This window comes from Tiliqua scincoides, chromosome 5 (genome assembly GCF_035046505.1).
Source record: "Tiliqua scincoides isolate rTilSci1 chromosome 5, rTilSci1.hap2, whole genome shotgun sequence".
Classification (NCBI taxonomy): Eukaryota; Metazoa; Chordata; class Lepidosauria; order Squamata; family Scincidae; genus Tiliqua; species Tiliqua scincoides.
In genome coordinates, this window is record NC_089825.1 from 118,568,115 (window position 1) to 118,684,990 (window position 116,876).

Consider the following 116,876-nt stretch of genomic DNA (forward strand, 5'->3'; position numbering starts at 1 on the left):
TGAACAAAGTGATTTTAGTTTTTTTTGTTACAGTAGGTGGTAGAGTCAACAAACTCCAGCCAGTTTTCCTAACTCCCACCAATAACACTACCCCCTCACATCATGCCCTCAATATAGGGAGGAAGGAAATATCTTACATTGTCTTGCTGCTTGTTTGACTTTAAAACATTTTCTTCTTCCGAGTGGGTTATGTGTGCCTGTTTCTAATGAGATCAGTACACGCTGTTTAGAGTTTAAAATAAACTATGAAAACCAAATCAGATTGTATTTTGTTGTATTTTAAAAAATACGAAGAGTCGGTTTTATTGGAATATCATCTTAATATTTTCATGTTGTGGAACTATACCTCTTCCATAATACCTCTTCCAAGGTTTCTTGCTTGTTCGTATGGGTTCAATTTTTCCAGCCCATGCTAAATGGTTTCCAGCTTTCTAGGGGATCCTTATCAACTTTCAGTCCATGCCATAAATTAAAAGAATGTGTTCGTTTACACATTGGTAATTACTGCCACAATACCAAATTTTAATAAGGGTTAAAAAAAATTCTGAGAGCATTTATGTAGCAGAGCTTGATCTCTGGCAAATATTTTCAAGATGTTGGGGCTTTTAATGCCTTTTCTTATACAGTTGTCCCGACATTCTTACTCTACTGTAGGACTCCAAAATGAGCAGAAGAGGAATCAGCTGGAGGAACTGCGCAAATTTGGAGCTCAGTTCAAGGTGAGGGTATTTCTCTCTTCACATACTGACTTGGACACCTCGTGTGGGAAGGCAATGTCGATTTCTGACCATAGTTGCTTACCCCATGTCTGTTTCCTCCAAGTTGCAGCCCAGCTCCTCCCCAGAAGCAACACTGGACCCTTTCCGGCCCAAAGAGGTTCTTGAAGGAAAAGTGAAGGACAAGCCCCCAGAGACATTGGTAGGAACAGGAGGTACATGTGAAGTGCCTGATGAATCCCTCAAGCCCAACCCAGAAGTGTCAGAGGGCAGCAGCAAGGAGGAGAAGGGGCCCTGTGAAGGCATGGAACGTCAGACCCAGACAGCCAGCCCTCTGGACAAAGGCGATGCAGATGACAAGGAGGACGGTCCTGTTTCGGAGTAAGTCTGTGGCAGACATATCATCAGATGCAGTGTTGCTGCATTGTTTTCCTGTAGATTCCTTATCTCATTTCTACTGTACCTCTTTCTCTAGACAGGTGAAGAAGTCGACACTCAACCCTAATGCAAAGGAATTCAATCCCTCAAAGACTCTTCTATCTGTGGTGAGTAATTGGAGGGGAAGACACTAGTTCTGGAACAGGCTTGTGTGGCTGTGTGTTCACCAGCTATATTGAGCCACAATTCCCTTAAATAGCTCAGTATCTGATCAGTACAACACTCCCTGTTAATCTTAATTCTTGTTTTTTGCATAGTTGTTCTTTTAATTGCCAATGTTTTAATTTTTTTATGTCAATGCAGAATAAGTCAACAAGTACACCCACGTCTCCAGGACCACGCACCCACTCTACACCCTCCATCCCAGTGATCACACCAGGGCAAAGTGGCATGTACAGTCCACAGTACATCTCCTACATCCCTCAAATCCATATGAGTCCAGCTGTGCAGGTGTGTGGTTGGTTTTGCATTTGGACAGAAGGTTGGCCTAGATAATCTTTGGTTCTGTCTAAGTTATGATCACTAAGGAGCAACTATGGAGCTAATAGGCTTTCCTCTATCTCCTGCAGGCACCTCAGATGTACCCGTACCCTGTTTCCAACTCAGTGCCTGGACAACCAGGCAAATATCGAGCCAAAGGTAAGTGGATGTTTGTGAGAGGGTTGCTATGAAAGTTATGGGAAAACACTGGCTCTGCCTGGTGGGCATGGGAGTGAACTGGGTTTCCTACCTGGACTTTCTCTGTATACAGGCTCCCTGCCCCCACAGCGTTCAGATCAGCACCAGCCAACATCAGCACCTCCTATTATGCAGGCGGCGGCAGCTGCAGGGCCCCCTCTGGTGGCTGCCACTCCATACTCCTCATATATTTCCTACAATCCCCAGCAGTTTACAGGGCAGCCAACCATGATGCAGCCCATGGCGCACTACCCCTCACAGGTGAGTATGGTATGTATGTGCTTTGTTGAAAACGGGTTCTGGTTTTCGGTCTCTTCTTGTGTGCTGGCCTATGTGTGTGTGTCCATGCTATAACGCATGTTCTTTCTTCCAGCCCGTCTTTGCTCCCATGCTGCAAAGCAACCCACGTATGATGACGTCTGGCAGCCACCCCCAGGCCATCGTCTCATCATCCACTCCCCAGTATCCCCCAGCAGAGCAGCCGACACCCCAGACTCTCTATGGTGAGTTTGCACTTCACCTGAAGGCACACTTGCTCTGCGCTTTCCTTCTCTCTCCCCCTTTTGCATAATTGACTGCTGCTTGCTACTTCTCTCCTCAGCCACAGTGCATCAGTCGTATCCCCACCATGCCACACAGCTGCATCCGCATCAGCCTCAACCAGCTACCACACCCACGGGCAACCAACAGCAAGCGCAACATGCCGCCCCCAGCCCTGTGCAGGTACCAGGAAAGGGGGGGGCACACAGGATGTCAGTTACTAGTATGGGAGGCACTTCTAATTGCTTGTCTTGCTCTTGCGCCATGCACAGTTTGATTTTGTGTTTGGGATTGGCCCTGGTGTTTGGTGTGTCCCTTCAAGTTCTGGTCTGAATATCCAACATTGCTTTGGAGGTGGTGAGCCCTCCAGCATTAGGTGTGGTAGTGTTGCCTTCTGTCTCTACCAGCAATTAGAGCTGCTGTCTGGAATGATAAGGCTTTTATATCATCTCCTTGGGTTTCAGGTTTCCCTCTTTTTCAGTATGGCAAGAGGGGACTTTTTAGCAACTTCAAAGTAGGGTTTTGGTGCAGGAGCTGGATTCAGCAAAGGTACTTGCATGTTATGGGGGAGGGATTCAAACACTGAAGAATGGACATAACTACTCTGTGACTTTACCAAACAGTCAAGGCCATTGGTTTTCTTATTGTGGCCTTCCAGCTACAGCAGTTAATCAACATTGAGGTTTTTTTTTTCCTGTTCCTAGTGTTTGGATTTGCAATCTGGTCTAGCATTACAGTGGTGGATCAGCTATGGGAAGGATGAACAAACACAAAATCTTTTCTCCAGACTTACTAGGTTTTTGATGATGGGGAAAAGGAAAGAGAACAGCAAGTTGCTTTAGGGAGAAGAGGGAGAGTGCCCAGTTTTTCCTTGTTTTACACTTGCAAGCATGGGAAGTCCTGTGGAGGGCTCACCAGACCTCCCAGGTCTGCAGCGCTGGCTGGAAGTAAATAGAAAACTCCTGGAGATCATGTTGCTGCCTTCCCCCCTCCGTCCCTTAAAGGGGCATTGGCCACTCATGACCACCAGTTTGGGAACCACTGGCCTAGCCTTTTGTGCCATGATAGTAGCAGAGAAGAGAGAGGAAAAGTGAGTATGATACCAGGCTTCGGTGGCTAAACTATTTGATCCTTATGCCATCTACCACAGCACCAGGCTGGACAACCACCTCATTTGGCCAGTGCCCAGCAGCAGCAGAACCTATACCACACAGCCACACTGACAGCTACGCCGCCTTCCATAACGCCAGGGCCCAGTGCTCAGTCTCCGCAGAGCAGCTTTCCCCAGCCGGCTGTCTACGCCATCCATGCCCATCAGCAGCTACAGCACGGCTACACCAACATGGCCCATGTTACCCAGGTGAGTTTGTTTGTGTCTGGAAAGAGGAAGCTATAGTCTTGGTCAGATCTAGTCTCCAAAGGAATGAACCACTGCAATTGTGGACCTGGCTCTGGTGCTGTCTGGTAGCACAGGACCACAAAATGTCAACCCTCCTTCCTGAAAAAGGCACTTCTGATTTTTGTGGAAAACTGGAAGTGCTGTTTTTCTGCATTCAGAAGGCCTTCTAGGGGCAGGCAGCCTCCCCTTCTGACGCCTCAAAAATGAACCTGAAAAAGAGAAAATGGCAGCGGGGGAAGGGTTGGGGTGGTGCCTGCCTGCAGGGTGCCACTCAAGGCATTTGCCCCCTCTGACCCCTCCAGGTATGCCAATGGCATCTCAGTTTGACAAATTGAGGAGTGGGTATACCCAACGAGATCCTTGTTTGAAAGACTCTTTTCGGTTGGCATGATCTTGTAAAGTTCAAGAAGTGTTTGACATTTAGAAAATGCAGCCTACAATGTATAGATGGAAATGTAATGCATGAGAAAACTCTTTAATCTACCTTTTTGCATACCTGAGCTAAGAAGTCATTTTGTTGTAATTGAACTGGCCAGCGTTGTAAGGACCCCCAGTGTTGTGTAGACCATAAAGCAGAATTTCTGCCCAGTACTCTGGAGGTTTAGAATTTGGGAAACCAAAAGTTCAACTTCTATAGCTGGAATAAATAGTTTACATGTGCATTTTTATAATTCATATGGTTTGTTTAAAGGGTGTAAATTAGCTTTTTTTGTGTGTGCAAGCACATGTGCTCACAAAATATTTAATGGCATGGAAAAGCCAGGACTCCTCCAACAAATTTAGAGGTAGCAGAAACGAAGCCTGTCCTGATTGCAGCAGTAGTGCACTTTGTTCTTTCCCCAAGTGCCACAGTTACTACAGTCCTGGTGTCTGGAAACATACTAGTCCAAAGCTGGACTGACACTTGAAGTAGAATCCAAATTCTTCATTGCCCCTCCCCTTTCTAAAGCATGTGCCTCTTTTCCCCCTCCACTGCTCACTGCTGTTTCAAACAGGTAAGTGCAGGAAGATTGCTGTGGGATTTTCTCTTCTGCTCCTAGCACCCTCTTGCTCAGCTGGGCAGTGGAGGGAGGAAGTAGTGACTGTAAGGTGGTGGGTGTGATCCTGTTAGGAATGCTTTAGGAGAGTGATCAGAGCAGGACTGTAGTCTCCACCAGCTATGCCACTGCCACAACAGCAGCAGAGTAGGATCAATTGCTAGTGGTCCTTATTGCCCTGATCCACTCAAAGTAGCCACTTCAGCCAGCCTTATGGCAGTGAAGGTCATATATGACTTTTTTGCGTTTCCTCCAGAAATCTTCGAACATGTACCCGTGTGATGCTCTACTTTATTAAAAGCTTAAGAATGTAGCCTTAAAAAAATGCCCAAACCTTGAAAGCTCAGACTGCCCTGGAACTGCGGCAGCTGGTACTGAACCCTGAATTGAATTGTGCTCAGTGGAGCAATATGGTTACTTGTAGAGGCTTGGAAACAATGATTGTCAACACATAACATTGATACTTGGTTTCCAGTTCTAGTCTATCATCCTATGTGCTTTAACTTCCCACTTGTCCTGCTCTTAGTAATCTCAATTTTGAAATTGGCACATTTTACATTGTTTGGCAAATATTATGTAGTCATTAGTGAGGACTAGTATACTATGTTTATCAGGTGTTTTTTGAAGAAGATAGTCTCAAAGTTCTAATGAAGTTCAGATAAGATTTCTGCTCCTTCAGTTGAATAAGTTGCCGAATTCTATTTTGCCACGCTGTGAAGATTTGGGACCCTTTCTTTGCCTACCGTTTCAGCTCACAAGGTACCACGTTAACCCTCTGTATGTAAAAATGTTGCTTTGCTCTTGAGCTGAAATCCCTTTTATCATCTCCATAGGCCCACGTGCAGACTGGAATTGCAGCTGCCCCACCACCTCACCCCGGAGCTCCACAGGTCATGCTGCTGCACCCCCCACAGACCCATGGTGGACCTCCCCAAGGAGGTGTGCCCCAGAGTGGTGTACCCACCCTTTCAGCCTCCACGCCTTCCCCCTACACTTATATAGGGCACCACCAAGGTGAGTCAAAGCAGGGAGTTGAAGAATAGAAAGTGGGGGGCCTGATGGGCTAGGCTCATTGCCTGGAGGGAATGTTAAGGAACATGGGTATTGTAGTTGGGCATAGGTGGGGAGATGCATGGCTCACTGGGCTGCGTCCCCTGTGAGATGTGGGTAGGTTTGGTAAGTTCTGGAATGTGTCTGTGCCTTCATATTCCTCACTACCTCTTTCTTTCTTTTCAGTTCAGTCTCATCCCTCCCAACAACTTCCATTCCACCCCCCTGGGAACTGATATCCACGCTTCTCCCTGTGACCTGAGACCCCAGCCAGCCTTGGCTCTGTTGCTGACCCCACGCCTGGGCCTGCCCTCATGCCCATGGCAGAGGCCCCTGGAGGGGTGCAATCTGGCCCGGTCCGGACCCCCCTCGCCAAGCACCTTCCTTTCCGTTGGTTTAGTGAAGCCCGCATGGGGCAGTCAGCCAGCGGGACGGAGCAGGGCCCCTTCCCCTTGCCTGGAGAAGGGCAGGGTTTCTTTTCTGTTATTTATGACTCCATTCGGGCTCTTAGAGCAAATGCCACTTCCCAGATTAACTTGACAAGGACATGACCAGATGGACAAACCTTGACTTTTTATTAAGTAAAAATATTTAAAAAGTTAAAAAAAACCAATAAAATTTTAAACTAACTAATGTTGGACTTGGGGTGACTGTGTATGGGGAGGACAGATTTCTAACCAGGAATTTGTTTTGTGGTTCTTCAAAGTTGGAGGGCAGGGATGGATGGGTTGAGTGCCCCCAGAACATCACCCATTAAGACTTGAGGAACTGTTTCAGAGGACAGACTGACAAACTGAGACTACTTTGATGCATCTAGTTCAGAGACTTCATCCCCCCTGCCCTGGAAATGGCTAAACCTATCAAAGGGTGACAATGGAAAACCCTAAAGCTATAGTTCTTGGTTTTAGAATCACTGACAGGAAAGTACTGCACATTATAGCCCAGTAATGTTACTTTTTATCCAAATAAACGTTCATTAGTGATTTTATTATAATCTGAAGTATTAAGCTTGAGATACATTTTGAGAATAGCAGGTATTGGCGCCTCTGAAATCTGTCTCATATCATTTATGAAATTAGTATTCCCCCCCCCCAATCCTGTCTCAGCAGCAACCTTTAGTGGTGGTTTCATTTTCCCACAAATTCTTGCAGAGGGGGGAAATAGGTCAAGAATCAAATCAAAATTTCTCCTCCCCACCAATTATGAAGCATTTAAGATTAGCTTTTACCAGCTACAAAATCTTAAATATGAAGTTCAGCCTTAAGATCATGACTTGAGGGGAAGTTACATAAGTTTTCATAAATGAATATATTAAAGATGAACTTATATGAATGAATGAAGGTCTTGCAATAGCTCAACGCCTATAACAGGCCTTGCACAAAGCAAGGTTGGCCTTTCCTTTGCTGCCACTACTGCATCACAGACATGAAACAGCAAGCAGTGGAGGAAGCTCTCATCCCACAGCTCACGCAAAAAGGACAAACAGTTGCCTTCATGCTGAGAGCAGTTGTGTCGGGCCAGTGTGGGCTCCAACAAATCTCTGGAGGGCCAGAGGCTCATTGGAGACTGGGGGCTCCCTGAGGGCCGCATTGAGAGGCCTCGTGGGCCGCATGTGGCCCCAGGGCCGGGGTTTGGGCACCCCTGACCTAAACTAAAATTGATGCATTACCTGCAGCTATTTTTATCAATGAGTGTCCAGTCAGCAGTCAGAGTGGTTTTATACACTTGACTATAAACAATGTACAGTTCATCTTGTTGATCTAGGCTTTTTTAATGACTGCATTTGTCTGAATGTGTGGTTGTACTATGCTGAAATCTTAAAGCTGCTGAGGAAAGGTAGGCTTTCTAGAGGGGTTAACTGTTAATCTTGTAGTGTCTTTGACCAGTTTTATTTCACAAAAGTTCTGTAGACTGTTCTTTACCAGATGTATAAAGTGAAACTGTCAGTAGGCATAAATTCCACCCAGCGGGGAGATTTGTTGCTACTATGGATAGTAGCAAACCCTACTCAAATCCCTGTCATGTCTATTACTCATCTCTTGTCATTTGCAGAAAGATGACCAGTACAGGCAGTGACATTTATGCTTAGCAGAGGACTTCTTGTTAGCATTCTGTTGCTTCTTGTAGTGTTCCTCTAGTAGCTAGACTAGGTTCTTGCTGTCTGCTACCTGTTCTGAAGGAAAATCTTCCTTTTGGGTAAGTGATGAGTCATGAGTGTGGCTGGGGAGGGAGAAATTTGGAACCTGAGAATAGAGGGGGACACCTATAAAGAGAAGCAGGAAGATTCCAGGTAGCTGAGATATAGCATCTGGTACAGCTCCTTCCCTCTGTCAAGCAGAGGTACACAATTTTATATTAAAACAAGTTACCATAATGTGGAACTTGCTTTAAAACATATGAGATACTACTGTTATACCATGGTATGGCAAACCACAATACTTTACCATGGCAACTGAAAAGCATAAATATTAGCAAACTAATTATTCCTTTAAAGCCATTTCTGTCCAACATTGTGTATACACAACAGAGATAAAATGCGTACACCTATGGACTGGGGGCAGAAATGGGTTAACATTGCATTAAAATATCAAGTTTTCAAGCTGTTTTTAGAGTTCTACTACTTCTGGCCTTAGTGACTTGCCCAGAATGTGGGCATAAATGGTGGCTTTCTGTGTTTACAAGTTTCATGAGTTGCTAGTTATGGATTGACTAGGTATTTCCATTCTACAATCTGCAAGTTGAAATTCTCCAATCTCTTCTCAGGAGTGCTAACGCTTGCCTTTGCAAGGGAGGGTGATTAAGCCCTCCCTTGTGGAGCAGTGTGTGTGTGAATATCAGACTGTTTCTAACTTTCTTCACAATGGAGAAAGTTAGCCTTTTCAGGGATGGAACCACCCCACGGAAGTTACTAGCCTAGTTTAACTTGGCAAAAGGCATTCCACATCCTTGGGAAGGAAGAGCAAGTACACATTTTGGGTGTGTTGCTGCTGCTTTGGTTACCTGTCCTTTGTTTGGAAAGAAGCCTACATTATTAAGATGAAGGCTGCTGATGAGTTAGCATACCAGTATAGGAACTAACCTACATACCCAGAAAATTGCAAGCAAGTCACTCAGAGGCTGGGAATACCAAGACTGTCATAGAAAAGAAAGGTTGCAGAAGTCAGCTGCCTCCACACAAGCAGAAGGTGGTGCTAATGAGATGCCTATACCATATATGGCTGATGGGTTGCAGTAACTGTGTCCAGTCAGTTATACTGTTTTTTTAGAAAGTTATCACGAGAGAGCAATTTTCAGCATTGAACAGGCATTGGTATTGGCCTGTGGAGAATTGTCACTTCCAGACTTGCCGCACCATCGCAGGGGCTCTAGCTGAACCTTTCACAAGCCTGGAGCTGATGAGAGGTTTCTGGAAAGCTACCTGAGGGCTGCTGTGGTGCGGACCCAGCAAAGAAGTCAAGAGGCAGGTGGAGGATGAGGACAGGTGAAGCTACCCCCTTCCTACTGCTGAACTCTGTGGCCTCATTCAACAAGTCTATAAGCAGCACAGTGGAGGAAGCATCGGGTGCTGATGAGCCCAGCCACACAGACTTCAAGAGCCAGTTTCATAAAGTGTATGGTGAAGAGGGTCTCCAGGAACCTAACCCCACGGGGGCCTTGTGATAGATGCTACAAGGCGTCACATTACATACGCGTTCCTAGCCCAATGGAGTAGTTGAAACAGTGCAAAAGCAGAAAAATAAGAATATAGCTATGTATCATGAAAACATTGCCTAACAGTAAGACTCAAAATCAGCTTTACATTCTTTTATTTAACCAACCAATCCTCCCCCCCCCCCAAAGAGCAGAACATGATCACAGATCAGGTAACCACTGGTTTACATTTTGAGTACAGTTTGAGAAAGTGGTGGTTTTCTGGGAAGCTGCCCATAACATTGATGCCTGCAATTGATATCTCCCCCCCCCCCCCCCGTTGTCCAAAAGTTTTAATTCCAGGTTTTACCAAGCTACCTGTGGGGTTGAAGACAACAGCTTTATGGAACATTCTTCAGAGACATGCAATTTTTAACTTGCCCACTTCTCCTCATCTCCTGGAGCCAATGCCAGTGTCTTTGTAACCACTCCAGTGCCAATGGTTTTGTGTCCATCTCTTAGGGTGAAGCGCTGTCCCTCTTCCAACACCATAGGCTGTCGCAAGACCAGAGTTATGGAGGTATCCTCACCTGGCATCACTAACTCCTAGTGAAGGGACACAGGCAACAGTCACTCTTAGAGGTGCCCCTGTACACAGGGCATATATCAAGAAGATTTTAGAAAAGATGCAAATTTAGAAGGGAAAAGAAGCCTCATAAGAGGCAACATTTGGAAAAGGGGAATCAACTGCTACACACCTTTCCCTCAGGCAATTCCACTCGGCAGGCCATGTCCCAAGTCAGAGAAAACATAACCGGTGTGAAGTTAGAAACAAAAGGCTTGTGACGACCACCTTCCTCTTTGCTCAGGACGTAAACCTAGAAAAGGGGAGATGTGTGTTTGCTTCAGCTGGAGCTACTGTATTGTAGCAAAGGCTCACAAATGCTTTTTGGCATTTTTTGATACAGGATAACTACCACCCAAAATGGCAGCAGATCCTCTGTGCTCCAAATGCAGTCTTAAAGATGGTCAGCATCCTCCCTCACCTCTTGCTACCCAGGCAGGAAAGGAGTTAGTGCAAAGAAACTCCCACATTAACATCTGAACCAATAAGCCCCTACTGTTTATTCATTTTTTACCCTGCCTTTTTACAAGAGTAAAAGATACATTCTAAAAAGCACTGAAAGCAAATGGCAGAATACTCAATAAAATTGTTTTGAAGAAGGTGCATACTAATAGTCTTTCATTTCCCTTTCATTTGCTTACTCAGGGCCCTATCCTATCCAACTTACCAGCACCGGCACAGCCCTGCGGCAAGGAAACAAATGCTCTCTTACCTTGAGGAGGCCTCTGTGACTGCCCAACCACAGCAGAATGCACCACACACCCCACTGGCATAGCTACTTCAGTGCTGGAAAGTTGAATAGGATTGGGCCCTCAGTCACCTGCTCCTGCATACCTGAGCCTCAACTTTCTGGTGTGGCTGGATGGAGCCTGGCTTGCACATGACCATCCCGCGCCGTACATCCTCCCGCTTCAGTCCTCGGACCAGAGCACCCAAGTTGTCACCTGCCTCTGCCCGATCCAGTTGTTTGTGGAACATTTCAACACCTGAAGCCAACAAAGTACGTACCATGATCCTGTATAGAAATTCTACAGAAGTGTATCTCAAACTGTGGGTCAGGACCACTAGGGTGGGTCACAAGCCAATTTCAGGTGGGTCCCCATTCATTTCAATATTTTCTTTTTAATATAGTAGACTTCATGGTATGTGATTACATTTGGGAAAATGTTACAGATCTATTCTTTAACAAGCTATTGTGTATATGCTTTTAATGATGACAGTGAATGGGACTTATTCCTGGGTAAGTGTGGGTAGGATTGCAGCCTAGGATTGTTAAAAATTTTCCTGCTTGATGTCACTTCCGGTGGGTCCTGACAGACTGTCATTCTGAAAAGTGGGTCCCAGTGCTAAAAGTTTGAGAACCACTGTTCTACAGTTTCCCTCTTCTCCAAATCACTGTTTCAGCCCTAGCCACCATTCCCCGTAGCAGCACAGGGATATTTGGCCCAGTCAAACCATGACAAAGAGCAGACTGGAGACAAAGCAATGGACAACTCGTACCTGTCACCACAGAGCGCAAACTCCGGCTGTGTCCCACAAATTCACATTCCTCCCCTTTCTTGACAATGCCACGTTCAAGGGTGCCTGTCACCACAGTGCCACGTCCTAGAACAAACAGGTTAAGATGTATAGGGTCCATACGGGGTGGGAGACAGTCGCCTATCACCGCAGGAGTCTAAATAGGGTTTCACAGCTTCTCCACAACAAGGATAGCCAACTTATAGGAATGATGAAGCCAGTACCTGGTATGGAGTAAATATGCTCTATGGGAAGCAGGAAAGGCTTGTCAAGCTGCCGCTCTGGCAGAGGAATGTATGTATCTACTGCATCCAACAGCTTCATGACTGAGTTCAAGCCCAACTCTGGGTTTCGGTGCTGCAAAAAAGCAAGGCGACAGCTTAACAAAGGGATGGATGTGTGGGAAATGCAAGGCAGAGCTAGCAACAGGTGATTGTGGCATTGGACACCTGTTGAAGGCTCACACCACAGCAGGAACTGCTGTTCCTCCTTATCAGAACCACCACCTGCTTGATCAGCATCTACTAGCCCAGAGGTCAATGACAACAGTAGTGAGAAGGAGCATCACTTGCTCACTGGCGGGCAAGCAGGTGATAATAATGGTGAGAAGCACCAATTAGTGAAAACAGTGGTGAAGGGAGGGTCCCATTGAAAACATCTTCCCTTATCCCATACCTGGAGCCAACACAAATATCACTTACCTCCAAGGCACAGAGAGCAGAGCCTGTGATCACAGGTGTCCTCTCCCCATCATAGCCAAACTCTGTGAGGAGTTCACGGATCTCCAGCTCCACCAACTCCAACATCTCCTTATCAACTGCATCAGCCTTGTTGATGTACACTACAATGTGCTTCACGCCAATCTGGGATAGGTAGGAGAGAAAGCAGAATGATGAGATGCAAATAGACATTACAGCCTTTTCTTAAGCAGGGCTAAGAGTCCAGATGTGTGCCACCACCTGCCACCAAATCTCACTGCCTTACCTGTTTAGCAAGCAGAAGATGTTCTCTTGTCTGTGGCATCTGTCCATCTGTTGCAGCCACCACCAGGATACAGCCATCCAGTGGGGCTGTCCCTGTAATCATATTCTAAAGAGAACAAGGGAGTTGGTTAGGCTTTGGTTTCTTGCGAACATGTAAGCCCCTGTCTATATCACTTGCATGCAATTATCTACTACAGAGAAAGTAAGTATTCCAGGTCTACTCTGTATATATAAATCCATATTGGAAATATCAAAAATTCTGGATGAGGAACAGGGAAGTATTCAGGTATTCCTTGGAATCCTGCTCCCTTGACACATACCTTGACATAATCGGCATGCCCAGGACAATCTGTGTGGGCATAATGGCGGTTGGCTGTTGAATATTCAACATGGGAAGCATTGATTGTGATTCCACGTGCCTTCTCCTCTGGGGCATTATCAATTTCTTCATATTTCTTGAACTGAGCACCCCCTGCCTCTGCAAGAACTGGGAGGAATAAAAATCAGAATTCCTGAGTTTTCTAGAAAAGAAAGCTGGATCGTCCAAATCAGACACACAAATATTTCACTCAAAAGGGCTGGAGGGCCAGCAACACCACCTATGACTTGGCTAGAGTGGGAGTGCATCAGTGGGCAAAGCCAAAGACCTCTTTAACTTACAGCATAAAAAACCCCTCTTTATTAATTTAGGTAATGCTTAGCTGCTTTGGAATCCTGTAGTATTCCTGCAAAAGGGCACAATTAAAAGATCAACAAACAAAAAATTACAAGCAGAGACAGTAGGTGAAATGAAGAGGCACCATTAAAACAAGAACCAGGTGAATTGCTGAAGTTGCAAGCAGACGATAGCAAGACAGCCACAGAGAGAGATGGCACAAACTGGGAGAACATCTGGAATCAACTCGCACTTCAACCCTTTCAGCTGCTCTCTGTAGCTTCTGTGTTTTAGGCACCTCAACTGCTTGTTCCCCATCCAGGCTTCTGCAGGGGAATGAGCAGATGAGGTGCAAAATAAGGGGAGAGCTCTGTTCATGCTACAAGATAAGAATCTTTTTGGTTTCATCGAAAATGGGTGAGGTACATAATGGCATATGTGGAACTAAGGATCAGGCAGAAAGCCTTTTGAGCCTGCATTTGGTCCCTGGCCTCAAGTTGCCAACCCAAGCCTAGAAGTTTATATTTAATATTTATTTATTTCAAACATTCATATTCCAGGTTTCAAATTGGTGGTTGGTTTAGGATTAAATACAATTACAAAGATAACTACAATCATAAAATAACCACATCGATTAAAACCAACAGCTACAAACAAAAACCCTTAAAAGTCCCGGGAGAACAAAAAAGTATACCCCCAGTACCCAAAAATTAATGGAGTAGATACCAGGAAAGAGGGAGATCCATAAATGGATGAATGGGTAGGCAGATCAAGACTGCTGGCCCTGTATATGACATTCAGATACAGAAACACAGTCAAGAGAATTAAAGGGGGACTAGGCAGCCACTTCTCAACCTACAAAATGGGATTTACCCATGTAACCATACCCCAGCCCCTTCTCTGAACTCTCACTTTTTGTGATGGCTGCCGTCAACGTGGTCTTGCCATGGTCCACATGTCCAATGGTCCCAACATTGACATGTGGCTTGTCCCTTACGTATGTTTTCTTTGCTTCAACTGCAAAACTTCGCACCAAGAAAGTTTGTTCGCAGGAGGCTGTGCAGGGCAGGAATGGCTGCAAGAAAACAGTCAAATTAAGAGGTTGCCAGCATCTTCTCTCTCTCTCTGGACTTGTGGTACACCCGCCCTGTACTGAAGCCCCCACTGTCCAAAGTCGTTTTCTCTTACCGTGGCAAGAATGCCCTGCAGGTGACGAGACAGGCAACCACGCAGGCCTACAATACACAAACAAAATGAGCGGTCACTCACCAACAAAAAATCTTGCCACCAATTTGCAGCAATGCTTACCTACTTTTATAAAACCTGGCAGTCTGTTATCTTGACATACACTGATCTTTTTTTGCCATCCCCATCGTCTCCTTTTGTGTCAATATTAAAAGAAATATGCTTTATGTCTTCCATGCACACTTAATGGTTTTTAAATAAACCATACACCAAACAGCAGCATTTGGCTTCTTGGTTAGCAGAGCATGTAGAAGAAAAGCTCCACATTAGGGCCTTACTGACACTACAGGTATGTGATATATTTTGGATGCTTCTGTCACACAGGTACATAATCAGCTTCCCCACTGTCTGGAAATGCAGAACATCCCATCCCATAAACTGCTGTCAAGCAGACCTCAGAATCAAAATGGAGTCTGCATGCATTCCAAGGCTGAAAGGTACAGGCTGAGAGAACAACACTCTCATCTAGTACATCAAGTTTCTCAGTGTCTGTCCCCTGCTGTACCACTCTGCATGGTCCACCTACTGGAAGTAACTAGTGATAATGTCATTGCCAGTTACGCCCAGATTGGGAAGCCAGACGAAATGTAACAAATACTGGTAAGAGGGTAGGGCTTTTTCAAGCATGCAAAAAGCACATGCTGGAGCTCTGCCTGCTGAGCCAAGTCCCATAGTGCTGCTTGTTGTATTGTCTTGCTGAACTTGGTGCCAACTGGCAGGGATCCCATGAGTACCACTGGATACCACCTCAAGTACCACTGGTGGTACGAGCACCACTGGTTGAGAAACACTGTAGTACATCACTGATAGCAGAGCCCAACACAGAGGAAAGACTCCCTTTTACAAACATCGCTGCACTACAAAGCATGCAAACCCAGAAGAGAAAGCAGAAGGCGCAAGGAGAGGGAGAGGAAACAATAGATAATACAGTGACTTGACTGCCTCACTGGACTAATTTTAATGGTCAGGATTTTCTTTTTTGTATTTATGTCTATGCCTAATAAAGGTTAATGAAATTGTTAGTTTTTGCTCTGTGATGGTGACGTTCCACTACATATTTTTTTTAGTGCCTTTTTGACCTTTCTACCTGTTGCTATACTTTGTACTTGATTACAAAGCTTTATTAGCCGCCATGGGCGCTTGCTTTGGCAAGGAAAAAGCAGGATATAAATTTCTTGAATACATCAATCTCTCTAACACAGGGAGTTCTGAACCAGGGTCCACAGGCAGGCTTCAGGAGTACACCGGGTGCAGGTGTATATGAGGGAGCTTCGGTGGGTGGGGAGGCAGGAGAGGCAGAGCCTCCCCACTGGAGTCCTTCGGTAAGCACTGCTGCCGTGTGAGACGCCCACAACCCACGCGCAGAGCATGAGGGTTGTGAGTGCTTGGGCACCTCACACGGCAATGGCACTTTCCGAAGGACTCCGGTGGGGAGGCTCTGGCTCCCCTCCCGCTGCATGCCCCTGATTTTATGTGATTATACATACAAGTGCATATGCATGTACATACACATACAAGTGCATGTGCAAGTGCATACAAGTGCATGTACACACAAGTGCATGTGCATGTACATACATGTGTGTACACACGCACTTTCAGAGCCTCCCCTCTTAGTGCTCCATCCCACTCTAAGCCACAATCTGCAGGCTGCCCGGCCCCAGCCCGTGCCTGGGTACCGTAATCCCCCGAATACTCAGCAGCCCCGCGAGGGCCCAGCCAGATGCGCCGCAGAGCCCCGCCAGCCAGAGGGGCTGTAATGCATCTAATAGCGGGGCACGCCAAGCGCGGAAGGTCACAGGCTCCTGTCGCTGCAGGGCCAGCGAGGCCAGGCCAGGCCAGGCCAGGCCAGGCCGGCGGCGGGAGGGATAACCGGCTGCCTCCCTCCACGGCTCCCCCCAACCACCCGCTCCCTTCAACGGACCGAAAACTCCATAAAGCCCTCCTCGCGCCACCAGCAGCGCGCGGCTCGCCATCTTGGCTCTCCCCGGAAGTGGCGTCACTCCCGGCGCGCGGAAGATCGAGCGCGAGACTAGAGAGGCACGTCCACCACCTCGACTTCCGGTAGACTCCAATGGACGCAAGTGACGCCGGTCTAGCCCGTCGGCGACCCTGTGAGGAAGCCTCTTTATGCGCTTTGCATGGAAAGCGGGACAGGGAAAGCAGCTCAAGCATTACAAGCTCATCGGCATGCGGGTGTGACTCTAGTCTTTTCCTCACTCTATAATCACCCGCCTAACTCCAGCACTTGTTAAGCCGTTTCCGGCCGTGGAGCAGATCCCGCACTGCGATTGCTTGTTTGGGGCGCCGTGACCGGACGCAGTGCTAAAAAGGGCGGGACCCCGATTGGCCGATAGACTAGCAACATCTAGACTCACACAAGCACACCAGCTTCTGTGCGGGTCACCATCGAGAGCTACATCAGAGCAACTGAGCGCTGTTTAGGCCTGAAGGAGTACCGCTAACTACACTTATGCTGCATTCCTGTCCACACCTACCTGGGAGCAAGCCCCATTGACTCTCATGGGACTTACTTCTGAGCAGGCAGGCATAGGACTGGGCTCTGAAGCGGCAACCCTCTCTACACTTTCCTGGGAGTAAGTCCCATTGACTACAATGGGACTTACTTCTGAGTAGACATGCCTAGGATTGAGCTCGGAGGTTTCAATCCTATCCACACTTTCCTGGAAGTAAGCCCCACTGACTATCATGGGACTTACTTCTGAGTAGACATGCATAGGCTTGTGCTCCTAGGGCCCCAATCTTGCCAACTTTCCATCACTGATTCAGCTGCAATGCAGCCCCGAGGTAAAGGAACAAACATTCCCTAACTTGAGGAAGCCTCTTCGACTTTCCCTCTGCCGCAGGATGCAGGGCATGCCCCGCTGCTGTGGCTGCATTGGCGCTGGAAAGTTGGGTAGGATTGGGCCCTGATTGGCTGCAACTTAAGCTGTATGGGCGGGACGGAACACAACACCTATATTTGGGTGGAAATCCACAACAGGCAGCAACAAATACTTCAGGGTTTTTGTTTTATAAAGTGAAACTGCTGCATTAGGATTCATCAGGAAGTTTCATTCTAGCCCTTCCAGCTGGAATCATGACTTTTGTTTCCTGTTCAACGCTTCATTCACGTAGCAAAGCTAGCCGGACAAACATCGGCACCAGCCCCCTGCTGCTGTTGTGCAGTGTCCCCAGTGCATTTCTTGTATACATTATAAAGCCATTTCTGCCCAACACTGCATATACGCAACAGGGATCAAATGTGTACACACACCTATGGGCTGGGCAGAAATGGGTTAAGCAAGCTTTACACAGAATTATCACAAACTGCACCTTTGGCATTTACAAGCACCTGACTCCACTGCTTATAATTTTTTCCCTTTATATTCATATCTGGCTGCCAACTGAAGATCATATTAATGCATCATTCAAAGGAGAATCTAGTTCACAAATGCCGGCAGCACAGTATGACACACACGTGATGAAATAGTTAACATTTGTGGTTTCTGGGAGACTTTTCCCTCCAATTCGAGATATGCAGGTTAGATGGGGAGGTGGCCAGTTGGAGACCTGGGGAAGGGGGGAAACAGAGGAGGGTCTCCAAGCCTGAGATTTTTCTCTCTGTCTCTTCTGGTGCTTCAGCCTGGCAAGTTCAGGGAGAGCCCACTCTCTGCAGAGCAGAGTGAAAGGCTGCCACCAACTAAACCCCACAAAAAAGTGGGTCTTACTTCCATAAACATGCACAGGATTGTGCGGTAAAAGTGTTAGGTCTTTAAGGTGCCACAAGACACTCACTGCACCTTCCCCTGCAAAATATATAGGGTTCTCACCATAGAGATGCCATGGGATACAGCAAAACTACATCCATAGAGAATAATGAACAATGGCAGCTTTCCATTTTTACTACAAGTTCCAGACGCTGAGACATTCTAACCTTTTTCAAACTGTACAGAAAAATGCCCTTTTTTAAGGGCTATGAGTTTCTTCTCAACAAAATGAAGCTCTACACATAGCTGCCTCCCACCCATGACCCACCTCCACAATTCACCCATCAGAAGAAGACTGCAGACCAGGCAGATATTAAAAAAAATCTCCTTTATTGTGCTCTGGAGGCTCCAGTGTCAGTCAGGATGAAAAAAGGAAATGAGATTTCAGCCACCCTACCTCCAGAGTTCCTGCACTCCTACCCCATTACAGAGGGATCCAGAAAGGCTCTGGAGGACAGAGATGACCCCTTTGGTACTTGGAAGGTCATTGTTTCCCTGAGGTTCCTGTAGTGCCAGGGAGCAGAAGAAGGGCAGGGCCCCAGCTCCCCAACCTCAGTCTAAGGCTTTGTCCCATCCTGGATGCTACAGGCTTCTCCCAGAGGGGGAACATCAGACTGCATCTGTAGTACAGGAAGGGGAGAGATAAGAAAGGCCAATGTGTTTCTCTCAAAACACCCTGGTGCATGACATCACCAAAACAGACTTACCCACATCTGGAAAGAGGACAGCAAATGTTAGACATGACTGTGCAAGGATGCCTTAGTGAAACCCATCCCAAAGCTCCCCATCCTTCTGATTCCTACCACACTGAGTTACAAGCACCACACTTCAGTAGCAAGCCTGCTCACTGTGATCAACATGAGCACCTGCCCATTCCTGCCCTAATCAAATGTGATTTTCTAACTCCTATTTACTATTGGAACTAGTTGGAGGTGTGTGCTCCAATTTAGCAAAGGATACCTCACTTTGGGACTGAGCCCCTTTTGGGAAGGGCAGAAAGTTATGCAGGAGACTGCTCAGTCCTTCTCACCAGCCCATATACTTTCAAGCTTATCTTTGCAGTCTTGAGGACTAGGAGGGTGATTTAAAAACCAAATCAAACTGAAAGGCAAGATGTCTACTTCTGTGTGGTCAGGACCAATTGCAAGAGATTCTAAGTGCAGCACTGAACATTTTATGAGTTATGTGGTTGAGAAAAAAGCATGAGAATCTTCCCAGTGCTCTGGTGACCAAAGTAAAATGTGCCACATTGGCAGAGGAGAGGAGGAATGAAAGGAGTAAATGCTGCAGTCACCTGGGGGCAAGTGCTGCTCATTACAGCCAAGTGACAAACAGTATCACTCCTGTGCAAAGGTGGGCAATGGACCAAATTGCCCAAGAACACTTCTGGAACAGGTGTTGGGGATTCTGACGTGGAAAGATGAGCTTTACACCTTTTCACCTCCTCCTTGACCCAGATATGCCAATGCCTGTCCCATTCAGTCATGATCCTCCCTTCCTCAAATTTTGAGTCCTTTCATCTCTAGGAAAAGACAGAATCTGAACTCATTCAAGTTCTGGGAGTGGGTGGCACTGAGCCATGGTTCTCAGATGGCAAGGCAGATTTTGGTAAGCAGGTAAAGGCACTTGCAAGTTTGAAAAAGTCACTGAATTTTCACCGAAGTTTTCAAAATCCAAAATTTCTAGTTTTCAGATTAAAAAACAAAGTTCAATTTTGAAAGACTATTTTAGAAATTAAATATGTATAATGGGTCATTTAAGTCAAGTGTTAATGACCACTTGTCAAATTCAATTAAATTCACACTCTGGTTTTCCAAGGTTTTGAAATTGAATATGCCTAAATTACAGAGGTGTTGGTAAATAATACAAACTAAAATTTCAATTTGAATTTCCTTTTGCAAATTCAAGTTAGGATACGGTTTTAGCTGCAGTTGCTGAACTACAGTAGTCCAGAAGTTTCAAAGACTTATCTGGCATCTTTGATTGGAACAAGAGTTGGAATATTGACCTACCAATCCCCAGTCAGTGCAACAGGAGTAGCTGCGGGTTCGCCCTTGTGGTGGGGAGGGAGACCCAATGGCTCTGAGGAAGAGTAGAGCAACTTAGAGGCTCTTAGCTTCTCTGAGGTCCCTCCCTTGGTGACCTTGCAACACATCATAAACACGTTTAATCCTGATCCCTCATTCTGCTTTTAATTTGAACTGGGAGATGAAGAAAATATCTTGCCACCCAAACTGCCCAGGGAGGCTGAAATGATTTCATCTTGGTCACGTTTACCTGAGTTGTGCCCCTCCAAGTCAAAGCACAGCCCAAGTATTGTGGCCTGCCAGGTATGTTCAGTCACTCTGGTTTTACAGGCCCTGGTAGCCATCAAAACCAAATGTTATACTAAATGTATGAAGTTGCCCTATATTGAGTCAGACCATTGGTCCATCTAGCTCAGTACTGTCAACCCTAACTAGCAATGGCTCTCTAGGGTCTCAGACAAGGATCTTTTTCCCAACCCTACGTAAAGATGTCAAGAATTGAGTCTGGGATGTTCTCCAGGCAAAGCAGGTGCTCTTTCACTCAGCTGGAATCCATAAAAAAGGTTGGCAACCTTCAGTCTTGAAAGACTATGGTATAAGCCTACAGCACCTGGTATTCCCAAGTGGTCTCCCATCCAAGTACTAACCAGGCCTGACCCTGCTTAGCTTCCAAGATCAGACAAGATCAGGCATGTGCAGGGTAACAGTTGCTGCTGGAATCCATAATGAGCCCTTAAAGGGAAGCCATTCATGGTTAGTTAGCTGCATTCAGTTTAGTGGATCATACAAGGAATAGCCCTGGCCTTGACTTAGGGAAGCTCATGGGGAAGAAGTCTGGTTTTGGTTTGGGGAAGCAAAATGATTCTCAAAAATAAAATTCGGGGGAGGAGAAGAAAAAGACAGTTGTGCACCTCTGAGTTCTAGTTACCTTCTCTTGCCCTTGCTGTAACCTCTCCATCTCACTTTGGATGCTATTCAGGGAGGCTGGGGATTGAGAGAGAGAGAAGAGGTTCAGTCCATGATGACAGCACAAAGCATAGAAATACACACAAACTCTGCATCTAAGAACTACTTACCTTGCAAGAGCTCTTCCAGCCAGAAGCAGCAGAGGTACGGTGAAGGAAGTGGAAGAGAAGGAGGAGAAAGAGTGGAAATTAATTACACACAAAGCACTGAAAAGATATTTCAAATTCCTGGGTCTGGGCATTACATTTCTAGCTGCCTAACCTTTGTGCCCAGAAACTCATTGATTCCAAGAGTGGAATCTCTCCAAGAGGTCCTTCATACATAACACCTGCATCTGGGGGCAGCCTTTCCCCCTGCCCACCTCTTTCCTCTTGCTCTCTTTCCAGGGCACCCTGCAGTCCTGACCGAGATGCCATCTCTTCATCCAGCCTTTCTCGCAGGGACACAATCTCGATGCGCAGGCGCTCGGCCTGATGTTCAGAAGCTCGGAACTGTGAAGCCGCCTCCTGCCTTAGACGGTGCACCAAGGCCTGCAGTTCCTAGGGAAGCAGGAAGTCAGAAAAGAGCCCCATCTTTCTGACCTTGTCATCCCCCGTCTGTCCAAGCACAAGGAACAGGCAGGTTGAAGTTACCGGGACAGTGCCAGGCAAGCTCTTGTTCTTCTCATCTGTTGGGTCAGGATCCTGGGCAGAAGCCCCACGCAGTCCCTCGTTCTCAGCATTGAGGCGCTGCACTTCATAGCTCAGGCGTTTGTGGGATACAGCCAGGTCAGACTAGAAGGCAAGCAAATGAGTAGGTGAGAAGCTAGGTGCTTCAGCTTTTGCTCTTGAACTGGGAATTTGAGGGACAATCAAAAAATTATGACCCTCATGAAGGCTCCTGAAGAGCACTTTGCCACAATGGTGGACATAGTGTTTAGAAGGCAGAGAACAGCCTCAAACCTGAACTGTTTCACCCACTATCAGAGGCTAGAAAAGATGCAAGAGCCCACAACCAGACAAAGCAGACTGTCCCAGTGCCAGGTAGCTCTTAGGAAATTTTTCCTCATGTCTAGCATGGATCTATGTTCCTGTAGTTTCAACTCATTGGTTCTTGTCCTGCCCTCAGAAGAGAGAAAGTCTTCCTTTTCTTCTGCATGGCAATCCTTCAGATACTTGAAGACAGCTATCATATCTCTCCTTACAGCGCAATCCTATCTTGCGCTGGAAAAGGCAGGCCAGGAGGCCTGTGCTGTATCCAGCACAAGACTGGGGCTAGAAGTGGCTCAGCCAGAGGCAAGGGGAAACTCTTCCTAAGTTTCCTAACTCTTCCACCGCCCCAATGGGTCTCTTTGGATTTGCGCCACTGCTCGGGGAACAGGGTTGGGATCCGGCATAACAACCAGATCCCAGTCCCATCTCCTGCTCCCCACCCACTCTTCCCCCGCCTCAGAACACCTCCCTCCCGCCTCCTCCCCACCCACCCCAGACCCTTGTGTCGGCCAAGCTCAGCAAACGCAACCCTCCCTTCCTAAGTTGCTGCAGAGGCTGGATGCAGCATCCACAAGCCAGAACGCGTCCCTGCGCCAGCTCAGCTGACTCTCAAGGAGGCGCAAACGTGCTTTACGGCATGTTTGCGGCCAGCCTAGTGTTCTAGTCTAAACCCACTGGGCTCTTGTCATCATTCCTCAAGGAGTGGTTCCCAGACCCTTCACCATCTTCGCTGCCCACCTCTGAACCATCTCCAGCTTACCAATGTCCTTCTTAAAACGTGGTGCCTGAAACTGGACTCAGTGTTCCAAGTGAGGACTGACCAGTGCAGAATAGAGCCCCCTCAGCACAACTCCAGCCTTGCCTGAGCCTCCCTCCCATTTCCCCCTGCTGGGTAGTGGCAAACCGTCACCCACAAACCACACTCACCAACTGCTCCTGAGTCTGACGTTGGGTTTCGCTCACTATGGTCTGGAGGCCCTGGAGAAGGCGCTCTGAGGTCTGAACCTGAGCCAAAACAACTTGGACCTGCTCAGAGGGAGAAAGAGAGAAGTGGATATTGTGGGGGCGCAGACGTGGATCAGGTTTCGTGCCCAGAACAATTTCTGACACACACACACCTGCTTGCCACATTCGTCATTGCTGCGTCTCAGTGCCTCCTCCAGGCTGGTCTTTTCCTGAGCTGCCTCTTCCAGAGCCTCACGCTGCTGCTGCAACTAGGAAAAGACCCATTGGGGGTGAGAAAGACTATCACAACCTCTCTATTCTAGAACACTGTTTCTCAAGGTTTGTCCTCTGCCGTACCCCTGACACGGTCCACCTATTTAAAGTACTACAAAAAATAATTGGCAATGACATCATCACCAGTTACTTCTGGGTTGGGAGGCCAGATGCAACACCAGTAAGAGGCTCAGGGTTGACAGAAGGGCTTTTCCTAGCCAGAAAAGCAAGCTTTGGAGCTCTGCCCACTGAGTTGAGCCTCCTACCACTGTTTCTTGCATTGCGTACCTGGTCTCACTGCTGGGCAGCAGGTGTCCAGGGATCCTGTGAGTACCACCAGACACCACCTCAAGTCCCACTGGTAGTACCCATACCACTGGTTGACAAACACTGTTCTAGAACATCCTCCCCATTATCCCCTCAATCCCAATGTCACAGATGATCCCTCTGGCATGAATGGCAATGGATGCAACACAGACGGACCAAATCTGGTGAAACAGAGTAGGATGATAGACTCCTTAAGAATTGCCCCATTGGATCTCAGCCAGCATTCTGCTTCTAAAGCAGCCAGACAGATGCCCCAAGGAAGGTGTGAAGTTGACAACTGTCCTGTTATTTGTCTCCAGTCACACACCTGTGAAATGGCTTTCCCCCATCTTAACAGACAGACGGACGGACGGACATGGACAGAAGGAGGGAGGGAGCGATGGTATCCACTTGCACCTGGACACGGGCTGTGCCCCTTCCTGTCTACTCACCATTCACTGACCTTTGCCCAGCACACACATACCTGGCTGTGCAGCTGTGCCCACTCTGCGTCAGGCACCAGTTGGTGCCCAACTGGTGGCAGGTAGATGGTCTCAGGCACCAGGGTCCCAGTGGAGGAGGCAACTGATGCCGTCTCAGGGCTTGGGGGACGTCTGCGCCGGACGGGAGGCCCAGGACTTGGTCCCAAGGAGGAAAAAGAGGCAATGGAGACACTGTCAAGGCCATGGGCAAATTTCTCAGCAACGCCTCCTTCTTCCAAAGTCACATGGTCATCTCCAGATGGGTCAGTAGGTGCAGCCTCAGGGTCAGCGAGTAGTGATTCAGATGAACTACATAAGGAGCGCTGAAGGAAAAGAAAAGGGAGTGAATAGGAGGCCCCTGGGGAGACAGAGTGCCCAAAATGAGCACAGCAAAGGCCATGGCTGACATCAGGGGCCCACTGGTCCCTAGGGGCCCAACTGGCCAACATCTGAAGCTCCCAATGTAGCCAGCAGTAGCCGCATGAATCACTTGCTTGAGCAACTCCTGTTGCTGCTGCCTTCTCCCGCCCTCTCCACCCAACACTGGGCTTCCTCAGAGGCATCTGCATCATTACCCTGCAAAGAAGCCCAGTGGCAGATGGGGATGGCGAGACAGTGGGCTGCTTGGCATCACTCTGCTCCCTTTTCCCAACTCATCCAGGTCAAAGAACCAGAGCAATCCTGGAGGGCATCTTCCTTCAGAGCTGCCAAAGCGCTGAGGGAGAAGCACCCTCCAACCACTCTGGGGGAGAAAGGTCTGTGTGTATATGCATACAATTGCTCTGAGGTTGAGGCCCAGAGCAGGGCCTGGTCCAAGGGCTTCCAAGACCCTGGTAAAGACCTGGCAAAGACCGAATCCTATAGCCAGATACCGGCCTGGTGTGTGGTTTGGGTTGGTGTTCCTGAGGGCCTGAAGATGGACCCACCAACGCCAGCCCTGCAATTTGGGGGCTAAAGCGGAACAGAGCTGCCAACTCACAACTGGGTTTCCATTCAAGACTCCTTTCATCTGATTTTACCAGACTTGCAGCTGTCCAGCAAGTTCTAGTTTGTCCTGCCATCACTCAGATGTCACTCAGTTTTGCCTTGCTTGCTACTGTGCTAGTGATTGAGAGAGAGAAGTGCATCACCCAGGTGCAAATCTGGGATCCTAAATTTCTAGCATCACCCACACCAAAGGTCCTGGGGCAATTTATTTTGGAGTCATCCCTACCCTGAGGCATCACCCTTTTCCTTCTTTCTTCAGCTACTTCCCAAATGCATTCTCAATTCTTTCCTGCTGGTTCCTGCTCCTCGGTGACCTATTCCTTCTTGCCGTCCAACCCCATCTCACCTGCTCACCCCGCAGCTCCTGAACAAGCCCCTCAGCATGTGCCAACTTCTCCTTCAGTTCAGCAATTTCCTGCTCCATTGGCAGCACAATGGCCCGGAGCCGCAGAGTGTCCTCCTGTGCCTAGAGGGAGACAGGAAAATACAAGAGTCTTGGCCCCATCTGAGCCCAGTGCCCATCACCAAAGCATCCTGGTTGCCTATCACAGTCCCACCTTTTCCATCTGTTTCTCCAGTGAGTCCAAGGGGCTGGTCCTTGGCAGTAGGCGACTCCAAGCATTCTCCCTGCTGTCACGGCCCAGAGCTGAGAGACGTGACTCATAGCTAGAGATGGTGTCTGCAGGAAGAGAACATACACGCATATGAGGCTAAGAAGTGAGGTTTCAAGGGTACAGGTAAGCCCAGCCCCACTCCCTCCCCACCCACCCCTGGCACTTGGGTTCCCCCACCTTTTAAGATTGTCTGCAGGGAAGCCACCTCCTCCTGGCACCGACGCCGGACAGCTTCTACAGCCTCATGTTTGGTGCTTTCACTCACAGCAGCCACGGCCCGGACAGTTTCTACTTCGGCCAATGCAGCTGCCAACTGGGCCTGCAGACTGCGGATTGTCTCTTCCGGGTCAGGATCTCTGGGGAGATCTGGGTTGGTGGGGATGCCCACCTCCTGCACCCTCTGAGGTTCTTGGAAAGGGAGAAAAATAAGGGTGGAGAATCAAAACTTGTTACATTTGAACCCCCAAGTCCTGCCAGTCCCTCAGCCCAACTTGACCTCAGATTCCCAGTTCGAACACTTTGACCGTTAAGAACATAAGAAGAAACGGGCTGGATCAGGCCCAAGGCCCATCTAGTCCAGCTTCCTGGATCTCACAGCGGCCCACCAGGTGCCTCAGGGAGCACACAAGACCACAGGAGACCTGCATCCTGGTGCCCTCCCTTGCACCTGGCATTCTAAAGCCAGGAGGCTGCACACACCCATCATGGCTTGTCACCTGTGATGGACTTTTCCTCCACCAATCTGCCCAATTCCCCCTTTGAAAGGCATCTAGTCCAGGTGCCACCCCCACATCCCGTGGCAAGGAGTTCCACATCCCCACCCCCAGCTGGCACCAGGCACCCTCATCCCCTCCGTGACGTCAACCACTTCCCCACTCTAGGAGCCACTCGAGGGGGCGTGGCTCTCCTTCGCCCCGCCCTCTTCCTTTCCCAGGCCCGCCGCAGAGAGGGGAGGGGGCGTCGCGCGGACCTTCCATCCCGCGGCGCGCGCTCTCAGCCGCCTGTCGCTTTCCCGGGAGCCGAGCGGAGGCGGAATCGCACGAGCGGAACCGGAAATAGCCGAAGAAGCACGGGAATGGCCGAGGGGTTGGCGAAGGGAGCCGGAAAGAGCCGAAAGGGAATGGAACGCCTGGCTCGGGGCAGGACTCTGCGGCTGCAGCAGGGACTGGAGCGGAGCGGTTGTGCAATGCGGGGGCTTTGCAGCAGCAGCAGCAGCAGCAGCAGCAGGGGAGGGAAGGGAAGCCCAGGCACCTTTTCCAGCGCAGGGTGTGCAATTTCCAGGCAGTCCTGAGCCTGCCACACTACGCTGCTCCTTCATCACAGTGTTTCTTAAATGGTGGGTCGGGACCCACTAGGTGGGTCGTGAACTCATTTCTGGCGGGTCCCCAGTAATTTCAGTGCGCATTTTATTTTTTCATATTCATCACAGTGTTTCTTAAACTGTGGGTTGGGACCCACTAGGTGGGTTGTGAGCCCATTTCCAGTGGGTCCCCTCTCATTTCAGTGTGCATTTTAGTTTTTCATATTCATCACAGTGTTTCTTGAACTGTGGGTTGGGACCCACTAGGTGGGTTGTGAGCCCATTTCCGGTGGGTCCCCATTCATTTCAGTGCTTTCTTTTTCATATATTAGACTTGATGCTGCCATGGTATGTGCAGGGCCAGGCCCCTAGGCTTTCAGGTATTTCGGGCCCCCTCCAGCTCAATCTTTCACACCACTTCAGCTGACGGCATCAACCTGCATAGCTGTAATGTACCCATTACAAATTCCATATAGTGCATCAGTGCTCAGCTCCGCACCATCTCCATGATATCACTGAGCCATTCTCCTGAACTCAGTCCTTAAAAGGAGATCATACCTGCCCCGAAAGCCATGTTGCTGCCTGGAGCTATTACCTGCCTCTAGTCAGTGTCCTTCAGGTGCTGACCCAGTGCTGGCACTCGTTCCTCCAAGGGTGCGGTAAACATGCTTTTTCAAGTGGTGTTCCTCTTATATTTAGCAGGGGCAGAGTAACTATCCCCTGTGACCCCAGCAGGGCATCTTTCCAGTGTCTGCTGCTAGTGTCTCTTCTGCATCTGTTTTTAGACAGTAAGTCCTTTGAGGACAGGGAATCATTTATTGATTGGTTGGAAAGCAGTATATAAATATTCTTGATGATAAAGCTCTAGCACTTCATTGGGCATTGATGTGGGACACCCTTTTGCTGCTGTAAGAAAAGCAAGAGACAAGACTGATGAAGAGGGGACTTTATTAGGACCCTAAAGTTGACCTCAGTATTCTATCCAAAAGCAATATACAGGGGGACCTCCAGATACCTGGATCTAATGTGCTTCGGTTTTTCATCCTACTGCTGCAGACAATATTGCCCCGTTCCATTCCCCAGCTCAGACCTGGCGATGGGAGCTCTGGCCACATTTTCCCTCCCTGGCAGCCATCAAGTCCAGTTTACTTCTGATTTGATCCAGGCTGCTAAGCACTCGCTCCAGTTTCACCATTACTTGGGAATCAGAGTGCGAGGGGCAGCTGTCAGGTGACTGTGGTGGTGTTGTGGTGGGCTTCGGAGCAATTATTCCTAGAGGACACAAAGCAGAGTTTCCCATCAGTGCAGTTCTTAGAAATCTCCTCCCCTCCCCAAGTGCCTAATGTGCAAAATCAGAAAGTGGCAGGGCTGAGCCCTTTCTGGAAGCTCTGCACCATAATCCTCCCATCAGCATTAGACTGATGCTGGTGTGAGGCAGCTCTCTCTCTCTCTCTCTCTCTCTCTCTCTCTCTCTCTCTCTCTCTGGCTGTGCACAAGTTATGGAACTTCTTCCCAAGAGAGACCTGCCTTGCCTCCTCCCTGGTGGTGTTTTGCTGCCAGATGAAGACTTTCCAGTTTAGACTGGCTAACATACCTGCTATGTGTTTGTATTTTTCACCCCAATACTGGTGTTTTAGGTCCCAATCCTATCCTACTTTCCAGCGCCGGTGCAATGCAGCCCTGAGGCAAGGGAGCAAATGTTGAAGCGGCCTCACCCTCCCACCACAGGATGCAGCCCACAACCCAATGGCATGGCTACACCAGGGCTGGAAAGTTGGATAGGATTGGGCCCTTATACTGCCATTCTAATTTGTTATTATTTTGCACTATTGTGAGGGGACTATCTCTTTGCTGCTATTTATTGTCCTCATTTTTTAAGCTTTCTTTTATGATGCCTTGGTTTTTAGTCTTTCTTCATGTCGTGAGTGGCCTTCAGTGTTTTAATACAATATAGAAAGACAGAATATAAATACTGTATGTAAAAATAGTCCCAGTTGTAGCTGTGGCTACTGATGTAGAATTGCCCTTTTTTCTGTAGAGGCTTCTGTATGACAGCCACTTGTTTTCGATTTGGTTTACAGCACCAACTAGCTCAATCCTTCTGGAGGTGGGGGGGTGTTGCACATGTTGATGAGTATTACAGTATTTTTCATTCAAGTGCTTATAAAAGTGAAGATGGCAGCCACCATCTCAAAAGAGGCATTCCCCATTCTTTCATATAAAGGAGAAGATGCCTCTTCTAAGGCAGTTCCTTCTATGATGCCCTCTTGCATCTCCTGTCATTAGTGATGATTTGGTTGGCAGGAACAAAAGAGTCTTTTCTGTTACAGCAACCATTGTGTGGAACTGCCTGCCTCAATAAATTTGCTTGGCCCTCTCCCTATTGTCTTTTTGCTACCTGGTTAAAATATTACTTTTTAGCCAAATGGTTAAACTTAAGTTCTTTTAGAGCCCAATCCTATACATGTCTACTGAAAAGTCAATGGGGCTTACTCCCAGGAAAGTGTGGACAGAATTGTAGCCTTAGTTGAGCAGGTGTCATGGTGTGTCCTCTTGTTTGGGTGTTATGGAAATCTATTACTGCTATGTTCGTTGCTTGTTGTTTGGGTTTTTTTTATTGTGGTTTTATCATTGAAATTTTGTGAATGACTTTGGACAACCCACTTCTGAAAGGGGAAGAGTGGGATGAAAATGTTTTGAATAAGTAAAAGAACATCAGTGTAAAAGAAACCATGCTTCTTGCTTCTTACTGTTTGACAAGTCTGCACCTAAAGCTGATTCTGATTGGCTAGTACACAGTCCCCAGTTATATCAATTACTGCTCTTTGCCCTGGCCCAGTCTCCAAATTCTCCTACCGTGGCTGGCACAAATCTTCTCTGCCAGCTGCGTCTCGATGCCCCGGAGGTCTGTAAAATGTCGCACTTTGATGATATGGTCTGTGGCAGGCTGGGAAGCAATGGCATGGAGCTCTCGCTGGGCAGTTCTGGTTAAGAATGCCAAACCAACCTATTCAGGAGATACAAAATAATTAAAGGATGCAGTACTGTCACTGTACCCAGGGGAGCTAAGTGGATGGGATAAAACTAAGGAGCAAGAGGCTTAAGGGTGCGTTGGATGTACATAATTTGAAAGGTGAGCTTGTGAAGGTGTACTCACTGCATTTTGTTCAGTATGATCTCCTTTTAAGGACTGGGTTCGGAAGACGCCTGTGATGTCATGGAGCTGGTGCTAAGCTGACCACTGATGCTGGCTGTACACTGTACTAAGAGGCTAGCTTCACGATTTCATGAAGAAACTTTCCCCTCTCTCACCAGTGCAATTTTTCAACTTTAACAAAAGAGATGGCATTGGTGGATTAAATAAAAAAGAGAAGAAGGAATGCTAACCAGTGCGGTTCACCAGAGCTCAGTCAGTCCTCCTTAGCATAACTAAGGGCACAATCCTAACCAACTTTCCAGCATTGATGCAGCTGTGTCCAGGGCATGCGCTGTATCCTGCAGTGCGGGAGAAGTCAGGATACCTCCACAAGGTAAGGGAATGTTTGTTCCCTAACCTTGGGGGTGCATTGTAGAAGCATCTGCTCTGGAAAGTTGGATAGGATTGGGCCCTAAGAGTGTAAAACATAGACCAGGGGTGTCAACATGAAACTATTTTGTTGACACGCGGCATGCCCCTTGATTCTTTAAGCCCTGCCCATCATCCATCCATCCAAACATAGTAGAAGTTGGCAACCTTCAGTCTCGAAAGACTATGGTATCGCGCTCTGAATGGTGGTTCTGGCACAGCGTCTAGTGTGGCAGAAAAGGCCGATTCGGGAGTGACAATCCCTTCCACACTGGTAGCAAGTGCAGTCTGTCCCTGGTCTGTCTCCCTGGCTATGGGCCTTCCTTCTTTGCCTCAGTCTGTTGGTCAAGTGTCTCTTCAAGCTGGGAAAGGCCATGCTGCACAGCCTGCCTCCAAGCGGGCCACTCAGAGGCCAGGGTTTCCCACTTGTTGAGGTCCACTCCTAAGGCCTTCAGATCCCTCTTGCAGATGTATTGCAGCTGTGGTCTACCTGTAGGGCGCTTTCCTTGAACAAGTTCTCCATAGAGGAGATCCTTTGGGATCCAAACATACATACTGATTATCATTACTGCCAAGTGAAGCAGTAAATTGGTTGCCTAAACAGACTTTAAGAATTCTTTCAAGCATTTTGATATTCCTCTATTAAAAATGTGCAAAATACAAATTTAATACAGTAATAATAAATGACCTGATGCTCAAAATTTCCATGGACACAAAAGATAATTTTTTTGAAGATTATCGCCAATTTGGACACGTGCTTTCAAAAATGCCACCCTGACATAGACTCTTATCCAAATTGTGTACCCTCCAAGCTTTCACCAATGAAAAGAAGGGACATTCTTGTAACAAGTCTTTGTTCTTCTAAAATCACGACCTGAGTTCTGTACTCCATCCCTATTACACATTGCTGAAGATTCTGCTCTGTTACCTGGTCATTAACTCCGCAGTAGTCTGTCAGTCCTTCTATGATTTAAAAGCCAAGGTGGGGTTTGTTCTTTTGGTTATTTATATCCACCACCAACACTATGAGACAGGAGATTCATGATGGCACAGAGAGCTAGCCAATCAGTGCAGTGCGTAGGTTCTTGGCCTGTGGGACACAGTGGAGCAGAGGCAGGCAGGCAGATAGTGAAAACATGGCTGGCCTTAGCTGCCAAAGCAAGGATTCCTACACAATCCCTTAGTCTCCTCTACCTCGTCTGCGTCTGATTGACCTTTCTCTGCTGGGGAAGATGGAAGACACAGCATTGGACAAGCTTCTAGGTGCAACTGTCTAGCAAAGCTTCATGCAGTGTGTATGCCTGGTGCTCTTTTGGAGGCTCTCCCTTGCCCCGTCACCACCACAAGAAACTGGGGTTAGGTTAAGAGAGTGCAATTTTTTGTCTAGAATATGCTGCCGCCTCCAACTTCCACCCCCAAGTGGATGCTTTCAGCTTATGTCCACTTGGGTCCAGTGGGACTGTGAATCCTCAGGGAGTGGATTGGCCCAGACTTATGGGAAGGGAAAAAAGGACAACGTGTATTTAGGAACAGAGAGAAAGGTAATCCGCACCCCAACAGCAAAGCGTGTTACTCCAGCTCGGTCGGCTTCTTCAACAACCTCTGCATACTCCAAGGGGTCCCCAGTTTTCTCCCCCTTCGTCACTATTACAAGGAACTTCTTGGCTGTGTTGCGGGCCCCTTTATTGGCAGCAAACAATTCCCTTTTAAAAGGGGGAGAGAGGGGAGGGACAAAGAGGTAGAGCAGTCATCTTTTCCCTACTGGTGCACCAGGCAGGCATTCAAGAGGTGAAGCTTTTTCTATCAGCATTGTATCTCCATGGCAGGAGAAGCACCTGTTGAAATTCTGCCCTGTCAGAAAAAAACAAGGCAATTCTGGATGGGGAGCAGGGAGGAAGAGAGAGAAGCAGAGATACCTACACAGCTTTCCTGATCCCGCTGGCCGTGTGTGTGGTACCTCCCAGCTGCCTAACTGAAGTGAGCAGGCGGCTGGGATCCCGGTTTCCCTGAAAGGTTCTGAAGTTAAAGTGTTCTTCGAAGGTATGGGAAAACTGTAGGAGAGAGAACTGGGGAGGGTGGAAAGAGATTAGTGGGGAAGGCTGAACATAGGACTGGTCCATCCATGAGATCAACTGTGACACATGCCTCAGGGAGCAGATTGGCAAGAGGTGGGGCTTCTCTTCTGCCATTTTTTTCTCAACCTGTTCTTCCTTTCCCAGGAGGAGCTATAGAGGCAGCTGCTCATTGCTGGGTGGCATTTGGAGCTCCATCTCAGGAGGCCGCAGGTCTTGGACCAGCCCTGATGGAAACCTTCTCCAATAGTTTCTTTTCATAGTTCCATCGGAATTGGTATTTTAATTGGGGGGGGGATTATTTTGCAGAAAAGATACTGTTTCCCCACCTCTGCAGCTGCCCTGCTCCAAGGGCCAGGATGCATTTTTTAAGTATGAATTTTTTAGGTATGGCTACTCGGTTGTGTTATTTCCATTTGGGTATAGTCAGTATTTTCCAGTTCACATTTGGTTACTGCTGTTGTTAAATAAGGCCAATATTTTGATGTCTCCAGTAGAAAGCCCAATCCATACTTATTGTCATAAAAACATAATACTGTACTAATAATGAGAAATTGAGCATTTGACTATGCGCTGCTCTATAACAGTAACTGCCTCATGGCCCAGAAGACCAGCTTCAGAGGGCCGTCCCTCCTCCTCGCAAGGCCTCGTTCTTTTAGTAATTTGTCTTCGATATTGGAGTACACAGTAAATAAAATAAGAAAAAACAGCAGTAGTGCCCCCAGCCAAATTGTCAGTCTGAGATGGGCTGCTCCACCCTGCCTGCATACCCTGAGTGTAAGACTGTTTTCCAGAAAGTTCCATCCCATCTCAAGATATCTGAGACCAACCTTGAGGGGTCAGATCCCATCCCCTGTTCCTTTCCCTTTATTACAGATAGCCCTACTGACCAGCGTGTTCTCGGGAAAACTTCTCATAGCGAGCACAAGAAATGTCTTCAGTTGTGAGAATTCTGCTGGGCGTATGCTGCTTGAGCCATCCATCAAGAAGACAATGTCCCTGGCATCATTGGCACACCCTGTTTGGGAAGGAAGCAAACCAGAGCAGTTTGTTCAAGGACAAAAATGTTCCTCTTCACATCCACAAAACTCCACAGCTCACCAGGATTTAATCTGAGATAGTTCAATGAAGGGTTGCCAACTTCTTTTTGGGCAGAGGTCTTGTGCCTTTAACAGCACTATGACAAGTAGAAATTCCGCAGGTACAGCTTTTTCCCTGGCCTGCTAGTCCTGGGGGAAAACCCATCTGCTAAATTTCTGCTAGTCTCACAAATGTTAAAGTTAGAGAGAACCCTTGCCTGAAAAAAAAGCAAAACTAGCAGCTTTCATTCAGCCTCTAAACCTTTCGGTACGATAGCTCAGCTCTGGAATATGAAATAATAATACACAGGAATGCTCCTGAGCATATGCAAACTGCTTTTCACACACACACACACACCCCGCCTCATTGGTCCTCTCATGACTGTTTTCTATGGAGGAAGAAACTTGTAGAATTCCATTCATGAAATGGGATGGTGTCTAGTTTGGCCCCATTTTACACAATCTCTATGCAGTCTACAGTGTTGCCTAGTTCATTCTGGTTCTGCTCATCTATACAGACCTCAACTCATCAGTGACTTGTGAAGTTTCACTTCCTCCATTGCAACCATAAGAACTTGAAACTTTCTTCAGAAAAAAAAAACGCAGACTTTCCAGGAAAGCTGAATTATAGGCAGCCCTGCACCTTTTGGCTTTTCCTCACTTCCACAAAATTGCAGTGTACATATTGCACCAACACATCAACATACAGTCCAATCCTCAGCATGTTTACCAAGTCCTACTCAGTTCAGAAAAGCTTACTCCCAGGTAACTGTGCAGCCTGTAGTCTTGTAGTTATAATGAAACCTTTCCACCTGAAATAAAGAACCTTTCCACCTTTCCGCCTAAAGAAAACACAGGTCATGGTTCAGGATGTGGACTCACCTCCCTGCATTACAATCTCTGCGCATGAACTGGAGGTTGTCCATGACTTTGTGTACCTAGGCTCAACGATCTCCGACACTCTTTCTCTCGATACTGAGCTAAACAAACGCATCGGTAAAGCAGCTACCACATTTTCCAGACTCACAAAGAGAGTCTGGTCCAGCAAGAAGCTGACGGAACATACCAAGATCCAGGTCTACAGAGCTTGCGTCCTGAGTACACTTCTGTACTGCAGCGAGTCATGGACTCTCCACTCACAACAGGAGAGGAAACTGAACGCTTTCCACATGGGCTGCCTCCAGCGCATTCTCGGCATCACCTGGCAGGACAAAGTTCCAAACAACACAGTCCTGGAACGTGCTGGAATTCCTAGCATGTATGCACTGCTGAAACAGAGACGCCTGCGTTGGCTCGGTCATGTCGTGAGAATGGATGATGGCCGGATCCCAAAGGATCTCCTCTATGGAGAACTCGTGCAAGGAAAGCGCCCTACAGGTAGACCACAGCTGCGATACAAGGACATCTGCAAGAGGGATCTGAAGGCCTTAGGGATGGACCTCAACAAGTGGGAAACCCTGGCCTCTGAGCGGTCCACTTGGAGGCAGGCTGTGCAGCATGGCCTTTCCCAGTTTGAAGAGACACTTTGCCAGCAGTCTGAGGCAAAGAGGCAAAGAAGGAAGGTCCATAGCCAGGGAGACAGACCAGGGACAGACTGCACTTGCTCCCAGTGTGGAAGGGATTTCACTCCCGGATTGGCCTTTTTAGCCACACTAGACGCTGTGCCAGAACCACCTTTCAGAGCGCGATACCATAGTCTTTCGAGACTGAAGGTTGCCAATACTGCCACCTGAAATCCTCTCACCCAGCAATCATTCCTCCTTTCTGCACATATTTTCCCCAACCCTAACTTACTCTCTTTTTCCTGGGTTCCCCTGGGATTCTCTGGATCAGACAAGGCATCTGAGAGATCAAAAATGTCTTTCTCGGATTCTGTGAGGGAGGAAAATAGGGTGAGCAGATGCCAAGACACTGTTGTGCAAGGAGAATATAAATGAATTACCCCCAGAGGAAGGGGTGCAAACATGAAATGCTGCTGTGTGTGTTTGCATACATGAAAATACATTCTTTGTGGGGCAGGATTTTGCATTTGTAAGACAGAGAGAGAATGAGATGGAACATTTCACATCAATCACCCTGTTCCTATTCCCCATCTATATGATTCATACATGCTGACTTTTTTGACTACATTATCCATATTATGACTTCAGTTGTAGTCTATGGCTTGATCTACTTCCTTAAGTGATCTGCTCTGCATGTGTTTTGAGATTCCTGCCAGACCCATCTGTCATGAATATGTAAAGTTTAGGCCTAGGTTAGCATGTGAAGCCTGAACCAAACTAAGTAACAGAGAAGTGGCTAGCAGTTCCAAGCTGCAAGAATGTGAGTAAACAAACAAAAAGATTGTTGTCTCTCCTTTGCTGGCCAGAAAGGACAGACAACAAGAATTACAACCCATTGGAATGTTTAACACCTCAGTAGACTGAGGGGTGCCTGATCAAGTGGAATGGAATGCAGCTATGGATCTCCAGTTGGGAGGGGTAAGAACTAGGAGGGCTAGCAACCAGACCCACCCTGAGAAGGTTCTGTCCTCAAAAGTTTCTTATTGGACAGTCTAAATAAGTATGAAGTCACCTCAGTACTATTAGCATAAGAAGTATAATAATGAGTGCCCCAAGGGGTGTGCCCGGTTCTTCTTGGGCAGAGTTTTTGGGTGCAACATCCTGCATGCTGTGAGCTCCATTGTCCACCATGGGCATCTGGCCTCACAGGTAGCCTGGAGCTAAGAGATCTACAAGAGCAACTGACCCAGGTGAGAGGTAGGTATTAATAGAGATAACCAGCTAGCTTTATTATTTTATTGCTGATACATTTCCTAGATGTTTATGCCTCTAGCATTGGCTGCCTTATGTAACCTTATGTGCTTAATAAACTAAAATCTCTTTTACCAAGTTGTTTCATTGTCTGTTGGGGACAAAGCTTCAGAATCCTGCCTAGCCCTTCAGCAAGCTACCAAGTGCTCATTGAGGTCTAGTAACTTGAGGACTGTAGCTTTAATTGGAGAAAGAGCTCAGTGCCTGCAAGGGATACAGTTAAGCCTAGAGGGTCTCAGTGTCCCTGGACTGAGGCACTGGCACATACAGGGTGGTGGCAGTACTACTGGACAGGGGGGCCTCGAGGGCTTTAGGGTTCGAGAACCAAGAACTCTGAGCACCCCAAACCCCCCTAAGTTTGCGACACCATCCCAATCCAGCAGCTTAGCCTGGAGGCCCAGCAGGAACAGGTGGTGGGAGCCACCATTCTTGACATGGCTGTGAACTGTCAGCTCTTGGCCCGAGAGTGGAGCCATTGAACAGCCTGATGAGAGGTGGTGAGCTAATGTGGGGTGCCCACAGGAGTCCCCCTTGCCAGCCCACTACCTGAGGTGACCAACCTGCCTCATGCACAGGCCAAACCTGACCTCTGCCACCTTCACTTGAATTGCATACAGATGTACGCTGGCTCCAGTTATTGTGCAATAGCTTGTCCACTGTGGATTTAGAGCCAAGGTAGTGTTTGTTCTTTTACTTAAAGATATAGTGGAGAAACATAATTGTCTGGTTATATGTTGATATGGTCCAAAGTTCATCTTTGCATCTGTAGTGTGTGAAAGGGCAGGCTATGCACCACATGGTCCCTCTTAAGGTTCATACTAAGCAGAGCCAAGTTGCAGGCCTTCCTCCAGCTCATAAATGTAAGCTGAATACAGCTTGAGGAGGGAGCTACGCACTGAAGAATGCACCTGGAAATTCACAATAACAAAATTTGAAGAAGCAAATCAATATATAATGGAGAAGGCAGGGACAAGGATGCGCCAGAATATACAGGCTGTACCTGGTAACTAGGGGTGGTTGGAGCATCTGGGTTACCTACCTGCTGGTCCAAGGAAGAGGAGGGTGACCAGGAAGACTCCCAACAATCCCATGGCTGGTCTAAACTGCTGCCTGTTGGCTCTTAGTTCTGTCACTGCTTGAGAGCTACTGTTGGAGCAACAGGGCAAAGGCTGATTCTGGGTGGTTGAAGGCCAGAAGGACACTGACCAGGGGAAGGCGCCTGATAAGAGTTAAAGCTTCAACCTCCCTTTTGAACCAGTAGCTGGTCTTTGGTGTGCAAATATTTGCACCAAAATGCATGGGGACCGGGGGAAAGGGGTTGTTACTTCTTCCCCTCCCCAATCTGCTTGGTGTCCAAAATGAAGAAAGCGAGTGAACAGATGTGTTAAAATACAGTGCAACTAGTTTGCTCCTTTTGTTCAACTTGGAGGGTGAGCAGATCTCGCAGGGGTCTGCCATGAGCCTCTGTCATGCCCTATTCATCAAGGACACAGGTGGAATGTGTCAAAATCAACATGGTTTATGGAAGCAGAACCAGGGGCATGAACTGCAAACAATAAACTCAGGGAAGAAACCAAAAACACAAGTTGTTGTCACACGAGCCATCTAATCTGGAATGGGCATCATTTGTTCACCCTGTTTATTGAGAATCCAGGTGTTGTTGCTGTCAATTTGCTGCATTCCAGTATTTTCTGTGTTGACTTCCTGTCAATTTTTTTTTCTGATTTATGGTGAATTTCCCACTTCTGAACATAATTGCAGCACCAACCAGTACTCTGTGGGTATGCTCCTGTTTGGAGGTAAAGTTTCCTCTCTAGGGGAATGACCTTCAGGGGTGGGACTTCTTGCAAATCAGGAGTGAAGCCGGCCGCCCCTGCCCTGGGAACTCCTTCCATAAGTCAATGGAGCCTGTTTCTGCTCCATTAGCAGAATATGGCTATCCTAGATGAGTGGAAAGTGCTATATGTTGTCCAAGCCTCAGGGGACATACGCTAAAACCACAGGGGACATGTCCTCAGAGGACATCCACTAAAATTCAATGTTGGGAGAGTTAGGACAGATAAAAGAAAATATTTCTTTACCCAGTGAGTAATTTGTCTGTGGAACTCCTTGCCACAGGAAGTCATGATGGCATCTTGCCTAAATTCCTTTAAAGATGGGATTAGACAAATTTATGGAGGAAAAGTCCATCATGGATTACAAGTCATGATAAGTATGTGCAACCCACTGATTTTAGAAGTGGGTTACCTCAGAATGCCAGGTGCAGGGGAGGGCACCAGGGCACAGGTTGGGTCTGTGGTCTTGTGTGCTCCCTGATGAAGTTGGTGGGCTACTGTGAGATACAGGCAGCTAGACCAGATGGGCCCTTGCCCTGATCCAGTGGAACTCTTCTTATGTTCTGCCCCAGACCTGCAGGTTAGGACTTCCACAGCCATCTTGTCCCATAGGACGGACAGACAGACAGACAGACAGACAGACGGATATATCTTCCAGTGTAGAGTTGCCAGGTCAGATGCATCCAAAACTGGAAAGATGGGGGTGGGTGGGTGTCTTCTAACCCTTGAAAAATGGGGATGGGGGAGGAAACTGATAATAGGAAAGAGCCCAGCAGTGATGTCTGAAAAGACTGAGAGATAAGGTGTGGATGCTGATGTAACCTGAAGTACATATGACCCTACCCAAATGTTAAGATCTGCATTGGAGGCCCTTCTGCAGCTGCTTCTGCCATCTGAGGTGAGGCAGCTAGGGGGCTCAAGGAAGAGAGTGTGATGCTTATGGAATACCCTTCCCAGACACCCTAGGGCACACTATAGCTTCTGAGAGTGGCACAAGCAGAGGCTTAAAGCTCTTCTTCCCCATGCCACTGTCTCAGTCTGAGTTACCATTTACAAGGCTGGCCCAGGCTGGTTACCATTTACAAAACCAAAAACCAGCAAATAAATTCCAATCACGTACTTAAAATAACATCTACCTACAGTTTGACTTTTATTTGCCATGGTAGTCAATGGTTATAGCACAGCATCTGATCTTTTATTGCTTTACTGTTTTTATCAGTTTACTGTATTGTTTTACTACCTTATACATTGCTCTTTTATTATTTTACTAATTGCTGTTCCTGCTTTTGATGGGGGTTTGGACCCCATTTTGTTTTTTGTGTTGCTATGAGGCTTTTATCATGTCTGGTATGATGTTACTTTTTAATATGGATTTCCATATCCATCTTTGGAGGGACAGTATTGAAAAGTGTTACTAAAATAGCTCCGGTTCATTTGTGCTAGAGCCCCACCAGAAGATTGCTCTCATTTATTTACTACACTACTCTTTATCTTTAGAACCATGGGAGAGATCATTTTACTGTCTTACTCAGATACATTTGTGGCACAGTGTAGCCAGATTTATAGTGGCTCTTCAGAAGTTGAAGAAAATCTTTTTCAAGATAAATTTGCAAAATTGTAAAGAGGTAATCTGATATATAAGAACATAAGAACAGCCCTCCTGGATCAGGCCATAGGCCCATCTAGTCCAGCTTCCTGTATCTCACAGTGGCCCACCAAATGCCCCAGGAAGCACACAAGACAACAAGAGACCTGCATACTGGTGCCCTCCCTTTCATCCGGCATTCTGGCATAGCCCATTTCTAAAATCAACTCACTGATGATCATTTTCAAGGCCAGCCCAAGACTTTGCAGTGCCTGAATCTGGGCACCCAAAGCCACCCCCTAGCACAGTGATTTTCAGCCTTTTTCATCTCATGTCACACTGAGAAGGCACTTTTTCAGGGCACACCATCAGTTTTTTGGACAACTGACAAGGCACAATGCACCGCTAGCATTGTGGGCTAGCAGGGACTCACGTCCCCCAATGGCCCTGCTAATGTATGATACTCCCCCAAACTTGCCGTACAGCAAGTCAAGTTTGCACGCTGCTGGAGCATCTTTTACAGCTGGCACTGACTGCTTTATGGTAGTCAGCACCAGTGGAATGTGAGTCTGCAGGTATACAGAGGAAATAAATGAGATCAGGCAGGAAACTGATGAGATCAGATACAAGGCATAAACGATCAGTAAGGCATACATTGGCATACATTGGACAAGGCTGGTTTTTTTCTCAGAATTTGTCAAGAGTCAGGCTTCAGGCAGTTTATTTATTACAACATTTATATACTGCCTTTCTTGTAGACTTATTGACTTGAATCCTGCATAGCCTTTTCAGGCAAGACAGTAGCTCAAGTTCCAGACCACACCTTCTGCCCCAGTTGAGTCCTGGGTGGAGCTGGTTTACAATCTAAGAGGGCTGAAGCAGATAATGTTGTCCAAACAGGAAAGGATCAAGTTCCAAGCTAGCGATCCGGTCTCACAAAGGATAGAAGTAGGTGCATAGTCAAAACCTAGCAAGGGTGACGTCTTGAGACTAGGGTTTTAAAGGGCCTGATGTATCAACTGCCTGGTCCTTGGGGTCAACTGACTGAGTCCTTGGGCAGACTGCAGATTAGGAGGTGCCCTCAAAGCTCAGGTCTCAGCCTGCCAGGCTTGCCACAGAAACAGCGCTGGTGGTAGTAGTGCAAAGGCAATGCACCTAAGCCCCTGTTTGACAGACACACACCCAGTGCCTCACACCACCAACAGCACCTTTAATGAGTATCATAAGTATGTGTGGGTGGGGTAGCTACTGAACATGCTTTGGGGACCTGTAGCTTTGGTGGGCTTATTTCCAAACCTGGCTTTAAACAGGCATGAAACAGGTGGCTTTGAATGCACAGCAGCTTGTGACTCATCACAATGAGGTTTCTTACCCGGCAATTAAAAACCCGGCCTGTGTTTCTTTCCTCTCCTTCCATTTAATACCCAGCCACTCTTTCTCTCCCATGAAGGAAGTGCTGTCGTTCCTTCGGTGCCCTGTGCAGGCTTTTGCTGCTTGTTTAGGGTTCTTAGCTCTCACGTAACTTATTCCTGGAGATAATATAATGCAGTGGTTTTCAAACTTTTTAGAGGCCCTGGGGCTGCTGCCTGATTTTATAAATGCCAGGGTGTGTGGGTATAATAGCGATTGGGCAGCTGTGCTCAACTCCAAGTAGTAGCTTGTTTAACCCTTGATACACGTAGCCTAGTCTACCCTGTCAGTTTAGCAAACCACCAAAAATTGGGTCACAACCCACTAGGGGGTCCTGGACCCACAGTTTGAGAAACACTGATATAATGTAATGTTGGGAATTCTTGGAGGCCCTCTTCAAATCTTAAGGCAGTGGTGTACCTGGTGGGGGGTCCAGGGGGCCGCAGGTCTAGGATGGCAGATGCCTAGGGGCAGCATTTGCCACCCCTGCACCTGCTGCCTCCCCCTGGAGGCATTCTGACACCATTCTCCTATAAAGGTCAGAAGAGCACCCAAATCGACCACTGATCTTGGTCTGGCAGCATTTTTCTGGCAAAGCTCTAGTAGAGCAATGATAGACCTGGTAGGAAGAAATTAATCAGATGAAACTCCCCACCAGCGCATCTCTGTGCCAGCAAAAGCTTCACCTGCTGAATTTCTGCCAGCCTTACAGCAGCTTAAACACAAAAGATTTCACTAAAAATAAACATAGCAACTAGTTACAACATGCTCAACACATTCTCTGCAGATCGGACAAGATGTAAGATGTAATGTCTTGGTTGGGACTTGTAATCATGAGAGTAACTCTGCCCCCTCACACCCATACTACACAAACAACTAGTTAAGGGGTGAGTTTTTGGTAGGCGTGGAGCAAGAATGCCCCCGCCTCACACATTCTGCTTGTGGTGGCGCCTGTTAAATCTGGCCTGTCAGCAAAGGAAAATAAGTCATAATTACAGGGTCTGAGGACCAGCCTATATAACGGAAGAGTTCCTCCTCCTTCCCCCAAATAACCATGTCCAGCTGGTGGAACTTCCTTGGCACCATGAGACTCTCTGTATTTCTGACACCTTTTATTGCTCTCCTCCAGGATGTTCTGCCTCCAACAGTGGCCCAAGAAAGGACCCTGCGCTTCGTCACACTGGTACATGGAATGATGGGCTGATGTCAGGAGAACCCAGGATGCCTGGGACAGAATGGTCGGGGGCTTCACAGGAACTAGGATTCCTTGGGTTTTTTCAGAGGGGTTTGGAGTCTAGTGGGTCATAGAAAGAGGGACTCTCTTTCACAGAAAGAGGATTCATGGATATTTGGGGCAATGCATTGACCTTCAGCTGGTAAGTAGCATACTGGGCAGAGAGACGGACTACTATACTGTATATTGTAAGCATTCTTTAGAGGGACCCCAGGGTGTTTCTGAGTACTCTACACACACACACACACACACACACACAATTTATCCCCACACAATCCCCATTTAATTTTGATGCAATTTTGATTTGGCCTAAGAGGTTGGCCAATTGGAAGGCTTCAGTGTGGGTGATAGTATTAATAATTGCTCTGTCCTATCCCTCATTGGTTTGAATGAGAGCATCTTACACGGAAACTTCCAGAGTACAGGCTTGGATTTTCTCATGTGCCCTACTACAGCAGCACAGTTTTAAAGAGATGGTTTGAAATACAAGCTTTATGTATAGTATAAAATGTTTGCAATGGCTCTTCAATGATGCATGTTTCAGATTTAACCCATTTTTGCCAGGTCCACAGGTGTACACATTTGGTCCCTGTCGCATATACGCAATGTTGAGCAGAAATAGATTTTAATTGTTCCTGTTTAAGCTAACTTGTTCTAAGCCATTTCTGCCCAATGTTGCCTGTACACAACAGGGATGAAATGTGTACACCTGTGGGCTGGGCAGAAGTGGATTAAAGGAATCATTTTTTTCACAATGCAAGTTGAGATATAGGCAGTTATACACACCCAGAGCGGATAGATGATGCTTTATTTATCACGCTGGAGTAATGTCACAATTTCAATGTATATGCATGCATTTTTTAGAGTTGCAACTATTAATCAATTAACCAGATTAATCAGTTACACTTATCACCTGGAAATCTTTTAATCACCTGAAAAGGCATTTCCCATTAATCAAGCACTTCATTTTTTTAAAAGATAATTATTTTACTTCCAAATCCTATCCAGTACAGGAGCAGCAGTGCTAAACTGCTACTGCTGGATCCGAGCAGGCTGGAGGTCTCCTCAGAGTAAGGGGACACAGTCCCCTTACCCCAAGTAATGCCCCAGCCTGCTCAATGGGCTTCTCAAGTCTGCGCCAGCTATTTCTCTGGTGCAGAATCAAGAAGTACCATATCGGGCTTCCAAGCCCGACACGGGATATAAGATTTGGCAGAGGAGACCTTTGCCAGTCCCACCTCTCCCGGGCCTTTCCCTCCCCTGTTCCGCCCTCTCTATGCCCAGGAATGTCTCCCGCCACCCTCCCCATGCACCCATGCCACTTGGTGCTTACTTGCTCTCTGCCGTAGCCACGACTCCAACTGCAGCATTAACTGCAGCTGCCCACTAGCACACTCTTTGGGTGGTGCAGACATGCCTTATGGCACATTTGCGATACCCAGTGGTGGTGCTGGGGCTGCAGTGCTGGCACTCAGGCAGCACTGGATTGGGCTGCCCATGTATGTACTTAGAAAAAATGCATATGGCAGGCACCATCTTAGAAGAGGTCTTCTGCCTTGACTCTTACCTGGAAGGAAATGCCTCTTCCAGCTGCTGCAACACATATTAATAAAAACAAACAAAAAAACTATGCTCTTTTCCGCTACACGATCATTTTACTTAAAATATGCAGATTTTACTGATTGTTTGATTAATCCATTAAAATGAATTAACTAAGATTTCTCTCCTTTTAGTATTGTTTTGTAGTAACCATGACAAAGGGCTATACACTTAACAGGTGCTGGGAAACCCTTAAAAAGAAGTTCGTGTTCTATGGTATCCATGGTTGTTTTCTTCTTTTTCTCCTCTTCCCCATGAACTGGGGGAGGGATTGCCCCAGTCACAACCCTGATCTAAATTGCCCTCTTCCCAGCTGTTTTTATAGACAAAGATTATTTTGGGATTTCCAATTGTGGGGCTCCTGTAAAAAGTGCAGTTTGCCCCCCAGAGTGGTAGGGAAAAGGGAGAAGAGAAGATCACTTTGAATCAGCAATTTTCAACCATTGCACCACAGCGCATTGGTGTGCCGTGAATAGACTGCAGTTGGGTGGGGGTGTCATTTATTAGTAGGATCATTGAGGGATGAGAGGTCCCCCCTCCCACTGGCAGTACATAAGAACAGCCCCACTGGATCAGGCCATAGGCCCATCTAGTCCAGCTTCCTGTATCTCACACTGGCTCACCAAATGCCCCAGGGAGCACACCAGATAACCTCATTCTGGTGCCCTCCCTTGCATCTGACATCGCCCATTTCTAAAATCAGGAGGTTGCGCATACACATCATGGCTTGTACCCCGTAATGGATTTTTCCTCCAGAAACTTGTCCAATCCCCTTTTAAAGGCATCTAGGGTAGACGCCAGCACCACATCCTGTGGCAAGGAGTTCCACAGACCAACCACACGCTGAGTAAAGAAATATTTTCTTTTGTCTGTTCCAATACTCAATTTTAGTGGATGTCCCCTGGTTCTGGTGTTATGTGAGAGTGTAAAGAGCATCTCCCTATCCACTCTGTCCATCCCCTGCATAATTTTGTATGTCTCAATCATGTCCCCCCTCAGGCGCCTCTTTTCTAGGCTGAAGAGGCCCAAACGCCGTAGCCTTTCCTCATTAGGAAGGTGCCCCAGCCCCAATCATCTTAGTCGCCCTCTTTTGCACCTTTTCCATTTCCACTGTGTCTTTTTTGAGATGCGGCGACCAGAACTGGACACAATACTCCAGGTGTTGCCTTACCATAGATGGTGTGTGTATGGTGTGCCTTGTCAATAGATGATGTACCTTGACAATTTTAGTGCCTTGTCAGTGTGCTGTAAGGTGAAAAAGACTGAGAATGGCCGCTCTAAATAGATAGCAATGGACATGTGAAACTTAAATTATAGTGGTGTGAACCTGCAGGCCAGAGTTAAAGAAGGGTTTGGTTTTTTTTTAGTCTAGATAACTAAAAACTGCTTACTTTGTGGTTTGACGTTGAGAGAAAATGCCTCTCAGCCAGTTTCCTCACTAGATGTTAGTGGACTGTCTGTCTGCTCGGCATATGTTCTATAACTCTTTTTTTTCCTTTTGCAGGTGTATCGCCATGGTGACCGATCCCCACTGGGCACCTACCCCACAGATCCCCACAAAGCAGCGGCTTGGCCACAAGGCTTCCAGCAGCTCACTGAGGTAGGGCTGATAGGAGGGGTGGGTAACTTAGTAGCTGAGAATCTGTGCTTCATCTCATGGGTTATGGATGGTTGCTTTTCCTGTGGGCTGGAGCAATGGGGCAGATCTCCTATTCTGGGGCAGTTGCAGGTGAGGTATCTGTGGATTTAATCTTTAATTAAATTTCTGGCCACCTCCTTTGTCCGCTCTTACACTGCAGGTAGGAATCTTGCAGCAAAAGGCCCTGGGACGTTTCCTCCGGGAAAAATATGATGGATTTTTGAGTGCCTCCTACAAACCACAGGAGGTAAATAGAGCTCCTTTAGCTGTGATCTTTTCCCCTGTAACTCTGTGTGATGCCACTTCTCTTACTTCCATCAAATGTCTCCTCTCAAAATCCACCTTTCCTGCAATGCCTTCGGCACAATCCTTTAGTCTCTGTCCCGCACTGTAACTTCAACAACCTTTATTGGCATCACACATAATAAATAGACAATCAGGAATATAAAACCACAAATAAAGGTACACAAAAACAGAACCATAAGAGAATTGCTCGCTCAAATACACCAGTCAGGGCTGCCTTAAACTGTTAGAAATAAAAACTTTTGCAAGAAACTCGGCTACAAGAATCGTAGTTTCTTGTGAAAAGTCATATAAAAGAAACGCTGCGAGAAGATTGGGGGCCCCAGAATAACTGGAAAGAACAGGGCCCAGAATAGAGCAGCGAAGCTTGCCAAACACAGGACAAATGCAAAGAAGAGTGACAGAATCAGGCTCTGTACCACAACGATTACAACGCCTCTGGTCAAAAGGTACCAGAGTATATCGGCAGTTCAGCACTGCAGAGGGGAAAATATTTAGCCGGGCTAACATAAAAGCCCTCCTCTCAAGGGGATTTGTAAGGAAATGAAAATAAGAATAGCCATTGGCAAAAGGGGAAAATTCCATAGTAAATGGGGGAACATACCCGGTTCAAGTTAGAGGATAGTCATAGATGTTCAGACTCCCAAAGTCTTTCGTAAATGAAGGATAGCGCCTGATTAAAATTACAATTAAAAAGAGAGTCTAAAGGTATGACTATAGAGGCTAATTTAGATATACAATACTCAGACCAGGATGATCGCTGTCCCGCACTGTAACCAAGCTTAAGTAGGCATAACTGAAATAACTGCATATTCTGTCTATTTACGCCTGCCTCCATTTCTCTCCTTTTCTTCTGTTGGCTTCCCTGTATTGAATTACAGATTGTGAGTCCCTTGTGCATCTTGTAAACTGCCTTGCAGGAGAAATACTGATATTAATAACAACCACCTATCAGTCCACTGAATCAAACCCCATCTGTATTGATGCATCCCTCTACCTCCCTTGTTCAGTCTCTGAAAGTGTGTGTAAAAAAAAAAAAAGCTAAACATTAGTGAGTAAAAATAAAGGATCACGACCAACCTTTTCAGCTGCAGGGCTACTCCTAGATTTCTCACCTTTGTTGCTGCTACTTCCAAATGGCAAAGGCCAGTGGCCTTTTTTATGCCATGACCCCAATCAATCAATAAAGAGACTGGGGACCCAGCATCAATCCTGCCCCCCTCCTAAGACTCTGTCTACTCAAACCCCATCCTCCTTGCTGCCCACTCCCTACCCCCTGTATCGCCATCTCAGCACTTTTCACTGTAACCAAAGATTCTTATTAGAGAGAACAGAAAAGCCATGAAACCTGGCACTAGTGGAAGCTATTTTAGCACCATTGCTAAGAACCTGAGCAGGACTGGGACACAGTCTCCTGGTACCTGAAGGCATACACCAGATGCATTTGCCTTTAACTGGTGGCGCTCTAGTCCAGTGGTCTTCAACCTTTTTCATTCCCATAAATTGCTGCAACTGCACAGCTAAGGCTTTGTGACCCACTGGGGTCCCAACCCCTAAGTTGAAGAACATTGGCATAAACAGGTGTGGATAGGCCTATCAATGGTTAGTTCAAGTGCAAAATAGAAAACTTCCCCTTACCAGTTGAAACCTCTTTTGGGTCCTTTTTTTGGGGGGGGGGGGAGGCTGGAGAACCACAGCCCCAGACCTCAAGCCTTTCACCACTCTGTTGCCAACATACATTAACATATCACAAACCTGTTTCAGATATATATCCGCAGTACTGATTACGATCGTACCATCATGAGTGCCCAAGCCAACCTGATGGGACTCTATCCAAATTCAGAACCTGGGATTGGATGGAGACCAGTCCCTGTCCACACAGTGCCTACTAAATATGACAAGGTGAGTGGAAGCCAGTAATCCCGAGCTCTCTGGGAAGAAAACAGTGTTCAGCTGACAGGTCTCTCCATCTGTGAATGACATATGTAACATTTTGTGTAATGTAACAGATCTGACATTTGAAAACCTGAAAATGTAGTGGCCAAGTGGTACTTAAAACACACACAGATTAATTTTTATGAAACTTTTATAAAGCGTTTCAGCCAATACAGGCTATGCTCATTTCCTCCTGGCTTCTATATATTAATGTATAGAAAATAACTGTTGAGGCTTTTCAGGATTAGAGTGCTGTTAATTAAAAGCTTCCAAGTTGTAAGTGCTGCTGCATTTTTGTTAAATATCCTTTCTTATAAGCCCCTTAATGTCAGTTCCTGTCCGTGGCATGACTAGGATTTGTGTCAACTGTGCGTGAGGCCTGGGTGTCACCCCATGCAGTGGGCAGGGCAATGCCCCAGGTGGTGGGCGTGGTGATGTACCTTTGCGCCACCCCCATTGGTTTTTTGGCTGTACCTTTTGTTAGGACACAGATATTTCAATGTGGTTTGTTTCATTGCATTCTGCATGAAATTACGCATTGATTGATATATAAGCTGATGGTTTTATTCCTCCAAACTCTGATTTTAGTGATTTTTGAACAGTTTAAAGTTCTTCTGTTTAAGGCATATCAATACAAAGACCCACCTGGCTTTTCAAGTACAAAATAGAAAACTTACCCTTCCCAGTTGAAGCCTCTTTTTGGTCCTTTGGGGGGGGGGGAGGCTGCCTTCTGGAGCAACTCCATCCGTTCGGGACCATTCTGGTGTCCTCACATTCCCCTTTACCTGGCTTGACTAACAGCCAAGGCTCGTCTGCCTACTCATGAGTAAATGTGACCGTAAGGCTGCTTTGCTTTCCATAGAGCTCAATAGGGCAGCTGGGAGGCAGGAACCTCCTTCTCGGGTGTTTTGGGGGGCTGCAGTGGCATTGCTAGGGAGCTGCGGGGGCTGCGGGCCACACCAGGTGACGCGCGGGGTGTGTGACGTGCCCTGGGGGGGTGACACACTAAAATCATGGCTTTAGGAGCTACTGCGTCATGCCATAAACTGTTGGCTGCAGAATTCCCAGCAGAGTGCAATGCAAAAAGCAGAATTGAAATAGCTCCTTTCGTTCAAAAGTTATGGCCAAAAAACCAGAAAGAAAAAATGAATGGATCCCTATGGAAAGTGAAAGTGAGCCGTATCGCGTGTTTACTCGTGAGTAGGCATACTTGCCATAGTCCATCAGAAAGGGCAGGCTGAGAGGACTCCAAGGATGTCAGAATGGTCCTGATCCAATGAATGCAGTCCCCAAAAACACAAAAGGGAGAAGGAGGTCCCTTTCACCTGCAGGCTATTGAGCCCTATGGAAAGTGAAGCAGCCTCACGGTTACATTTACTCACGAGTAGGCAGTCATGCCTTGGCTGCTGGTCAGGCCAGGCAAAGGGGAATGTGAGGACACCAGAATGGTCCTGATGGAACTGGAGCACAACAAATGCTCCCCCCCCCCAACTAAAAAGGACAAAAAAGAGGCTTCAGCTGGTAAGGGAAAAGTTTTCTATTTTGCACTTGCAAAGCCAGGTGGGTCCTTACCTTGATATGCCTGAAAAAGAAGAACTTTAAACTGGGCACTTGGGAGGGCTGGAAATCTCACTGATTCTTTTGGGGGGAGGGGTGTGTTATTGCAGGCAGACTACAGAGTAAGCTCCATTGACTACTATGGGACTTACTTCTGAGTAGACATGCAAAGGCTTTTGCTCACAGGCTGCAATTCTACCCACACTTTCCTGAGAGTAAGCCCCATTGACCACTATGGGACTTACTTCAGAGTAGACATGCATAGGATTGGGCTCACAGGCTGCAATCCTATCCACACTTTCCTGAGAAAGTAATCACTGAAGTCCATTTTTGATAGCAAAATTGTACTGTTTCACTATAAGAGAAGGAAACAAAAAACAATGAGAAGAAACTAGCAATTAAAGCCTGCTCCCCAAGGAAACAGGAGCCAACATAAAAACTGTTTTGTGAATTACTTTGTTGAAAAGCAGTATATAAATATTTTTTAATATTTTTATTAAATATCATTCATTCATTGGCATCCTTCAGTCTCGGGAGACTATGGTATCGCGCTCTGAATGGTGGTTCTGGAACAGCGTCTAGTGTGGGTGAAGAGGCCAATTCGGGAGTGACAATCCCTTCCACACTGGGAGCAAATGTAGTCTGTCCCTGGTGTGTCTCCCTGGCTGTGGGCCTTCCTTCTTTGCCTCTTAGCCTCAGACTGTTGGCAAAGTGTCTCTTCAAACTGGGAAAGGCCATGCTGCACAGCCTGCCTCCAAGCAGGATGCTCAGGGGTCAGGGTTTCCCACCTGTTGAGGTCCACTCCTAAGGCCTTCAGATCCCTCTTCCACATATCCTTGTATCGCAGCTGTGGTCTACCTGTAGGGTGCTTTCCCTGCACGAGTTCTCCATAGAGGAGATCCTTTGGGATCTGGCCATCGCCCATTCTCACAACATGACCAAGCCAATGCAGGCATTTGTTTCAGCAGTGCATACATGCTAGGGATTGCAGCTCGTTCCAGGACTGTGTTGTTTGGAACTTTGTCCTGCCAGGTGATACCGAGGATGCATCAGAGGCAACGCTTGTGCAAAGCGTTCAGTTTATATTTGTAATAATAATTCTTACAGCCCAACCTGAATCCACACCCCCCCCCAGCAACACAGGCATGCTAAGGAGGTGCTGCATCTTATGATGGGGAGGGGGGTCTCCTGGGCACAAGTGAACTTTTTGTTTAATTGCCATGGGGAAAGTTCCCATAGTCCCTATGGGACTCCTTGATCCTGTGCCAGCTGTTGGCCTGGCCACTGGCCCCCGCATGCTGCTTCCAGCAACTGTGCTGGTAGCCTTGCCACACTGGCCAGTGGTGATGGAGTGCACAACATTGTCATGCAACATCTGGGAGGATCCTGCCACTTCTGCCAAAATCTTGCCACCTCTGCCAGCCAAACATGTGTTCCGCCAGTAGGGAACTTACTATGGATTAGGCTGCAATTCTAACCTCACATTCCTGGGAGTAAGACCCATTGAACACACTAGGACTTACTTCTGAATAGACCTGATTAGGATTGTGCCCTTTGGCCAACCATTTTCAACCACTGTGCCATGGCCCACTGGTGTGCCATGGATGGTCTGCAGGTGTGCCACAGGAATTTGGGGAAGGATAATTTGTTAGTAGGGCCACTGGGGAATGTGAGCCCCTGCTATCAGTGCAGTGTGCCTTGCCAATTGTCAAAAAACCAATGGTCTGCCTTGACTATTTTAATGCCTTGTCAATGTGCCATGAGATGAAAAAGGTTGAAAATCACTGCCTTAGGCTGTTAAAAAAATAGGCTATTCAAGAATCAACTAACAGAGTATTCATGAATAACCTCTCAGCTATGCCCACTAAGAAGCAAAAGCTACAAACAGGAACCTTTTAATTAAGAACATAAGAACAGCCCCACTGGATCCGGCCATAGGCCCATCTAGTCCAGCTTCCTGTATCTCACAGCAGCCCACCAAATGCCCTGGGGAGCACACCACATAACAAGAGACCTCTTCCTGGTGCCCTCCCTTGCATCTGGCATTCTGACATAGCCCATTTCTAAAATCAGGAGGTTGCACATACACATCATGGCTTGTAACCCGTAATGGATTTTTCCTCCAGAAACTTGTCCAATCCCCTTTTAAAGGCGTCCAGGCCAGATGCCATCACCACATCCTGTGGCAAGGAGTTCCACAGACCAACCACACGCTGAGTAAAGAAATATTTTCTTTTGTCTGTTCTAACTCTCCCAACACTCAATTTTAGCGGATGTCCCCTGGTTCTGGTGTTATGTGAGAGTGTAAAGAGCATCTCTCTATCCACTCTGTCCATCCCCTGCATAATTTTGTATGTCTCAACCATGTCCCCCCTCAGGCGCCTCTTTTCTAGGCTGAAGAGGCCCAAATGCAGTAGCCTTTCCTCATAAGGAAGGTGCCCCAGCCCAGCAATCATCTTAGTCACTCTCTTTTGCACCTTTTCCATTTCCATTATGTCTTTTTTGAGATGCGGCGATCAGATCTGGATACAATACTCCAGGTGTGGCCTTACCATCGATTTGTACAACAGCATTATAATATTAGCCGTTTTCTTCTCAATACCTTTTCTAATGACCCCAAGCATAAAATTGGCCTTCTTCACTGCTGCCACACACTGGGTCGACACTTTCATCGACCTGTCCACCACCACCCCAAGATCTCTTCCCTGATCTGTCACAGACAGCTCTGAACCCATCAGCCTATATGTGAAGTTTTGATTTTTTGCCCCAATGTGCATGATCTTACACTTACTTACATTGAAATGCATCTGCCATTTTGCTGCCCATTCTGCCAGTCTGGAGAGATCCTTCTGGAGCTCCTCACAATCACTTCTGGTCTTCACCACTCTGAAAAGTTTGGTGTCATCTGCAAACTTAGCCACCTCACTGCTCACCCCTGTCTCCAGGTCATTTATGAAGAGGTTGAAGAGCACCGGTCCCAGGACAGATCCTTGGGGCACACTGCTTTTCACTTCTCTCCATTGTGAAAATTGCCCATTGACACCCACTCTGTTTCCTGGTCTTCAACCAGTTCTCAATCCATGAGAGGACCTGCCCCCTAATTCCCTGACTGTGGAGTTTTTTCAGTAGCCTTTGGTGAGGGCTACTTTGTGCAATTAATATTGCACAATATCATTGCTAACTGGGACTGACTTCTTAGTAAGTTTTATGGAAGGATCTTAACCAAGGACAACTGGTGTTGCCAGATAAAATAGCACTATACTGGATTAAGTGTGTGTGGAACCACAAGTTTAATTCCACTTCCAGCTGAGTGTGGAAACCACTAACGCAGTGATTCTCAAACTTTTTCAAGCCCCTAGGCTGTGGCCTGTTTTATAAATGCCAAGGGGCATAGATATGTCAGCAGTGCTTCCCCCAGAGGCAGATTGTTTAACCCCTTATGTACATAGCCTAATCTGCCCTGTCAGTTTCACAACCGACCAAAAATTGGATCATGACCCTCTGGTGGTTCCCAGATCCATAGTTTGGGAATTGCTGCACTAAGGCCTTCTCACTTCAAGGCCAATATTCTGCCCTAAAAAAATTTTTTTTTACATCATCTGAATTTGCTTGAAAACAGGAATGTGGAATAAGCTGGAACTCCTGGGTTCATTGACATGTAGTGTGGCCTAGTGGTTTAATCTTAGGAGGGGCAAAAGATCTGTTTGGTCCAACACTCTTCATTCTGTCTGTTTTTTCTATCGCACCACACAGTTACTGAAGCCTCCAACCCGGACCTGTCTGCGATACCAGCAGTTGATGGAAGAAACTATTAATTTGCCAAGCTATCAAGCTAAAATGAAAGCCTGGAAGGTACCAGAGGAGTTAGGAGCAGGAAGAAAAAGAATGGCAGGAGAATCTTTAGAACCTATCTGTTGCCTGAGGTGACCATGTCATTAGGCTGCATGGATAACCCAGTCTTGGTGATACAGCACAGCACCTCCCTTGCCACCACAACTGTCATGTCTCTAATTAGCTTCTCATATAGGGCATTCAAATTGTGTGGTAATTTGCAAACAAGTTCTGACCCTCCCCATGTCCAGAGCCTGGAATGGATACTTATGCACAACGCTGCTGTTCCACAAGGGATGCTGCTTAGAGGCTGTAGTGTACACCTGTACAGTTTTTTTAAACCCTATTTTTGCCCAGCCCACAGGTGTACACATTTGGTCCATGTTGCATATATGCACTATTAGGCAGAAATGGCTTAAACAGCTATGCCTGTGCATTAGGTGGGAGCTCCTTCCAGGTAAATGTGCAGAGGCTATTGAATCTCACCTTAGTCTTCTCCAGGCTAAACAAATTGAATTCCAGGTGCTCACATTCCCCTCCCTCACAGGGCTTCCTAACAGAGATGGCAAACCACACAGGGCTAACACCTGAGCAACTGACCCTGCGGAGTCTCTGGAGGGTGCATGACTCCCTCTTTTGCCAGGTAAGGGTATTGCCACTTCTTCTACCACAACCCCCTTCAACATTGGGCAATTCGCAGTTGTGCTGCCTTTTTGTTTTCTTTGTAGAAAACCCATAATCTGACTTTGCCCAGCTGGGCCACCCCACAAGTCCTGAGCACACTTGCAGAGATGGAAGCATTTAACATCGACGCCCATGTGGGAATGCATGCTGGCCGAGAGAAGGCCCGATTCAGTGGAGGTAAATGTCCAATTTTAAAGCCATTTCTGCCCAATGTTGCATGTATGCAACAGGGACCAAATGTGTACACCTGTGGGCAGGGCAGAAATTGGTTAATCAAGTCCTAATCATAGCTCATTGCAACAAAGGATCGAAATAATAGCACTCATTGTACAACACAAACACAATAGTCACATTTTAAAGTGCGTAATGATGCCAAAAGCAAACATGGATTACAGTGGGAGAGCCAATGTGGTGCACTGACTTTAGTGTCACCTTTAGACTGGGTTCATATTCCCACTCAGATATAAAGCTTACTGGGGGATCATGGGCCACTGACCTACCTTGCAGGCTTGTTAATAAGATAGGGGGGAGGATATGAACCACTCATTGCTACCCAGAAGAAAGGTGGGATCAAAATGAAATAAATGAAAATAAAGCATGGTACTTACAGTAAATGATCAGCACAGGTAACAACAGGGCTGGACAAATTACTACATTTGATGAGTCATAATAAAGACCTTCCATAGGCAACAGATTTATCTTGACCAGATGCCAGGCAGCACACCTTAACAAAATCTCAATGCAAGGACCAAACCCCATTACTGAGGTCAGTGGCAGGCAGACGGAGTACTGACTGAGAGCCAGCATACATCAGAAGACTTATGGACTGACTGACTCCCGAAGCCCCAGTGCCTAGTGAGAGTGGGTGGAGAAGCCCAACACCCAGCTTTGCGTCAGGACCCATTGTGACCTGGCCCCAGCACTGCCCTTGTTCCTTTTTGGTTGCAGTGAAAGGAAAAGGTGGGGGAAGCTGCTGTGTCTATTCTGATGGCGACTATGCTGCTTGATGCCCTCCTGTAGCAAGAGCTATTTAGTGTGCTAGAGATTAAACCGTGGTATTTAGGGGTTTGATGTCACATTAAGTCCCAGCTGTCATCACTTTCTCTTTCAACTCCATAGCTGTGGTTGGTGATGCAGCACAGAACTCCGTGCCCCTCCTCCTCACCTGCTATATTGCCAGCTTTGTACCCATCTAGGGGTCTGTTAGAATTTGATACCCCTCATTGTTCCCCTGTATCTGCATATTCACTCTTGCCTTTTCTCTGCAGGAGTCCTGCTTGGCGCTATCTTGAGCAACTTCTCCAAGGTTGTGTGCAGAGATCTGCCTCTAAAGATGATGATGTATTCTGCAGTAAGTCTTCTCCCAGTTTAGAGAAGGGAGGGCAACCCAAGGGCAACCCAAGAAGAAGGAGGCAATCTAGAGCTACTAGGGACTGCACCTACCAAGACAGGATTTTGCAGCTTCTCCACAATCCTGAATTCTTCCATTGCTTCCCTGCATGGAGTAATGGGAATGGTAGATTTTGAGTGTATCAAAAATTGAGAACCCTCCAAGTCTTTTGACCACATAGCAAGGAGAGAAAAAAGGTAAGGGAAATTAAGGCCGTCTCTCCTCTCCCCCAGTCTGTCAGCCTATGAACTAGAATGGCATGTACAAATACAGATTTAATATACTGAATAGATTAAATTAGGACAACCTAATTTTGGGTGGGGGGAAGGGAGCCTACTCATATAGTGTGATTTTACATACATTTAGATATTTCTGTTCAACTTAGCACGACAGCACCTTAATTGCTCTGCAAGGAGCCTTGGGAGTCTACAATGGTCACCCACCACCCTATGCCGCCTGTCATGGATTCGAGTTTTACCAAGAAAGCAATAAGTATGTTTAAAATAGAGATTTCTTTTGATAGGATTGGATCTTGCTCTGTAACTATCCTTCCTCCACAAGGAAATGAGAGATGGGTCAGAGGATAAATGGGGGGAATAGAAATTGATACATGAAAGCAGAATCCTATTCATAAGCAAAGTTTCCAGCCCTCAAAGCTATGAAAATCAGCTTAAAGGTATCTATACATGCCTGAAATTATTCCATTCACAGAGGGGGACAGGACTTCAGTGGCCTGCATAGCTCTCTGTGCCTTCCTATAACAGAATTATGTAAATAGCTTTTTTTAAAAGCCCATCTGATGACTTGCCTGCTTTTAGTCCCCTCTCCCTCACAACACAGTTTTCTGACTTGTGACAGTCTCGGGCCAGGCAATGCACCAATTTGAGCCTCTCCATCTCCACCAGCAACCAGCATCCTTGCAGCAGAGTCTGTCCCAGAGTGACTTGTCAGCAGATCCAGCTGCTGATGCATTAGCACAGAAGTTAGCATCATTAGGGGGAGGCAGTACTGGGAAGGTTTTGAGGAACTGTGCAGGAACGAAAGCATCAGATAGAGAGACAAGGCTAAACTTGTTCCTTATCTGAGAGACACCTGAGCAGCCTGAATAAGGAACTTGTAAATTTAATGTTTTTACCCCCAAACTCTCATGACTGGTTAATTGTCCTTAAAGGCACATGAATTCTATTCATTCCCAAGTGTGTTTTTACACAAAGTACTTAAATGCCAAGGCAATACACAAATATGTACAGAGTGTTAAACCTGAACACAAGTTGTGGGACACTCCAAATAATCCACTTCTATTTCAGTCTGCTGCAAGATTACGCAACAGCCACACTGCTTCACTGTGCACAGAAGTCACCCTCAAGCATGCTCTCTTGACACCAATATATGCCAGAGAGGAACCACGTGTCCTGCACCCTCTAGTAGTGAAGTCACACTAGATCACACCCCCAGCCCATCAGTAAATGCACAGCAGTTTCATGCATTTTCAACTGTTGTCAGGGAACAGTGGGCAAGGATTAAGCCCAGAAAACTCTCTCTGCCAAGCTGCTTTTCTCCTCCCATTCTAGTTCGTTCAGCGTGGTCATGTTCTACCGGAATGAAAGCAGACAGAAGCTGTATACTCTAGACCTACCTGGCTGCCCCACACCTTGCCCCCTACCCCTGTTCATTCATCTCACAAAGTCCGTTGTCCCACAGGATTGGCATGCAGAGTGTCAAAACCCACAGGAAGGCACAGGTAAGGCAAGCTGCCCCCCCATCTTCACTCCCACATTCCTTTTCCTCCTACTCCCCCACTAAGAGCTCCAGCTTACATGCTGCTTCTCAATTCTGCTTGCAGGACACACTGTAACAGCACTGGCTGTGGTGGTAGGTCTGCTGAGCACAGCATTAATTGGAGCTGGCATCTTGTACTGGAAGAAAAGATGAGATGGGCCTAAAGCAAAAATCAACTCATACATTTGGAATAAAAATGAAGAACTGCCTCTTTTCAGCTGCAATGGTTGGAACAAGGGGTGGGAGAAAGGGTTCGGTCCAGAGAGGAAGATCAGTGCAAAATCTGCACCAGTATGCCACAAAGAGAGCTTCAGCAGCCAGCAATTGTCAGAAAAGGGGTTGAACACAGGACTGCAAATAGCAGAGTACCACCAGTTTGTGGGGCACCCATGTTATGTGCAACTTACCCAGTTACCTGCACACCACATGTGCAAGCTCCCCAAGGACAGGGTTCTAGCTACATCTTACATACTGTACTGTTTTGCCATAGGCCATTATGACACAACACTGACCTTGCCTAAATGACTGAAGGCAGTCTACACCTACACCAACTATGCAAATCCCCTAACATGCCCTTTTTGGTACCTGACATTCTCACAGAGGGCTGTGGATTCCCTGTACAGTATTAGCTAAAATCTGCTTCAGCAAAACAGTCCTGTTAGTAACATAAGTGGTCTTGAAAGTGTGGGCAGAATCCAGCAAGGTGTTAGAAAGTATTTACAGTTTTGAGTTTCCTTTCAGCCAGGCAGAAGTCTGCGTATCCAAGTTGCCCAGACAAGTTTAACATCCTTATCACTAGACCTCATGACTATACCCCGATATGCACTCATTAAGGCCTTCTCACTAAAACGTGTAAGAATTAAAAAAGCAGAATTAAGGAATAAGGGGATATTCACAGGTGACTTTCCAACTGTTTTAAAATGTTTTATTTACAAACCATCAATACTGTACAGAACACAACCGGCTTTGCGTATAATTTAACCATGTTCTTCCTGGAAGTACGCAGGGCTTGCCAACACAAGTCAAGAGATTTGTAGTAGTTCATGAAAATATTTTGAAATACTATGTATTCGCTGTAGGGATTATACCATCCACTTGGTTACCTCGAGAGCCATCTCAATAAAAACGAGCGGTCAGCTTGGTTGACGCTAAACAAGAATACACAATATTAATTAGACTTGCATATGTTCGGCCAGAATAAGATGCTTTGTCAACGCCTCTTGGCAGCAATGTGTCAATACCCCATAGTTTCCAAACAAGCTGCTGAGAAGAAAATGTTTACAGGTGTCCCCCAGATCAGCAGATCAAGTACCCACTGTTTCACCTATCCATGAATCTGCCCCCCTAATGCCCATTATTTTAGAAATGATTGAAGCCCATGTGTCTCTTGCTTAACAGAAGAATGTGACATGCAGGCAATCAGCCTGCACACTAGAGGGACACTAACTGTACATTAACAGGAAGCAGGAACATGTCCTGCTTCCAGTTAACATTCAGTTTCCTTTCTATAACATGCGGGGCTGCTATTTATATATGGTTTTTTTAATCAGCAAGGCAGAATGCAACCCCTGCGAATATGGGGGGATGCCTGTACTTCCAAGGGAGAATGTCCCGAGTACTAAAGACACACTTCTATTCCCTGGAATGTGCCTCACCTCCAACAAGTACATATTGCAAAGCAAATTGATGAGCACAAACTCTTGCCACAGATGCCTCTCCTCCCCTTCATACAACCACGACATAACCTTTCATGATTGGTTGCAACTGACTTTTTTTGGCTACCAACTACATGTCCTTCCCTCTGCCTCTCCTCCCTAATCAAGCATTATACCTGGGAGCGCCAGTCACAGGAATAGGTTCCAATTTTCCACTTGATGTGAACACCAAGTCTTGGACTCCGTCACCCTAGTACCGAGCCACCTATTGAGAAAATAAACCTAATTAGCAAATCAAGTTGTTCCTCTCATTCTGCTACACAGTAAGGATATTTCTATACAGTACTGCTTTTTTCAACAAAAATAAGTTCACATAGCAAAATGCTGTAAACCAGCAAGTTATTCCCTGTCCCCAAAGGGCACATGATCTAAAAACCACAGAAAAAGATACCATTCTGGGGCAAAAAGGTACTGCGGATGCACAAGCAAAGACTGCCAGCAACACTGCACCATCACAATCTCCTTACTCAGTCTTCGACACCCACAATCTTTACTCAGTATGAACACACATGACCCAGCGATTGTTATTTGTCTGCTGCATCTTTGGGGAAGACAGCAGAGACCTGGAAGGCATTGCTGGGTGTAGAGAGTCACCATCATTTCAAGTGTATTTGGCACAGCAACCCCCTCAAGTATACTATAGTTTCCATGGCTGCATCTCCCATTTCCACAGACAAGGGTGAATACCAAAACAAGAGTTCACAGATCCCTCAGTCTCCTGGAGTGTCAAGTCCCCAGAAGGCACCAAATCATCATGGTGATCGGAGCCCAGTGCTGACATCATCGGGAAGCTGCTCTTCTCACCCTTTCAGAACTTTGCTTGCCAACTTCCACTTTACCTTCCTGTTTACTGCTCATTAAATGAATGCAACCTGCCTTTCTCACCTTGCTCCAGCAGAGGATGCCTTATTTCAACATGATAGTCAAATCTTCATCCTGAGAACAGCAGAGCCATACAACCCAATCTTCGAGTCACCTACCAAGAATGAAGTTAGATTAGCTCAGTGGTTCCCAAACTTTTTCGACTGGCAGTTCCTTTGAACTACTAGGTCATTGGCCGCAGCTCCCCATTAGGGCTACAATCCTATAAACTGTACCGGATTCAAGGAATCCTATGCATGGTTTAGGAATCCACAAGGATTCTGTGGCTCCCCTGGCTGGTCTCCACAGCTCTCCAGGGAGCCATGGCTCACAGTTTGGGGGGGAATCTTATTAACTTCTATCATTCCATCCCCTCTAAGCTAGGAGACAATGAAAAGGGGCAGAGAATGATCACCACTTTCCTCCAAATGATCATAAATCAATTATGATGAGGGAAAGAGAAGTGGACTAGGGAGCAAGTTTCTTCCCACCCCAACCACTATCTAGTCTTAGCTGTTCCCTTCTCAGCAAGGAAACTCATCTTTCAGGGAAGCTGAATTTGTATACCCTTTAAAAAGGGATTGGACAAGTTTCTGGAGGAAAAATCCATTACGGCGTACAAGCCATGATGTGTATGCGCAACCTCCTGATTTTAGAAATGGGCTATGTCAGAATGCCAGATGCAAGGTAGGGCACCAGGATGAGGTCTCTTGTTATGTGGTGTGCTCCCTGGGGCGTTTGGTGGGCCGCTGTAAGATACAGGAAGCTGGACTAGATGGGCCTATGGCCTGATCCAGTGGGGCTGTTCTTATGTTCTTATACATGAAACACAGAAACTTTGATCAACCCAGCTTTACATTAACCCCCAATTAGAGTAACCCCCAAAATGCACAAAGACATGGGGAAAGGGTGAGAAAGAAACCTATTCTTTAACCACTAAAACTGCGAGTTTATCAGGGAGGTGAAGAGGGTCAAGTGCCCACATTACTCCTATGGCCTGTTGAAGACTGAACACTATCAGCCATTGGTCCACCCCACCTTAACCTCTCAGCACAGACAGGGACACTGCTCCTCAGTACCCATGCTGTCAAGGACATGGGGGCACTGTCATCGTCATAGAAATCCGAGCCCAGTGCTAACATCACAGGAGCACTCCATCCACACAGCATGCTGAATGCCCAAGATAGGGAGAAATGGATGATCAATACAGTTCCAGTGGATGCTCAGTCACTTGTTAAGGCTGTAGGTCCCAAAACCTACTATTTTAAGAAAACCAATCCTGCCTGATCTTGTTTCCTGAGGAATCCCTATATATTGCAGAAGATTCTAAGTGACGTGCAATAGATCAGCAAAATTTTTACCATTGATGGTATCAGAAAAGTTTTTTCTTTTCTGAACTAATACTGCTGAAATGAGGCAAAGCTTGGAGGACCAGAGTGGAAAAACTAGAAGCTCAGTTCTGGTACTGAAGCAAAAATACATGGGCTGGGTATATGCTCAGAAACACCTTGTTCATTAATTCTACATACTGTGGCACAGTGGTTGAAAACGGCTGTTCTAGGGCATGCACAGTTCACACACTGCACTAGCCATGCAGGTATAAACTACCTGCACTACCTAGGCCATACCCAACATGTACATCTCCACACCACAGATCAGTGGTATTACGCTGGAAGTGAGTTTATCCATTGCTGCAAGTGTAAATACACAAGACAGCCTCTTTATGGATCTTCTAATGGAGAAATCCGTCCAGCTCCTACACAACCACACCCTGTACAGCACCAGCGACATGCGGTGGGTGGGGTAGCAGGTGAAGCAGTGCCTCCCCATCAGGAGTCCTTTGAAAAAGCTTTGCATGTGGGTTGTGAGTGCTTGAGCACCTCCCACAGCAGCAGTGCTTTTCAAAGGACTCCAGTGGGGAGGCACTGCCTCACCTCCCACCGAACATCCCTGACCAGCACACAGTCTGAAAATGGATAAGGCAACACTTACCCAATATGCAGAGGTCACTGAATCACTGGAGATCTCAAGCAGATGCTCCACTGCTTTAAGGGCAGGGAGACAAAGGCAGCAGCACTGGAAAAAGAATAGGTATTGAATACAGTGGGCATCTTTGCACCAACAGGTCATCCCCCACCCTCCCTCTCAGCTCACTTTAAGTGCCTCAGTTCTACCTTTCCTTAGTCCCACTGCACAGACCCTATGCCCAGACCTTGAGCTCAGCCTCCCCCTGCCCTTCCTGGCATCATCTGGCTGCCACACTCTTTGTGCCCAGCCTCCCTAGCATCACCTGGCTACTACACTCTTCTCCACCTCCCTCCAAAGGCGCCTTCCCCCACAGGTCTACCTACACAGCAGCCAGAAATCCCCCCCCCCTCCCCATGGACAAGCTGATCCTGCCCCCAAGCCTCTTGACTGCCACTCACTGCCACCACGCCGCCATTTTGAACAGGCAGAACTTAGCCACACGTGGCGCTTTTATAGGCTGCTCCTTGCCCCGCCCACACCGCCCGGGCGGAACCATTCAGCCTATGGGGGAACTCTCCCCCTTTGGCCTTTCCTATTCATAACTGTCTTTGGTTTGGGGGGGGTCTTAGCAAAACAACCGTAAGGAACATTTAGTGCAACTTTAAACAATTATCCATTTTATAGTACTTTAAGGTAAACAGTGCTAAAAGGAGAAAAAAGGTTACTGCCACCCCCCCATCCCAGCCAAAATGGGAGCTTCTCAAGTCCAGCTGGGGAAAAAAGTGCCCAGAATTGCTTTTCCAGACATCGCTGCAAGCTCATTCATTACAAGTGCGACACAATTGGAGAGCAGGGACAGTGGAGAATGGGGATATTATGCGGGTTATTCATTTCTCTCTTCCCCCCCCCCCCTTGGCTGAACTTTGTTAGAGACTGGAATGTGCAAAACACACACAGAGAGAGCCTCTGAGCATGTGCAGAGTGATAATCATGGGTGCACTTATCTTTGTTTCAATTAAGCACATTTATAACTCTTTTTAAAAAAAATATATATCAGTACAATATTCCAAAAGTGAAGAACAAGAAGTAAAACTCTGATGCAGCAACAGTAAAACTGTCTGAAGGAGCAGAGAGAAACAGTGGCCATTTCATCATAAGAACATAAGAACAGCCCCACTGGATCAGGCCATAGGCCCATCTAGTCCAGCTTCCTGTATCTCACAGTGGCCCACCAAATGCCCCAGGGAGCACACCAGATAACAAGAGACCTCATCCTGGTGCCCTCCCTTGCATCTGGCATACTGACATAGCCCATTTCTAAAATCAGGAGGTTGTACATGCACATCATGGCTTGTAACACATAATGGATTTTTCCTCCAGAAACTTGTCCAATCCCCTTTTAAAGGTGTCCAGGCCAGACGCCATCACCACATCCTGTGGCAAGGAGTTCCACAGACCAACCACACGCTGAGTAAAGAAATATTTTCTTTTGTCTGTTCTAACTCTCCCAACACTCAATTTTAGCGGATGTCCCCTGGTTCTGGTGTTATGTGAGAGTGTAAAGAGCATCTCTCTATCCACTCTGTCCATCCCCTGCATAATTTTGTATGTCTCAATCATGTCCCCCCTGAGGCACCTCTTTTCTAGGCTGAAGAGGCCCAAACTTTCCTCATAAGGAAGGTGCCCCAGCCCCGTAATCATTTTGTTGCTCTCTTTTGCATCTTTTTTGCATCTTTAGAATCCCATGCATTCTATCCATACTTTCCTAGAAGTCTCACTGAACACAATGGGACTTACTTCTGAGCAGACATGCATAGGATTGGGCTGTAAACCTCAGGCAACTGAAACCTCTTTGTCCACTCAGTTCTTAAAGCAGTGGTGGGCAAACATTCAACTTTAGGAACCCTGGACCTTTAGCAGTTGTGTAGGAGAGAGAATTTCAGCAGGTTTATTTCAGCAGGTTTCTACACCTGCTGAAATTCCCTCTTCTATACAATTGTTGAAGGTCTAGGGATCCTAAAGGTCTAGGGATCCCAAGTTGAAAGTTTGCCCATTATTTATTTAAGGCTCCAATCCTATTTACACTTTCCTGGGAGTAAGCCCCATTGAACAAATGGGACTTACTTCTGAGTAGACCTGCATCAGATTGTGCTGTAAAAGATTTATGTCCTGCTTTCCCACCCTTTCAGGAGCTCAAAGACAGCTTACCTTTTTATTGACTGGTTTATCGATTATTTTTAATCAATTGGGTTTTTTTTAAACAAAAAATGGGTTAAAAAGAATTAATAAATAGTCAAAAATAAAACTATTTCCTGATTTCCTACACACAAAGTACTTTTGTGTAGGAAGCTGCATGCCGCCCAAGCGTAGCTAGTCCCATGTGAAACTTACTGTACATGGGCACATATAATGCTCTTTATATTCGCAACATACATGTGCCATTCTCACAAAACTCCAATTCCTGGTTTACTGGTCAAACCATATCTTAAATCAGGTCTTGTAGCTATAGCAGATGGCAGCCAGATGAATGGATAATTGGCTGGTGTTGATTAAACGGTTATAGTGCAATCTTGTTCTTGCCTACTCAAAAGTAAGCCCCACAGATTCAATGGGATTTATTCCTACATAAGTGTGTCTAGTGGAGTGCAACCTAAATTCTTCTTGAGCAGAAAGCTTAACAAGGTCTTTTGCTGAAGTGTTGCGGCTTACTGGTAGATCATATGCTCTGTTTGCAGTAGGTCCTGGGGGTTAATTCCTGTTGGCAGGTAGGGTACAGGAAAGGTTGAAACCCTGGAGAGTTGCTACCAATCTGTGCTGGCAGCACTGACCTAGATGGACCAAAGGCAGCATAAAGGCAACTTCCTCTCACAGACAGTGTGAGCAGAGACTACCCGATGCTGTCCTGGGTCCACCTCTGCTACAAAACACTGGGGGGAAAAGCCCCTTACATATGGGCCGTCACATGGTTTTTGCACACCTAGGAGTGCGGGACTTCTGGTTTTATTTAAAGGGATTGTGTGAGTACATGAGCTGGGTCCCTGCAAAGTCCTACACTTTTGGGTTTGTAAAAACCACTTGAAGGTGAACAGTAAGGAAGAGGTTGATCAAGCAAGCAGAAAGTAAATCAAGCAAGCAGAAAGTAGAAAGTAGATCAATGTGGTTCATGTCCGTAGCAGGCTGGAAGGAAGCAGTGGCAGACTTGGGGTGTCGGGCACCTCAAATCCACTGCCCACTTACCACCTGCCACTGGCACAAGCTGCATCAGGTCACCTCATGGCTGCGCCAACTGTGCTTCTTATGATTCTCCAGTCTAGTCTGTTCAAGACTTTGTGTCATTTTAATTGATCCTAATAAAGGTATTACCAGAGGGTGCCTTCTGGTTCTTTTCTACTATACCAACATGATTTTCATTGCAAGGTAACTATTCTTGAAGGCTCACTCCTACAAATGTTTGGAAAAGGAATTGTTTTTCTTGGGAAATAGAAATCTTGACTTCTTTGGATGAATGTGACAGCGGCTTGGAAGCCTGCAGTCAATTTCATATGGACTAGCATCCCCATCTCTGCTCAGTACCTCTCTGGAAACAAAATGAAGCAAAACTGATTGGACTCCCATGCAACCCCAAAGCTGCCAATAAACTCCAATGAGCTGAGAGCAGTGCAATCTTGAATGAAATGGTAAGGGCTGGCCCATGTATGAAGCCAATTGAATTGATCGTCTTATACAGCAGACTGAGGGGAGGCACTCATCATCCACACACCTCCACCACTTCTCCTCCTCCTCCCATTCATTGGATTAGAGGGCAGAGCAGAAGAGGAAGTGTGGAGGAGAAGAAAGTGTTGGGCTAGAGTGCTGGAGAGACACTTTCCTTTTTCAATCCCAGAAGTGAGAAGAGCAGAGTCTCGCGCACCACCTGGGGGCAGCATTTGGCACTCCACCTCAAGCACCAGGAGGTCTTGGGCTGGCCCTGGAAATGGTAACTGTACAACTGAGCTGTTACAAGGTAAGAGCCCCAAACTGTATTCATACGAAAACATGTGACCAGCATTGGGTCCTTCTGTAACTCAGGAGTAGTAATGGCACTGATTGGCCCTGTAGAGAAGAATGTATGAATGAGCATAATGTTTGCACTAAATTGGCCAGGGTTTCACACAATGGCTGCAAAAGTTTGGCAGGTGGCATTGAGAGAGGCTTGCAGTTTCCATCTTGAATGCCAACCGCTGTACCAAGCAGAATGAACCCCATCCTTGAATGCTAACTCATTACAAAGATACAAAGGGAAAAATAATATCACTGCCCTGTCATCTTGGAAAAAAAGACTGAATGTTTTGACCCAACTATAGCCAGGTTCCAGAACCTCCAACACAACAAGACCCATGAGCCTAATTTTGTTTCTGGCTAGAACTAAAGAAAAATCCCTACATCATTTCCCACAAAACTCTGGCTCCCTTGTCCCTCTGCTGTCTCACAGCCATAGAAAAACTCTTGGCTCTGTCAATGCCACCAATTTCCTGGGAGTTCTTTGAACAAGCCTATTTTCTGGCTAGTCCATGCCCTCAAAATGACAGCTACGGAAACCAGATACACCCTCCAAAATAGACAACTTGCAAATTCCTGCTCCCAGAGCCTGAGCCAGGCGATGGGAATTGGATGGGGATATTTATAGGCTTCGCCAAAGGAGGAGAAGCAGGTCGAAGAAAGCTGAAGTGGTATTCTACTCTTTTCCCCCTATTTCCTCACTCTAGGGAGAGCCTGGATCTGCTCCTTAGCTTCCTGCATAGTCCGGTATAATGATCTCCAACGGCAGGAGTGAGTCGTGATAGCCCTCTGCAGAGAGTCACAAAACCTACCTACAGGAGTCATTGCTGGTAATGCACTGGGAGGCTAGACTTCTGCAGGACCATCTTGCTGATACGCAGAATGCCACACCTTAATGCAGAATTTGGAATCTTGGGAAGCTAAACTTTCATTTGTTTAACAACAGTAAGTGCCTAGTCCTTATGACAGTGGAGAAAAATGTAAGCAAAGAAAAAATACGGGCCAGTTTTTGCTAAAGTTGGTTTTGTTCAGGATGGTTAGGATTACGTGTAATAAGGGGTTGGAACATCCATAGATATAATAATTGTTTGTTGCCCCTTTTCTTATAACATTTCTTGCCTTCTGCTCCTCCTGTTCTAGATGTCCCCTCTTCTTTAACTCTTGCAAAAAAAAGAGAACATAAACAAAACCACATGCATGCACATGCGCACATGCTCACATATAGGACAAAAACTCTGAATTCAAATATACAACAGCCCCACAGTTAGTGTAACCACAGAATAGTATGCAAAAAACCAAACAAACCGAGACACCAATTTGTTCCTATAGCGCTGACCTTTGGTTGCAGAATTTGTAGCTGTGCTTTATTCCATTGCTATATTTGGGATTTTAGGATAGAATTTTAACCCACAAAGCACCACAGTAGATTTTCACTTCTGGGGTCTCTGAACAAAGATCTGTTGATAAGAAATCCCCCCCCCCCGCCCCTTCCATCTTAGTCAAACATTTGGAATCTCCAGCTCTCATGTATGCTGTGTTGTCCTGGAATAGAAGGGCTGCATTCCCTTGGGTTTTGGAAAAGATCCAGGGGTGCAGCTGTGGCAGCTGTCAGGGCGTGGAGTGTACAGGAATATGCCAGGGCGACATGTAAAAAAGAGCTTGATGCCTGCCTGGGACACCATGCGAAAGAGGCAGGGCTATCAGAGTCCCTGCAGTGGTGTGTGCGTGGCGGGTGGGGACTGTGCAATGGTTTGAGCTGGAACTGACGGCTTGGCAGTAAAGGGTTAAACTGAACATGTGTGTCCAGAGTTTCCCCCCTTCCCCTCTGAAGTTTGACATTCCCCAGCTAGGAATTTTCCAGGCCTAAATCCATTCTTCACCAGCAGCCTTCTTTCCAGACAGGCAGCGACATGAAGGAAAAAGCGGGAGAGAAGGAGAAAGGGGAAAAGGGTGAGTTAAACTGTTGTCTGCAACAAGACTCTGTGTAATCTTTGCTGCAAGAAAACAGCACAGCTAACTCTCTTGGAGGAGAAAAAGTATGCTTAAAATGGACAGGGAATGAATGTAGAATACAGGAACCCTTTGGTTCTAGAGAAGTAAGGCAGAGGTGCTGGGGGGAAAGGCAGAGGGAAGTTGGAAGGAATGAATAAGCATAACAAGTGTCAAGTGATACATTGTAGAAAGAGTGCATTGTGAACGCAAGCCAGTGTGGTCTGGTGGGGGGGGGGGAGAGTGCTGAGTTCTAATCCCTCCGTAGCTGTCAACTCACTGGACAAGCCACTAGTTGTCAGTATCAGAGAGGAACCACCATGACCTATCTGTTTTTGTTAGGATGTGCGAGGCAAAGACAGGAAACCAGTGTGCACCAAAAAAAGCACCTCGGTAATTGATCTATGCAGCCAGAATGTGTATTATGGTGGTGGTGGGGAAACTCTGTTGTTTTGAACACTCCAGAGCAACGGCAGATCCACAGGGAGAAGGATTCGACATGGGCGGAAAATATGCAGCAAAAACATGCAAGATTAAAACATTGCTCAGGTGAACCATTGATAGGAATTCTATGATTGCTATGATTTAATCCGATTTTTAATTGAAACTGTGAGACTTGCAGCAGTGAAACTGCACTGTCTATGCACTGCCTATGCATAGACAGGGGGACTGTCTATGGATATCTCATAGCTGGGTCATGGGTGACTAACTTGGGACAAATTCCAGACCAGTAGCCAGGGAAGTCTGCAGCAGCGAAACCAACCAAGTGCAATTTAAAGGCAAACTGCATTATTGTGGTATAAGCCACAATAAATCTGCTAGTCCTTAAGGTGCCGCCAGGCTTTTCATCATACGTACTTGGCTATAATTCCCACTGCAGTCAGCTGTATTTACTTCAGAGTAAATATGCACAGAATTGGGACATGGAGCTGGATTTGTAGAAGAGAAAAAAATAATCTGTGGTCATGAACTAACTGTATATTTTCTCAAGATATCACATACATAGATATTCTGATACAACCGATGCTTACAGCTCAACAGCCAAGATTGCTGGCAAAAGAGACCTTCCTTGAAAGACTGAAAGAAAGAGAGAAGCAAGGAATAAAATTTGTGTTTGAGGAAAGAAAGCAAGTGGTGTGGGGCACAGGGGAGAGAACCCCAGTTTAAAGACCGTAGTCCATATAATTAGACTATGGAGGAGGAGAAAATAGAATAGAAGAAAAGTATGTATGGAGATAAATGAAGAGATCGATCAGAAAGAAGGAAAAATAATCGCGATTAGGTTGGCTATTATTAGGGAGAGTGTTTGGAGATGAATGAATAAACAGTCTATTAAGTGGCTGAAACAGAACTAGAGGGAGGTGCTATGAATTAGTGAGTGTGGCAGGCACGGATGGAGAACTAGTAAGAGAATGCGAGGAGGCAGCCACAGAGGGAAGAGCGGCACAGCTAAGTCCTCTCTGGCACCTGCCCCAATTTTTGCTCCTCTCCTCTCCCCTCCACCGTCCCACTCACTGCTGATCTGCTACCATCTGTTGCTTGGGTGCAGAAAGACTGAGAAGGGGGAAAAGACAGGATGGGGGCCTCACCAGAGGGTAAGTTACCTTTCATCCCCAGCAGAAATCAGAGTTGCTGCATGGGCATCGACAGGGGGGGGAATGTGACCTGACCTGGGGTGGGTGTGGAAATGTTTGGGTGTAAATGTTGTAGAGACCCTGAGCATGCTTGGGATGTCTGAGAAGGGAAGCAATGGGGAGGCACCCACCTCAGACGCCACATGTAAAAGGTACATATCTTAGTTATGTCCCAGGAATTGTTCCAACTTCTGTTTAAAAAGAAACACAAGGTTAGGCCTTTTTGGTAGGATGGGTTTTGGGGTATGTGCATGAATACTGGCAGAAACATTGCAGGGGTGACTCTACTGATTGAGTGGCAGGTCAGCTCCTGCAGGAAAGCAAAGGGGTTTTGAGGCTGCAGTCGAGTTGTTTGTTGTCCGTCAGGGTGGCGTTGGGTTGCTCAGGTAGGGCACTGACGAAAGGCACCCAGTAAGGCAAACTCATGAACCCTTCAGTACCAGTGGCAACACCCAACACACCATTGGGGGCAGGCAGGGGTATTATGGGGAGCCCAGTACAGCAGTTTGCCTCGGGGGGGGCCCCAGCATCTTGGTGCTAGCACAGTGGGGGATGTGTCTATATAATTTGTTGGGGCCTGACTGATACTGGGGAGGCTGTGCTTGGATGTCATAGACTTGAAGCATTGATATATGGGCTTGTAAATGAGGCCTACATGATGTGCTGGATGGGAGTGGTATTTGGGATGTGGATTATGGCTTATCAGGGCCTCATGAGACTATGGATGCAATGGAGAGGTTTTGCTTTGCATTTGAAGGACTTTATCAGGTGCAGAATGGGACTGAAATGGGTTTTGGAATTTTGTTGACAAATATGTACATTTGGTGATAGCAACTACATAAACTTTTTGTAATGTTTGGAGGAACTCTGTAATTTGGAGGATGCTGGCCAATTGTTTAAGGCAGTGGTTCTCACACATTTAGCACCGGGACCCACTTTTTAAAATGAGAATCTGTCAGGACCCACTGGAAGTGATGTCATGACCAGAAGTGATTTCATCAAGCAGGACAATTTTTAATAATCTTAGGCTGCAATCAGACCCACACTTACCCAGGAGTAAGTCCCATTGACTATCATTGTTAAAAGAATATACATAGTAGCCTGTTAAAAGTACAAGTCTGTAACATTTCCCCAAATGCTGTCACATACCATGGGAGCATCAAGTCTAATATATTCCAAATAAAATATTGGAATGAATGGGGACCCACAGAATGGTGTCCTGACCCACAGTTTGAGAAACACTGGTTTAAGGGATTGCTGTGGTTTGGTCTTAGAAAGGCTGAATGGGTGCAGAAAGGCTGGCTTCTGGAAGATAGTTAATGGAACGGCTGTTAAGTTGGGGGGCAATCTAAAAGCAGTCATGCTTCAGGCCCATTGAAACCAATGGAACAAGTTAATGGTGACTACTATAATCTTAGTTAGGTTGGAACATTAAATTGCCATTGATTTTGTCAAAATGTAGTTATTGAGGGGTTCAGAATAATCTGAGGAAAACTGAGTGTGTGATGAGCCCCTAATTTTGGAGCCTTGCTGGAATGGGAGGCTCTCTTCAGCCTCCCCCCACCCCATTGCGGAAAGGTAGCCATCATCTGGCATTTGTGCCCATTTTTCGTCTTTTTTCCCATTCTTCTCTGTCTTGGATGGAAACCCCAGGCAGTGAAGCCAGGTTAGGAAAGGCAGAGGGGAGCCTGTTTCCTTCAAACACACCCCAAGGCATCCTCTCTCCATCTCCACGCTGGCCAACTCCAGCTGGGTCTGCCTTCTATTCTCCTCTATATTTTTCCAGTTTTTCAGCTTGTGGAAAAACCAGTCGCAGCCAAAATGAAATTAAATCGCAGAGCTGGATCCCAGCATTGTGAGGGGAGGAGGAGTTGCATTAGTGGTAGAAGCCATGGGGAAGAGAGCATAGGGGAAATGTATCCTCACACACACACACACACACACACACACACACACACACACACACACACACTCTGTTCCACCTGCATAACGGAATCTGGGGATAGGAACAGGTTTGGCAGGGCAACATTTTGAATAAGTGATTGTTCTGTGCTATAGCATTTAGAAATTGTAATATCTAGAAATATAAGCATGCCATTCTTTTTCCTAGCAGGACTCCTGTGCCTTTAAGAGCGATGTGGCAGGCAGCAGCTCAGCAGCAGCTGCTGCACTTGGCATGGAGATACAGTGATGGGGCAAACTGCACCTGCTGAATTTCTGCCTTATCCTGCAGCTGTTAGAAGCTCAGAAGCCCTGCTAGGAAAAAAAAAAGGTGACAATATGTGCAGAGTATGCTGTGGTCTTGAATAAAGGATAGTTTTTTTGTTTGTTTTTTTACAACACAATCTTTATAGAGCTGATTTTTTTTTTTAAACAAGATTTCCTAGACATGGGTGATGTTGGAGTTTGGTAAAGTCTTGAATTTGGCAAGATAGCACATGATACTGTTCTCTTGCCAAATGTAACATTTCAGGCACAATCAAAAGTTCAGCGCATAGAGGTTTCATTGATTTTAGTAGGAGTTGTGCACATACTTCATTTTCCCCCAGGGATCTCAGAATTCTTAACTTTGGCTGGATTGAGCCCTTAGCTTTTAAAAAAAACACAACACAATAACAAAACATTACTCAAATATTTACTTGTAAAGAAGAAATATCAGAATTAAACATTTTTAAATTTGACCTAATCTAGGCCAAACGTAGACCAAATTCAGGTCTAGAAATTCCCTTTGGAATAATCATCTTTTGGCTTGACCTGCCAAATTGCCTTCTTTGAGTAGCAGACTTCTCACATCCCTGAGCAATCCCTCAATCTTAGTTTAAAAAATTGCACAGAGCTACACTGTGCATTGGTATATTCCTTCATGTCTTTGAATTGTCATTTTTGTAAAGAACCAAGAGAGGGGCCAAATGGCCATCTGCACTGCATCAGATACATCCCCACCAGTAGCATTATGCTCACATGTGGAGAGAAACATTGTTCATGGTCAAACCAGAGCAATATTCACTGTTGTATGGAACCACAGTCATACTTCTCTGCCATCAGTTGACTGTAGAACAGTATTGACTGGGTAGCACTGAAGGGATGTACAGTAGAATCGACAGATGGGTGGATGGTGTCCAATCTCAGTTGTTCTGCAGTTTCCATACAGAAGGCAGAAATTTACTTTCCACAAGGTCCAGGGTTACGCAAGCTTTGTGCTATGTCATTACTGGCATGTGATCTCCCTTTTTATGAATTACTGGTAATATTTATATTCTGCTTTTCAACAACAGCAGCAACAAAAATTCACAAAGTGGTTTACACCGGAAAATATATGCTAAAATGGTTCCCTGCCCCAAAGAACTCACAGTTTAGAAAAGGAACACACACACACACACACACACACACACACACACACAACACACACACACACACACACACACAAGATACCAGCAACTAGGGCCTGCCAAGACCTCCTGGTATCAGAGGTGGTGTGCCAAATTCTTCCCCCACTTATTAGGTGATGTGCTAGTCCATTCCCTGGACTGAAAAAAGAAGACAGGGACATAGTAAAATAGGAAACGTGGAGAAGAGCAGAATTATAGGCTACAGTCATCACATGTTAGGGAATGGAAGGAGAAGGATCAGTGGAGATTGGTGAGTGCTCCCCCTCTTCTGTTGCCTTAGGCAACTGTCTGGCAGCCCAATCCTATCCACACTTTCCTGGGAGTAAGCCCCATTGACTCTAATGGGACTTACTTCTAAGTAGACAAGCATAGGATTGGGCTGTCAGTCGGCCTCATGGCTGGCCCAGCCCTGCCAACAGTGATTAGAAAAGATGCTATGCTGGGATGAATAGGGACATTGGCTGACTTCTTGCTGAACGTGTCACTGCTTTAAAAGGTGCCTCACTGCCCAGTCAGCAGGGCTTCTACATGGAAGAAGCATGTCTTATCTGGTAGAAGTGCTTAATGTGTAAAAAGAGAGGTGAGATGCTGAGTGCGCAGTATGCGTAACCACAGGTCTTGTAGAAAGTAAATTTCCGACTTCTGCAGGAAAATAAAAATGTTCATTTTTCTTCTCTGGAGTCAGTGTTAGTTCTCTGTCACTACACAAAATTGCCATTCCTAGTTGTAGCAGAATAGTAGTTTCTAGCAGCCCAATCCTAACTAATGTGAACAACGGAGGAACAGAGTTTTCACTGTCACAAATGGCCATACAGCACCATGCGCAGGATGCCAACAGCAGCCATTTTGAAACTACTGCTGCAAATAGTGGCTATGTCGGCAGCTCGCTGCCACTGCTGGCTATCTATGGAAGCACAGGTGAGCCTGCAAGAGGGGCAGGCTGTGGGAGGAATGGAGTGGAGAGGGGGAGGAATGATGACGGAGTGTCTGGGTGGGAAAGGGGGATGGCAAGTGACAGAATGTGGGAGGAAGGGGTGGATCCAGGGGGCAGCAACTCATGTCGAATCCTACGTCTGTCCTTTCTCCCCTTCCTTCTCCTTTACACTCATTGGACATGGGCCAGTAAAATAACTGGCATAGAGCTGAGGAGACCATTGGGGAGGCGGAGGTTTGCCCTGAGGCAAGGGAACAAATGTTCCTTTGCCTTGAGGAAGTCTTCATGACTGCCCACCACCACCACAGGATGTAGTGTGCACCCCTCTGTCACAGCTGCCTCGGTGCTGGGGGAGTTAGGGCTGAGTTTTAAGTCTCCAGACTGCAAAGAAATCCTGATTTCCAGCCATGTGGCTGGATGGAGGGAAGCTGCAAGTTGATACTGGAACGGGGGAGGCTCTATTCCTGGTCATCCAGAGCAGCATTGGATGGATTAAAAGCATCCAATAGGTGGGTGTATGGCCATGGATAAGAGCATAAGCTATGTGCCGAAAGTCCCAAATTTAAATCTCAGCTCAGCTCTGAAGTCACTCGATTCACTTTAAGCCAGCCATTATCTCTAAGAGCACAATCCTAACCAAATTTCCAGCACTGGCATAGCTGTGCCAGTGGGGCATGTGCTGCATCCCGCAGTTGGGGGGCAGTCAAGGAGGCCTCCTCAAGTTTAGGCAATGTTTGTTCCTTTACCTCAGAGTTGCTTTCCCCTTATGTTGGTGCTGGAAAGTGGGTTAGGACTGCGCCCTAAGTGTTAAATCTGCAGTAAGGGGATCATACTACCAGGGCTACATATGTTGTATGCTCTGAGGTACTAAGTAGCATCAGTGGGGAAAACTGCAGATGTCTAGTGTAAGGCACCAGTGTAAACAGCCGGGCCTAGTGAAGTCAAGAAAAAGGCTTGTCCTCTTATCCGGCTCCTAAAAAATCTCGCCTGCTCTGAATTTGCACATGCATCCTGACCACTATTTGAAAGCCTCCATTTCAAAGCCAGTGATTCTATTTTTTTGGGAGGGGGGGGGAGATAGGTTTCAAACATTTGGGGGCTGCAGTTCTGTGCATCTCTTGGAGCTGAACATGCCCTGGATTTGGACCTCTGCAGCCTCCCTGAAAGATTGTGTCTTGGACAATGTCGTTGCCGTGTGCTGCTTTTCTCTGCAATCTGCTATTTATTCTCTTGCCTGCGGTCCCAGCTAACTGCAAACACATGTTTCCCCGTTGGCAGCCTCCTCTTCCCACTCTCCCCTCCTCCTCCTCCTCTTTCAAATGGCTTTTCCATCCGGTGCTGAAGACAAAAGTGCCGTCAGTGGCTCAGTCCTTTCCCAAGTGATGCAGTCCAAGATCCCTTGGCAGGCTGGTTGGGGAGCTGGGTGGGAGGACGGAGAAGAGGGAATGGGAGGGAGGGACACATAACAGCTGGCCAGGCATAGCCAGAGAAACTGTCTTTTGAGAACTGCAGAGAAATGGAGAATTGTAGTAGCAGGGTTAGCTGATTTTGCTAACACCTTGACAAAAACTCACATCTCATTTTACATAGGAGAAACTCACTTTCCTTTTAGATCATTTACCTTTTTTTAAAAGGGTTACTCTGTGATGTGCAAAGTCAGCTTTGTGGTAATTTGATATTCAGTATTTCTTAAACTGCTGTGCAATATTCCTAAATTCTTTATTTTCTGTGCTGAGTTTATATTCAGCATTTGCAGCGGCTGCGTGAAGTAGTTGACACCAAAGAAGTTACCAGAAAGAGTCTCTTTTTCCCACTGCAATCCACTCCATGCCTCAAAGGTCCTCACCCTTGACACTTGAGGGTCACGGTCCTCTATCACTGATGCCAAATCGAACCCCATCCTCTGACTTGCTGATCAGTTTCCAGCACAGCATAGTGAAGAAAGCTTTGGTGGGAGCTCAGCTTAGTAACCAATGCACTCCACATCTTCCAGTCTGTTTAGAAGTACTTCTTTCAAGGATTTTCTTCTCTTAGGATGAGCAAATAGCTACTCAGCCCAGGACTAAAAGGCAAGGTTGGGGGAATGGAGGTGGACTGTGTGTGGTTCTAAGCCTCTCAGTGACTCTCTAACTCAGGGGTGTCAAACATAAGGCCTGTGGTGAAGCCTGGTGACCCCGAATGAACACACACACGATTCTTTGGATTTTGGGAGAGGCAAACAAACAGGCGACAGGAGAATTCAGAGGACTTCAAACGTTTACTCGTTTGCAAACGGGACCCCCCCCACACACACACACGTGGAGGACCTCGAAGGATTACAATGATGCAGGTTTTATAGGGTCTTTTAGATAGGGGAGGGGGGACAGGAGCACACAAAGAGAGCAAAACACATCTATGGGAAGGATGGGAAGGATAACAGACCAACAGGCCCACAAACAACATTTGGCATTGTTACCAGATCAACATCTTGGAGGGCAATTTGATACGCATTGGCAATTTGTTTACAGAGATATCCATTACAAAGGATCTGGTACTCTATGCATCCCTTTTATTTGTTTATGGCTCTTATTTATGACTTTCTGTTTACCCTTGTGAACCCATATCACAGCTAGCTTGTTCCCTAAGAGGGATTTTAGATGCTGGCTTTTGGTCAGAGAAGAGCCTTGTGGGCACTTCATATTGTGAACTGGGCATCTTGGGATATTTCTGTATTGTGAGCTGGGCATATTGATATCACTGGTGAGGCTCTTTATCCAGCCCACGTGATAATTGGGCTTTCTTAGCACTGCCCTTTCAGCAATGCCACTTCTGCAAAGGCTCTAGCTTGGTGAGAAGGAAGGCAGCCACAGAAGGCAAAGAATGCAATGGGGAAGGGGCGGACTGAGAGGGGTACAGGGGGGAGATGGTGCTGAGGTGCTGGGTTATACCAGCATGGGTTATGCCACGCTGGGTTATACCAAAGGTCCATCTAATCCAGCATCCTGTTTCCAACAATGATTAGTCTGAAATCTCACAAGTAGGGCATGAAGGCACCAGCCCACCCTTCTTGTTTGATGCTAGCACCTGTGGTTCAGATGCAATGGCTATGAATGTGGAGGTGTCATTTAGCTGTCTTGAGCTTTGATAGGTCTATCCACCATGAACCTGCCCAGCCCCTTTTTCATGCCCTCTGTTGGAAAATTCCATCTAATAATACTGACCCACATTCCAAAGTTGTTATAAGTTATAAAGTATGTGTAGAGATTTGAAGGGGGGGGGCCTTTGCTTTGAACTACCTTGGGCAGTTCCGACACAGTGGTTGTGCTGGTTATCTTAAATTGTTAGTCAACTATGCTGTTAATCTGCTATTTGCTACCCGCTACTTCAGCAAGTTAATACCCCAATATAAAATATGGAGAAGAGAGACACTCTGCTATCCATATACAAAAATATTTCAGGTGCTAATATATTTCACAGGCAAAGAGTTTTCACCTTTTTTGTGCAGACAAATCCTTGCAAATGGAGGTCAGGATGATGCTAAAATAGAGCTATTATATAAGACTGCAGAGTTCTTTTTGAAACAGTGGTCGTGTCCAGTGACGTAGCTAGAGGGGGTAGTTAGAGGGGGCATGCCTCCATTTTGCTCTTGCAGCCCAGAATGGCTCTAAAGGGCAGGGGGAGGGGCTGCCTGCACACTTGGTGAGACTCCCTGCAAAACGTAGTGCTTTGCACCCCCCCTCTAGCTATGCCACTGTTCACATCATGTTTTTCATTGTCAGATGAAAATAGGGGTGCCATCATTTCCTGGTATACACTTTCCTGGGAGTAAGCCCCATAGGTCACAAAGGGGCTAACTTCTGAGTAGACATGCATAGGCTTGCACTGAAGGTTTAAGACTTAGAAAACAACTGTTAGCCAGCACTCATCACTAGGTGGGATTACCAGATTTTCTGGTAGAGCTTCAAAGAAATGAATGGAAAGTCAGTAATTTCCTCATAAGCTGCTTGGACTGCTCTAACCTGACCACCAAGCCTCAGTGTCAATGTGTACGTTAATATCTATTAAGGGTTAGCATTGAATCGAATAAGGCTGCAATTGTATACTGACTTTCCTAATGGTAAGCCCCACAGAATGCAAGTGGGACTTACTTCTGAATAAAAATATATAGGATTGCACTGTAAGAATAACTCCCCCCAAAACATTTGCCCATTTATAATGAGCACTATCCTTAAATAAATAAGCATTTCCTTAAGTTACTCCTTATACCCACTTTGTGAACTATTTTATACTGCTGAAAAGCAGTATACAGTATAAATATTCTTAATAATAATAATATCCTTTAGGTACTTTACCATGCTCACTGTCATAGTAGCTCAAAGAAATACCTTTTTTCAGAATGACTTAAGCTTGAAAAAAGTGATATTGATCTTGAAAAATCCATCCTGAGCCAGAGGGAATCATGGGTAGACAAACCAGGGCAGATCGGGTAGGCAGAGTCTGGAGCTGGGAAGAAGCATCACCTGCTAGCAAGGTTTTCTTTCTTTTCTATACAGAAATAGTTCCGTTTTCCAAGGTCTGTGGCAGATAATTCAGGATGGCTTGTGGTATGCTGTATACACTTGGAAGCCACAGAGAACTATGGAATGCTGCTATACTGTTCACCCAGGAATTTCTTCAAGGCAGACCTTGTCGCACATTTTTTTGGATGTAGTAATTTTTTTTTAAAATTTTCACATTTTTATACCAGCCTTGCTCCAAGGTGCTCAGGATAGTTTACATGATTCCTTGCCTCCTTTTGCACACAACAACCCTGTGAGGGAGGTTAGGCTGAGAGAGAGTGACCAGCCCCAGGTCACCCAGGAAGCTTCGTGGCTAAGCAGGGATTTGAACCTGGATCTTCCAGCTCTACGCCCAATAGCAGAACCATTACACTATCCTGGCTCCTAATTAATAACTACCGTACTAAAAAACACACCTCATTTTGACAGGGTATGTGGAGAGAGGGCTATGTGGAGAGAGGGTATGAGAGAGAGGGCTATGTGGAGAGGGGATGTGGAGAGAGGGTATGTTCCCCTGAGGGCTGGGGATAAGAATAGGCCCTCAGTTTGGCTGTACTTGTCGTAAGAGGCGACTAAACAGCCACCGGGTAGATGGGGCTCGTCAGCCTGGGAAGGCAGCTCATCTGAGAGAAGGAAAACTCTGATCCCAAACCTCCACTGCCTTGTGGCTATATCCAGTTATGGAAAAGGCTTCAGGAGCAACCTCGAGGCAAAATCCGGAGCCGGAGTCCCTGAGGCTGCTCAGGGCTGAACACAGTCATGTTCTGGCAACTCCTGCGACGCCTCTGGAACCAACCGTATTGGCCTCTGCCTTTCCATTGGACCATTTCAGCGACGTGGAGAGGGGGATTTGCTGCATGGGTAACAGCCTATCCTCCATACCTACTTTACCCAGGCTTCGCGCACTGGAGTGGACACTGTTCCAGAGTCACCATTCAGAGCGTGACACCATGGTCTTCCGAGACTGAAGGATGCCAATAAAATAATATGTGGAGAGAGGGATGCCCCCATATAATGCAAGGATGCCCTAACTAAAGTGTTGTTCATGGAAGTCATTTGCTTTATCACACACAAATAACCTTGAAGCCCATATAGCCAGATTGGGAAAGGCCTCTCTCTGCCTGGGACACTGGAAAGCCATTGCCTGCTAAAAGGGACAATAGTGGGCTAGATCGACTGATGTGCAGTAATGCTTCATAAATTTATGAGCTCATGAGTTCATAAGTTTATGAGTTTATGCTCATTACTAATGAGCAATGATGGAAGAACATAGCTGAGCAGAAAGCTGTAACTATGTTCTTCCATCATTGCTCATTAGCAGACCATGTGTTTTGTAGGCTGAAGACTCCATCCTCAGTTCTTAGCATTGCTTATTACAATAATCGTATGTAAATTAGTTGGATGCATTGTCTGATGCAGGGACAGGTTCTGCCCTCCCACCTATTACTCCAGGCGGTGTGGGCCATTGAAGAGAAAGGAGCACCAACTGTGTCTCAGATATGTCCTGTATGCCTCTGTCAAAAGAGTGTCAGGACGGTGGGGGGGGGGGAATTGGTGAAGGAACAGAACGATTGGGTTGCAGAGGAAGGGACACATTGGGGGCCACTGAAAATCTTCATTTAGCACTTTTACAAGGTGTCAAATACCTGATCCCTCTTCTCCCTACAGGCGACACCATGTCTGTTATATACAGTGAAGTGGCTGCGGATGAGCCCATGACCACCAGCAGCTTCTGGATGGTAAGTGGCAGAAAGCCAAGGTTGCAGACCCAGGGACTGTGGTCAAGGGCTGCTCTGAGTATGGCAGTGGATATAGCAGGAGATTCCTTTGAGCAGAATGTGGAGCCAAGGTTGTGTGACATTTATGCCACGATGGGGAAGAAAGGAAAGAAAGAAAGGAAACTGGGCAGGGGATGGTTTCTGGATTCTTTGAGGCATAATGGAAGTTTCATCTATTGGAGCAAAAGTCCTGGCAAATAAGGTTTCTAGATAAGTGGGTGGAAGAGAGAGAGAGGGGCGGGGAGAGACCAAACACTTGAGTTCTCTTGCAATGGTAAGCATGGATGAGCTGACTTCAGGTATGGGAACATGTTTTCCCTTATCACGGGGCTGCATTGTGGCTACACTGGAGCTGGGAAGTTGGATAGGACTGGATCCTCAGGCAGTTGCCTGAAGCAATGGAGGGGCAGCCACCTCTTTCTGCCTTTGCTGTTGCTTCTCTTCCTTTCTCTCCCTGGATGGGAAACAGAAGAGAGGAACAGAGCTGAAGAAGAAGTGCGAAGAGTGGTGGGCTAAACACTGCTTTCATGTCCTCCACACTTCCTCTTCTGCTCCATCCTTTGTTTTGTTTCCCGTCCCAGGAGAAGGAGGAACAGAGGCTGGCCTGGCACATCACCGGATAAGGGGAGCACACCATTTGGCCCAGCATTTCAGGCTTCAGGAGGTCTTGGGTTGTCCCTGATAGAATACCTTGTGATACAGAAGCCTTTACTTTCTGCTTCACAACAGGGAAGGGAGGGGCTTTGTAAGTATCCTTGGTGAGGGAATATTTCAAAGTTTTGGCACCCCCACCAAGAAAGCCCTGTCCCTAGAACTTACCACATGAAACTGTGCTCAGGACTGGTTGGAGAGCAGGGCTTGAGAGGTCAATATGGTTCATATGGACAAAGGTGGTCCTTAAAGTAAGGCAGTCTTTCACACTTACCAGTTAAGGCAGAACAAATACAGTGGGCACTTTGGCACTCACAGGGGACCCATTCCAGGACCCTCTGTGCCAGATATCAAATTCCATGGATAATGAACTCCACCGGGGGGGGGGAGTGCAGTGCTGCAATTACTTTCCTGGGTTATGCCCTGCCATCCAGAGGTCATGCACAGCCTCCCAGCCTTCTCACAAGCCTCCAGGGTGCAAGTCACTTCTGGTTCATGCCAGCAACTTCTGGTCACACCCGGATGTGTTCTGAGCCATGGGGAGGCCATGGGTGTGCTCTGGAAGTCACTGGTTTGAACTGAAAGTGACTTCCCGTCACACCCTGGAGACCTGAGGCGTGGATAGTGCATGTGTGGCCTCCCCATACCTCAGAACATCTCCGGGCGCAACCAAAAGCCACTTCTAGTCACATTTAGGAAGTCCTCTGAGGCCCTCATACCATGAGCTTGGCATCCGCAGATACTTAAATCCTCAGGTGCAGAGCCCCCAGATGTGTTAAGTGATCTTGATTATACACTACTGTTAGGAATTAAGAAGTGCCTTGCTGGATCAAACCCACCCAGTCTATAATTCTCTAGATGAACCCTTCTAGTTTGCTGATTGACCTTCTGCCCACCTCAGAACTGGTGGGTTTTACAGTAGGGGATGCTGAACATCAGTGGCCCCTGTTTCTTAGGGCAACAAATAAAGCCTGATTGGCTAAGACAGAGATTTGGTTCTCCTTGGTTATGTGAAAGGTGCATAAAACCAAAGGCATTGTTTTGGAGACCGATGCCAAGACTGTCTCCTGCCTGTTCCTCCCTTCCCTCCATTCTCCTGCAGCCCAATCACTACCAGAGCACAGTGAAGCGACTGGATGATGGGTATCGTGCCTGTGACCAGATTGTGAACTGCTTCCAAGAGCGCGCAAAGATTGAACGCAGTTATGCCTTGCAGATGGAGGAGTGGACTCGCAAGTGGCGGCCCCTCGTGGATGCAAGTGAGTCGCTGGGTCCCATCTTCCAACCTTATTTGCATGAATTTATCCTACTTCCAACATTCAGGTTTTTCAAAGAATCAAGGGGCGTGGGGTTACACGCAGGGGTGTCCAAACTTTTTGACAGGAGGGCCGCATCATCTCTCTGTCACTGTGTCAGGGGCCAGGGGAAAAAAAATTAATTTGCATATCAAATTGGAATAAATAGACATAAATAAATATGTTAGAGATGGAACTTATATGAATGAAGGTCTTGCAATAGCTCAAGGCCTATAGAAGGCCTTGCACAAAGCTAGGCCAGTCTTTCCTTTGCTGCTGCTGCTGCATCACAGATATGAAACAGCAAGCAGTGGATGGAGCCCTTATCCCACAGCTCACGTGAGAGGTCGAACAGTTGGCTGTCATGCTGAGAGCAGTTGCATTAGGCCAGCGCGGGCTCCAGCAAGTCTCTGGAGGGCCAGAGGCTCATTGGAGACTGGGGGGGATCCCTGATGGCCAGATTGGGAGTCCTCGAGGGCCGCAAGTGGCCCCAGGGCCGGGGTTTGGGCACCCCTGGGTTACAGGAACAAAGATGTGTTTTTACTTCCATGAATATTGTTGCTGTAAAACTCACCTGCCATAGGCCTACTAGAAACAGCTTTATTTTCCCAGCTTGAAGTTTTAATTGCAACATTTGTGGTGGTGGAGAAAATCACGAGGAGCTGCTTTATACAAACAGGTGACCACATGGTAGCTGTTGTCACACAGATATGTTTAGAACAGCCACCACATACCGACCGTGATCCATTAACCAGCCCTTAAAGAGAAATATAACATAAAATGTAAATTTTTAGAGAGCTGTAATCTATACCCTGTTGATTTTTGTATATTTGCCTATCTGTGTAAACAAAATATGAACTCTGAAGCCATCATTGATCCTTCCCCCCCGAATCTAGGTCCACTGTATGGCTCCCTGCTAAGGGCCTGGCAAGCATTCTTGGGGGCCTCTGAGCGGCTGAGCCGGCTACACATGGAGATGCAAAGGGCTTTGGTCTCAGAGGACACGGCACGCATCCGGGCCTGGCAGCATGACTCCTACCACCGCAAGCTGTTTGGGGGCTTCAAAGAGGCCTGTGAGCTGGAAAGTGGCTTCCAGAAGGCACAGAAACCCTGGACCAAGAAGCTCAAGAAGGTGGGAGGAATGTGGGGCACTGGGTTTTTCTGGAAGCAGGGTTAAAGAAATTGACAAATGTAAACCAGGGCTCCTGCGTTCTCCAGAATGATCTGGTGGGTTTTTTTTTCCTCTTTGGTTCTTTGTCAGGACCACTCCTCTCTTCCCCTTTCTCTGACCTTTCATATGCTCTTGTCTGCAGGGCTGGTCCAAAGGCACCTGGCACCTGAAGTGATATGCCAAATGCTACGCTTTTACCTGGGGGCCTGCTCCTTTGACACTAGTCTAACCCATTGCTCTTCTCTCCTCCACACTTCCATGTTGTCCCCGTTTTCCAATCCAGGGAGTGGGAGGAGGAGAATCAGTGGAGGCGACCAGGTCAACAGGAGTGAGTACCCTCTGTCAGTCTGCTGCCTGAGGCACTTCAGTTGGCCTCAAGGATAGGCCGGCCCTGCCTGCCTGGCTCTAGATCTCACTAGATCTAGCTTCAGAAGAAGCAATAGAATAAGACCTATCTGTCCTTGATGGCGGGTGAGAGACTTCTATGGCCTTCTCATATAGATGTCCTTGCACTCCACCTGATGGGACATCCCATGGTTGGAGAACCTAGTGTATTGGGTGATTGGGATTGTTTAGGTTTTCTGGGGAAGGAATGACTGTTTCTGAGGTATGTCCATTCTCTGCTGATTTCTGTTCCACCCACTCTCTTCTCCCGCCTCAACTCACACATCCAGGTCGAGAAGACCAAAGCTTTATACCACAAGTCCTGCCGCAAAGAATACATTGCAGCCCTGCGGGAGACTGGAGCTCAGGCTGCAGGAGGACCTGAGGCTCCCCCAGATCGGCAGCGTGCCCTGAGGGAGGAACATCAGCGTTGCAGCCAGGAAGTCAACAAGGTGGGGTTTCTTCTCTGCCTTTCTGTATGGGACTGTGAGGTGGGGCAAAACGGCCACTCTCGCATACGGTGTTACTCGAAGAAATGGCCAGGCATTCACCGGTGTGGCTGTTGGCCCTGGTGCTTATAGATTCTTTAGGCTCAGCTGTCACTTCCTGGATTGGAAAGAGATGATGGGGCATAAAGGTTAAAGTAGGGGAGAAGAGAGTGGTGGGCTAGAGCATAGCCTATCACATTCCTCTCCTTCACATACTTCCTTCCCTCTTCTTTTTTTCAATCCAGGAAGAGGGAGGGGCAGCATTTGGCATGTTGCCTCAGGGACCAAGAGATCTTGGGCTGGTCCTGGAGGGGAAGAAAGCAAGAAAGATACCAGATGCAAGATCACTTGCTATATTGTGTGCTTCCGGAGGCATTTGGTGGGCCACTGTGATATACAGGAAGCTGGACTAGATGGGCCCCTTTTGACCTGATCCAGTGAGGCTCTTATGTTCTTATGACATGCCGGGTGCAAGGAAGGGCACCAGACACAGGTATCTTGTTGTGTTTTGTGCTCCCTGAGGCATCTGGTGTGCCACTGTGAGATACAGGGCCTTTGGCCTGATCCAGCAGGGCTCTTCTTATGTTCTTATTAAAGACATAGCAGGTTGACGATGTGGGCCATCTCTTGAGGGGCAAGGCTGTAGGATGTTCTTCCTGTCTCCACACTACTACAAAGGGCTCGTGCCTCAGAGAAAGCAGGATTCTTGGCACACAGAATGGACCTGGAGTTTCCAGGGATCAACGTCGCTCTCTAAGAGACTGCTCAAAGCAATCCCGGAGGGTTTTTATCAGGGTGGGCTTGGCTTACAGACATTACATCACGGTGGAAAGAAAATAATCTTTAGGAATAGATTCCATCAGCTGATATGTGAATCTCTCTGACCTTTGACCCCTTTCCATAGGTGCGTGAGCGCTATGAGAAGACCCTGCAAGAGCTGGATCGCTGCAGTCCCCGCTACATGGAGGAGATGGAGTCAGTGTTTGAGCAGGGGCAGGCGCTGGAGCAGAAGCGCATTGTTTTTCTCAAAGGGGCCTTCCACGCCCTGCATAGGCGCCTTGATGTCACCGCTAACCCCAGGTGTGGGAAGTGGTTAACTGAGGCCCAAATGGCATGTCACAAATATATCTGAAGTAGCCTAGGACCCCCCTTTAAAATTAGAAAAAGTCACCTCTGTTGGGAGCACCTGGGAACCAGGACTCTGGACTAAGTAGACCCTTGACCTGATCCATCAAAGCTTTTTTAATGTTGTTATGATTGCCCCACTTGAAATAGTGGTTCCTTATTTAAACTGCCTGTTGGTTTATGTTACTTGTTGCACTACGAGCCTACCAACAACTGTACAAAACTTGTCTCTCCATCCTTCAGAGCTGTAGTGCCACCATTGCCCAGTAGACAGAGCACTAGAGCTTCCCTTATCTCCATTAGCAGTATGCCACCCCAAGCATTTCTGCACTTTTCCCTGCCTTCTTGCCTGTTTTGGGGTCGGGTGGGATCTTGTCCAGATCTTTTCATGGTTGTATGACTCTGCAGTCCAACTCATTTCTCCCAGTTTTATGTGTGGCTTACAGGATTCTCTCCATTACCGTAGTGCTAACCAAGGAGGCACTTGGGGAGTGGAGATTTTTGAATGCCACCTGATGCTCTTTCCTGTTCATTTTCATTCAGCATCCAAGCTGTTTATAGTGACTTGCACCAAGCGATTGAGGACATAAACGACCAGGATGACCTCAAATGGTGGCGTAATCGACATGGACCAGGGATGCCCATGAACTGGCCACAGTTTGAGGTGGGAACCTCTCCCTTCCTTAATGGTGAGAGAAGGGCACTCTGCACACTCTAAGAAGCACTTCCATTTCCAACCAGCCTGTAGGCACAGAGACAAATAGTCCCAGATAATATATATCACTTGAAGTCCATGACAGTTTCTAGAAAAAGCTTTAGCTGATTCCAAATTTAACACTTCTGCCTGCTCCGTACCTCTTTCCACCAAGAACAAACAACTTTCTCTGTCCTTAGGCCCTTTAGGCTGACAATTTACATCTGGGAAGTTACAATATTTATTATTATTTATTTATTAAGAATATTCCTATACTGCTTTTCAATAAAAAGTTCACAAAGTGGTTTACATAACCAAATAAACTGATAAATGTTTCCCTGTCCCCAAAGGGCTTACAGTCTAAAAAAAAAATAATAATACAGAAGAGACACCAGCAACAGCCACTGGAAAAGACACTATGTTTGGGTGAACAGGGACAGTTACTCTTCTCTGCTAAATATAAGAGGAGCAGAACTCTTTGCCCAGTTAGCAGGGGTTATGAATGTATTTATGAACATTCCATGACATCACAGCAGTTCAACCATGGATTAGGGAGGGATTTCTCAGATTGGCAAGTAACAACAACCAACCATGTTGTACCTCAGGACAGGTTTGGTCTTCTTTTTGTTAAATTGGCAAACTACTGGGGGGGATTTGGGGGGGGGTGTGAAAGGATTTCTCTGCTTTCATTTGACTTCCCATTCACACCTCTATGACTATGGTTCAGTGCCCTAAATTGGCATCTATATACTTAGGGAGGCAGGGAAAGGGTGGAGTTTGATCAAAACTGGAAAATAGGGTTGAGGTTAGAGGCTCAGATTTTAGGACTTTGTCCCAAAGTGTGCTCCAAGAAAGGTCTGGTGTGATGGCACTTCAGTATTTGTTTCAGGATTTTTATAGCTGACATACACCACAGTAAATAGTCCCTATACATTAGTTCCAAATAGTTAATCATTCCAAATAGTTCCAAACTGATGGTGGACCATAGGAGCTTTGATGGCTGGTGGTTATGCTGAGGAAGGCAAAAAGGGAGGCACCAGTACAAAGACATAGGGGGAGGATCCATCCAGGCTGCACTGCAAATCATTTACTTGGCCAAAAGAATGACTTTCTGCTCTGTGAAGGTCTCCTCTCCCTCTGTCATAGTGGCTACTCCAAGCCACTGGAATGTGTTTCAAACCACGTGGCCTTGGTGGAGCCTAGAGAGAAACCAGCTTTTACAGTATGACTGTGGAAAGAAAAGACATATAAAGTTTCATGAGTGCTTGCTGGGAGAAATTCCTATGTTTCTGGCAGGCAGAAAAAGTTGCCAGTATGTTAGCGAGCCAGGATGATTTTGCTGCTGTTGGCTTCTGATTGGCTCAGCCTGCACATTTGTAAAGAGACAATTTATTACAAAAAGCAGCATAAGTAATCAGCTCTCTCTCCTCACTAGGAAACTGAGCTGGGCAAGGGTCTCCCAGAGGCGAGCATGCGGAGGTGGGGAGCACAAAACATTCCAATCATCCGTCGGTCATTAGAAAGGCAGAAACAGAGTCTGGAGGAAAGAAGGGGGGGGGGGAAGCCAGCAGCTTATCCTTAGATACTAAATGCAACTGCATTCCTATCCCACTGTATACGTTCTGGTGCTGTGCCTTGGCCATGAAAAGGCGGGTGTGTGCCTGCACACGCATGTATGAGTGTGTTTTGGCTCAAGTGAAGCTCTGAACAAAACTGAACTGCTTCTCCCACCCACTCTCTCCCATTCAGAGTTGGAGCCCTGACCAGGAGAAGCCACAGGTGAAAGTCAAGAAAGTCAAAGAGCCAGAGAAAGCCACGCTCCGCAGCATCACCCCTTCCCAGAGCAGGTGAGTTTTGCTGCCCCTCAAAAGAGGAGGTGGAAAAAGGAAGGGGTTGGAAGCTTGGTGTGGATCAATAGACTCCTAGAAAGTTGTGGGCTGCAGGGGTACCTCCTTGGCCACACTGTGATCCCCTTATGGGATTCCTCAAAGCCTGCCAGGGCAAGGCTGGGATGGGAGTTTTGGACATGGCGGGTGCAACTGCCACTGAGATCCGCCCCTATCCTGCCCCCATCTTCTTCTGTCCTAGCCCAATTGCCAACCAGATGCTTTTCAGAAAAAATAAAAACAGCAGAAAACTAGTCATGGACCCCCCACATCATGTGGCCCTGAGAACAGGCACACAGTGTTGTTGGTGCTGTGCTGTTTAGAACCAACACTTTTAGCAAATTGTATATCGGCATGATTTACCCAGGATGATCACTAGAGGGAGCCGTGATGCTGGTGTGTGTGTTCTTAACTGTTTCTTTAGGATATTTTTACTTTGCCTTTCAATTCACGAGAAAGCCCAAGAAGGCTTATCAAAATTAATCGATTACAGTGAAAAACACTAATTGGATAGCAGCAAAAATGCAAAACAGTCAGCATTTAAACAAAATTCAGGAACCACTAACTGAAAACCTGCCAAAATAGTCAGGTTTTCAAGAAGGACTGCAAGACAGGAAGGCTGTGAGCCAAAGGGATCTCCTGGGGCAAGGAGTTCCACATGGTTCCACGCCATGTGATTGTTGTTCTTGTTCAAGCACCACCACAACAACAGTGGCTTGCCTGAAGTTCACCTAAGAAAAGTGTGGCAAAATCTGAACAAGGGGCCTTTCAGCTCAAATTTTAAGTTCCATGCTAAACCAGCTCTTTGGTAAAATGCCTGCAGGGTCTACAGTGTAGATACTGCTTTAAAGCTTGTAAAAGCAAGAAGTATCTGCTGCGAGGACCTTGCAATCCAACTCTCAACATTGGGTAAAACAGCAAACCACACAGAGCCAGTGTGGTATAGTGGTTAGAATCATGATGAACCATGGACAGAGCAAACTGGATTCAGATTCCTCAGGAAGCCATGGAGCTCACTGAATGGATGACCTTGGGCCCATCACTATCTCTCAGCCTAGCCCACTTCATAGGTATGTTCTGAAGGTTAAATGAGGAGGGAGGGAGGGAATCCTGTGAGCCATAAGGAGAGATGAAAATGCAATAATCGCAGTGGGGGGGGGGGTCACACACAAGACAAGAACTTGCTTATAGTTCCTCTAATTCTTACATTCTTCCACAGTACTAAACCAGCTCCTATTCCAGCGTCAGGCCAGCGGGTTCGTGCTGTGTATGACTACACTGGCCAGGAGGCCGATGAGCTAAGCTTCAAGGCAGGTTAGTGCCATCCCAATCCCTCCACCCCAGTTCATCCTTGCAAAGGCCATCTTCTATTTTTGGCAGAGTCTGGTTTCAGTAGGGTAATGTGCCTGCAGGATCTTCAATGTAGATACATTGAAGGGAAGCATGTAAAAACAAGAAGGGGAGTCTCTGCTGCAAGGACCTTACAATCTGACTTTCAAGAGTAGGTGAAATAGCAAACCACTCAGAGCCAGCATGGTATAGTGCAGAGTTTCTCAAACTGGGAGTTGGGACCCATTAGGTGGGTCACGAGCCAATTTCAGGTGGGTCATTATTCATGTCAATATTTTATTTTAAGATATTAGACTTGATGCTACCATGTGACTTTGGGGAAATGGGCATTTGGGGAAATGTTACAGACCTGTACTTTTAACAAGCTACTATGTATATTATTTTTAACAATGATAGTCAATGGGACTTACACCTGGGTAAGTGTGGGTAGGATTGCAGCCTAGGATTGTTAAAAAATTTCCTGCTTGATGATGCCACTTCTGGTCATGACATCACTTCCAGTGGGTCTTGACAGAATCTCATTCTAAAAAGTGGTTCCCAGTGCTAAATGTGTGACAACCACTGGTGTAGCAGTTAGAATACTGAACCATGGACTGGATTGAGATTCTGTAGGTCTGCTGGTTTTACCAAACCCTGACCTGTTCTGCTGCTTCTCCTATTCATCAACATTGATGCCACACTAGCTTCTGCAGTTGATTGCATTTACTTGTGCCCCTACTGGGCACGCTAACCACTATTGCGTTTCTTTAAGGTGTTGTGCATTTAATTTTATTTACTAAAAAATTGAAATCCTGACCACAACACCCAACATCAAAACCATCATTGTATAAACAATGTCAAATATTACTAATAGTAGCAAGGCAGGATAAAACAATAGAGCTGAGAAACATTATAAAAGGCCTGCGTGAATAAAAAAGGTATTTGCTGTTACCCTGCACATGCCCGATCTCGTCTGATCTTGGAAGCTAAGCAGGGTCAGGCCTGTTTAGTACTTGGATGGGAGACCGCCTGGGAATACCGGGTGCTGTAGGCTTCTACCATAGTCTTTCGAGACTGAAGGTTGCTAACCATAATGCCTTGAGCCAGAAATGCATGACTTATAACACCAGGTGAGCCTCCTTGGGGAGAGCATTCCACTGATGAAGCACCACAATGAGGTCTGAGCAGAAATCTCCAACTCACAATTTGGTGACATTATGAGGGCCAGTTTGGTGATTTGAGGGTGGTGACTTAGTGGCAGTAACCATGATTTTCCCAGCAGTTGCCGTTTTTATTTGCCAGAGGACCCCCCACCTTGAAACTGTACTATGAGATGACATAATGCAGTGGTTCCCAAACAGGGTGACCAGATACAGTGCCTATAGTTTAATCATTCTATAGAAGAGAGAATTTTGGCAGGTGCAGCTTTTTAAACCCATCCATGTTGAGTTGCACCTGCCAAAATTCCCTCTTCTGTACAATGATTAAAGGTACAGGCACTCTTTCCTCCATTGTATCTGGTCACCCTGTTCCCAAACAGTGGCTCCCTGGGGACCTGCAGAAAACAGCCAGGAGAGCCATGGAATCCTCACAAAAAACCCGCTGCCCTATACAATGTATAGGATTGTAGCCCTAATAAGGAGCCATGGCCAATGGCCAGAAGGGTTAAAGGAACCGCCAGTTGATAAAGTTTGGGAACCACTGACATAATGTCATTCTGATGGGGCTTCTGAAAAATATAAATAAAAATAAATAAAAATAAAAAGGGCTCCAGCTGTTAACCATCTGGAGTAACTTGACTGCTGTCATTGCAAAAGGTGGTAAAAACAGGCAAACTGAGGACGGTTTTGGACCCCCTCTTTTCATTTTCCAGAACTGCTCCCAATTTTGAGCAAAAGAACTTTCAGTTCAACCCTATTTCCAACAAAGATGTCCCTTTTTCTCCAGAAATTTAGCAATTCAGACAGGTTTATGTGGGGCTGATGGCTACCCTTGTCTCCCAAGCAGCAGTGGGCTTTCAAGGAAAGTACGAGTACTTTGAGCTGTGCTCAGAAACTGGTAGCTGTACAATACTGATAGTTGTTTATGGCTCATCTGTGATACTAATATAATGATGTATGGGTTTCTCTCTCTCTCTCTCTCCCCCCCCATCTCAGGAGAGCTTCTCACCAAGCTGGAAGATGAGGACGAGCAAGGCTGGTGCAAGGGGGTGACTGACAGTGGGCGTGTGGGACTCTACCCTGCTAACTATGTGGAGCCCATACAGGGCTAGCTGGAGGGATTAGGAATAGCAAGGAAAGCAGGGGGGACGCACACATCCATGCACCAATGTTAAGGCTATGTCTAGTCTGCTCTTCTGAGATCACACCATACAGACACAGAACAGCGCGAAGTTCAGCTTCCTTAGAGCCTCAGCTTTATTTCCAATAAATAAGTTTCTAGTCCACATGGCTGCAAAGTTAACCTTGAAATTATGAGGGTGATGTCTGGTGAAATCTCAGAAACAGGGATGGGTTGATGGGTTGGGCCGAACAGAATTCAAGTGGATGGGGGGGGGGGCTTCAAAGATCTGCACAGCTTCTTACCCTTTCCCCCAAAGAACTGCAGAATAAATTATGCAAAAGAAGCTAGTAGATGCTCAGTTTATATGTATTTGAGAACAGGGGTGTGTTTCGCTTTTTTGACATAGGCCTGATCAATAGGCAATGGCATAGAAACAATCCTACAGCCCAGGGAACAAATTGTTAAGATATGGGCAACACACCACCTCCCACCGGATGCACACACCCAGCCTGATTTGCACACCATTCACCTGTGCAATCTCATGCACGCCTACACATTGGCACATACCTCCACTCCTTCTGCACATGTCTGGGACACACATGCCTATAAATAAAGGTACCTTTAAGGTCTCATTTGTGAAGTGGAGCCTGGAACCACCCTGCCCCCGAGGACTGGCCGCCTCTTAAGAAACTTTGCGAGAGACATCAACAGCACCTGAAAAAAAGCAGAACTGGAAAGACATCTCTGGGAGGAGAGAGGCAGGCCATGCTTTATAGAGATAATGAGACGGTTATCAACCAAACCATCACTTGTGGGTTCTAAAAGGTGGAGTACAGCCTGACACTTAATGGGTAGTTGCTACTGTAAAATGTTCCCTTGTGGCATCTCTCACAGGAGAGCAATCTCTTTGTAAACCCCAGCCATGCGGTGAACAGAGCATTGCTGTGCCTGCTGCCTCATTTCCCTGGATTTCTGCACTGTTCTTGAAGCGGCAGTCGCACCACATGTGGTTGTCTAATTGCGACGGTGAGCTTATGAGAATTATGAACTTTGAGGAGGGGGAAAGGCTAGGTGTTTAACCTCATCTGGAAACTTTGGAAAATAAAGTCTGGTGGTCGATTTCCAAGCCTTCTCGTTTCAAAGCGTCTAGTCCTTATGGCTGCAAAGTTAACCTTGAAAATGTGTGGGTGGCAGTTCCTGATGAAACTGCAGAAATGCTGGTGATACTCCTGGTGTTCCGTTCCTCCCATTGTCTAGTTATTGTTTTGATTGATGATCAGGTCTTTGAGAAGTGGTGACCGCTGCCTAAATCCAATCTATAGAGAATGCGTGCTCTACAGTTCAGCAACACCGTAAACCAACAAGACTCAAGTTGGCCAACATTCAGATTCGGACCTGTCTGAACTTGTCTATCTTTATAGAGAGACTGCGAGTCTTTACTGCATTATGCGCTCACCTCTTCCCTGAGCTGGGCAGCTTCACCTGGATTTTGACTCCCTTTAAGGAACGATCTCGGGAGATTTATCACATCTTCATAATATTTGGTTTCTCAACAAATACACAGTTGCACATCCAGAGGTGGCCCAGGGTTTAATGGTGTCTTCCAACAGTGTGCACTGTGCTGCTGTCCCTCCTTTTCCTGGCGGTGTGTGACACCAAATACTATCTACCTAGCAATACTCTGACAGGGATGAAGAACCTCTCCTCCTCCTCCCCGTCCCAGGCTTGCTGGATTTGAAAGGCCTTGTGGAGGAGAGGTTTGCTAGCACATCTCAACATTCTAGCCCATCACTCTACTCTCCTCCACCATTCCTGTTCCTCTCCCTTTCCAGATCCAAGCCCAGGAAGAGCAGTGGAGGTGGGCTGCAGCACCTGCCACCCTCCACCAGCCACTTCAGTCCACCTCCTGGATGAACCAGTCCTATGAACATCAGGCGGAAGCAAGCAGCAGGCACTCCTTCCAGGCCACAAATTCCTTAGGACAAGATCATCATGATATGATTGGTACCCATTCACCGGCAGACACCAAACTTGCGCAACAGTGAGAACAGCATCTTACTATGAAGAGATAGATAGCAGAAAGTAATTTTCTAGGCAGGAAGTATCTGGGCCAGTCCCCAGAGCAGGAGATTGTCGTAGTGATATGAGGAGGTGATACATGCCTGCAAGAATTCAATTTATTACTGTGTGATAAACTGAACATCAACATCCCACTCCACCTCCAGACACACAGAACCCCACCTGTCCTGTCAAGAGCACATGTACATTTACAGGTAAAACTACCTATAGAAATCATTCATGGATGAACAGCAGGATTGCTGTCCCCTGGGTGGTTAGAAGGCACTTTTAAAGTTATTGATCTGCTTTTCTCTCCAGGCATACTTCAATATGCTTTGGAGGGAGGGGTTTACTGGGACCTTATTTGGAGTCAGAACTCAAGCTTGATTGGAAGCTGAACACTCCATCCATGAGAGCAGGTGGGCTATCATCACTCAGCAGTGAAAAACGGTCATATAATCAGTGGCACTCTGCACATGTTTAGAAACATTTCTTATTGTCACAATTGAGAGCTGAGCATTGGCACTGAAACAGGCTCCAGAGCTCTAGTAATGGCGAGTACAGGTGCAACACAATCCCTCGCAAAAAATCCATATTTCTGTATGAATGACTATGCATGTGTTTGGTTTAAAAGTCAACACAAGGAATGGACCCCTAAAAAAATGTAGATGATAATTCCTAAATACTACAGTATGCACATGGAATATAACATGTGGAAAGCTGCATTTGCTGACCAACAGCTGTGAACTTCATATACAGATTGTGTGTGTGTGTGTGTGTGTGTGTGTGTGTGACAAGTGGTTACCCTCAAAGGGGAGTGTGGGAGTTTGCCAGATCCATGCCACGTGAAAAAGGGGATTTCTAAGTTCCATTCCACTGAGATCAAATTTGGAGTTTAGAATAATGAGTTGTCTTCACAATTACGCCTGCCCAGCCCACTTGATGACTTGGAGAACCATTTTGTTCCTGAACCTAAGGATTTTGCAACCCATAAAGAGCCCCAAGAGATTCCATCACATTGTCAACAGTATCCGGCCCCCAGGCCACTTAGGAGGACAGTACAGATTCTCTCTCCTAGTCAAACAGATTCTCAACCTAGGAAATCTCCCTCCTGCTTGTGGATTCCAGCCTTTTGAAGGTGGAGACTTTATCCTCCCACGTGTCTTCAACCGATTGGGATATGAACCCCAATAATTGCATGACATGGGGGTGGTGAGCAACAGGCATCATAGCCAATCAGGAACGACTGCCAACCTACCTGGAGTCAATGGGCGGGGCACATTGCTAAAACCCAGCTAGTCCAGATATACACCCTGTCCACCCTGAGTGAACAGAAGGGAACACTGCCAAAGGCTGCAGAAAGTCAAGTAGAAGATGGGAGGCCGACTATGGTTCCTATTACTGTTGCTGGTGATTGGGGCTCAAGGGCTGTTCAGGTGAGATGATGGCAGATGCTTGACCTGATGTGGGGAGGCAAGAAGGATGTGTAATAGCCGAGGCTCCTGGGTTCTATAGGGTGGGACTATAGGAAGCCTTACGGATTCATATAGGAAGTCTTATGGATTGCAGGGGTGGGCAGAGATCTTCTTGATCTCTCGGAGGAAAAGGGAGGATATGGGTCCACTTGAAACAAAAAGCACTGTGATGCACAGTCTGAGAACGAGGAATTTGGAAACCAGGATTCCTGGATAGTCAAGGAGGGGTAGAGAGCTGAATTGTTAGAAAGAAAACTGAAACTGGGCTAGTGGACTAATGCACTAATTCAGGGGGTCAAACTGTGGGTTAATCTGTCTAGTTAATCCAGTTAATCTGTCTAGTTAATCTAGTTAATTAACTGTCTAGTTAATCCACCAGATGGGTCACGAGCCAATTTCAGGTGGGTGCCCATTCATTTCAAAGTGTATTTTATTTTTAGTATATTAGACTTGATGCTACCATGGTATGTGACTGCATTGGGAGGTTTAGGGGAGTTCTTCTGTATTTTAAATAAAATTTTAAACTTACTGTAAACTTTGAATTTGCTTGCTTGCTTACTTATAGCCCAATTCTATGCATGCCTCCTCAGAAGTAAGTCACATTATAGTCAATGGGGCTTACTCCCAGGTAAGTGAGGATAGGTTTGGGCCGTCAATTAATTGATTTGGTTTTGTTGTATGAAGGTGTTAACATTTTCCTGCTTGATGATGTCACTTCTGGCCATGACATCACTCCCAGGTTAATAACATCACTTTTGGTGGGTCCCAACAGAGTGTCATTCTAAAAAGTTCTGGTGCTAAAAGGTTTGAGACCCACTGCACTAATAGATGAGTAGGTGAAAGAAGAGAGGCTTGGAACAATGATGGAGAGTGAGAGCCAGGTTTTTCTGTCAAAGAAGGAGTAGCTAGTAAGTTAAGGTAGGAATGGCAAAGACCAGGCTCAGAACTCTAGGGGTCTCTGCAAGCTTTAACAACCCAATCCTAGGCATGTCTACTCAGAAGTAAGTCCAATTGGAGTCAATGGGGCTTACTCCCAGGAAAGTGTGGATAGGATTGGGCTGCCAGTCATTGCTGCAAACAAAGATACATTAAGGATAGCACCATCTCCTCTTCCCAACAGTCCCACAGAGAGCAGTTATGCTTTTATTAGATTTTTGGCAGGCAGAAATTCTACAGATGATGTTTCCCCAACCATTCCCCATGGCTGTTGAATTTGTGCTCGGTTGAAATTACCTGCTGAATTTGGGCCAGGAAAACAGGTCATAATCTTAGCAAGACATCTAGGAATTGAGGTACTCTGGAAGAGAGAACTGCTACTCAGAAATCAGCGAGTGAAAAACTTTGGTTATCATGGAGGGTAAATAATAAGATCGCCTGCTAACTGAGGAAAAGTAAAGAGATTGTAAAAGAAACAGGAACTCATGCTAAAGTTGGCTATGTGCCCTTCATTGCTTGGTTATGAGTAGAGGTGTTCTTAAATGTTTTAATTTTTCCTCCTTTTTTAAAGTTTTTTTTTACAAAACTGAGAAGTGCAGAAAGCAGTGTTATATGTTTTTATTCCAAGGGCCGTTTTTATAAATTATAAATTATTATTATCAACAGTATTTATATACCGTTTTTCAACTAAAAGTTCACAAAGCGGTTTACAGAGAAAAATCAAATAACTAAATGGCTCCCTGTCCCAAAAGGGCTCACAATCTAAAAGATGCAAAGGAATACCAGCAGACGGCCACTAGAACAGACAGTGCTGGGGTGAGGTGGGCCAGTTACTCTCCCCCTGCTAAAAAAAGGAGCACCCACTTGAAAAAGTGCCTCTTACCCAATTAGCAGGGGTAAACCCAATTAGCAGGGGTAATCACTTTAAAATTATACTAGGTAGGTGGTATAGTGTCAGCAGATGCAGTCACCGTCACTACCCACTTCCCCAGTTCAGCCCAACCAACCTATAGTGACCAATATGTAGAAGTGTTAGAAAACAGTATTATTATTTTTTTGCAGTTTTTGGGGTTTTTTTGTTTTGCTTTTTACAAAAATGAAAAGTGTGGCAAGCAGTGATATGTTTTATTTTGTTATCACGGAAAAATCAAACCTCTAGTTAGGAGGCACAGAATGACTGGGGCCAGTCTAATGCCGACCTCACAACATATAAGAATAACACTTGCAGGGGGACAGTCGTGCACTCCTTCCTGAGCTCCTCCGAAGAAGGATGGGATATAATAATAATAATAATAATAATAATAATAATAATAGCAGCTGCTGGAAGTGGGGGGAGTGGAACTGTATTAAACACTGGGAGTACAGAGAGATTTGCCATGTTTTTCTGGCAGACGTCCTGTCATTTTAAATATTGTTTGGCAAAAATGGACAGAAATGCCACAGGGAAATCACCAGTTTCATGAAGGGCTGGTTGAATGTCTGACTGTCACGGGGCTATTTAGAACCATGTGATGTCTTTTGGGGCAGGAAAAGTTGGTGGTAACCAATGTGAGCAGAGGACAGGAAGTGGCTTGGCAGAGAGGTACCTGTGACCAGGGTAGATAAGGGTTATCCAGAAGATCAAACCTGCCCAGCTCTTCCAATGCATTTTCTTGCCACACACCTTCCCTGCTCCCCACCAATGGGTCATTTCCCTCAACCGGTCAGCTCAGTTTTATGCAAAGCAAAAGCCGTGGTAGCTTGGTAGCCCCTCTGATCTGGGTACGGAAGAGACACCATGGCATCTAGGAGTCAAGACTCCCATTTCCACCTCAAGTGACATGGTGATGCTGTCACCATGTGTGGACATGTCCTTGGAGCATCACCTGCACTGTTGAACTGTGTTGCAGATCTATAATTATTACACTTACCCAATCCTCCTGCCTACAGCTGGGTGATGCCCAGGTATCGGTGTGTTAATTAACAAGCAACTTTTTTTGAAAAGAAGATTGGTGAGATATGTTACCATGTGGCCTGGGTGGTAGAACCTGTCAGATAAACAGAACATTAGATAATGATTTGAGCAGAGCTCAGTCCAAGTGTCTGGCAGCTGGAAAATGGGCTGAAAGGGAAACATGGTTGACATGTTCACTTCAACTCCCTAACCACTGACAAAAATTTGCCACTTAGCAGATGACAGATTCTTGCCTATTTGGTAAGAAAGCAGCTCACTTTTTAACCAGCTCCTGTGGTTTACCAGCAACTTGATTGCTAGACATCAGCAGGTCATCATGTTTATCTTTACACCCTGAGAAGTTTCGCTTTCCAGTTTCCGCAGAGCAAGCACTGGAGCAGGCCAAACCAGATTTTTCTGGTCAGTTGGCAACCCTACAAATTGTCCTTGTCCTTCAAAGTCATCCATGGCCTTGCCTCTCTTTTACTTCCTGGTCTTGCCTCCTGACATATCCCTATCCATGGCCTCCATTTCTCCAACTCCACCTCTCAGCTATAATCGTAAGCTCCTTGGGGCAGGGAACTGTCCACTTATAGTCGCCTTGGGAGAAGGGAGGGATACAAATAAATAAATAAATAAATAAATAAATAAATAAATAAAAATTATACTTTCTGTGTTGCCAGTCAGATTGATGGTGCTGTACTTATAATCGTTATCATCATTGATGGGGTGTTCTCATACTGTCTCTCTTGCGCTGCCTCATCATCTCCGCCTATTCTTTTCTCCATGATAGGGTACCCCTGAAGAAGTTTGCATCCGTTCGGAACCGATTTGGCCGGACAGGTGTGCCCATCTCTGAGCTGTTAAGACGAGGAGGAATCAAAGGCGGGAAGCCTCTGATTAAACCCACTGCCACGCAGCAGCGGCTCCACAATTATATGGATGTAAGTGTCTGCTCTGATTCCTTAGAGAAGGGGCTTTAGACAGGACAGATGGTTTAGGACTTGGGGGAAAGGGCTGCCAAGTGGGACTGTGGGCTGGAATTTCCTGGGAAGTCTATTTAGCTAGGATTGTCACTTGGATAAAGAAATTTTGCAGTCTAGTCTGATGCATGTTCACTCAAAAATGAGGGTACTCAACACTGCTTACTCCCAGGTGAGGTTGCAGAGGACTGCAGCCTTAGGACAAAGGTGATCTGATGCTGGACGTCCACAAGTCTTCCTTCTATGAAAAGCAATTACAGGTCCACCCTATTTATACACAGATTTTTTATACACGGATTTGACTCAACGCAAATGGCCACTGCAAATGAGAAGGAATGTGCTGATCCCTGGAGAAGGGGAAAATGCACCCCTTTAAAATCAGTTTTAAAAAGGGGGGTCCTTTAACAATAGCCTCCCTAATGAGAGAGAGATAGGGCAGCTAGCTGACAATCCATCAGTCCTTCTCTCTCCAACGGACCCCTCCCTTCCCTCTGAGCACATGAAAGAAAGGTGATCATTTTGCATTGATGAAGGGAGGGGCTGAGTGAAGTGCCTTTGTAAGCGCTTGGAGGAGGACTGATTGATGGATTGTCTTGTTAATGACTCTTATCTTACATCACAAAGGTCAGCAAGGCTGTTTTTAAATCACCAGAGCAAAGAAACTTTGTTTTTTAAATTGATTTGCTATAGTGCGTTTTTTTGCCATCCACCTGAGTGCTTGGAAGGGAACCCACCTGCATAATGAGGCTCAACCTGTAGTGGCTTCAATTTGGATTAGGGGTTAACCCTCCTCCTTGCTGCTTTTCTCCAACATATATCACCCCCAACCTGCTAATCCATGGGGTAGGGGGGGAGGGTGTGCTCCCTGGGGCATTTGGTGGGCCGCTGTGAGATACAGGAAGCTGGACTAGATGGGCCTATGGCCTGATCCAGTGGGGCTGTTCTTATGTTCTTATGTTCTTAGGGGGGTGGGGGGGAGGTATCATACGAATGCTTCATAACATTAATCCCTGCCCCTGTAAATCCAAGACTTAAAAATGCCATTTTATGATATAGATGTCACAGCCCTAACACTGCAATCCTAAATGGGTTTACTCAGAACTACATCTCATTGAGGCTTACTCCAAAGTAAGCATCCTCGGGGCTGTACTGTATGTGGTTATTGGAGCAGAGAATCCAGCATCTTTCTATTTAGAAATTAAACACTGTGCGTGCCCTCTGGTGACGGAATATCTCTGAGCAGAATATCTCTGTGCTTTGGAAAAGCAACATTGGCTTCAAGCCTCATTTATAAACTATCAGAGATGATCACCAGAAATAGAATTCTGACCCTGATGGGCAGGCAGTGATGGGGCAGTGTTATGTCTGGGTTCCCTTGCTCACCTCTCTCTTTTTCCCTTCCCAGGCACAGTATTATGGGGAGATCTACATTGGAACCCCAAAACAGGCCTTCAGTGTGGTCTTCGATACTGGCTCTTCCAATTTATGGGTGCCTTCCTCCAGATGCTGCTTGATACACCTAGCATGCTGTAAGACCAGATACCTCCTTGGGAGTGGAGTAGTTTTGGGGTTGGCATGAGGGGTTGACAAGTATGGGCACTGACCAAGGTGCCCGTGTCCACCAGAAAGCCCAGCTGGCCAGGTTGACCCCGGAACCTTCAGCACTGGTGGTAGTGCAAGTGGCCAATTCACAATCAGGTGGTGGGTGGGGGTCCCAATGAGGGCTTTGCCCCTGAACCCTCAGCAAGCTGGTGCTGGGCAGTGGTGCAGAGTAGTGCTTCTCAAAGCGCAACCTGACCTCCCTAATAACTGGTGGCTGATGGTGTTAGGAAACTCTCAACTTCTTCAGTTGTGGTTTAAATACTGGTAGACTGCACTGGGCCTTCAGGTTCCAAAATAAGCCAGCTGCAGTGGTGGAAGATTATCTATATTAAAGCACCTCTGAAACAATGGTGCACTTGTGGCACCAATGTAATATATGTTGAAGGGCAGGAGCTCATTGTGACATCCCACAATAACCGTTTCCCCCATTATTATTATTATTATTATTATTATTATTATTATTATTATTATTATTATTATTATTATTATTATTATTAACAGTATTTATATACCGCTTTACAACTAAAAGCTCACAAAGCAGTCACACACATGCATGCACACAGACACAAAACAATTAGTTGTTTTTTTTTTTCATTTGAGCCATTTACATCAAGTTTGAAAATTATTGTCCTTCATTTAATGATCTCGCTGTTTTCATCCCAAATTATTGGAGTGGCTTGCAATAGCTTAAAGGAAATGTATTAAAATGTATAAAAATGGAAACATGAGATATAAACAAACAAACAAACAAACAAACAAACAAACAAATAAGAGGTGCATTACAGTGCTAGCCTGGGCATGTTTATTGAGAAGTAAGTGTCACTGTGCTCAGTAGGATTTACTCTCAGGAAAATTTGCATGTAATTGCACCTTAATGTCACATAAAGCAACATAACAGCCCTTGGGTAGCCCTTGGGAAAGACAATGGCCCTAGGCAAGTTCCTGTTTGCCTCCTGCTAGTTCTGGTGCTTCTTCTCCACTCAGGTTCTCTGAACAAAGTTTGATGGCAGAACCTGGGTGCCTGCTGAAGGAGAAGCTGTGGAGTTTTGCTCTCCCTCCATCTCATCTCTCCCTGGGGCTGAGGGGGGCAGAGGGGTCCTCCCTCTCACCAGTTTTCTTTTAAAATAGAATGTTTATTGAGAAATCAGAAATGAAATACTAGCTCTGGATCAAATCCAGAGGTGCCACCTGACCCCCATTCTCTGCTTCCAACCTAGGGCAGAACAATGTGTGGAGAACTTGATTCCTGTGGCAAGAAGCCTGTGTGGAGCCACTTAGAGGGAGAGGTGCCATCCACTGCCCTCACTCTTTTCTCAAAATGGTTGCTCAGGGAACAAAAAGAAATACAGATGTGCTGACCAGGATTCTAGGGCCTTTAGGGAGTCAGATTTTTATATTCTTCAAAGTCGTAGGAAGCCGCCCAAGGCTGAGTCAGATGCTGTGGGCCTCTAGGTCAGTAACATCAGCGCAGGTTGGGAGCAGCTCTCCGTGGTTTCTCTGTCCTACCTGGAGCAATGGCATAGCTAAGGCATCTGGCACCCAGGCACACTACAATTTTTAACACACCCCATACCTCCATAACACCCCCTATTTTTAACGCCCACTCAAGCAACATCTTAGAGGCCTCCGGAAGGCATTAACTTCTGAGGCCCAGAGTGGGGGGGGGCCCACTGGGTACCTTCTGAGGCCCTGGGTACCGCAACTTGAGGAGGTGTCTTAAAGGCCTCCAATAGGCACTTCCAGTTTTTGGCAAAAAACCGAAGTGCCTTTCACAGGCCTCTAAAGCACCCTCTCAAGGCATGGCATCTGGGGCAATGTATCCTCTTGACCTCCCTTAGCTACACCTGGAGCTACTCTGGAGATGCCAGAGCTTGAATCTCTAACACCACTGAGGCACAACCCTTCCACAGTGGAAACTGCATCTGATCACGCAGTTGTTGAATAGTAGCAGGAAATTGCTCCCCCAATGAGGGGTGGAGAGAGTTTGATAAAGAAATCTTGTTAAAATTTGAAGGCACTAGAGGTTATCCATTGAGGTTTTCATCTGTCCTCAGGGTTACACAGTCACTACCGGTCCTTGTTTTCCTGCACCCACAAGAAAAATGATGAAAAATTTGCCATCCATTACGGAAGTGGCAGCCTCACAGGATTCTTGAGCCAAGACATTGTCCGGGTGAGTATGTGGGAATTCAGTTGGTACTGAATTAGGAGATTAATCAAGCAACTCTTTCCCTGATTTGTTGGTTGACAGGGCTCAGCCTGAAAGCCTCATGTTTTCCCCACGAAAACATTCATGTAAGAAAGAACCAAAATGAAAACAGCAAATAAAAATGACCTGTCCTTTGGATGACGTGGTATCGCTTTGATTTATTTCACGGTATGGCATCTCCTTCAAAATCCTCCAGAAGGCACCTTGACTGAAGTTTTGTTAATATGCAAATATATTTAAATTTAATTGATGGATGAAAGGGTAGATGATTAATCAGCTAAACATCTTTTAAGTGACTGAGAGCTTTAATTAAAATTATACCAACATGAGTAATCATAATTATTATTATGTATGTCATCACCATTCCTGGGGCTTTGCAGAGTTATGCTAGTGAACAAGAGTCCCTGCTCCTTGCGCTGAGATCCTTGCAATCTAAATGTTGGCAGAAGAAGGAGTCTGGAGTGACTCTTCTCCACACTTCCTTGCTCCACCTCCTCTTCCTTTTCCAATTGAGGGAGAAAGAGGAGCAAAGCCTGGCACACCACCAGGTAAGGTGGAAGCAGCATTTGACATGTCACCTTAGGCACTAGGAGGTCTCAGGCAGCCCTGGCTGATGCCTTTATGCCTTGCTTTGCAAGGTTGACTGGCAAACGGAATGCAGGACTTGATGGTCCTTGGATCTGATCTGATCCAGGAGGGCAGTCCTGATGTGAAAGGAGGAGGAAGTGGAGCAGAAATGAGGTCAAGAAAAAGAGGAAGAACATTTCTGAATGTGGCAACATGAACTATGGCTTCATTTCTAGAAGAGGTGAGGTTTAGGAGATGTGCCAAATTAGTGGATGAGGGAGGGGGGGCAGTGGAAGGTTTGATGACAGAGGAGGAGGTGTTAAGGAAATATGAAAGAGAGGGGCATGGTTAACACGCAGAAGAATATGCTTTAACATAGTTATAGGCTTAATTTCTGAAAGAGGTGAGAGATTAGAGGGAAGGTTTCAATTACGAGACTGGAGGACCAGAGCAAGGTTTCTAGATGAGGCTATGATCTTTTAAGGGACGTTTGAACCCTGTCACATCATCCTCTAGAACAGTGATCTTCAACATTTTTCATGTCATGATCCCTGCAATAAATAAATAAATAAATAAATAAATAAAGAAATAAAGAAAGAAAGAAAGAAAGAAAGAAAGAAAGAAAGAAAGAAAGAAAGAAAGAAAGACCAATCCTGCCCCCATCCTGGGACCTGATCTGCCACCCCTGCCCTGGTCACTGCCCACCCTGTTTCCCCCTACATCTTGTGACCTCACAACAACCCTGTGAGGTAGCAGCCTAAGCAGGGCTGGCCTTAGGAGCTGCAGTGCAAGATAGTTAGAAGAGACTGTGCAGGACTATATCAGTCTTGATAAGGCAGTACCATGATTGGATTGGATCCAAGTCCTCTCTTGCACAAGCTTTGAAAGGTTGCCGCAACCCCACAAATGAGGCTTCATGACCCCATTGGAATCCCATCCAGCAGGTGGAAGAACACTGTTCTAGAAATTAAACAAGGTAGTGAAGGAAGAAAGAGAGACAGCTCCATGGAGGTGGGACGCAATGGAGAGTGTCCTGCCTCCATGGTGGAGGGCTGTACTTGGGGATGTCTTGAGGATGGAACCAAAGGCAAGACAATGATACTTTCTCTCTCCTCAGATTGGCGACATAACCATTAAGAACCAGACATTTGCAGAGGCCACAGACTTGCCAGGGTTGGTCTTCGTGGCTGCTAAGTTTGATGGCATCCTGGGCTTGGGCTATCCCAACATTGCAGTGAACAATGTCACCCCACCCTTCGATAACATGATGAAGGAGAAGCTTCTGAAGAAGAATGTATTCTCATTTCACCTCTGCAAGTATGAATCCTTGACTCCATCTCCTCCTTTACCTAATTTCCTAATCTTGCCCCTTTCCAAGTCCAGATCTATGAATTTTAATTTTTACCGGCTCAGCTAATTATGTGGGGTGTTTATTTTTCACTGATGACTACCTGATGTGGGGAAAACACTCCAGCTTTAGCCAAGACCTGCAATCCTATTTACTGATTCCTTTCTGGCTCTGGTGAGAACTTGCTGAAAATTTGCACATCTCACTGCAACTAGGCTGGGCATAAGTGGTACTTTTAAATGCAGGAATCTGGGCAGTCAGTTTTGTAATTGGCTTAACATTCTTCTTCCCGGTGACTCAAAAGCTAGTTTAAAGTTTCACAATGCCTCAGTGTACACAGCACAATTAAGAGATATTTGATTGTCAGGTGGAGTACAACAAGTGTTAACATGTATATATTACATGTCACTATATAGCTATTATCCATACTTCCTATGCGTGGGATGCTATTGGTTAATTTTTGGTGTTTCTTCATCTAGTGGCAGGTAGTTCCATTTCACCTGTCACTCTACTGTTCCTTATATTGCATTTTCCTGAGCTATACAGTAAGTTCTGTGTTAGCTGACAAGATCTGGATAAGATAGTACTGTACGGAAACATACACATTGTTTTATACAGGCCGAGGTTTGATGTATTCAGAAAACAACAGCGAAAAGCATTTCAAGCGGAGAAACAAAAAAGGGAACCAATGCATTCCAATGGCACTTAACAAATATATATATGAGATGATATCATTAAGCAGAAAGTGATGTCATTAAGCAGGTTATGAACAGAAATAAGCACTTTTTTCTCACTTAGGAATTCATTATCATATATATGCTAATGAGTTCCTAAGTAAGAAAAAAAGTGCTTTTTCTGTTCATGACCTGCTTAATATCACTTCCTCCTTAATGACATTACTTTCTGCTTAATGACATCATCTCTGGCCCATGGCAGGCATCACGAATGCTCCTTGGCCTTCTGTCTTAAGCGAGTTTGACACCCCTGCTCTAATCCTTTCTCTCCTAGCACGGACAGTACTGTAGAAGCGTATGGTGGTGAAATTCTCTTTGGGGAGATCAACCACAATGCCTATGAGGGGAAGCTTCACTACATCCCTGTATCACGCCAGGCCTACTGGCAGATCAACATGGACAAGTAAGTGAAGCCTCTGAGAAAAGAAGGTTCTTCTTATTTGTGCCTCATGCTGCAACAAAATGCACCTGCCATCAACACTCAGGGTGTGCATTTGTTTTGCTTCTCTCATAAATGCTAGAACTTGTCATCCAACAAAGCTGCCTGGATGCAGGACAGGCAAAACAAGGACTACTTTGTATAGCACCTACGTTCACCTGCGGAGCCTTCTGCCTTGAGAGGTGGTGATGGACGGCTTTAAAAAGGCGGTTGACACATTCATGATGACACATTGACAGCTAATTAGCCATGGCCAGCAAGTATGCTTCAATGCCAGTTGTGATGGGGCAGCAGTGGCAGGGGATACTCTGATGGTGTCGTAGTGTTCCTTTGGTGGGGGACGTTGCTGCGACACACAGAAATATGAGGATCTCCAATGCATTATTCAATGAACCTGTCCCTTTCTGCAGGGGGATAGTGATTCCTTAGCCAGCCAGTCCTTCCTTATTACCAGTCCAAGGATGTTGGGAAACCAAGGCTGCTGCTGAGTTCACTATTAGGAGACGGGAGCCTAATGAGCAAGACACAGCCTGGAGGGAGGGGTGTCTGGCCCTGGCTTTTCACTCTGATGCACAGTGGTGAAAAAAGGCAGGGGCAGACAAGTACACATTAAATGGTGAATATCAGCACAACACCATGGGAGTTCCCCCCAAAACCTTCCCACGTAATATCTTAGAATCACCACTGATGGGTCAGATTAGCAATCGTGCCTGCAACAAATGGTGGAGTGGTTTGTTTGCAATGACCAAAGTAGCCATTAGGTGGCACTGCTGCTACATTTAAAAGCTATTGCTACCAGATGTGGTGGTGTGTGCGTGTACATTTTTTGTAAGCTGCCTTTGGAGCAAAAAGCTGAATGGCAAGAGATAAGCATGTTAAATCAGAAAGTATTTATTTTTGCACCTTCCCCCCCCCCCGATGTACAGTTTGCTGACTAGATGCAGAATACGTTGAACAATATCTACAGCTGTGCTCTGCTTACTCCCATCCCAGGAGAAAGGAGGTCCACAATTGAACCTAAGCGCAGCTAACTTTCTACTTAAGCCTCCTGCATGACAGAAGACTCAAGTTGGGGAGGAGAAACCTCTGTGCGTCTGGGACCTTAGCAGAATTGGAACTTGGCCCACTTCCCATTCATTTCCCCTTTCCTGTAGTAGGAGATCTGTCAAAGGGAAAGTGAGACAGTGCTGAAGCTCCCGTGAGGGTCACATACTTTGGCTTCATTGGCTTGCCGCAAGCACAATCCAGATTGGGGTGGGACTCAGAGATCATGATCAGTAGCTGGAAAATTGTCAGCAGAAGCTGTGATGAAGTTCCCTTTCAGTGCATGTGGCATGTTGACCTTTCCATTTCAAACAGAGAAGCAATCAATTATGGGAGTGCCCACGTGCATCCTGAAATGGTATAGTCCAGTCTCTGGTGGTTTGTTTGTTAGGGTATTTATATACAGCCCTTCAAACAAATTTCTCAAGGCAATTTGCAGATAAGAACATCACCACCATGAAAACTGCAGTTTCCAAGTAGTCTTCATGGGCAGCCCCATGTACAACGCAGTACTGTAGCCAATTCCAAGTTACCACAGCATATCTCTGTCCAGGTGAGACCGCAATTGGTGTACCAGCCAAAAGTGGTGAAAGGCAGTCTGTGCCATCAAGATCACTTGGATCTCTGGGGACAAAACTGGATCTTAGACTGCCATGCTGCAAAGATGCTCCCTTAGGGGGAAGTGCAACTCCTTTCAGAACGGACTGAGCATCATCAACCTGAACAGATGAACAGTTTACCCACAGGACCTCTGTCTTGTCAGGAGTGAGCTTCAGTTTATTGGTCATCATCCAGCCCATTGCTGACTCCAGATACTGATTCAGCACTTCCACTGCCTCACCTGACTCAGACATAAAAGAGAGATTGAGCTGGGTTTCAGCAACATATTGGTGACATTGCAGCTCTGATCCCTAGATGACCTCTCTCAGTGGTTTCATGTTACAAAGCATGGGGGACAAGATCGATCCTGTAGTATCAATGCCAGGGGATCATTGCCTAGTCCCCCAGCTCAACCTTCTGGAATCAGCCCTCTGTGTAGGAATGAACCACTGAAACATGATGCTCCCCATTCCTTTCTTGGAGAACCTACCCAGAAGAATACTATTTTCAACAGTGTTGAAGGCCACTGAGGGATCCAGAAGAATCAGACTTGCCTGGTTACTCTTTCTCCATCATGGACCTCCATCATGGTCACCAAGGTTGATCTGTTGCAAAACAGACCTGAAGCCAGACTGCATTAGATCCAGATAATCTACCTCATCCAAGAGAGACTGGAGTTGAATGACCACCACCCAGTTGAGCACTTTGCCCAAGAAGGGGATGTTACTGACCAGCTGATATTATCACAGTGAGATGGCTTACTAGAAATTGGTCTGGAAGGAGCTGCCAGTCCTTCAGCTGTGTGCATGGGTTTGGCAGCAGGAAGCCTTGTTGGCTTGGTGCTATGAGCTAGATACTTCCCCTTATCTTCCGCCAGGCCCTTTTACGGCTAATTGCTGTTCTTTCCTAAACCCTCTCTGTAGGATACTTGTGGATAAACCAGTCAACAAGTCAGAAAAATGCTGGCCATGGAATCTGTTTGACAAGGATGATCCATCAAACATATGTAAGGGCGGCTGCCAAGGCATTTTGGACACTGGCACATCTCTGATCACAGGGCCCAGCGATCAAATCCGTGCTCTGCATAATGCCATTGGGGCTGACCATGCCTTTGGAGGGCAGGTAAGAGATTCTTTGAGTGCCTGGATCTTTTGAGTGTGCATCCTAGAAACCACTTGCTTTTCTTCAGATTAAGCCATTTCTGCCCAACATTGCATGTACACAACAGGGATCAAACATGCGCACCTGTGGGCTGGGCGGAAATGGGTTAACCAATCCACACCTTGGTTCTGACCACTCAGCTTTCAGTCTGCCTATGTCACCCTCTAGCATGACAAAGAAACAGAACCAAGGAGGGGGATATTGAGTTGAAGGAGGAGTAGGAATGACGATGATTGTTCTAGTGCAGCGATGTTCAACAACTTTCATTTCACATTACCTCTATGGTCTTTTCTATGGTCTGTGCCTCTTGTGATATCACTTCTGGCTTCTGGGAGACTGTTCCGAATTCTACAACTCTGTTTCTAGGGCAACTGTCTGTAGTAACGATTTGTTTGTCCCTCTTCTGTCCCTCCACTCGTTACCATTCAAATTTGTTACTACAGATAGTTGCCCTAGAAACAGAGCCACAGAACGCAGAAGAGTTTGTCAGCGATTTCCAATGCTGTGCTCCAAACTCCCACCGCATGCAGATGGACCTTTTGCTAAATACCAATGTGCCGTGGCACACTAGTTGAAAATCACTGTTCTAGTGGAAGAAAGATGAGGGGACCTCTGTTTCCTTAACTCCACCCTCATACCACTCTCCTGCTTCATCCCACAGTACTTGCTGGACTGCAGTAAGCTGCCAACTTTACCGAGTGTGACCTTCCATCTTGGTGGGAAACCCTATACCCTGACACCAGAGGAATACACACTCCAGGTGAGAGACACCAACAAAAGACTTATGAGGTCTCAAGTGATGGCCGTAGCATTTGTCCAGACCACTATTCTTTGTCACCTTTTGTCTTGCCTTTTTTATTGCCATTTCATTGAGGCTGGTTTCCATTGAAATCTTCAGTAATGCAAATGTATGACTCGTTTTGACCAGGATGTTCTATTATAATTCTGGAGGAAGCTTTGCCAGGTTGGTTTACTCCTGGAGGGATAAGACTGGAGACTTGTGGTATTGTGGTAATATTGGACCTCTGCTTAGCAAGGGCCACTGGAGAAGAACCTCCAAGGATAATGACTGTAACTCATGTTCAGTGAGATCAGGTGGTTCCTTACACACCTGGCCTACAAGCATGTAATGTAAACCAGCTCTTTGGTCATACAAAATGGCCACCTCTCCCAAACTCAGGTCTCCATGCACGTATCAGGTGGTAGAATGGTCAGTACTATAGCATAAAACAGGCAGAGGATACCACTTTTGAATGTTCCCCTTGCAATAAAACATTCTGCAAATTTTAAAAAAATAAATTAAAAACTAGACCAGCCCTTTCCTTACTGTGTAACTTTTCTATTTCAGGGAGGATTTCTTTGTTTCAATAAAGGGGCACACTCAAAAATGATTTTCCTCTGCCTGTGGCCTGACATGGAACAGCCGGTCCATCCATGAGGCCTCCTAAGGCAGCTGCCCCAGATCTAGGACCTCTTTAAGTTTCTAAAAGCAAAACTTTCCCAAGGCAACCTGTTTTGGTCTGACCTTCCTAAACTGCGATGGTGACAGTAGACCGCCAATTTGCCAGTAAATCCTTCCAGTAGGAAGAGGGAACCTGAGAGCAGGGAGGAAAGGGCTACTGCTGAGTAGTCCTAACCTTCACAACATCACTGCATGCACAAGCCTAACCAGGTCTACTCAGAAGTAAGCCCTATTTTGTTCAGTGGGGCTTACTCTCAGGAATGTGTGGTTAGGATTGCAGCCACTATCATTTTTAGTTAGGCTGACTTTAGGCTTCAACCCATGCACTGAGATGTAGGTTTGGGACAGGTGCAGTCTGAGTGGAGCTTATTTCCCTCAGCGGTTTCAAGGTGGCAATTTATGACGGCTATATGTCCCAACTAGGTTCAGAGGCATCTGAATGCCAGTTACTGGAAAGGGAAGCTGCCGCAATAGAAGACTGTGAGCCTGCAGGTTTTGCTTCCAAGTTTAATATTCTGGCGGAAATGGAATGCTATCATGCAGTGGTCTTTAACCTTTTTTGTGCTATGACCCAAATAAATAAATAAATATGACTCTACAGTATGAGACTGGGGACCCACCAGTCTGGGATCCACCCCCCTGCCAGGCCCCTATCCTCCCACCCCTGCCTCCATCTCTGCCCAGTCTCAGCACTGTTCACTGTAACCAAATATTCTTATCAGAGAGCAGAAGAAGTTGCCATGAAGCCAGGCACGAGTGAAAGCTATTTCAGCACAATTGCTAAGAACCTGAGCAGGACTGGGACACCATCTCCTGGACCCTGCACACCAGAAGCCTCTCCCTTTAGCTGGTGGTGCTCTAGTCCAGTGGTTTTCAACCTTTTTCATTCTCATAAGGTGCCACAACCCCACAACTGATGTTCTGCGACACCACTGGGGTCAAGACCCCAAGGTTGAAGAATACTGTCATAGTGAATGCCCCTTTGGTCTGGCTCTTCTTATGTTCTTGTGTCTTGGGTAAGAGCAAGACCTGTCCTTGTTCCAGTGATGGCATATCAAGGCAAATGTTGGAGATCTTGAGGCATATCAATTACAACCCCCACTCCCACTTTTTTTTTGCAGGTGAGCCAGTCAGGTGTGACGGCGTGCATCAGCGGGTTCATGAGTCTCGACATCCCCAAACCCAATGGTCCACTCTGGATCCTGGGTGATGTTTTCCTGCGGAAATATTATGCAGTCTTTGACCGTGATAACAACCAAGTTGGCTTGGCCCCTTCCAGAAAAGCACTCTGCAATGCCCAGGTGCAGACAACAACTGCAGGTCCGTCATCAGCAACTTCCACCACTGCCCACTTGTTCAGATAAGAACTTCAAACCTAGGAGATAGTTCAGTTGCAGTGCTAGCTATCTAATGTTCTAGTTCTGAAATCCGAAGCATAGCAAGACTGGGTTAGGGGTGTGTGTTTGGGGGGGGGGATGTTGTTTGCATAGCAACGTTGGTGGAATTCCACAGCATGGGATCTATGTTCATCCTGAGAATTCCATCACCATTTTTAAAGCAAGTTTCTAGTCCTCATGGTAGTAGAGGAAAATTTTAAAACAGAGTTGCCAGGTTGCAATCTGGCAATTCTCCTTTAAGCTTTCAATGCACTGCTGAATTGTGAAATGAGGCTGCTGTTGTTCCTCTCATCTGATTTTCCTCTGGTTCTATTTGTCATCCTCCTTCCCACCTGCTGTGTGGCACACTTATAGCCAAATCATATACTTGTTTCCTCAGAAGTAAGGCCTACTAATACGACGCAAGAAAATGCAGTTTGTATTGCACTTTTAAGAGTCTTAAGTCCTACTTAAGAGTCCTACTACTGTACTTGCAAAAACAAGTGCTGGAAGGGCTTTGACAAAAAGATCAGGGAGAAAACGGACGAGAAGGAGAGAGGCTTCATCTCCCTAAAGGGAGCATCTCCACGTGTTAGGTGGCCAGCCCTAGGGTCAAAGATGATGGCAGTGCTTTTGTGAAACGAGAGTCTTCAAGCAGCCAGCGAGGGCAGAGGTCTTCACATTGCTTGATCTATTGTTGATGACTCACAGCCAGAATGTTTGAGGTGATGTGACATTGTGGGTCCACAGCCCAGTGACAGAGCAGATGCTTTGATGAACGGAATGTAGATGTATGTGAATGGAACCCAGGTCCACTCCCTGGCATCTCTAGCTAAAAATTACCTTGCATCACAAGGCTGGGAAAGAACTCCTTCTCAGCCCGAGGCCTTGGAGAGCTGCTACCAGTCAGAGTAGGCAGAACTGGACTAGATGAACAAATGGACTCGGTATAAGGTATCTTTGTTTAGCTGTATACTGCCATTCCTTGCCATGGATATTCAGTTGCTGCCCTCCCTGCTTCTAGCTCCTTTCTGATTTTTTTTTTTCACCATCATAGCCAGAAATTATATGGTGAGGGAGCCTAAAAATACAATCAATGAAGGACAATCAGAACTCAATATAGATCGTTTGGAAAGTTTGAAGTTATTTAAAGGTGTTAAATATTAAAACTTTTAACTGTATCAAATTTAAAAAGAAGGGCTGCGTATTTTTCAGTTTGGATCTTTGTGTCTTCGCACTCACTGACCCAAGAATATTCACAGGCCAGAGTACATTTGCTTCCTATTGAATCGTAGAATGTGAGAGTGGTATCTTAGAGGTCATCTAGCCCAACCCCTTGTTTGGTGCAGGCAGCTACTCCAGCATCCCAAACAAGTGCCTGTCTATTGAGCAATTGAGTAGAATGTTATTTCTGCACTCTCGCTTACAGCTTCACTAGTAAAATAGAGGCTTCTACCCTTGCGTAGAGTCATAGAAGGCACACAGTCTGGTTTTCAACAGTTGAATCTTATTCCACTGCCTGCACTAAAACCCTGTGACACTTCCGTTATTTAATAGAGTCTGCAGCCATAATGTAATGAAACTGATCAAAGGCATATAATTGATTTCTTAGATCAAATGGCTCAAGCAATTGGCTGCCTGTGTCATCTTTACTGTTTGAATAATTTATTCGACTGATAACAAGGGGATCCCAGGACAAATCCTGTCCTCTTAGCCTGATCTACACATGCAGCAGAAAGAAGTGGTAGAATAGATGTGTTCCTTTAGACTGCAGTTGGGAGATCACAGTTTTGAAAGCTCTCTTATTTTAAAGGCTCTCTGCAAGTAGAAAATCAGCACAGCAAAGGATTAGAATCTTTCTCCTTGAAGTGCTAGTTTTCTATTTGCAGGGTGGATTTGTAAGGTAGCACCCCCTATCTGCAGCATGCAGTGGTACTGGCCATTCCACCACTCCATTCTGCTGCAGTTTTAGACTGTGTCTTATCCCATCATCTAAACCAGGGGTGTCCAAACTCTTCGGCAGGAGGACCACATCATCTATCTGACACCATGTTGGGGGCCTGGAAAAAAAGAGTTAATTTACATTTCAAATTTGAATAAATTTACATAAATGAATACATTAGTGATGGAACTTATATGAATGACTGAAGGTCTTGCAATAGCCCATGTCCTATAAAAGGCCTTGCACAAAGCAAGACTGGCCTTTACTTTGCTGCCACTGCTGCATCACAGACATGAAACAGCAAGGCAATGGAGGGAGCCCTCATCCCACAGCTCACATGAAAGGTTGAGCAATTGGCCGTCATGCTGAGAGCAGTTGTATTGGACCAGCACAGGCTCCAGCAAGTCTCTGGAGGGCCAGAGCTCATTGGAGACTGGGGGCTCTCAGAGGGCCGGATTGGGAGTCCTAGAGGGCTACAAGTGGCCCCAGGGCCGGGGTTTGGGCACCCCTGATCTAAACAGCAGCACAGCTGATGAGTTGCATGTACTTGGAACTGAACTTCATATGTGAAGATACTTTTGTTCTTGTTTCTTTAATGCGTTGGCTGTTTTTCTCTACAAAAAATTCTCAAATTCTTTAATTCTTGCATTAAAAGAGGCAGGCCTGGGGTTTCCATATGCTTTGGGACAGAACGTCTGTGCTTTTCACAGCTGCATGATAGGCAGAAACTCAACAGTTGAAGCATTTCCTATCATTGCACCTTCATGCTGAAAAGACAGACAATGTTTGATTGATCAAACATTTCACAATCCCCTGTTGTCATTTTCTGCCTCCTGTCTACTTTTATTTTTCCTCATTATTATTATTTTTTACCATCCAATTATGTGGCTTTTTAACACTGGCCTTATAGTGGAAATGTGATACATTCTCTTTTCAGTATTAATTTGGGTACTTTTCTTGATTATAGTATGGTCTTCTTGTTTATATGTATATTTAAATGGAAGACTTCTTCAAGTCACAAGTTCTGTATGTATGGTTCTGGTTCTGGAGATCCAGGTTCAAATCGCCACTCAGCCACAAAGCTTCCTGGGTGACCTTGGGCCTGTCACTCTCTCTCAGCCTCATCTACCTTGCAGGGTTGTTGTGAAGACGAAAGGAGGGAAGGAACCATGTATACCACCCTGAACTCCTTGGTGGAAGAGTGGTATAAAAATGTGGAAAATAAATAAATAAATTCCATATCTATTCAAATCTGCTATAGTCCAGGTATCCCTTCCCCTCCTGGGGAACTACTCTCTGTAGTAAAAATCTCTGATTTTCCCTGATTTTTTTTTTTTTTGCCTACTTTTTCACCTATTTTGGACCTTCCAATCACCTAGGATGCTTCTGTGCTCAGTTCAGCATCCAGAAGGGACTGCTGAGTCATCCAGATGCAGTAGCCATTGTTCATTTGTTGTTGACTTTCTTCTTCTTCTTCTGAAAAGTAGAAGGGAGTTGGGCCAGCTCACTGGAAAGCTCATTTCTCAGAGTGGGAAAGCTCGTGACTCTTCCCTAGTAACTAATCCTATAGGTAAAGCCTGGTTAATGTCCACTATAAAAAGTGGGGGGTCACAAACCTGTCTTTTGCACACTTGGCTTGGTCCAGTGCCTACAGCATCTGATGCTTTGACAGGGTCTGCCACAAACCAGGCTAGGTGCTGCAGCCACCAAGATCTTGGACTAGCAAAAGTACACAGGGTATGGAAAGAACCCAGAAAGATATGTTAATGGTTGTTTTTGGTGTTTTTTTTAATTTTCAGCTTGTATTATTCTCACATCTTTGCTGCTGCTCCCACACTTCTCCTGTTGAATTACCTGAGCCATGCTTCAACTCTTACATTTCCCCCTTCATTCTTTTGATATCTTTTGCAACCTTCTGATGAGATTCTTGTTTTTTGTCCCTGCCTGGTCTCCATTCACTCTGGAAGGAGCAGGCTTGTCTCATCTTACCAGACTACCAGCCTTCCCTACAACTTGGCCTTTCAGGAGTCTCCCAGATACCTCTCAGAGGACTCCCCATACCTCTGAGAGGGAGGTTTCCCCAAGACAGCTTCCTTATGTCTGGTTTCCCTGACTCTGGATAGCGGCAGCCATCTATCGTCCCAGTATAAACTCCAGTTATGGGATGGGAATCCCAGCTGCTACACTGTCTGCCCATCTATCATACCCTCTAATAAAGGATATCATAATGTAACTGATATAGTTCCTTGGCTCCTCATTGTGACTCACCTCTAAGCCTTTGTGCAATTTGAAATGTAATTGAAATGCTTTGAACTGGTTCAAAACCATCTAACTCCTGAGGTCAGTAGCTTTATCTGCAACTAGGAGCTTGTCCCCTGTAAAGGAAGGTAGGTGTTTTGAATCTAGGACAATGTCTTCTTTTTAATCTGACTGAGAGCCAGTTGGTCTTGGGGAGTCCCGGACTCTATAGATTCTGGGGAGCAGGTCTGGCCAAGTTCTCCTGACATCTGAGATACAGATGCCAAGTGCTGCCCTCCCCTTACCTGATGAATCACCAGCCTCTGTTACTCCCACTCCTTGGACTGGAAAAGAAAGAGGGGGGATAGAGCAGAAGAGGAAGTGTGGAGGAGAAGAGAGTAATGGGCTAGAGTAGCTCCATTGGAGAGCCATGGAGGAAGCATGCAGACAGAAGTGGGTTGTCATCATCTGTCCCACCCCCCCACCCCGTCAATGTGCCACCTCAGTCAGTTATGTAGGGGCCAGCCCCTTACTCCAAGGAGATCAACAACTGAAAATCCCCTGTGGGATACATCAGAAGACAAACCGGTTCTGCTGCATCGCTGCATGGGATTTAGGTAGGTTTGGGCAGCTTGACACCTAAGGTCTGTTTCTGAGTGTACCCATGTGAGCTTTCTAGTGGAGTGGTAACATTCTCAAGACATCCTGTGACACTGGGCATCTTTCCTTGACACAGCATTCGGCATCCTTACCAAGGTCAGAGTTTTCGCCCTGTTAGTATGTGGGTTTTGTGCTTATTTTTTGTGTCGTTTTGTTCTATTCTGTTCTTCCCAAATAAACCTCTTTTGTTTAAGATGTTCTGTTTTGCTCTATCGAAAGGCTCTGGCTTGGCAGTGTGTGCCTGAATCCAAACACTGCTTGGATACCTTGTTGTTATTTAGGAGGATGAATGGATGTGCTCCAGGTCAATGCAATTGTACAAAACACCTAAGCAGTAACTTGGGACAGGAATATTTTGGGGAATACCAATGAAACAGCGCTACCCACGAGGTGCGCCTGAAGATTCCTTGTCAACACAAATTCAGGGGCATACGTTTGGTTTGTGTGGTGCAGCAACCTGTCTTGGTCCAGTCATGGATCATGTGCTAGTTGGAGAA

At 46.3% G+C, this 116,876-nt stretch overlaps 7 protein-coding genes, 1 long non-coding RNA gene, 2 other non-coding genes and 2 pseudogenes across 16 annotated transcripts in view; 5 read left to right on the forward strand and 7 right to left on the reverse strand.

The window, feature by feature from the left end:
* ATXN2L (ataxin 2 like) overlaps positions 1-6,491 on the forward strand; it is an 18,119-nt gene extending 11,628 nt beyond the window's left edge. Inside the window, exons 13-23 of one of the 3 annotated variants that reach the window (XM_066626853.1) lie at positions 655-719; positions 823-1,097; positions 1,192-1,261; positions 1,458-1,604; positions 1,724-1,793; positions 1,906-2,102; positions 2,206-2,335; positions 2,434-2,555; positions 3,523-3,732; positions 5,642-5,822; positions 6,045-6,491. In XM_066626853.1, the coding sequence (XP_066482950.1) occupies positions 655-719; positions 823-1,097; positions 1,192-1,261; positions 1,458-1,604; positions 1,724-1,793; positions 1,906-2,102; positions 2,206-2,335; positions 2,434-2,555; positions 3,523-3,732; positions 5,642-5,822; positions 6,045-6,094 (1,517 nt within the window). In that variant the 3' untranslated portion in view covers positions 6,095-6,491. The remainder of the gene's footprint in view (positions 1-654; positions 720-822; positions 1,098-1,191; positions 1,262-1,457; positions 1,605-1,723; positions 1,794-1,905; positions 2,103-2,205; positions 2,336-2,433; positions 2,556-3,522; positions 3,733-5,641; positions 5,823-6,044) is intronic. The other 2 variants (XM_066626854.1, XM_066626855.1) reach the window with 2 other exon arrangements.
* A 3,180-nt stretch (positions 6,492-9,671) lies between these two features.
* On the reverse strand, positions 9,672-16,535 carry TUFM (Tu translation elongation factor, mitochondrial). Its single transcript, XM_066628408.1, has 11 exons — positions 16,436-16,535; positions 14,458-14,504; positions 14,182-14,344; positions 12,935-13,101; positions 12,616-12,720; positions 12,333-12,494; positions 11,856-11,988; positions 11,614-11,718; positions 10,948-11,099; positions 10,247-10,366; positions 9,672-10,094 (listed from the first exon to the last, which is right to left on the reverse strand). The coding sequence occupies exons 1-11, from the start codon at positions 16,485-16,487 to the stop codon at positions 9,921-9,923; spliced, it is 1,380 nt and encodes a 459-aa protein (XP_066484505.1). The 5' UTR covers positions 16,488-16,535; the 3' UTR covers positions 9,672-9,920.
* A 2,059-nt stretch (positions 16,536-18,594) lies between these two features.
* Positions 18,595-26,881, reverse strand: RABEP2 (rabaptin, RAB GTPase binding effector protein 2). The gene is made up of 12 exons (XM_066628407.1): positions 26,823-26,881; positions 26,030-26,260; positions 25,796-25,917; positions 25,585-25,704; positions 24,254-24,574; positions 23,364-23,459; positions 23,173-23,271; positions 21,907-22,047; positions 21,636-21,813; positions 21,385-21,396; positions 21,237-21,292; positions 18,595-18,901 (listed from the first exon to the last, which is right to left on the reverse strand). The coding sequence occupies exons 1-12, from the start codon at positions 26,827-26,829 to the stop codon at positions 18,839-18,841; spliced, it is 1,446 nt and encodes a 481-aa protein (XP_066484504.1). The 5' UTR covers positions 26,830-26,881; the 3' UTR covers positions 18,595-18,838.
* LOC136654962 (5S ribosomal RNA) lies at positions 20,907-21,026 on the reverse strand (annotated as a pseudogene).
* A 1,202-nt stretch (positions 26,882-28,083) lies between the features above and the next one.
* LOC136654228 (integrin alpha-M-like) lies at positions 28,084-55,290 on the reverse strand. Of its 4 annotated transcripts, none has more exons than XM_066631166.1 (7): positions 54,902-55,288; positions 35,663-35,740; positions 33,680-33,807; positions 32,638-32,783; positions 32,270-32,420; positions 30,009-30,159; positions 28,084-28,424 (listed from the first exon to the last, which is right to left on the reverse strand). In XM_066631166.1, the coding sequence occupies exons 3-7, from the start codon at positions 33,770-33,772 to the stop codon at positions 28,237-28,239; spliced, it is 729 nt and encodes a 242-aa protein (XP_066487263.1). In that variant the 5' UTR covers positions 33,773-33,807; positions 35,663-35,740; positions 54,902-55,288; the 3' UTR covers positions 28,084-28,236. The 4 variants fall into 4 exon arrangements, with proteins under 4 accessions (XP_066487263.1, XP_066487266.1, XP_066487265.1 ...); XM_066631169.1 differs by lacking the exon at positions 54,902-55,288 and adding an exon at positions 48,083-48,246; XM_066631168.1 differs by lacking the exon at positions 54,902-55,288 and adding an exon at positions 48,042-48,144.
* On the forward strand, positions 42,596-57,655 carry LOC136654227 (testicular acid phosphatase homolog). Its single transcript, XM_066631164.1, has 11 exons — positions 42,596-42,694; positions 45,849-45,944; positions 46,144-46,230; positions 48,051-48,188; positions 53,532-53,630; positions 54,157-54,252; positions 54,338-54,470; positions 55,562-55,644; positions 56,069-56,175; positions 57,255-57,424; positions 57,527-57,655. Exons 1-11 carry the CDS (start codon positions 42,596-42,598, stop codon positions 57,613-57,615), a joined length of 1,197 nt encoding a protein of 398 aa, XP_066487261.1. The 3' UTR covers positions 57,616-57,655.
* A 761-nt stretch (positions 57,656-58,416) lies between these two features.
* LOC136654320 (uncharacterized) lies at positions 58,417-62,114 on the reverse strand. The gene is made up of 4 exons (XR_010794597.1): positions 62,031-62,114; positions 60,063-60,153; positions 59,294-59,382; positions 58,417-58,610 (listed from the first exon to the last, which is right to left on the reverse strand). It is a non-coding gene; the product is annotated as an uncharacterized lncRNA (long non-coding RNA).
* LOC136654897 (small nucleolar RNA SNORD88) lies at positions 59,881-59,969 on the reverse strand. Its single transcript, XR_010794640.1, has one exon. It is a non-coding gene; the product is annotated as a small nucleolar RNA SNORD88 (small nucleolar RNA).
* LOC136654896 (small nucleolar RNA SNORD88) lies at positions 61,104-61,191 on the reverse strand. The gene has a single exon (XR_010794639.1). It is a non-coding gene; the product is annotated as a small nucleolar RNA SNORD88 (small nucleolar RNA).
* Positions 62,115-66,801: 4,687 nt separating the features above from the next.
* LOC136651073 (protein kinase C and casein kinase substrate in neurons protein 3-like) lies at positions 66,802-92,738 on the forward strand. 2 transcript variants are annotated; one of them, XM_066627180.1, is made up of 10 exons: positions 66,802-66,989; positions 80,197-80,267; positions 82,060-82,216; positions 83,149-83,384; positions 84,098-84,259; positions 85,200-85,375; positions 85,964-86,084; positions 87,864-87,961; positions 89,220-89,314; positions 91,486-92,738. In XM_066627180.1, the coding sequence occupies exons 2-10, from the start codon at positions 80,205-80,207 to the stop codon at positions 91,599-91,601; spliced, it is 1,224 nt and encodes a 407-aa protein (XP_066483277.1). In that variant the 5' UTR covers positions 66,802-66,989; positions 80,197-80,204; the 3' UTR covers positions 91,602-92,738. The 2 variants fall into 2 exon arrangements, with proteins under 2 accessions (XP_066483277.1, XP_066483276.1); XM_066627179.1 differs by lacking the exon at positions 66,802-66,989 and adding an exon at positions 67,705-67,994.
* Positions 90,267-90,383, forward strand: LOC136654538 (5S ribosomal RNA; annotated as a pseudogene).
* A 2,306-nt stretch (positions 92,739-95,044) lies between the features above and the next one.
* LOC136653441 (cathepsin D-like) lies at positions 95,045-111,527 on the forward strand. Its single transcript, XM_066630337.1, has 9 exons — positions 95,045-95,106; positions 98,808-98,958; positions 100,403-100,526; positions 102,654-102,772; positions 104,493-104,692; positions 105,732-105,860; positions 108,464-108,662; positions 109,363-109,461; positions 111,285-111,527. The coding sequence occupies exons 1-9, from the start codon at positions 95,045-95,047 to the stop codon at positions 111,525-111,527; spliced, it is 1,326 nt and encodes a 441-aa protein (XP_066486434.1).
* The last annotated feature ends 5,349 nt before the right edge of the window (positions 111,528-116,876 follow it).

Coding starts and splice junctions, on each gene's coding strand:
- LOC136651073 (XM_066627179.1), top strand. CDS start 67,955: ATGAAGGAAAAAGCGGGAGAGAAGGAGAAAGGGGAAAAGG. Junction 83,385..84,097: donor GGACCAAGAAGCTCAAGAAG/GTGGGAGGAATG, acceptor TCACACATCCAG/GTCGAGAAGACCAAAGCTTT. Junction 84,260..85,199: donor GCAGCCAGGAAGTCAACAAG/GTGGGGTTTCTT, acceptor CCCTTTCCATAG/GTGCGTGAGCGCTATGAGAA.
- LOC136654227 (XM_066631164.1), top strand. CDS start 42,596: ATGAGACTCTCTGTATTTCTGACACCTTTTATTGCTCTCCTCCAGGAT. Junction 54,471..55,561: donor GAAGGCCCGATTCAGTGGAG/GTAAATGTCCAA, acceptor TTTTCTCTGCAG/GAGTCCTGCTTGGCGCTATC. Junction 56,176..57,254: donor TTTTACCAAGAAAGCAATAA/GTATGTTTAAAA, acceptor CTCCCATTCTAG/TTCGTTCAGCGTGGTCATGT.
- RABEP2 (XM_066628407.1), bottom strand. Junction 23,460..24,253: donor GGGCACAGCTGCACAGCCAG/GTATGTGTGTGC, acceptor GTCTTTTCCTAG/TTGCAGCAGCAGCGTGAGGC. Junction 23,272..23,363: donor ATGACGAATGTGGCAAGCAG/GTGTGTGTGTGT, acceptor CCCTCTGAGCAG/GTCCAAGTTGTTTTGGCTCA.
- TUFM (XM_066628408.1), bottom strand. CDS start 16,487: ATGGCGAGCCGCGCGCTGCTGGTGGCGCGAGGAGGGCTTTATGGAGTT. Junction 11,719..11,855: donor GCATATTTACTCCATACCAG/GTACTGGCTTCA, acceptor TGTTTGTTCTAG/GACGTGGCACTGTGGTGACA. Junction 11,100..11,613: donor TTTGCGCTCTGTGGTGACAG/GTACGAGTTGTC, acceptor TGTTGGCTTCAG/GTGTTGAAATGTTCCACAAA.
- LOC136653441 (XM_066630337.1), top strand. CDS start 95,045: ATGGGAGGCCGACTATGGTTCCTATTACTGTTGCTGGTGATTGGGGCT. Junction 98,959..100,402: donor GGCTCCACAATTATATGGAT/GTAAGTGTCTGC, acceptor TTCCCTTCCCAG/GCACAGTATTATGGGGAGAT. Junction 100,527..102,653: donor CTTGATACACCTAGCATGCT/GTAAGACCAGAT, acceptor ATCTGTCCTCAG/GGTTACACAGTCACTACCGG.
- LOC136654228 (XM_066631165.1), bottom strand. CDS start 55,100: ATGCTGGCTCTCAGTCAGTACTCCGTCTGCCTGCCACTGACCTCAGTA. Junction 32,421..32,637: donor AGCGGGATCAGGAAAGCTGT/GTAGGTATCTCT, acceptor CCCTTTTAAAAG/GGAATTGTTTGCTGCCAATA. Junction 30,160..32,269: donor TAACACGCTTTGCTGTTGGG/GTGCGGATTACC, acceptor TCTCCTGAATAG/GTTGGTTTGGCATTCTTAAC.